Below are 115,665 nucleotides of genomic sequence, written 5' to 3'. Positions count from 1 at the left end.
AACAGGAAATGCAATAGAAGTAACAAAATATCGAAATTTAGAAACATGGGGAGCAATAAAAACAATATTAGAGGGGGCATTCGAACAAAAAGTATCGGAGAGGGCCCTATCAATAGCTTTAAACACGGCACGTATGGCCGAGGGAGAAAGTGTGGCAAAATTCGCTAGTAGAATCGAAGAATTATATTATAAACTCTGCGCGGCAAGTACAATAGGTCTAGCTCAGGCCGAGGCAGATATAGTGAAAAAACAAACAAAGAAACAGGCAATGATCATATTTATGACAGGGTTACCTCATCACCTATATACAGTACTGAAAAGTCGAAATCCCAGTACATTGGAACAATGTTTCAAAACGGCGATCGATGAGATGCTCGAATATGAGTCAAAAGTAGAAATGGACAAATTGCAGAGACAAATTGGTAATGGAAAACAGGCAGACGTCAATAACGAGGAAAAACGACAAAATGGTGGTAATACAAATAACGCAGTTAATCGCGGAGGAAACAGTAATTCAAATCAAAGCAATAGAAATAATAATTTCAACGGGTATAACAACAGATATGTTAACCACAACAACCGCAATAATTATGGGAATAACAGTCAGAGCGGATATGGCTCACACATGGTTAATCGCGGCAGTTATCGAGGCGGAAACGGCTATGGACGGTATTTCAATGGCAATAATGTACAACAAAATAATATTAACCGAGGCACCGGATGCTACACTTGTGGTAGATCTAATCACATAGCACGAGATTGCTGGAGCAATCGACCTAATGCGCAACAAAATACGTATAACAATAATCGTGTAAACGGCACGCGCCATGCGAACAACAACAATAATGTTCGTAGGGACAATAACAATACTCAGGGCGTACTTTGCAGTTACTGCAATAAGATAGGTCATGAAATTTCAAACTGTTATACAAAACAGAAAAACGAATGAAGTACGTCGGGAAACGCCAACGGACCATCACCAGTGGGAGTTAGATTGGTCCAAGAAATATTTCAAGACACACACACAGGATTTTCCACATCACAGCAAAATTAATAGACATCCCCATTACTTTAAAATCGCCCAGTTTTAATAAGAATCAAATTAAATTATTAATCGATACTGGGGTGGATCTAAATATTATTAAAATTAATGCATTAAAAGGAAACACTGAAATTAACGAAAACGAAAAAATTTATTTGAAAGGCATCAATGAAAAAATAGTTTCTACAATAGGAAAAACAAAAATAGAATTAATAATTAATAATGAAGCATTCGAAACATAATTTTATGTTGTAAACAATATTTTTCCGATTCTGGCAGACGGAATTATTGGTAATAAATTTCTAATAGATAATCATGCAGTAATAGACGTCGCTAATAACACGCTAACAATAAATAATAATAAAACCGGAAGCGATAGTGATATCTGTTTTACATTAAAACCGCGCTCAGAAACAATAGTACAAATCGATATACCCGATAAAGAAATGAATAAATAAAAGTATTTTAATTAATAAACAAGAATTAATACCGGGCGTATATTGCGCGAATATTTACAATACAGTCAAAAACAACAAAATTACTATAAGCATATTAAATATATCTGAAATGACGCAGGAAATAAATGTAGGTCAAGCGCGTAATATTTCATACGACACGGATGTTTTGACAGATAGCGTACGGTGTATAAACACAATTGATACTGAACGCTCGCGTCGGGTCAGGGGGCCAATTCTTGAAATCGTGACAAACTTTGTCGCATGCGATAAAATTTTTCTCGCATGAAAATAAATATTTGGTATTCTTGAAAAGATATATGACTTTAGTCGAACGAAAAACATTCGACTGTTTGTCTACTGGGTATAAGTCAGTGACAAACTTTAGTCGCATGATAATGTATGAAATGTGATAACAATTTTCACATTATTGATTATACAACTATTTCAACAGAAATATTATAACCGATTCTCATCGATCATCAATTTGTGTTTTGTAAATTACTTTGTATTAATCCGTAATTAATTTCCTTTCTTCTATTATAATGGCAAATTTTGATGAAATGGCAATGTTATTTGCAATTGATAATATTGAAGAGCATGAACGCGCAATGAATGTACGACAAACACGGAAAAATGAAATAATTTCGGATCCATTTGATACATCAGATAGACTGTTCATAAAAAATTTTAGACTTACTAAAGACCTTGTAAAGTATTTAATTGAACTTTTACGGCCATATATTGTTTCAAAAAGCCGCCTGTCTGCTATTGATTTAAATACAAAAGTTAGTGAATAAATTATACTCTATTTGATGTTTCTTTCAGTGATCGTCCGGGGGCCCTTATGTATTTTTATTTATTGGGGCCTTAATTAAATGGGAAAGAAATAAAAAAAAAAATGTTATTTTACTTGCGATTCTTCCTCATTTTTTAAGTCAGCCTACTTTGTTAATAAGTATTTTTGATGCTATTGTGATTAAAGTAATTTATTTTACTATTAGACATTAGTAAAACAGTAAGTTAAATTAATTTTTTCCAAAAAAAATTACTTTTGAAATAATTAATAATCAATTTTTTGTAAAGGGGCCCATTCATTAGCCAGACCGACACTAGTTATTTTTCATAGTTTTCGCATTATATTATTGTGTAAATATATTAGATTCTAGTAACGTTGAACTTTTTGGCTACTGGATCATACCAGTCTCCAACTGGTAATAGTAAGTTTATAGTCTTATCACAACCGTCTGTATCTCGGTGTATAAGTGAAGTTGTAGAGGCACTAAACCGGCCAGAAATATTTGACAAATGGGTTAAGTTTCCTAGTAACCTGAATGAGCTGACTGAAATCCGTAATGGGTAACTTTTAAATTTTCTTTCGAATATTTCTAAAAAATGTTTAATAAGATGTCCAATATTATTACAGTTTTTATAGAGAAACTGGATTTCCTGGAGTAATAGGATGTATTGATTGTACTCACGTAGCGATTGTACCTCCTTCAAATAATTTAAATTTGAATGAAAATGAAAATCCCGAATACATTTATGTGAACCGTAAGGGATATCATTCCATAAATGTCCTATTGGTAAGTAATCTTTTAAACCTTATTTTTTTTAGTATGTATTAAATATTTTAAGGTTACACTGTAAGTGTATGCATATTGTATAATTAAATAAATAAATATTTAAACTCAACTTTAGATTTGTGATTCAAAATTAAGAGTTTTAAATGTGAACGCACTATTTCCTGGCAGTACCCACGACACCCATATATGGAACAATAGTTCTGTTTTACCAGTAATGCAGGAATTACACAGACGCAATCATCATAACTTTTATTTATTAGGTAAAATACACTCTTAACATTGTATTTGAAATATAAATGATAAATTGTTTCTAGTTAATAATATATTTATTTAAAAATATTATTAGGTGATTCCGGATATCCCTTACGTCAATGGCTATTGACACCAATTACAAATCCTACAACAAACCCTGAAAAATATTACAACCAAAAACAAATGTCAACCAGAAGTCTAATTGAACGTTGCAACGGGGTGTTGAAAATGCGATTTAGGTACCTAAATCTGTTTCTAATGTCTAGATTATATATAATTTTAACACCAAATATATTTATTTTTTTTATAGATGCCTATTAAAAGATAGAACTTTACATTATAAACCAGAAAAAACATCATCAATAATAAATGCATGTATAGTTCTACATAATATGTGTATTACTAATAATATTCCTTTGGATGAACATGACATTCCAGAGTATGATAATTTGGGTATGATGGAAGACCGAGAGATATTAGCGGACAATAATCGTAATTTAGACTTGGCTCTTGGTAGACAACATAGGGAAAAAATTGTAACATACTTATTTCAAAGACATGTATAAATTTTATTAATAACATATATTATACTTCTTATTCAAAATAACTGTGTGATACTTGTTTATTATCTGCTGACTAGTTAAATTCAGTTTTTAACATTTAGTAAATTAATACATTATAAATAATAATAACAAATAAAATAAAATAAAATAATAATCTTTGGTAGATGAATACTTAAATATTAATAACAAATAAAATTAAAACCCTATTTTACCTAATCCTTTGTGGTAATTTCAAATGATTTTCAGTCTTCACTTTCTTAATATTATGGTTTTGATAATTGCTCAGTCAATGTAGTAAGTACATTTGTTAGGTTCTTAAATATCACATTTTTATCTTCCATCAGTTTTATTTTTTTTGCATAATATGCTGCTTTCAAATCATATTTTTTCTCCGAAATACTGTATAGGTTATTTGCAGCTCTATTACTTGCAGTTAACCTAGCTGCAGTAGACATTTTCCCTTTTATATCTAAAATATAATAAGTATTATATTACTTTACACTATTGTTATGACTATGAGTATGATAGGAATGATAACAATTTAAATATTACCTGATTTAGGTGAAAATGGTGCAATGATTGGCTGTTTATCATTGGCCGCTATTGGTTTAGGGGCAGCGATTGAGTAATCTTTGTTTTCATTGTCAGCTAATTATAAAGCATGTTAAAGAATAAAGCAAGTTAGTATTTTATAATATTAGTATTTATTTTAAATGAATAAAATATTAAATTATCTGTGTATATTATGTATACACATAATGTAATATGTTACAAACATTTTTTTTTTATACGTACATTCAATATCAGCTACTTCTTCGATGATATAATCATTAGTATCTAAAATCAGACCAAAAATATATTTATTTCTTAATAGTTATTTAATTTATGAAGTCGATTCAATTATATTGATTTGTTATAAACTTACCAAGCGTCACATCATTTTCGGTAATTTCATAAATAAATTCCACATTTGATTCCTTGGACTTAGAATGACCACTTACTGATGCCGGACTCATTAAAAGTAATGCATCTTGTTGAATATCGTTCAGCTGAATGGCACAAGTAGGTCCACCGCCAGTACCTCCGATATGTCGCTTGATAGCTGCAGCTTTGGTTTTTGTAGCGGATCTTGTATCTTGCCATGTCTATAATATAACAAAGAGTAAATTTAATATTTTAATGTGGTTACAACTCAAATTTATAATCTACCATTTCATAGCTAACACAAGACAATTTAATAGAAGGTTCCCAAATAATTTTTCTACCTCTATCAAAAAAAAAAAAGATTAATGTAAAGTTATGTTATTTAAACCTATTAGATATTTTCGATTTTCATTATTTTTTCTTTTAACTATTAAAGTTGATAATGTATAGGTACAAGTATGGTAGGATGACACAACGTCTCCGAATCATTTTTTCAAATGCAATTATTTATCATTGAATACGAGACATAACACATCCATTACAATAACATGCTCGAAAACTACTGTACAGCAGAGCGGTATCCACTTGTCCATCTTTTTTATTTTTATGAAATAGCTTCAATTTTAAACTATTGCAGCTCAACAGTTCAGATTGACTATGCCTAATTACTAAGTTAAAAATTAGCAATTTACTACATCATATTATAGCTGTTGCCTGTTAGGCATTATACAAACCGAGAGAGAGAAAAACAATTTATAATAATAGTAACACAACACCTATAATATTCAGTTAATTATGTTCGTAATTCATCAACAGCCAATAACATTTATATTTGTTTTAATGTAGGTAATGTCAAACTTAAATTAAATTCATTCCTTGTGCCCATATTACGAATTTACTATCTAAAATATTCTAAATAAAGTGAAAATCAACGTTTTCAACGATGTAGGTACATGTAACTGACTTTTTTCCATTTGTCCCAGCTTTTTTCAGCTCCCGGTAACGCGTTAAGTTGTTCTGCGATAACTTCCCATTTTTGTTTACCAGATTTTTGTGTGAAGGTTTGGGTAAATTTACCGGCACACAATAAAGGATCTTTGGTCATAAGTTCGACCAAAGATTTCATCTGCGATTGGGTGGGCCTTGAATGCTGCTTAGACATTATAATAAATTTTAACAATAATTTACTAATATAATAAATACAAGGAACTCAATATACACTTGGTAGTATAGACACTATTGACTATAGGTATAAATACGATATTAGAATTTTATAAAAAATTACTGTAATAACGTAAAATTAGATAAAATACAAATACAAATATAAATAAATATAAATACGACTCCTGTCGATAGTTATATTTAAATAGTAAAAGTTAGAATTGTAAAATCACGCTATTACCTTCCTCCAGGTGTTCGGAGGGCTCTCGAGATCGTGTATTCGAGAATTATATCAAATACACCGTACAATATAATTTTATGGAAGAAAGCACATAGAATTGACTGCAATTAACATGAAATATTATATCATATGCCTTACCTGATTCGCAGTTGTTCGTAGACAATATTGTAAGAGTTTTAGGTTTTAGATAAAATAAAGTACTACTTCAAATACACAAATTGAATTAACGAACGCACTGATTATCGCTTACATAAGAAGTCCAGTTGTCGCTCGTTGAAATCGGTTTCTTTGGTACTTGAGAGGTTGTTACTTGGTGGCTGGTGCTCATGCACTGGTTTAAGGGACGAACGCAAGGATGCTGACCAGAGAGTGGAGGGTGGCTTTGTCACTAACTTATTGTGGGCCTGGGAACTAGATTATTCTTTGGCGTCAGCATAAAATAAGGTCACACACATCCTACGTAATATTGTTATGAGTGCGTGTCGAATTATCAGTTGTCGTTGTCAATGGTTTTATTTGATGCGACCGATTTCTACAAGCGACAGTCTGGCCGTTGTTTATTATTCTGTAAAATTTTAGTTTATTATAAGGGTGTGTGAGCATATCATTACATTACTAAAAGTAAATTTTTAATTTAGTATCTTAGTGTTTTATGAACTCGACATCATTAAAATCAGTGATAAAAGATAAAACTTATTCTTTGCAAATTTTATAATTTATTTGAGGTTAAAATCTAGATTTTGTGTTGTTACCACAGCGGTTCATTCGATTACTTTGTCGCATTCGACAAGTGATAAAATCTTATCGATTTCAGTTCAAGAATACCTATTATATGTCGCATGCGAGAAAATGTATGACTCATGTCGCATGCGAGAATTAGTCGTATGATTTCAAGAATTGGGCCCCTGGGCGTTGATACGTACTGATCATCTTCAAGTTCACGAATATAATTCGATAGTAAAAATATGTGAACATTACGCGGACATTTTCTATTTAGAAGGGGATAATCTTACGTGTACTACGGCAGCAGAACACGTAATAAAAGTTCCTAAGGATTTGAAACCGATTTATAAAAAACCATACCGTTTACCGTTTTCACAACAACCGGAGATAAAAAAACAAATAGGTCAAATGATGAAAGATGAAATCATAGAAAGATCAATGAGTCCGTTTAACGCACCATTAATATTAGTCAAAAAGAAGGAGGACGCCTCGGGGAAACAAAAATTCAGAATAGTTATCGATTTTAGGGTACTTAATGAAGTAACTTTAAATGAATTTCACCCATTACCAAATATAACGGAAATATTAGATCAATTAGGACAATGTCAACTGTTCAGTTTGATAGATTTGAAATCAGGATATTTTCAGGTATCTTTGGCTAAAGAATCAAAAGAACTTACGGCATTTTCAACGGGACAAGGGCATTATCAATTTAAACGATTAGTTATGGGTCTAAGTTCAGCTCCGGCGAAATTTAAAAAAATGATGACAAACGTGTTATCAGGGTTAATAGGAATGAAGTGTTTAGTATACCTGGATGACATAATAGTGTATGCTAAAAATTTACAAGACCACAATGAAAAATTAATAGACGTATTCGAGAGATTACGTATACACAATCTAAAAATAGAACCAGACAAATGTAGTTTTTTACAACGGGAATGTTTATTTTTAGGTCATGTAATTAGTGACGAAGGAATCAAACCAGACCAAGCGAAAGTTAAATCTGTAAAAGATTTTCCGGTTCCTAAAAATGTTAAACAAATAAAAAGTTTTTTAGGACTTAGTGGGTATTATAGGAAATTCATAGAAAACTATAGTGCTATTGCTAATCCAATAGTGAAATTATTAAGAAAAGACGTAAAGTTTAATTGGGACGAAGACTGTCAAAAAGCTTTCGATAAATTAAAAGAAATATTGTGTTCAGAACCAATTCTACAATATCCGGATTTTACAAAACAATTTATACTAACGACAGACGCTAGCGGTAGGGCGCTAGGTGCAATATTATCTCAAGGTAAAATAGGATCGGATTTACCAATAGCTTACAGGTTCTAGAACTTTAAATAGGGCGGAATGTAATTATTCGGCAACGGAACTGGAATGTTTGGCGATTATATTCGGCGTAAAAACATTTCGACCGTATTTATATGGTAGGAAATTTACAATTCTTACGGACCATAGGCCTTTGTCATGGCTATTTAATTTAAAAGACCCATTATCCCGATTGGCAAGGTGAAGACTACAATTGGAGGAATACGAATATGAGATAGTATACAAAATGGGCAAGTTAAACACCAATGTCGACGCGTTATCGCGTATGTATAATATTACTGAAATTAAGGACGAAAGTTATGATTATTTTATGCAAAAATTCGAAACAACAGTAATATCTAATAAAGACGTTAAGGAAGTACACGGCGAATTATAAATAGTCCGTCAGAGTACCACATAGTATCTGAAATCGAAAAATATTATAATTTTCGATCAGGTATTAATTACGAATTAAAAATGAGATTTGGTAGAGACAAACAATTAAAATCTCATAAAGATTTAGGCGACGTCGTAAAATTCAAAAGTGGAGATAGGTACATAATATTTTTAATAACAAAAACGAAAAAGAAACAATTAGCCACGTACCAAAATTTACACGTTGCTTTACTAAATCTTAAGTATTTTTGCGAAAAACATAAATTAACCAAATTAGCAATGAACCAATTAGGACGACAAGACGGACTAGATTGGGCAAAAGTTAGATCAATGATAAGATTTTCGTAATACAAACATAGAGATAATAATTTGTACCAAATTAGAATTTAGTGGGGAAGAAAAATTAGTAATTTTCAAACAATTACATAATTCCGTATTGGGTGGACACCTAGGAATCAACAAAACCGTAAAGAAAATAAAGAAACAATTTAACTGGCCGAATTTGAAACAGGACGTAAAAGAATATATAAAGAATTGTACAGCATGTCAGATGAATAAAAATACTAACAAACATATTCAATATCCAATGGTAATTACTACCACTAGTACGAAATCATTTGAAAAAATATTTTTGGATATTGTGGGGCCTTTAATTACAACCAGGTTAGGTAACAATTATATACTCACGATGCAATGCGACTTAACAAAGTTCAGCCTAGGGGTAGCAATACCTTGTCACACCGCTAACGTGGTGGCGAAAGCGTTCGTAATAAGTTTTGTCTGTATACATGGGATACCGGATAAAATTTTAAGCGATCAGGGCACCGAATTTATGTCAAATTGTTTCAAAGACGTATGTAGATTGTTAAAAATAAATAAGATTAAGACTTCTGGTTACCACCAGGCGTTCAATGGCGCATTAGAACGTTCTCATAAGACGTTGGCAGAGTATTTAAGACACTATGTAATAAAAGTTTAGACAATTGGGATGAGCTTTTACCTTACGCAATGTTTGTATACAATTCTACGGAACATACGTCCACGAGGTACCAACCATACGCGTTATTATATGGCAAGAATATTAATATACCAGTTAAACTGAAAGCAAACCCGGAACCTAGGTACAATTACGATGATTACGTATACGATCAATGATATGATTTTACTTAAAGATCATACTCAAAAAAATAAATTAAGTCCACTTTGGAAGGGACCATATGAAGTACTGGACGTATTAGATTCAGAAAATGTAGTTATATCACGAAATCGCAAGAAAGTGACAGTACACAAAAACGATGTGAAACTATATTACGAAGACAATAATGTGGATAACGGAGAAGTCGAATAAACACATAACGAAATTTTAATTATAAATAATTAAGTAAAAATAGGATAGGATAAAATGTAGTTATAAAGCATAGTAGAATATATACATATATATAGTATAGATATAGTATAGGATACGAAATACTTATAGTACACAAATTAGGTACACATTAAACGATAAGTCGGCGTGGGATGTGCTCGCGATAGCATTTTAATATGAAGAATAAAATATATGGATATTATAGGTGGATTTCATTAATAACGATAGCAATTGGAACAGTAAAAAGCCAGAAAAATACAAATTCCGGCAAGGGGTCAGAAATCAAGATCTATTATAAAAACGAAGATAATTATAGAAGAAATCTGGACTACTATCAATCTGACACAATTATCATGCCACAATTTCAGTACAATGAATGTAATATGGAATCGTTACAAATTATATGTAGCACACCATATCAAGGAAGTGTGCCTCAACCATATCCTCTTGAAAATGAGTACCTCATGGAAAATTCATGTGTAATACAGTTAAAAAATAAAAATGGAACATATTATGAACAATTCAAAATGTAATCAGACTATTTTGTAAATTTTATTAGGATAAGAGATATGGAAAAGGTAGACAAAAACAGTGTAATGCAAATAAACATAACAGCAACGACAACTGAGTCAATCGAGTTCAACGTCATAGAAGTAAACAATGATTATAAAAACATAACTAGCACAGTAGGTCACACTACACAGGCAGCAGGAACCGGACGTACAATATCAAATGACGAATTAAATAATATTACGGACGAAACATCAATGCAACACTGGAGGACCACAGAAAGTGAAAATATAAATTACGAAACAACCAAAGGCAGTTATTATATGGATAATAATGAGAAAGCAGTTGTGTGCATTCCAGAGGAACGTGTAATTAATTACCTATATATAGTATGCGGAATACTAGGAATAATAGTAATAATAATGCTGTTGATAATGACAATTATAGTGAGGCACTATAGATTAGTCAGGAAGGAGAGATATCGATACCTAGTACGAACGTTAGAATTTACGGAAATGGATACAATACGAGCCCGCGACGATATAGTAAATTCGCAACTTTAAAAAGAAAATATAATATATAATATAGAAATTAAATTAAATTAAAATTAATCAAAATCAAACAAAGTTAGGTAGTATATAATTAACTAATAGAAAATCTAATTATAGGGAAACATACAAATCATTCTGTACCAAACTGGAACTCGCCATTGTGAACGGGGAACATGACAAAAGTACGATAGGTGACGGAAGTAATATGCCACCATGTTTTACGAAACATATACAGATAGCAAACAGCCAATTGGCTAAACTTTTCTCAGAGGACAAAATAAGAAGAATGGAACAAAGCATCGCAACATATCTTTACGACATGTCAAGAAGCAGAATCAGGAATAGATATTGTCAGGAATTAATCGAACATCTGGAGTATATACCGGAACCAGAATTATTATTGGAACATATATAATTAATGTATGAAAAGTAGTAACAGAATGCCGATCCTGCCCCCCCCCCCCCCCACCTACAGAAAAAGTTAAAAGATTTTTACATGATATTTACAAAGTATTTACAGATATAAAGTATTTTTCAGGTTATTTACAGGTTTAGTTATATAATAATTTAATAAACATACATACAAAAATCATAACTAAAAGATAAAAAACAATAAAATACATAAATATAATATTTACAGAAAATACTACATGATATTTACAAAGTATTTACGGATATAATGTATTTTTCAGGTTATTTACAGGTTTAGTTATATAATAATTTAATAAACATACAGACAAAAATAGTAACTAAAACATAATATTTACAGAAAATGACAAATGATATTTACAAAGCATTTACAGATATTAAGTATTAATGTTACATGATATTTACAAAGTATTTACAGATATAAAGTATTTTTCAGGTTATTCATAGGTTATTTAGTTATATAATAATTTAATAAACATGCAGACAAAAATAATAACTAAAATATAAAAACCAATAATATACATAAACATAATATTTACAGAAAAATGATACATGATTTTTAAATGATATTTTCAGATTTTAAAATTAAATATAATGTATACATGTTACTTATAATATAATCAACTATCTTCATAAAACTTAATATCCTATTCCCTCCATCATTGCAACCATCTCTGCTTCCACCCTCTCAAGTTCCCTATAAAATTCAAAAATTATATAAGTAAAATAAAATATATCTTTAATGTTTTTATCTTACTCTATACGATAATGACCATGAGCTAAGGTATGAATTTGGTCGTCAAGCACATGTCTCTTATCGTCCGATCGGTTTAACGCTAATTTAACTGTTGAAATTGTTTTCATCTGATGATTGTACGATCTAAATGAATTGTTTACTCTAAACGGTGTATACTCATTCGTTGATGATGTATGCCCAATAGATTTAAACAACTCAGATTGAATGATTGCCATAGATCGTGCACTTTTGTCATCGATCATTGCACCTTTCCAAAACAAACATTTCTTGTGATCTGAAATACTTAAATGGTTTTTAACAACATGCCCACGTATTCCTTTTGCCTTGATTTTTTCAACACCAGCTATATTAAATGCATAAGATTTAGCTCGTATGGCAATAAATTGTCTTATTGCTATCCCATTACATTCATCAGTGAAAGTTCCTGGTAACTTTTTTCTGTCGATGCAATAGCATGGATGATCAATTGAGAAATTTGAAGTATCCATGCGATGTAAAAGTTCAGGGTTGTTCATCAAATCATTGTAATAGTCAACCGTCATTATATTGTAAATCAATGAATCTGGAAAAAAAAAATATATTTTAGTTAAGTCATTACATATTACATATAACTATATATACCTGTGTCCGTGTACATCAGTTGAATATTGTCGCCATAAGTTTTTACCATTGATCCGTAGTGGAAATCATAAATTAAAGTTTTTGATATGTCTAAAATAGAAAATCCTACGTATATTGGCTTATCAAATTTTAATATATCAACGTTCAAATGTATTGCGACCAGGTTTTCGTTATATATTGTAATGTCCTTGAACGTATTTAGGTTAATTAACTTTAAACACTTTTTTTCGTCACACACCAGCATCATTCTTAATCGGTTCCTTACATTTTCCAAAGTTTTTCCTGAAAATAAGGTTAGTTTTAATCAAGTTTAAGCTTATATAGTTATTGTAATTAAATAATTTTACCAAAGACTGCATTATTCATCAGTTTGAAGAACTCTCTTTCAAAATCGTTCATTGCATTTTTCCGCATATTTGTGTTTAATCGTATATACTTTTCAAGCCATGGAGATTGATCAAATTTTAAAACTCTATGTACCTTAAAAAAAAAATTATTATTATAATATACTACAAGTAATAATAATTATGTGCAATTTTATTACTTTTTCCAATACCAATCCTGCTTTTAAAGCTTGTTTTAAAGCCATATAATGTATAACATATTTTTTTTTAGTTTGTAAATTGGCAATAAGTTTTTTTATTTTTGAACCAGAGGGGGCTATCTTCTCTGGAAGATATGGTAAATCATTGTGTAGGTTATGTAATGAAACTGGGTAAGAAATATCTACTTCCAACGCATAGCCTATCTCTGATTCATCGTTAGTGTTTTCCAATAATTCTAATATAGTCTCATTGTTTAAATTTTCATTATACCATTGAAATCCACCCTTAGGCATGTTTTTTGACATTGCCCAACCATAGCTGAAAAATGAAATAGAATTAATAATCAATTATTTTTATGTGAAAGGTAGAATACATACAGATTTGTTGCGTCCAAGTACACAATTCATGAATCAGATTTTGACGGGTCATATTCAGGAACATCTTTATTATTAGCACACGCATATCGCATACTTGCTTGGGTAAGTCCACCTCGAATTCCATCCTCAACCATCAAAATTTGGTCGTAATCACTCAAAAGTTCAAGTTCGACTTCAGTAATCTTCAAACAGCAGTCAAACGACATCCCGGGTGCAGTATAGTAAAAACTAGGGTCTAATCCGTACGTTTCTAAACATAAATCTCTAAAATTTTCAAAAACGTCACAGAGAAGCATGACATCAACTTTTATATACCAATCGCTGTATTCGCCAAGAGTTTTAAAATTAAAATAATTCCATACTCGAAGTGCGTGTTGGTAATCAGCTTCGTCTATATTAGATTCGGTTAATGAACTGTAAAATTCGCTTTTGGGAGGTAGACATTTATCTTGCAGCTTATCCCAACTATCAGTATATTCGTACGGATAAATTCCTTTCCGTGTTACCAGATCAATATCGACGTTATTAAATATTTTTTTTATTTCTCTAAACTTATCCGTATCACATTGAGTTAAATTACCAACCAGTTTTTCTAAACTAGAAGCCATAAATCTACAAGTATCGACGAATCGAATTTGAAATCTATTTGTTATATATTTTGTAAATGAAATACATTTTTCTTCTGAGTTTGGTATTACGGTAATCGATTGGCTGTCAAAACCTAACTGTGTAACTAAAAATGTGAATGATAACCCGAGAGGTCATGAAAAAAACATGGTACAAAATTAGGTTTTACCATTAATAAATTACATTTACTGCATGTAGTTCCTCTATATTTTCCAGTTAAATGGTTGTGGTCTCTTACAGGTAAATTGTTGCTGTTAAATTTAGCTTTACACAGTGGACACGTCCCACGATCAGCGATATCGCGGTGTAATCTATTTTCATTTTCGTTCATTATAAGTTCTAGGTTTGTGTTTAACAGCTTTTCTATTTTTAAACCTAGCTGTACAATTTCTTGCAAAAACTTTTTTGCAACCTCACCTCTGAACACAACGGGAGTCGTCACAATTTCATATTTTTCTAACAATTCTTTTGCTATATCATCACTCGGTTTATCATAATAGCAATAACTCATGACATCATGGTGGTGAATAATACGAGTGTTTGATTCATTATCGCTATCATTTTCTTTTTGCAATAATGATTCAAAATCTGCATAAATTGCAAAGGGATGTTTTTGTGTTCGGTTCCAATTTGTAAATTTCATATGTGTATTCGGTTTTGGTAATGACGGATTCATTAATTTATTTTTGTTACAATTTAATTTATGGTCTTTTAGTTTTTGGTGTGCATCAGCGCCAGAATATGTTTTAAAACATCTTTTACACATTATCATAGCATGACCGTTAAAAGATAACTGCGAGCCGATTAATTTTGGTAAATTAGTGATTCTACAATAATGGTGATTACCATTTCCAAACAACAAAAGATCGTGGTGGTCGTCTAATTCTTCGTCACAAACTTTTGAAGGGTAAACAATGTATGTAGGATTTAAATTTGAATTATTAAGATTTTTTTTTGGTATTTTTTTCACATTATTTTTATATTCATATTCTCCACGTTTAAGACCATAAACATTAACTGAAACTCCCTGGTTTAGTTTTTCAAAATTCTCTACATCTTTCAATGAAACAGGGAAAGACAAATTTGAAAAATCATAGCTACCCTCTACTTCACTATAATTTGAACCTAATCTTTCTGCATGATTCGGGTTGACTAGCTTAGCTAAGATGCTATACATGAAACATTTTTCATCATAATTTTTTACGTTGACAGTTGCTTTTTTTGATTGTATACTAGCTGGCAGTGGTATGTATGACGAACCCCCCAAAGGTTTATAAACATTAACGTTTATTATTATGCCGTCTATACTATATAATGAATAACCGCTACCCTTCAGAACCATTTCTTCTTTTTCTTGTAGTATCTTAACAAAATCTACTTCTATTAGTTGGTTTATATCGTCTGATCCAAATACGAACCTTGATTGCGTTAAAAGCTCTGTTTTGTTTATTATCTGTATTTGGTAAAATATATGTAGCCTCTAATTTTATATTATACTTTATTGATGACCTTTTAACTGCATCAACAATTATTTCATTTATTCCAGGCTTTGAAATTTGTAAAAACTCCCTTGTGTCTATAATATTGTCTATATTCTTCTTATAATATTCTATACATAACCCCCTAAATGCAGACTTAGTTTTTACGAATTTTGAACACGTAGTCTTAATCATTCGCATACGTTTATTGTTAAGCAATGTTTCTGAATTTTCATTATATTCTCGTTTACCTAAATAAAAAAAAAACTACCTTAAAATTGAACTGAGGATATATTGCTTTGTTTTATTATGTTATACTACCTACAACTTTTATTTATTTTGGTGTATGTCTTACGCTTTAATAAAAAAAACTATTTCACTCGTTTAATTAAAAAAATAAATCTTACCTTGATTCTCGCAAATATAGTCGTTTTCAATCATAGCAAACAAATTATCATATCCGTCATCACACCATAATTCATTTGTTGTGTTGTCTTGCACGTTTGATAGAGATTCGTTTTTGGATTGATGAGATGGTCCAGCTTCCGAGTTAGGTACGAAGATCTGTGGTCCGATCTCAATCTGATCGGTACGAACATGAGTGGCTTGATCGTTTGAAACGATGGCTGGCGGATTAATTCCGACATCAGTACCTCTACGACGTGCAGGAACATGATCAACTCCTTGTAAAATAAATTAATAATTGTTAGAAAAAAATTCTAAATGTATAATTAATATTATTCAAAACCGTGTACATACCATGAAACTTTTTACTGTGACGTAATAAATTGTCTGTCCGAACAAACGATGATTCACACATGTTGCAGATAATTTTATCTGTGCTATGAGATTTTTTATGACGTAGCAAAACATCTTTACGATTAAAAGACGCTGAACACTTATCACAATTATACGCCATATTATTGTTTATGATTAAGCTTGACAATTTATTGAAAAATATATCAAGTATATTAATATACTAATTAAATAAATTTAAAATATAATTAACACGGAGAAATACAGAGTACAACACGGAGCGATCGTAAAATGTATGTGTCAACCTGCAAAAGATTGGAACACACTGAGCGGACATCGTCACTTGTTTTGTCATGCGTCCGTTGAGCATAACCATTTGTGGTGGTGGTAACATTTTAAGCCATGTATTACCAAAATATTATTTAGACATTGGCTATGATAAATCCGCGATACAAGTAATGTACTCAATTATTTTGATCAACATTTTCTTTAGAAAAAAAAAATAGTTGTTATGTTACTAATGCTAACTACGTGTGTGGTCACCAACAATAGTGGTTTATTTTCAACCCTGCTATAACAATAGATTTTCTTCCCATTGACTCTCTAGATATTTCCTCGTCGGTTACTCGAAAAAGCCATATAAAATTAGTTGCTAACATACCAAGAAATGCGACCATCTGCTACTTTAAAAATTACTATTAACAATATTAATATAGTTTGAAAAAATAAATTATAGAATGTGTGGTTTTAAAACAAAAATATATATATTTTTAAAAAAATAATAAATAATTTAGTTATTACACCTCCCTCAAAAACCGTCATATTCATCCATGTGTCGGCTAAGCTTTTCATCATCTTCATATGCCTCCATATGACGGTTCAACTCCTCGTCATTTCCGTCATCACTCCAATCCATTTCCGGTGATTGCTCACCAGAATGTCGCGTCGTGTTCATAATTTCCCCGACAATTAACAAGTTATATTCGGGGGGTACCATGGCCCGAGGAAGTTCTAGCATGCTAGGCGAAACTGAGGACTGGGAATCTAAGTCCGGAAAAAGATCGTTTCTCACCCTCAGTACGTATGCTCTCGGTGTTGTTGGTGGGAACATATCGGGCGAAGCTTCTTCCAACAAGACAGGCTGAACCGACGACAAAGTGCGTACACGATTCTCCATCTGTGATAGTCGTGGTGGAGAGGGTGTTGCATGGGGTTGAAGAGGGGAAAATTCTCTATGCCAGTCATGATTTTCCACCTGCGTGTTCTGGTCACTCGAGTAACCACTATCTATGGTTTGAGTCTAAATAATAATAATAATAATAATAATAAATTTATTTTATTTTTAATAACAAAAAAAAAAAAAAACTTACCATCTCACCGTATATGAAAATGTCTTGCATGTCGAAGAGAACTGGAGACTGGCTAGGTATTTCGGCCAGACGTCGATTATACTCATCTCCTTCATATGTCGGAGTACTCGGTGATGAATTATTTGACATCTAAAAATCGGATTATATGTAATTCTTAAATATCTTATGAATAATATAAAACAAAATACTCACACTTTTACCAGTAATGATTATCAATAACAAAATATAAAATATAATAAATACCTACTATGGTAATTAAAAATCTCATATAAGTAGATAAATCCGTATCTGAAAATCTGTTGACAAAAACTGTAAACGCGAAATGTGTGTACACCGGACAAAAGACTGGATACACAATGTCCGATCATAGACATATGGGTAAGGTACCGACCGACCGACCGACCGACCGACTCTCCGTTGATCTCAAACATTTTATGGTGAAGGAGGGGTGAAACATTTACTTTGTTAGAATTATGGTTTTTTGAAATATTTTGAAATATTTGGAGAAACATTATGCTAGGTAAAATTAGATATTATGTGAGTAAAGATAGTGAGCATATAGTTTTTGTGAAATAATATAAACTGATGTATGGTAATAAGAAAAATATTATTTATTAGTTAATTTTTAATTTAGGTTTCTTATTCTTTGTAGAATAAAACGAGTAGCGTGAAAGTTAAAATTTAAATAATGGTCATCATTCAGAATGGTCATCACATTCATCGTCCATTGCATTTCTAATTGTTCTCTTATACGATCTGAATCAAATATCGCTATTCTTTTGAAACCGTAAACTAGCTGCATAATAATATAATACTGAGTATGTCTATGGATCGTTCTAGATGAGTGCAATAACACACGAAACGGTAATTGAATCTATAATAAATTATCTGATATTAGTATTTCTAATCATATTATCTACTATATTTGAATATTCGTATGTTTAAACTTACTATATCCTCATCTTCAGGAATCGATCGATCATAGTGACTTTCACGCATCAACATACACAAAACTCTCAATTCTACATTACACCGTAGAGAAACCGATCTCGCATGTGCTGATCATATCCTCTTCCTCTCGCCTGAATTATTTATAAGTGTATATTCTTGGTGCAACCGTTAAAACAAAACGCTCGATGAAACCTTAAAAGAAATGTCGACTTACCCAGAATTGTATGTTACATTTTTATAAAAATGTAATTATTTGGACGTCTCATTCCTGTATAAAATATACAAAGGTGGTATACATGTATATTGTTGTTGAAGAATGTTAACAATAGATAGGGTATGGCCAACACATATCTTGCCATAGAACGTTATGGCGACAGAAATTTAAGGTTAAAAATATACAAAGGGGTGAACATATATAGTGTTGTTGAAGAATGACAACAATAGTTAGGGTATGTAGGGCCACACAAGACGTTTTATTCCTATAGAATGTAATTGTACAAGTATTCTTAAATGTATTACAAATAAAATCGTGTGGCACAAGTTCTTGATACATAAATGTATCAATCGATTATTATATCGAGATGTGTTTAGTAATATGATATGCATACGATAATATAACTTGTTGCATTTCATTCGGTTATATACGTTAAGAATCATACTAAAGGTAAACCGGCTCTGTAGCTTAGTTGGTTAAAGCGCCAGAATGTAAGACGGAGATCGAGAGTTCGAATCTCTCCAGAGCCTTTTTGCAATATTTATTTATAGAAACAATAAATGCGCATTCGCGGAAAAATGGGGTGGGGGCATATGTCGCGTACGTGTGAGAGTTTGAATATATTGCGGATAAAATAATATGATAACATATCTGATAACCAGAGGACTGCTGCGCTGATATATTGATTAGTAGTGTGCACAATAATATACTGTGGTACGATAATACATATGGTAATATGGTATGCATACGATAATTTATGTTGGTCAGCAGAATATATCTTGCTGCATTTCATTCACCTATATACGTTAAGAATCAATAGAAAAGTGTATCAGGTCTGTGGCCTAGTGGGTTAAAGCGTCAATGCTATAGCTCGGGGTCGTGGGTTCGAATTCCACTAATCTTTTTTTCAGTATTTATTTAATGAAAAAAAAGTTTAAAAATATACGTCGCGTACGTGCGCGATCGGGTGGCGGAGGTGGGGATGGCGGCGGAGGTGGTGACGGCGGCGGTGGTGGGAGGTGGGAGGTGGGGCCCAGGATCGGCATTCTGTTACTACTATGAAAAAAAAATTATTGTAGGATAAGTAATAAGTATGCATGGTAAGGGACTCCTAGTAAATTAGTACATGCTGGCATAACACAAGCTTCATGTTAAGAAAAATACGTAGATAGAAATTATTTTTAATATAGGAGTAGAAATAGTAAACATAATAGTAGTTAGATTAACATTAAATAGTGAAACAAAAAAAAATAATAAAAGAAAACTTGTAGGGAAGAGGAGATAACAGCACTGGTGATCATTGATTCAGATGGGACTAAGCTACTAGTGCAACTCAGTAACAGTGCAAATGAAGAACCGGAATTCGAAATGACTTTGAGCGTTCAGGTGGGAGGTCGCCTGGTGGTAATGGTATTAAAAAGAAATGATATGTACATGGGTGAAATGGAGATATACCGATATGCAGGGGAGGAACCTATGGGACAGATTACATATAATCTTAGGACGTTAATTGACGTTTACTACGGGAATAGGAATAACATCCTTCCTGGCTAAAGAATAGTAACAATATTGAAAATAATGTTAGTAATAATAATATTAGCATTAATAGTAGTATTAGTAGGGAAATGGTTAATAATAGGACACGGGAGCCTGGAATTAGAAATATTAATATGACTGAAGCAGCTGGACTGTGGTGGTCGGATAGTGATAGTGATAATGATAGTTTAAGAAATATAACACTGAATAATACAATTAGTAATATGAACGAGTTGGACGAATTTAACGATAGCGATAGTAATATTTACAGTTACAGGAATATGCATAGTAGTGATTATGAAAACAATGTTATGGATTTACTTAATTTAAGAAGTAATGTAGCTATAGAAAGTATTTTTAATGAAGTAGAAGATAGGTACATAGTTAGGAATAATAATGATAATCAATAATAAAAAATAAAAAAAAAAAAAAAAAATAAAAATGGGATGGCACTAATTAATTTTGATAGTTGGCGGTATAGGAACGGTGGGAGTTGCCACCATATTCTGAACGAACAAGCAACCACCGGGACTCACTGACAACGGATTATAAATTAATTAGTTCAATTTCAAACGCGATAAGTACGCGTATTTTGTCCGGGCCGAGGAAATGATACGAAAATAATATATATATTAGAAATTATTTCAACAAGATAAAACAAGTTTGAAACTAATGTGTATATATATTGTTTTAGGTTATCTCTGATTACGGCAGGACATGGTCAAATTCCATATAGGGTGGAAGAATTTAGAAATCAAACATTGATGTATTATGAAAACTACGGTACGGTTCGGTTGACAGGAGCGACCTGGCAACTGATCACGTATTTACCATTAAAAAATTATGGCCTTAGGCATGACAAATTACAATTGGAAATAAGTATAATAACTAATCATTGTAAAAACAGCGCAACAACACTAGATATGTGTTCTAGGCTAGACAATATCTTTAAAGTAATGTTTCAGGAAATTTCTTTACAACGGGAAAAAATGTACGAATCGATAGGTAGGAACACCGAACAATCGGAAACAACCACATACCCAAGTAGGAAAAGACGGGGTCTAATAAATTTCGTAGGTTCGGCTATGAAAACATTATTCGGGGTATGTGATGAGGAATGTGCAAAGGAATCGGTAGAAGAAATAGGTAAAATAGAACGAACTAACGAACGCATGTTACACATACTTAAAGACCAAACTACGGTAGTTAAATCTACTGTAAAGGGGATTAGTACCACATCTGATGAAATAAATAAATTATACAATGAATTAGTAAATAAAAAAGATATAATAAACGAAGTAATTAATAAAACAAACACGTTAGAAGCATTAGTTTTATCAAATAAAATACATGGTATATTCACAGCACTATTATAGCAATATTCAATGGAAACGCAATCAATAGGTGCTATTATAACCGCGGCTAGGACAGGAGTAATACACCCAAGTTTAATGACACCGCGTGAAATGGCAGATCATTTAACGCAAATTAAGTTAACTTTACCAATTAATGTAAATTTACCTATGGGCACAAATCCGAATGAAATTTACGAATTAAGTAAAATTACAAAAATGGCAGTGTTCTATAAAGAAAGTCAGATAGTCTTCGTAATAAAGCTTCCGCTGGTTACCGAATTGGAGCTCACGTTGTTCAGAATACTTCCAATACCACAACCAGTTGAAACAATGATAAACGGAATAAAGAATAAAAATCATAGTATTGTTTTAAAACCAGAATTCCAATATGTAGCAATTACAAAAAATAGGGAACAATATACCACGTTCACAGAAACTCAGCTTTTACATTGTACGGAAACAGAAATATTCACAATATGTCCAGAATTTTCACCAGTCGTTCACTCGAACAACAAAAATCCATGTGAGATAGCTTTATTCAAAAATCCGGATGTCTTGCCAGAAACATGCGAGACGGGAGTCCTAGTATTATCGAAAGACATATTTTATAAGTTGAAACATGCAAACACTTGGATATACACAACAAAGGGTGAAACATTTACTATTGCGTGCAGGGAAAATGCGGAACCATACATTACGAAATTACGGAAGCAAGGATTAATTTGGTTAAGCTCAAAATGTAGAGCGTACAGAAACGATATTATTTTAAATCCGACACAAGAAATAAAATCAAAACACTATGTTAACTTTATACCCGAAGTAGGACAGGGAAAAATATCATTTAAAGTATCCGATAGAATAAAAAGTATGAACTTACCTAAGATAATGGTTAAACAGGATTCACATAAACTCGAAAAAATACACGAAATAGCACAATCGTTAGATAAGGTGCAACAACAAATCGATAATGAAATATTAACACAATCAGGACAGTTAGAAGCAAGCGATACGCGTAATTATTTATTTTATTTAACATTGGGCTTGATAGTATTCTCGGTCATGTTAATCATTTTTATATACATAACGTATAAATGTAGGCTTACTTCGTTGCGACGTCCACAATATGAAATGGTACGATTAGGTAGAAGTAAACTCTGTACGGATAATATCAAAGTTGAACAAAAATTTAATAAGATAGACGAACAAAGTACACTCGGAGGGGAGGATGTACCACCCCAAATAAAATAACCTATGAAATAATATTTTATTAATTAGAATATATATGTAAAAAAAAAAAAATATTTACACAAGTAGTTAGAAATAGTAATTAGAATGAAACACATTAATTATAAGTTAATAATGATATTAAATATATTATTGACTTTAAATTAGAAGGGAAGTCAAGTTCGTTGTCATGGATTTCGAATTCACCAATATGAAGAGAACAGACATTGTGCTAATATCAGGAGCAATCTCGAACAGCTTAAACAAGTGTAAAATTCGTAAGCTCGAGGGGAGACCGGTTCTCTTGCCACATCATGAACAGATAAGAGTTATGACTGTTCGTGAAATACAGTTGGCAGAGAAATCGATAAGGCGGATTTTTCACAACAAAAAGGAAGTGGAGACGACCTGCTTAGCGCAACTTAATAAAAGTCTGAATTCACAATTAAATAACTTAACACCAGAGTTCATAAAAAATTATATTTTGCGTGGAAATAAGATAAATGTAGTGGTATTGTTGGGGGATCATACGATAGGAATATCCTAAGTAGATTAGGGTTAGGACATATAGAAATATTAAATATTAGATGCTATGACTTGAATTTCGATGGGGACTTCTACATGATATTAGAAAAATTAAGGGGAAAGATAACTGAGAGAATTTTCGAATTTAACGTAGGTAGAATCCAGAAAAATGGTAGACTGTTGAATTTAACGGAAGCGCATAACGGCATATGTACACAAAAACACAAAATAACATACGCTCACGACCCAAAGACGGATGTGAGATTTACCAAATGCATATTCAACAGAATGGTTAGGAATATGGGTACCAAAATTTGGTAAAACTTATAGCAAATAACAAATAGCTTAGTTAACACACTAAAGTAAATATATAAAAAAAAAAAAAAAAGTAACGCTAGATACTAATAATTAACTAATATAACACTAAAAATAGTAATTTAAAATTAAATAATTTCAGAAGAAAAAAAAAGAAAGGGAAATAACATTAGGAATCGGGCGGTAAATAATAGGGGCATATTTTGTCTATTATTATTGGAGACTGACAAATGGTGCACTATTGTGTACCGAACGGTTTGACAACTTAAGGAAAATGTTGGAATTTGATCGTTTGGTGGTTGGTTCGAAAATCGTGTGTATAGCAGATTTTTTAGCGGGATCACCAAAAGACCAAATGGCCATAATATATCACAGTAAGAAATTACAAGGACAAAATCTTGTTAGTTTAGCCAGTGTCGCGGGATGATGCTTTGATGCTTAAATTTTCTAATTCCCTTGGCTTTGATCTTCTCCTCGCCATTCAAAATGTATGAATATGACTTTGCTCGCAGCGCGCAAAACTCAGTCATTATGAGCCCATCCGTCTCATCAGAAAACAGACCTGGGATCTTCTGTCGTTCGGCAATGTAACATGGATGGTTCTCCGGTAAGTTGGAAGTATCCATTCGTTCGAGCAAGTTGTTATTATTTTTAAAGTCTTCGTAGAAATTATCAGTGTGAATAAAATATACCAGCGAGTCTATAAATTGTGTAAATTATGTAAATAGGTATTTATAATAATAATAAATATAAATTATTTATTACCTGTGTCGGTATACATCAACTCGATTTTATCCCCATAGTGGCTTTTCATTACGTTATAATGATAATCATATATTAAACTCTTGCTTATGTCAAGAACCGCGAGACCTATGAACATTAAAAATCGCATTAATACCTTTATATATCTAAATTATTAATAGAAAAATTACCGATATAAATAGGTTTACAAAAATCAATGATTTTTTTTTCTAATGTTACTGCGTTTAAGTTTTCGGAATAGGTGGTGGAATATTTAAATGTCGATCTGTTAATTAATTTCTGCAAACGTCGGTTGCACGATACAAGCTCCATGTCCATACGTTTACGAACGTTTTTCATCGTTTTTCCTACATTAAAATCAGGTGACAAAAAAAGGATAATTAAAATAATTATTATTATTATTTATAATAACGTACCGAATACAGCATTGTTCATCAATTTCAAGAAATCCCGCTCAAATTCATTTTCCGCCTTTTTCCTCATATTAGTGTTTAATTCAATATAGGTACTGGGCAAGCCAAGGTGATTGCTTGAATTGAATAACTCTATGCACCTATAATATAAATGTTAGTAATTCTATGATAAAATATCATTATATGATATTCACCTTTTCAACTATGAGACCATTATTTAAGGCTTGCTGGAGGTTTCGATAGTGAATAATATAATTTTTCTTAGGCTCAAATGTAGCCATGAGTTTGCGTACTTTTGAACCTGGTGGTACGCTGTTTTGTGGTAGGAATGGTAAGTCGTTAATTTAACTATATAATTATTATTTATAAATAAACTTACAATCCTGATACACAAGCCATGATTTCGGATCTGCCGGGTTGTAATCTGGTGTTTTTTCATTGTTTGATTTTGCATACCGCATGCTGGCTTGTGTGAGTCCACCTCGAATACCTAGAAAAAAATGTTATTATATGCATATAGAAATAACATAATCACAATATACTAACCGTCTTCAAACATGAGAAGCATTTCATAATCCGACAGTAATTCTAGTTTTATCGCCGTGTATTTCAACATTGCGTCGAAAGAGAACCCCGGTGCTGTATAATAGTATGCCGGGTCTAAATGGTATGTATTCAAGCAAAGGTCCCGGAAATTTTCAAAAACATCCGCCAGTAGTAAAACATCGACTTTTAAATATAGATCGGAATATTCGCCCAGCGTTTGACAATTGAAGTGGTTCCAAACTTCTACCGCAAACTGATATTCCGTATCTTTAACATGTTCTTCTGTCAGAACGCTATAAAAATCTTCTATAGGCGGCAAAGAGGTTTGTTCGAGCTTAGACCAATCATCAGTGAAGTCGTAAGGATATACACCCTTACGAGTGATGAGCGGTAAATCATAGTTGGAAAAATGTTCTGCCGTTATACGGAATTTTTCCAAGTTTGGCGTTATTAGATTGTTGGCGAGAGTTGATAGGCTTGTAGCCATAAATCTAAAAGTATCCACGAATCTGATGGTAAAATCGTTACTTATATATTTTGAAAAAGTAACGAATTTCTCCCCGCTGTTCGGAATTACTTTTATTCTTTTTGAATTATAACCTAGTTCGGTTACAATGAAATGTGCATCATAGTTGGATAGATTGTGGATAAAAACTGGAACGTAGTTTGGTTGTTTAAGTCTTAGATTAAACCGACTACACAAGGTCTGTCTGAATTTCCCAGTCAAATGATCGTGATCACGGATACGGGTGTATGTATCAACACTACATTTGCATAAATTACATTTAAAACATGAATTATGTTTAGCTGTGTCTTCATCGGTCATGGTCAGAGCAATGTTTGTCTTTAATAATTTTTCTATTTTCTCGGCAACGTCAGTGATATTTTGTATAAAATGTTTTGCCACGTCTTGCCTGCTTTCACTACCTCGGGTTCTAACTGGTTTAAATTTTGTTAACAACTCTATTGGAACTTTTTCAGACGCCTTAACTAAAAATCCGTAACTCATTGGACGGTGTTTTTGTATTATTGTTGTATTACCCCCCTTTTCCTCTTCGGTCTTTACAAGCAGAGCCTTGAAATCGGCATATATAACTATGGGATGTCTCTGCGCGTTTTGCCATGCGGTGAATTGTAGCACATCTCCCTCTTTTGGCATTTTAGGTCGTATGGGTTTATGTGGCCCGCATATTAGCCTGTGATGTTCAAGCGCCACCTGCCCGCTTAACTTATACTTTAAATTCTGTCTGTCGAACGATGTAAAGCAACGTTTACAGAATATAACTTGACCTGCATGACTAGTTTTTTGCGAACGGAGTAATCTCGAAAAATTTGAGATGTAAGTATAATGTGTATTATCACCATCCGTCACTAATAATAAGTCAAAGTGATCCCGTTTTTCATCATCTACGACTTTGAGTGGGAAAATCTCATATGAAGGATACTTTTTCGGTGGCTGTAATCGTTTTTCAAGTCCGTAAACATTTACAGAAACGTTCTGATTATTTTTTTCAAACTTGGTAATATCTGACAGCGGTGTCGGGAATGAAATTCCGTTAAAAATATATTTGCCCTCATGCTCCGTATAATTTTCATTGACACGACATTTATTCTGTCCAGCAACGTGCTTTGCCAATACAGCCCATTTAAAGCACTGTTGGTCAATGAATGAAAAAAAAATAGAAAGTTAGGATTAATTTTTTATAAAATAATATACAAATACTTAAAGGAACATATTAGCATATATTGGCGTAATTAACATGGTGATGGAATAAGAAATATATTAATCTAACTTATTTAAAATATAATTAACATGGTAATGGGAAAATAAAATATAGTACACATCACTATTTTATCATATATATATATTGCACGAAAAAAAAAAAATATATTGTAATAGATTTTAAGAATTCATGTTATATTAAAAGATTATTACACATATTATATTAACACTAAGATAAGATTATTGATGTAAACAAAAACACAAAAAAGAATATATTGTTAATCACATAAGATACTAACCTAGATAATAAGCAAAATATATACTGTAATATTGTGGATTATAATCTGTATTTTGTCAATAATAATTAATATGGTGGAATGTATCATATAATTATAATGATGTATTTAATGTAAAACATAACATGTAAACATGTAATAATTGAATGTAATGTAATAATTGATATATGTAAAATTTGTAATCATAGGAAAGTGCTTGAACTAATGGAGGAAGTTTGAGTTAATTTTTCTCATTTTAGACGATAAAAATCAACTTTTAAAGGGGGAGATGTAGTAAGCAAGTTACTACTTAACAATAAAACAGATTCCACAGGTACATAATTATACTATACTATAATTTAGCTATACTGTAATTCGGCATAAATCGGATATTAGAAACGGAAATAGGTGTTCCTACTGTTTAATAAATAATATTACATTATTATTGTTTAATAAAATGTATATAAATCGGATATTGGAAACGGATATTAGAAACTCACTGAATAATATAATTACTCGGGAAGCCCTGTATACGACAATGTTCAAATATAAAAATATAAAATAGTAGAATGATTATTATATATTATTATTATTATTATTATTATATTTCAATTGAATCATAAAATGCGTGGGCTGGAACGATGGTCACACAAATCACATCCGTGAGCCGAGATACAGTATCTATAGGCAAGGGGTACGGGGAACTTCATATAAAAGGGAGCCCGAATCAGCCTGTTTTCAGACGTGTACTACCACCCATTAGTGCAAGCACCTTCACGCCACTGTGTACAACATTATTTTGGACTTAGAAAATTATCGAACAATATAATAAAATTCACTATAAGTAGTATGATTTGGGGAGTTCTGACCGCTGACCCTTCTGACCCTTCCGACCCGCTGACCCGCTAACCCTTCCGACCCCTCTGACCCTTCTGACCCCTCTGACCATCGCGTACGTATATTATATTTACCTTTGAAAAAAAACGACAAAAAAACATTTCGCTGGACCGGGGATCGAATCCGTGTCCTATCGCTTACCAGACGATTACATTACCATACCACCTACACTTACGATCATATTATCTTACCCCAGTTAACACAAGCATAACCTTTAACAATTATATTATATTTATTTTAAAAGCAAAATATAAAATCTATTTAAAAAAATTTGTTTTTTTGAATTCTCTAGCGCATGCGCATCATAAAATGTCTGACCATTTGAACTAGCGCATGCGTACTGTAAAATCCCCTTCTTATTAAACTTCTAGAGACACCTGACGACTCCGGCAGTCATTCAGTCCGTCTACTCCCTTAAACCGTTGTACACGTATATTTTCAATCGCTCTGAAAAATTGTTGTGAGTTTAAGTGTTAAAAATGGCTGGATAAATCAAAGTCAACGCTGAGTTATATAAAAAGAAGACGTTTACTTATGTGCCACCTACACCGCCTGCGGATCTCATCGACTGCAGTAATTTTATGCTTTACTTCACCGACCGTAAGTTTTTGAATGTAGGACTTGATCCTACGGACGAAATCAACACCGTAGGGCAAATAATCACACCATCGCGGTATATTACTATGCCAGCCGACTTTCTAAGACGTATATTTTCCCTGATGGGGAATATATTATCGTTTATTTTGGATCAACCGCAAAAATATATGCGAAATTTATTTTTGGAAACCGAAATTATTTCGCTGTCTAGTATGGTGTATCGAGGGGAAAATATGCTTGTCATTGAATCAAAAACACAAGTTGGATGTCGGGTATTGCTAAATAGGATGGATTTAATGAAATTGCAATATTTAGAATGGTGTATTATCGAAACAGTCGTTCGAAAGTCAACCATCATACGACCACTTGTCTTAAAACAGTTTGTGATTATGGGTAATTATTTGGACCAGGAATTTACCAAAGTTGATTCACCACCAAAGACACCCGAAGAAATGATCGTTTTTATCAAAAATTTAAGTGATGATAAAATTATTGGATCCACTCCTAAAGAACACATGAATTTCATCAGTCAGCTCAAAATACTTGCAACTACTCAATTAGCTGAACAATGGGCACAGCGATGGGGCGGGGAAATGTCATCCGAGGTAATTCAACCTATCATTTATATCGCTTGTAAAACAAAATATTTATTGTATTTTATTATTTTATAGTTGTTCGCTGAATCCGAGGTTAGTCTCATTTCACCCCCGAGATATTCAAGTATGGGTCCATTGCACGAAGACCTTTCAGAAGCAAGGGTAATTTATAATTTATAAATTTAAAAATGATACAATTAATAATTATAATAATTATTTAGGTAGCTGACGAGGAATGTGATATCGATAAATTTTTAACGCAAATCAACCCTACACAGGCGACATGGGCACCAGCTCGGAAAACAAAACCATCGGTAAATTTCACATTTGATTTTTATGATAAATATATATTAACAAATTATTATTTGTACAGCCTATTGATGATCCTGACAGTCCACCGACGACGAACATAGACACTCTTCCCACATCGTTTGAATCTGACGATTTGGCGCATTACGCTCCATGGTATTCAAAACCCAGATATATACCTACGTCAGCGAGCTTACCAGTTGATGAGAACGATGGTCCATCATCGTTCAACGTTTCGATTCAATCACCTACACCATCGGTATCTTTTTTTTGACAAGCCCGCGAAAAAAATAAATTATCGGATTGCAAAACGAAAACTGTTTGATTAATATTGTTTAATAATTTTGTGGAAAATAAAAAACAAGCGTGATATTTAAAATCAAGTTTTTTTATTTATTAGAAAATAAGGTAATAATTACAAGGTATATATAAAAAAAAAAAAAATTACAAGATATGAAAATAATTACAAGGTATTTACAATTTTCTAACATCGCCGCTAAACGGATTATAAGTTATAATCTGATCATGTAGTATTAAACAATAGGCTGCAGTCTTTTCTGGAATAACTGTACCCATTTCAAATTCAATTCGTAGGTCTACGGTCGATTTGACGTTGTCGTTCTGGTGTGACAAATCAACAACGATGATTGGAACATAATTTTGGAAAATATGTTTTGATAATAATGGTTCGCTGTAGTCTCTCTCATAATACGATTTTTGAAAGTCTGTATAGGCCTTATACAATATACTAGTTGTATTATTTTTAAAATCAGCGTGAAATTCATATGGGAACCCTTCAGAATTTAAGTGAACCTTAAGATTTTTTAGTTGACAGTGATCGAATCGACCAGCATCGTTTTCGATATTTTTTTTTCGATCTGTTTGTAATCCAAACAGCACAAATCTCGGCTTTTCGAGCAAGCTGCTAGACTTTACCGTCCACGAATGAGAAGTATTTCTAGGGAGCACAGGATACGCACAGAGATCCCAGGTTCTGAACGCACACGACAGTGTTCTATGTGAATCTATTACCTTTAGCAACCTTAATTTTTCTCTATCACTGACTTTGATAATAGGCATCTTCCAAGTCACTTTAGTAAGTTCAATTGTAATTTTTTTATTTTTTTCAACGGATGCTGTTGCGCCTTCGCCAACAACATGTATCGCATCAAGGTCGGTAGATGCACGATTTAAGTTACTGATTACAATTAAGTAATATTTTTTTATAGTCCTCACAAAATCCGAATAAATGTTTCAGAGGAATACACCCGGTAAATACATTGTTGGACATAAAATTTTTATTATCTTCACTATCCATGGTCGAGTCCCAAGCAGAGTTCTCTAGAGTGTTCAGGTCATTTGGAGTATACGAGCAGTATGCTTTCAAACAAGACGAAATTCCGGGTGATTTTAATTTCTGTATTTCTATTCCGTTTATTTCATATCGCATTTCAGAGAATAAAAATGCCAATCCATTATTTGAAAAACGTACATCACCAACAGCATCACTAGGTTTATTCACTTTCCCCTCGATGTAAATATAGCTCTCACACGATAAAGTGTATGAATCCATATTTAAAACACTTATTCTAATTTCATCGTTATTAGATAAAGACATGTTTGAGTACGGTTTGAATGAATGATAATTCATCTGCGTTATTTTACACTCGTCGACATAGTCGGCTGCAACGTCTAAATACGAGTCATCCATAATTATACTTGCAATGATTGGAGAAAATTTAAATTAATTTTCGTGAGCTTGGTCTTGTTTTTTTTCAGTTTAGATATAGATGTTGACTTCTTAACAGCAGGTGGTAAACTGCCAGGTTTTTTGATTGTAGCTCTTTTTATATTAATATTAAATTTGAGCGCCATATCCGCGCGTGATTTGTAAACGGACTGTTATTGGTTCACCGCGAAGATTAAGTAGACATTCGTTTTGATCTTTTAGCACGATATTTACTTTAGTTATTGAAGTCGTGTTGAGACCATAAAAAACTGAATTCCTAGGTACCTCAACAATTTTATATCCAGCAGGTACAGTAGGATACAGCTCGTGTATGATCTGACTCGGTGCTCCGTCACAGAATGAGCCGGTGATTAAGTTACACTCTACTTTTATACAGTTTATTTTCATTATGTTGACAATATTTTCAGATTCATGAGTAGCACCAGTAGTATATCGAACATTTCTAAAACCTAGCAATTTCGCTATGCTATTATCGACTCCTAAATCAACATCATGGCTGCACGATATCATACACTTTAATGTTCTGCTGTTTGCTTTTAATTCAAACATACTGACATAGTCGGGCATCATTTTTTGTATAATAGACTCTAACTGATCCAACTCATACGTCCTCGTAGGTATAATTACGTACTCATTTTCATCGACGAAATTACGGAAGGCAATAGTATTGCAACCAGGTTCTATGTTTGGTATAGAATTATTTGTCTGTAAACTCAAAAGACAAATCTGTGCAGTATTTTCTACTTCCAACGGTGGGAAGATCTCGCATGACAACTCACTAGAGTTTCCGTTTAACGTTAATGTGAACATGATAAAAACTTTAAACACAAGTGTCCACAGTTTGTGGTATTATATTTCTGTTCTCTGCTGTAATTGAAATGTATGTCACATCCGAGAAAATATTTTTGTACTTCTAATGGTGGAGGTAAATTTCCAAAACTGTCGTAATATTCGACTTTTTTTCCGATTTTTTTATACGCTACCCAATGCGTTCCTGTACCGTTTTCCGCATCCAAGTTAATAATCGCAGATTCTTGACGTTTAGGACGTGTAGATAACCTATCTCTGGTAAACACGCCGATGAAATGAGGTATTTTCATTAAACGAGCGATTTTTATAAGTTCAAAATCGTACAACGCTCTACTGGGTAACGTAGATATTAGTTTTTTTTAGCTTTGGCACCCCCTCCACTTTTAAATGGTGCGAGGTACAAACCGGAACCAATTTTGTATGAGTTGCCTTTATACGGTGTTAGATATAAACCTTTACCCAAATGGGATGGAGTGTTTCTATTAAATTCATTGGCCATTTTTACAACGTTGGCTACACCACCAGTCAGGGCTCCCAGAGCTGACAACCCGGCGAAAATCGGAATGAGTGGCAGTACTCTATACTATAACGTCTATAGGCCAGTGTGTGTATTTTGTCCTTTAACACCACCCTCTTATCATCGTAGCTGTTGTATGTTAACTTTTTTGTCGGTGGTGTGACTGTACGCATGCGCGAATATATGTGTTGTAAACGTATCGGATCGGAGGATATGGAGGATCAGAGGGGGTCATATGATGAGAAGGATCATATGATCACAATGAACAGAGTGATCAGTGTTTTCGAATCGGCTATTATATCCTCCCAGCAAAATGAATTGAATCAATATGAAAATCGTTCAGATATTTTTAACAGTGTAGCTGGTTCGTCGTATATTCAGCTTCGTACTTCTATTACAAAAATGGGGGGGGGGGGGCAACGATCAATCCGCAGTACACTGATCAACATTGTTTTAAATGAGCCATTCTGGCTAAGCACATGACAGAGCCAAATAAACATCGAGTAGGAGATAATTATTACCGACATGAGAATAAATATAATTTCACAGGCTTATCATTCCCTAACCGTAGAGCGAAGTTAAAATATTCGGAAAAAATAATCCGACAGTCTCTATAAATATTTACGGAAACAAAAAAATATCTCATCCGTCTTCAAAATATCCGAGTCATCACATTTTTCCATTAAAAGTGGTAGAAAATGAAAAAGCCGATCATTTCGATTTAATTTTATACACCGAAGGTGAAAAAAGCCACTATGTATATATATCAAATTTTTCACGATTAATTCGTTCGCAAATAACTAAACACGGGCATTCAAAATATTTTTGTAAGCGATGCTTCACGATCAAACGTTAAAATATAAACTAAGCGGGCGGCCAGCACTTGAGCAGAATAAATTAATTTGTGGAGCACATAGCCGATTCTACCCAGAATGCCTGATGTTGGCGCAACACTTGAATTTGAAAACTGGCAACATGCTCAACGACATCCGTTCACTATTTACGCCGATTTTGAAGCGCTACTAGTGAAGACTAATGAGAAAAGGGGTAAACATACGACTGTAATACATAACCAAAAACCTATGAGTTATGGGTTCTTAGTCAAGGCGTCCGAAGAGCTCATTGAGCGATAATATGTAATAATATGAATAATATGTAGGTCATACGACTGTAACACGTTATACGCTCGTGTCTTAAAATGTTTGGTTTGGGTGGTTGAGGTCATTCAGCGGTGACCTTGCAAGTTAGGGTACAGTCGGCGGCCGACAAATGTATGTGCATGTGTGTGTATGTTTTTGTTTGCGTTATATTATCATATACGTATCACATTATACACGAATATTTTTTAAGTAATTACTTTCCGACGTATTACGTACCTACACATATAAATTTAATAATTATTAATATAATATTATGATAACTGCTCACAGAAATCTGAAAACTGATAACGCGGGATAGGGTTGTGCAATGTGGAGGGTACAACAGCCGGGGTGGTGGGGTCGGTCGGCCGAAGCCGGGTAGCATGTGGTGGAGGTCTGCTGTGGTGGAGTGGTGTCGGTGATGGTCTCGCCGGGGTGGAGTGGTGTCGGTGGCGTGACTGTACGCATGCGTGAATATATGTGTTGTAAACGTATCGGATCGGAGGATGTGGAGGATCCGAGGGGATCATATGATCACAATGAACAGAGGGATCAGTGTTTTCGAATCAGCTATTATATCCTACTCCCATTGGCATCTGCCATGCCCGGGTGGGAGAAGGCGGAACTTCTCTCCGGACACCGTGATTTGCCCGAAGAAAAATTCCGCCCGCAGCCGAGGTTTAGAACCGACGCCTTATTCCGCTTGGCCACTCCGTCCCCCTATAGTTGTTATTATAAACTATTCATTGTTATTGGGAGTAGATATTTTTATTATTATCAGCTTAGTAGTGAACGGTGATATATGGTATACTAGTGTTTATCTATAAATAATTTAGATTTGACCGATTTGGGACTATGTGTGTAGTACGAAAATTTGGATATTTTAGGGACTGGGTTCAAAACAAAGAAAAAGGTATCAGATTCACAATTTCTGTATATTAAATCTTGACGACATTTATCTGCAACTATTTTATTTTTTTTATTTTTTAGGTAAAACGAGTTCTATTAGACTGGCTTACCAAACCTACAGTTGTATCGATCGATTCAAAACACCCATTGAAGTGCCCATTTACGGCATTCCAGAGACCCCGATTTATTTCAGAAACTGAAAAATTAAGGATGTACACATTTTTTCTCTGGTAATTTGAACCATATTCAAATCACAACTTATACTTTGTCACATTTTGATCATGATACACGCTTATTGCAGTTAAAAATCAACTATAGTCGGGGACACGAAAAATGATCGCTGCCCGTCACGCGCCAAGCGGCTGTTTTTCTAAAGTGGTTATCAAATTACCAAACTAAAAGCCCGCTTTTTTTTGAAATATATTCATACATTTATCAGAATTTAATAAAGATGGTCCTTCCTCAACATCCTGCTTTGTAGATTTTTTGGCTTCTACACATATACGCCTCAGCGTTATATATGAAACACCACAAGCTTCAGCAGCGACTTTTTGGCTACTTTTGAAGAAGTCTGGTGTCAAATCTTTTTTCTCCGACAGCATTTTAATAAAATTATAAACATTATAAATTATTTTTTTGCTCTGGCTATGAGTGTCACGATCTTTAAACGACATTTTATATATAAAAAAACGGTTTATCAAATAAAAATATTCACAATTTATAAAAACGTGGTACGCACAAAATATATGTTTACTACAGCACAGTGTACAAATGACAGAACAGACAAGACATTGTACGACTGTACAACTGTGCCTGCAGTTCCCCTCCAATATTTAATGTCTATTTTTTTTATAAGGGATATAAGGAATACAAAAGAATTGAAAGAACTACTGCTGGCCTACCCTAAAAAACCGGTTACCGCTCATTATTCATGCCCGTGAATATACGGCAACGTGACGGTACAAAGTTGAGAACCAATGGCCACATGAGTAAGTACGAACAACGGGTCGCGGGTGCCAACGCTCATTTTTCGTGTCCCCGACTATAGTACCGTGGATAATTAAGACACAAACACATTAGGACTAGAGATGGCTCAGAGACGTATGTATATTTCAGCAGCGACTGGCAGTTGAAAAACTCTCTCCTACGTTCTTCCTATAATGCAGGTTGGGCGTGCTCATCAAAACCAAAACTAATTCAGAATGGTCAAAGATTTATGTTTTTATATTATTTTAATTTTATTGTTATTATGGACATGCTCTAGACATAAACTCTGCGCTCTCATTGTATTGCCAACCAAAGACTTGGATGTACAAGTATTCAAAGTGTTTTCATATTATATTAAAAACGCGTTTAATTTGAAAATGCTTCTTTTGGAATCTAAAAACACGACTCTAGAAAAAGAAAAAGAAAGGATCTTAAAATATAGTACCTACCTATAAACATTTTAAGTAACAGAAAATTTACAAAATCATAAATTTAAATATTAACATACCAATTTAATAATTATAGATAGCAGCCTTGCATCTAACCTTGTAGATATCATAGTGACCACTTCAGGTTGGTAAGTTGATCTTTTATATTACACTGAAGGATTTTCTCTGATAACCCTTAGATGTCTTGTCTTGGATGAAGCTGACAGTTTTACCAATATCTTGCAAAATTAATGGCTAGGTACATAAAGTTAATGATAGCTTAGGTAATTTTCATAAATAAAGTTTAATTACCATAATAAATTACATTTAGAAAGTACAAACAGACTATAACATTATTTTGGTTTAGGATATAATGGACCTACAACATGTACTTTAAATACATTGAACAAGTCGCCACAAAGAACACAGAGATTATGATTTTCAGCAATCCTGAAAAATAAAATTTTTGGAAACTCTTTGAACCTAAATTATTTATATCAATTATAAAATTCAGCTTATGAAAAAAAATTGTATTGTTTATCTAAATGTTTGAAATTGGTTACATATTAGTGATGTTACATTAATATTAGAATATTAGAAGAAATATGGCATATACATTTTGTACAAATATTGTTGCCGCCGCAACATAACAACAATATTATTTTTATAGTTTAATTATCACTGGTCATTGAAGACAGCTGGTCTCACACACACATACCACCTTATTTGTATTGTTTTATTTTCGTATTGAATGTGTCTTGTGAGTTATATAATATGTAGATTAAACGTTATCGCACGCCGCCGCGCCGTCTATGCGAATATTATTTAGCACGGCCGCCGTGAATCTGTCCTGTTTTGTACGTCTTACCGAGAACACCGACGTGTGTCAACTATTTTTTATTGTATACTACTCTAAAGGTAAAGGGTCAATATTATAATTTTTAACGTGACAGTGACCAGGCTCGGCCTATATACGTATTAATTCATAATTGTATTATTTTATTATTTTTCTTTATCATTGTGAGCCAAAGGGCAATACTCATTTATTATTTTTTACTGAGTGTGCGTTAATCGTCGAGTATATGTCGCCGTATCGGCACAACCGCATCCTTTATTATTGTGAGCCATAAAGGCATTATTATTATATTTGTCCAGATTTTACGTGTGTGAATCGTCACCTTTTATCATTATATTATTGTTAATTTATTGTAGCATTGCCTTGTATTATTTTATATCATCTTTCAGCACAGGACCAGCTAGCTAGACTGCGCTCCACAAACTGTGAGTTTTTATTATTATATTATTATTTATCTATACATGATACATCTATACTTCTATACTAATATTATAAAGAGGTAAGATTTGATTGTTTGTTGGGGATAAACTCCGAAACTACTGAACCGATTTTGAAAATTCTTTCACCAATACAAAGCCACATTCTTTGTGAGTATCATAGGCTTATTTAAAAAGGGAAGTGATCACTCCCGGTAGGTGCTCAAACAGGAATTTTAAGATTTACGATAGACATTTTTGTTTTTTAATGGTTGCTATGGGTTATATAATATATAGATAAAAATAATTGTATATACGTTGTTGTTGTTTTTGGCCATGTCACCAGGTGTGCACTTAAGAGGCCATAACTCCGGAACCACTTATCCCACAGCGTACAAACTTCACAGAAACCATATACATATTAATCTTAATATGCACTGAAATTTTTATCAAAATCGGTTTGGTGCATCTTGAGTTATAAAATTTATTTAGAATGTACACTTTTTTTATATTTATAGATTATAATATCAATAGTATTATACTATTATTTAGTATAATTATTACTATTAATTAATAAATAAATATATTCAATGATAATCTATTTATACAAAAATGGAGCGTGAAAAATGTACGTTACCTCATCAATCGAGAACGGCTGGTCCGATTTGGCTCAAAATTTTTTTTAAATTATTCTTCTATAAACCAATAGCGACCTTTATATAAACACTTCCACCGTAAATCTCAAAATTCCTGTTTGAGCACTTCCCCAGGCTTTTATAAATTTGTAGTAGCGTGGTGTTATGATATAGCCTATAGCCTTCCTCGATGAATGGACAACAAGAAAATAATTTTTCATTTCAAACCAGTAGTTCCTGAGATTAGCACGTTCAAATAAACAAACTATACAGCTTTATATATTAAAGTATAGATATATAGATTAATGTTTTTGTGTAGATTAGACCTCTGGGAAGAAGACAGGCTAATTTAAAAATGGTTAAATTTGGTTTTCTTTTATTCATCTGATATTAGTACGGTTAGGTTAGGTTAGGATTTTGTATTAATTGATTATATTAATCCACCATAGGTGGAATTCGACAAACTTGGTATAACTTTGATACTTTAGAGTTGAATCATACACTTACGTACAAACAGCAAGGGGTCCACGATCTACCGCAGATAGATTGCCTACCTGATAATATACTGCTGCGAATCAGAATTTTTATTCCGGGTAACGGAGAAGTTAAGATAAATTTTGAACACCATACACCGAATATTAAATAACGAATTGAACAAATTTTGAGTCATATAGAGCTGGTACATTTAACGGGCAACGAAGTGCACGGGATCAGCTAGTTTATAATATATTGAATCTGTTGAACCATAAGGGCCGCAGATATCTTCTAATTATTATAGTATCGTGTGCCAGAAGTGCCACGTGTTCTTTTTATATTTCATACTTACCTCTACACGAGCTAACAGCTTAAATAGATGGTCAATTTATACATATTTTGTTAGGCCATAAGGGTCGTGCATTATTATTTTGTTAATTATTATATTATTTATGCTGCTAGCTATAAGAGCCGTGCGCTAATTATTATATTATTTATGCTGCTGGCTATAAGAGCCGTGCACTAATTATTTATTACTATCATATTTTTATACAATTGTGTTGCTGTGATTTTATTATATATCTGTGTCATTATTATTATTATTATTGTGAATTATACAACAACAGCAACTTATTACCAGAAACCGTGTTACCATTTTATTATTATTTGTTTTATAGTACACACACCCACATACATACACATATTAATACACGAATACACATAATCCACAACAAGCACTACTACATAGCCGACAGTATTTGCTAGGCGATCCCGACCACTACTGTTCTAGCTATTACAACACTACACACCAGCTAGTCCTCCATTTTATATTTTTTAGACCTAGGTGTTAGTGGCGTAAAAAAAAAGGAGTTTGGTGTCCGGACTCGTATATTATTATTATATACTCCGGCCCGTACAAATATACTTATAGAAAAATACAAATCTTTGGCCTGGGCGAGACTGCTAGTATATATTATATATATTATTTTTTATTTTTATTACCATCAATTATTGTTTTGGTATATTTGTTTTTTGTACAGATTAATTTGCACAGATGATTCATTAGCTCGAGCTATAGACAGTCTTGTAAAGTATTCGAATACAATTATTTTAATACTTTTTGAAGTATTTATATGGTATTCTAAATACAATTGGGTTTTGAGTTTTTAATTTTTTAAGGGTTTTTAAGGGTGTTACAGGTTCTGATTAATGCAGGTGCAAGGCCCTGGTTTAAAGTAATTCCCACTTTAGTAGTATACCTCGATTTTTCAATGTTGAAGTTTCTTCTTTTAATGATTAGCTTGATTGTCGACATAATTTAGGTACCTACAATGTAGGTTATGTTACAACTGATCACTATTTGAATTTCAATAATTTATATTTTAAATATATTATATAAATGCATAATATTGGCCTGTGCAGCTGTACTGTATTTTTAATTACAATTGTTATGCTTATGACTCATGAATGTCGCCAACAGTTATACAGTTTAGCAACTGCAATATAAAACTTTATTACCTAATCATTAATCAAGTAAAATGTAGAGCACTGAACGAGTTGGTTATAATAGTTGTAAACATGAATTTTTATACGTAGTTTATTAATGTATAAACTATAATGTTCTATGAGTTCAAAAGTAGTAAAATGTTAGTATTATAATATTATAATGATTTGTAGAGTTAAAAACTAGTTATAAATTATAATTATTTTCCTGAATGAGCTTTACCATATTTGACTCATATCTTTATTCCATTATTCGATATTTTTATTCCATTCTTAATTCTTTTTATGAATCTACAGATATTAACATATGTCATGATACACTCAATTTACATGTATCGCGTGATATCTATGAGGTTCTTAATTGTATTGTTTCCTAATTATGAGGTAGTTTAACTACTGACTAGTCTAAACTACACTCACCAACTGGTATATAATACAAATGACTAATGACATTTAGCCATTGAATAAGGTTCCTAAAAAAAATTACACAAATAGAATATTCTTAAATTTTAATTATTTACTTATTCAGACAGAAATTTTGTTAGATATTCAACATTATACAATTTAATGAAATAAACTAATATTTTTAGATAAAATGTCCAAAAAAATGTATCGATAACGACGATAACAAGTTTTAATACAAGCCATTTAGCTACAACAAAATGAATGCAAAGTTAGTTTTATATCTAATTTCATAACAAATTGAATATAATATAATAATAATAATAATAATAATTGGCACACAGATTTTGAGTTGATTTTAATAAAAATGTTTAAAGTGCCTTTATAATATAATATATATTATATAATATTATTATTCTACAAAGTTTATGCAAGAAACGCGTGACCCTGTCAGAAGGTGCACCTAAATTAGGTTGAGACCAAATAAATTAGTAAAAATGTTTTTATCATTTTTAAATAATTAATTTATGTTCAGTCTTAATTCTATTATCACAAAAGACAAATAATGTTTTATATATAATGTACTAAACGAAGTTAATAACAAGTTTCGTATAAAATTTAACAATTTACAACACGTTCAATAATGACATAATGTAATGTAATGTTTTGTATTGTGCAAGTGTAAAGCCTACATATACAATATACTAGGTACATAATATTATTATGATTATTATATTATTATTACTAAATTATTTAGGTATTTGACTATTAACACCGTCGAATGAAATCTAGCTGACTATATAATAATTGTATAATATATAAGTGCTCGTTTAGGGTGGATGGGAGTCCCTCATAATTTATAATATTATATAAATAAAATATTTATGCGTACTTCTGATAATTATATCCTAATCGATAAGACATATAAATATTCAGATAGATATGCAAATTTTTTTTTATACATCACCATCCCCCTTCTAATTGTTATCTAATTCGAGCACTATTATATATATATATTATAATAGGTGCGCCGAATTAGATGCTATACAATATGACAAGAACAAAAAGAATACGATACGTATGTAATAGGTAGGTATAGGCACAATACATTTAAAAACGCCTACGAAAAAAAAACAGAAGTTTTCATATAATAATAATAGTTATGTATATTAAAATTTAAAATCATCGACGAGAGCATCGGGAATATTTCGCGTTCGTTAAAAGGACGTTACAGTGACATTTGTTGTATCCGTCTTATAAGTGCGTAACATAGCAAATTTTACGCTCAGAAGAACATGTTTATCTCCGTTAGTTTAAAAATAAGAGTGAATTGACCTCTTATAAAATTTAAAGGTAAGGTTATAATCTAGATAATGACATAGGCTTTTTTATTATATTTTAATTTTAAAGCGAGTTATGAGTATTTTAAGATGTACAAACAGTTTACAATTTTAAAATACACAGAACTTGCTTTGAAATTAAAATACAATAAAAAGCTTAAATCATTGTATAGGTAATAGTCTTATCTTTACATTTTATAAGAGCTCAATTCACTCTAATTTTTAATATAATGGAGATAAATGTGTTCTGCTGAGCGTAAAAGTTGATATGTTACGCACTTGTAAGACAGATACAACAAATGTCACTGTAAAGTCCCCTTAAGAGGTTCGAAAAAACCATAAAGTTACCACATATTTTCAAAATTCCTAGAAGGAAAACTACTTTTCCGTTGTTTTTCTTTATCAACTTAATTTATTTGACGTTTGTGGATGTACGCGAGTGTAACAGAAACAACTGACAATTAATGTCATTAACACTAACTTTATATCAAAATGTTTGTCTTTCGATAATCATTTTTTTACACGGCAAGTTGGGTAACTACCTAGTTTAAATGTATCAGTTCTTTCTGTTACACATATAAGTAAGGATATGCGACGTATGTACATGTATAATAGGGGTAAATGTAAATTACAAAAAATCAAAATAAACCTGTCACGAGCGTGGGGTCGTTTTCCAGGCAGGTATCTACCCAATAAATTATAATAATATATTGAAAATATTTCGGTGAACTCCGTGTTCACTGCTACGTTTACATAATAAAATACATGGGATTATGGTTGTGTACTTGTGTATATCTATATTTACAGAACGTGACAGGAAGAAACGCGCAGGTCGAAACACGATGCAGCTCAGTGCCCCCCCCCCCCCCCCCCATTCATCCCCAGCATCATTAAAGCAATGCAGAAAGCCTTAACTGCTGGTAACGGTGTTCAAATGTCTAGTGCGAATCATACCACTATACCAGCCTGCTGATCCGGATTGAAATAAATACAGTACACAGTTCAATCCGGATTATACGCCGACCAGCCTGAATTGTCCGAAAAATCTGTTTCGAGATTTAAACGACCGACCAGCCATTTTTTGGACTTAGCTTATTATGCAGTGTGAACATAACTCATAATATCATTATAGGATATACGATATGCACATGTGTCTGTAGCAGTTGTCATACTATATTTGTCTTTTGACAGTCCATTTTGGCGATCTCGTCCCGAGAAAAATGTCAAAAGTCAGGGTACGTGTTCGAATATAATATATAGATCGAATCCGAAACCCGGATTATTATAATAATAATATATTAATATCATTTAATTATCTCTTGCACCAAACTTTAATACTGTGATGTTATTATTATTATTTACTACCTTCGTTTAAAATCCGTGGGTATACACGCATTGCATTTTATATTTTTATCGTTGTTGAGGGATTGTGAGAGGGTGTAGATAGGTAGAGCGGTACAATGACGTGAGTACAATATGTATCTACCTATTATATATTATACCATGTGATCCGTTTAACGTAAGACACTCATTATTTCTAAAACTATTAATGCTTTTGAAAATATTATTTTCAATATATACCTATTATAAAAATGGAATTTTAAACATGAAGATTATGAGGTAAGTATTTCAAGTTTATTTGAGCAGAGTAAGTTGGTACCTACTCCTGGTAGTCGGCAAAATGTTAGTCCACTACTCTGCTCATCCATACTTTAAAGTTTAAGTACTTATAATACCTACTTATAAATGAATTGTCCAAAACTCTATTCTTATAAATCGAAATACTCCAAATAATATTCTGTTTCGAAATATGAAATTTAAAATGTATGTTGATATTCAAGAGTAAAATCATAATTTTTCCAGAAATGTTGTTTTGTAACGATTAATAAATTATAATTTTGTAAATGTTAGTGTTACCTGAAATAATGAAAAGTGTCCAACGCTAAATGGATCTCCCCGCGTATACAAACAGTGCGGTGGTGTCGCTTACAATTTATTAGTTATAACTTATAATACTAAGGTAGGTGAGGTACTCAAAACGTCCTATCCTCCACGGAAGGCTACGACTGTAGGGTGAGCGTGACGGACGCGACCGCTTCGTTGAGCAAAGCGACCACCTGATCGTGTTCCATGCCGTCCACCGGCACGCCACCGACAGCCAAAATCCTGTCGCCGCGGCACAGCCCGCTCGAGTCGGCCGCGCTGTCAGGGAACACCGTCTTGACGTAAATCGGCAGATGGTCGTGACCGCCGACGATGCTGAACCCGAACCCGTCCATCCTACGAACCATCGTCACGGTGCGCGTTTCTGCCATTGACGCCGCCGAGTCGCTGTTTGATCATAATAACGAAAAAAAATACAAAAACACTACATTAATTATAGTCGATATATGTAATAATATTATTGCGTCGTCAAATACCAATTACCATGATATTAGTATATGGTACCTAATCGATAGGTAAATAATGTTATATTATATTTTAAAAGGTAAGTCGATCGACATATTATGTTGAGTACACCTATGTGCTTATAACTGCAGGTTTTTAAACCCAAGTAAGGGGGACCGCATACGGCTACTCGGTGGTCCACGGAGTAGGCTCTCATTTTATTCCTCCCAATAACTCATGAATAATTGTTTAAAAATAATTTAAAATACTCGATGACTTATGCAATCGCTGTTTAAAGTTGAAATTATTGTAGATATTTAAAATTAAAATTCAATTTTTTAATGCATTTATGAGTAATAATGAAAATTGTTTTAATTTGAATTCTACATTTATCATAGGTATTAATATGAAACGCGGAAACACCCAAATTATTTTTTTGTGGACGTCAACATTATAGTTATTGATGATTAAAAAACTCGTTAAAGATAGGTAATATAATTGATTTATGATCAAAAGAAATGACACCCGGTTTTCATTCAAGTAAATTAATCGAACTTTGATGTACCTATATTATATTTAATTATTGACATCCACGTGCAGAGCAATAACATTTTTGATTCCATTGCCACTAAATATTTCTGAGAGTCTGGATTATTATAATTAGTTCACGATAACAACTAAATCCCATTAAAATTTTAAATAATAAAATCAAAACAAAATTTTAAAAATTGGTTGGAAAGGGGTAAGAGTCTATGGCTATACTTGTTATCTTAAAGAGGTTTAAAAATGGTTTAGAACTGACATATCATATTGTGAATTCTGATATATATTAATATGTATTTGTCCATATTTCATTGGAACCAGCTGCAGGGAAATGATAATAATCATGCCCCGCTCTCCTGTAATTTATGAATAGTAATTGTAATTTATCACTTCATATTATTGTGCCGGAAGTTAGATTTTTTTGTGCGGGAGGTGGGGAGCTTCGGAGGTGTTCTATGTGTCATCGTTGTCTGATGATAATCGCTTGTGCTTGTCTTGATCATATTATCGTTGTTCTGAATTTCTAATGTTATATCATATACCTACTCTATCCTTGAAGCCCATATTGTAAGGGAGTTATTGAAAACGTACAAATTGTAAATACCTATATAGTGATGTAAAAATATAATATATATGGCAAATTATAAACGTAAACTAAAGATGTGTTTAGAACTATTGAAACTATTATAGATATAAAGGTACAATTCAGTAAAATAAATGTTATTTTCTAAAATAAACAAGTAATAAAATATCATAATATAAACCTGAATGGGTGTAATATAGGTAGTCAATATTAAAAACAAAAAAAAAGTCGAAGGAAAGAATATAGTAGTATTGTAGGGTGTGAAAATAAGATTATATTTGACATTTGATACATAAGCACGACCATCTTTCTCCGCCTCCAACAATTTGCCATTTGCGTATTAAGCATACATTCTTAATTAATAAAACCAGTTGACGAGACACGACTTTGCAGTTTTATGCAAAGTGCTGAAGTGTTTATATTGAAATAAATCTATATCATGGGCTGCAACGGAGCGTTTTACACGACTTTGTAGATGCTATAGGTATTAGGTATGCGCATTGCAAAATCGATGAGATTTCACAATAATAATAATTTTTTGATATATTATAGGTGTACCTTTATCTCTATATATACCTTTATCTATATCGACAACTGCAACAGCAGTATTATTCGCATATCTTAATAGGCACGCCTAGTACTGTACGTACCTACCTACCCAGGGGCACTCTCAAGTCAATTCCATGGAGAGGGGGGGGGGGGGGGGGTAAAAAAGTTTTGACTACCGCTTTTAACAATTAACAACATTTATAAAATTTCTAATAGATAAATAATCTATTAGGAAAAACAGAACATCTCACAACTTACGGAGGGGACGCGCCTGTACCTACCTAACTAATACTGTATGTAGTAATAATGGTTCCATAATAATATAAGAACACCGCCGCCCCTAGTCGATTACAATATGATGATGATGATATATTATTATAAAGGTATACAAACGGATAGTTAGGTATTGTCTGATATACACACACAAGGCCGATCGGCAAATTTGTGATCAGCAGCAACACATTGGCATATTATAATAGATCTATCCTACCGTCTCATTAAGCAACTACGACTCGCATGGTTATTAATTTATTATAATATGCTACGTGGCCCCGAAACACAACTGGCAATTAACCGAACTGTGCGCGTTAACGCGTTTAGCCACACCAATGCGATAAAAATATATAGTAAGTAATAAAATATTAATATATATTATATACAATAATAATAATAACAAACACAGAACAAAAAAAAAAAGTTTGTAAAAACTCACAACGACCATAATTCATGCAGTATAAACAAATAAAAAATCATCTCAGACGACAACAATACGAATGCACGCAAATAATACCTATTACATAATAGTAACGAGTTGATAAGTGGCTCGTAATTATTATACGTAACTCGTTACTAATTTACTATACACGTATATAATATCATCGGAATATAAGTTCTACTATAACAATATACACATATTATACACACGACTATATAGTAATTATTTCTACTGTGAACATTCCACAAAGGCATTTTACTTACAGAATATGAAAATCATTTTCTACACGTATTTCCGGAGGTTAGCATGAAAAAACAATGTTATATTGAGATTCTCGACCAGTATAGGTATCACATTATTATATATTATATTATTAATGTGACATAATTCCGACGGATTTGGTTCTTCGTTTTTAAGTTCTTTTGACTGCTCAACGCTTGTCATTGTTCGCGATATGCATTCATATCTCATATACATATATATTATAATTTATAATAATAAACACTAGGTAGTAGGTGTGTATATGTATTGCATGTATATCAGTGGCATAACTATGGCTATATAGGGAGTAAGGACCGCCGATATTTTCCTACTGTGGCGACTGGACCCAAACGTTAACCAGTCACTGATTCAAATCCTATTATATATTTTGTATAAAATAGAGTTTATTTTTTTTATAGAAGCATTATGTTTTTATGGCATAACCCACCACTTTCACAAAATGTCAAACTTCAAATTGTCCAAATAATGTATAATTGTTTAAAATGAAAAAGAGATCGGTATAGGTACTCGTAATGTACAATATTTTACTATCTATACCTATTTGAGCTGGATACATGAAAATATATGATTTTTTTCCCCCGATAAAGCCAAAAAAAAATTTGATCGTCGGGCGGATAAGTAACGCCTTTTTCCTTTTACTGTAATAACTAATTACATATTATATAGCATAGTTCTTAAAAACGAATTATTCATTTCCCATACCTTTCGGGCCTATACCCGTCCAGCGCTTACACGCGGTGGGGAAGGGAAAGAGGGAACTGAAAAATGTCACTACCTGTAGGTCAAGAAACCTGCAAAGTTACGCCACTGATATAGATAATAATATACAATATTTAATATCGACGCTTACTTGTCCGAACTAGACGTGGACGAGCGAGCTTTGAGACGACCCATTTTCAAAGTGACTCGGCCCGACGCCGTCTTCAGCACGGCAGCGGCTTCTTCTTGAGATGCGTTCCGCAAGTCTTGGCCGTTGACCGCCAAGATCTGATCGCCTTTCATCAGACGGCCGTCAACGCCGGCCGCACCACCGACCACCTGTAAAAATACGTAAGTACTATATATATAGATAACCATGCACTATGCTGGTATTACTGTACTAGGTAACCGGTTGGTATATAATAGGTGTGGTAAATGGAAATCCGAAATTCTCCCGCATTTTATTATTATACCAAGACGGTCACAATTATACGTCCTTCATGGTGTATTAAACAATATTATTGAATACAGAATGAATATTTGTGAGATGCTATAGAGTATAAGACTATTGTTTTCTAATCTCGCGTGTTCCATGTACACGTGCATAAAAAAATTTATTTTTACTATTAAACCATTTATGGAAATTGTTAGTGCATTTGTACATAGCGTTTATATTATAAGCGTCGTACATTTATTTTTATTTTATTATTCTTGTTTTTTAGAACTTTTAAAATCCACGCCACTACGTTATGTTTACCACACGGGAAATATCACTTACAATGTCCGATATAAATATTCCCGAACCGGATTTCCGGCCCACTATGCTCAGTCCTAGACCTTTGCTGGGCTTTTTTGTCAATTCCACATCGAACGCGTCCGTGATATTCGTCGTGTCAGCGGAAACACGACCATTTTCGTCTGGAACGCACGACTCGTCTCTCAGCACGACCATGGTCACCTTTGGGAAATTCAATGTAAATAATATGTTATATGTAAGCAAATAGATAATGCTACATATGGCTGTGTGCAAGTATGTACAAATATGAAATATTATAATAATATACTGCCATATTAGTACCGTTTGACGTGCGTCTCGGAATAAAAGTCTTTGCATGTCATTATAATAATTCCAAGGCGATTCTCTTTTAATGCGGTTTTTTGAGGTTTCAAAAGATATCTAAATTCTTACTATATTTAGGTTTTTAATTGTAAATTCCCAAGTACCATTTATTAGAATTCGGCTGCATAAATTTAAAGTAAATTTAAATATATTATTTCATTTTTACAACTGCAGCATTTAAAGTTTAGATAAACTGCAGAGTTCAGTAATTGCGGCACCAATTGTCAGAATATCCTCTTCTACCTTTTATTAAATCTTATCTAAACCTAAAATGCTTATAAACAAAGAAAAAAATCGGAATATTGTTGGTAAAGTTATATTTTTTTCTTAGCAAAAATATTGTCGGTAAAAAAGGCGTAAAGACGATTTATCCTTCTTCTCAAAAACACAACAATTGCAACTGGGACACTGGCAAACGAGTGTTCTCCTTCGCTTCAGTTTTAAAGGAATTATTTTTCAGATATAGATAGGTATATTTTTAATAATCTTATAATCTTATAAATAATATGCATGATGCCATGAATCATGTTATAATCTGCCGTGTCGAAATGTTTCAGGGCACATCTAATATTATTATAACTAGTATACCTTTGCCGGCGTTTGCCGTAATACACCCAACGCTTTGATATGCGTTATGCTCCTAAAGTCTTCCCCGTTCACCTCCACCAACTGATCCCCGGGCCTGAGTCTGCCGTCTTTAGCTGCGGCTCCGTCTGGATATACCTCGTGAATGATGACCACGTCCTTATAACATACACATATTATAATAAATAAAACATAATATAATGTACCGCAAAACATAATACTATAGCAGATTGCAGTGACACGACAACACGCGACTCGGATATTTGTTTCACAAGCACGCAAATGGTTTTTATATATTATAGATTTATAGCCTACAGCCGCTATATGTTTATAGCCAGATAGCCTATAGGTATTTATTGTATATAATCATCATTATTATTGTTAGTTATTAGTTAATGGCTATTATTACCAGTAATGTATCAGATCCGCCTACTATGCTGAGACCCAAGCCGACTTTGTCCTTGTTGATTTCGATCGTCGATTCAAAACCTGGTTTTATTGGGGCGGTCGCAGGATCTGGTGGCGGTTCGACTGAGTGGTCCAAACAAACGGGTGATTGAGATTCTAAGATTTAAAATGGTTTTATTAATACTACTCGTATACACGCGTACAACTGTACAATTATTTTTATTAGTTTATTTTTAAAATGTTACTCACAGAAAAAAATAATTAATAACAATGATCCATGCGAACGTATATGCAAGAGCGTAGGTAATCATGCAGCAAAAATTAAATAAATTATATTATATAGCTTAATGTAACAGAAACAAGACAAAAAAAAAAAATAAAACGAAATATATTTTCGAAGATCGAATAGCCACAGACTTACTCGGTTTTTCCGGTTGTTTAGGTTTATCGGCGGTCTTCTGGTCCGCAGCCGTCACGCCCTCGTCTTTACGTGGGTTACATACCACTAGCGTTACGACACCCTCAGTCTTCTTCAGCAATGATGACGCCTGCAAAATTACGTTTATTCAATGAAAAATCGGGTTCTGAATTTTTTATGTATACATTAGATAGTACTATGCGTGTCGTTATTGTTATAACTTATTTTTATTACTCACTGCGTCGTACGTACTCCCCAGAAGTGTGTCTTTATTCACAGCCAAAATCAGATCGCCTACCGTCAAACCAGCCTGTAAAGGAAGTATAGACATGTTTGGCGTAAGAATGTTTGTAAAATAAATTGTATTATACTATTATATTATGTCGGTAGTAGATAAACCCATTTTTTTTGTGGCAAATATTTGCACAGCTGAAATGACGTGTAACTATATTATAACATTATTTTATTATTATTATTATTATTATTATTATTATTATTACTATGTATTATGTTGCAGAAAAATGCACAAAAATATAACATAGCGTTTTCCCAAAAACCATCATAATATAGTATTAACCTGTTCAGCTGGGCTTCCTTCTTGTATATCGGATATGAATATACCCGTCCCGAGTTCCGCGTGTTTCCCCTCTAAAATCATTATGCCCAGACCATGAGGACTCTGCAATAAAAATACAAAACGTTATTGCTATTATTTTAGTAAGCATTTTTTTTTTTTTTTTGAATGACATACATACTACATACGGTATTATATTATTAAGTGTGTCAAAACTCTATAATATATGTTCAAACTTAAAACACTCGCAGCAGTGGTCAGACGTCATACACATATAATATATTATATTACATTAAACGTGTTTAATAGTATAAAACGCATGCACAACGAAAATATAACGGTCAATGATTACACTTTATATATTATATTCTACTATGCATATTATATGTTTTAGCAGGAGGGCAAACGTTTTGAGTGCTGCAGTATTGCAATGATAACGAAGATCGTTGAATAACTGACACGTCCTAGAGGTAAGTACTATAACTACTAAGTACCTACACACTACATCGTATTATATTATATTCCTACTTATTTTATGCATACATAAATACATAAATATCGTTCCCGTTTCAATAAATAAGGTAATATCAGATACGTACGCAGATTCATCGGAATAGAAGTATGGTAAAATCGCGAGAATTCAATTAATTTATGTCAAAGGGGTAGTGTTCAGGGATGCTATAATCACACGCTATAGTTTAATTTCAATGCCCACAGTTGGCTAGCTCCAAAACGAAAAGGATTAAACAAAATGTCTTCAACTTTTTCTAAACAATCGATATAACATTACAATATAATTAATAATTAGGTATAATATCTTTTATAATACAATTTGTACTTCATAATCAGGAAATAATAGAATGTTAGTTTTAGCTCTATTATATTATTTAAATATTTTTAAAAAGTAAATTATTGATAAACACGCTAGTTGACAATTTTTGTTGTTTTATTCCAAAAGTGAAAAAAAAATGTTGTTTAAATTTTTAAAATTCACCGAATGAAGTAAGTACATCTTTATATTCTATTTAATATGCTTTTTAATGCTGATATTTTTAAGCCGTAGTTATAATTTGTAAAATACCAGTTGGTTCTTCAGTCTGAACCAATTTTTGTTAAGAATGTATGTATAATATGTATAAAGTTAAAACTGTATACAATTTAATAACCATTTATCAAGCACTTACAAAGGGTGATTTTTTAAACATGCTCACCTCCATTTTCCCCCTTAATATTACATTTATTCAAGTTCTGATTTTTAGAATTTTTAAAATCTTTAATCCTAAAGATTTTTTTTTTCAAATTCTTGATATTTTTTGTATTACTTGAGGAGAAATATAAGAACCTCCCCAGAAATTTTTACTGTAAATTATTTAGAGGGTAATTTTCTTGAACATTTTGATGGATCTAAATGAAAATTCTAATAAGTAGTTTCTGAGTTATTAAAATGTTTGTACTAAGGGTAATAAATCCTTAAATATGGTTTTATAAAAATATAAGCTATATATAATATTTGATGTACTATTCATTATACTTCCCTGACAGAATTTTAATAATTTAAAGAGGATGTCAGCGCACTATTTGTTTTTTCTCTCTGGCCCACGTGCAACATAGACAAAACGCATTTACGCAGAATCATTTTTTCTATGTTTTAAAGTAATTTTTGGGGCTTTGGGGCTTAGATGATTTGAAAAATTTAGTAATTACTATTGATCTATCAATATAAATAATTTGTTAAGAGGATTTCAGCGCACTATTTGTTTTCTCTCTCTGGCCCACGCGCAACATAGACAAAACGCATTAACGCAGAATCATTTTTTCTAAGTTTTTATATAATCTTAGAGTAAAATCCCCTATTACAAAAAAGATAGAGATAATATTTTTGAAGGAATGACATCGATTTGTCTAAATATTGTCTCAAATCAATTTAAATATAATTTAAATTTACAACATTTTTTGAGTACTTTGAAAGTCGAATACAAAGTCAAACAACAATAAAATATAAAACCGATAAGTCATTCCCTCATAAAATATTATTTTCCATCTTTTTTTTTAATGGGTGATTTTACTCTAAGATTATATAAAAACATAGAAAAATTGATTCTGCAAATTATTTAACAAATATAACAAATTTAACAAATTATTTATATCGATAGATCAATAGTAATTACTAAATTTTTCAAATCATCTAAGCCCTAAAGCCCAAAATCTACTTAACCCATTGCCATAGACATATTACCCTTAATACACAAAGTTGTATAACTTAAAAACTATTCGTTCAAAGTTTGTTTTAAATACATTAAAATTCTCAAAAAAAATATCAGCTGAATAATTAAAAGTGAAAAAGTGGGCTCCTATTTGAAAAACAGAAGTTTGTATTAACAGAGGATCATCCTTAAGTGGTACAAAAAATCGCAAGTATTCGAAAATATGGTCTCCATTTGTATCTAAAAAATTTTAAATCAGAATTTGAATATACGTATAATAATAATTTAAGTACAAAAATATGGCGAGGATGCTTAAAACATGACTCTGTATATTTCAAATATATTATTACTACAATAATTTGAATACATTTTAATTTATATTATTTTTAAATGCAATCATAATATTTTGTAAGTAATTGATATAAATGTATTGGGATAGACATATTTAAATTTTAAACTCTATACCAGGCAATATCTAGTGATAGAAAAGATGTCGATAATCGACCGTCGATTCGTAATAAAATTACGGTGGTAGCACGCCCCGATTTAATCTGTGAAAGTTGCAGAAAAACATGCTGAAAACACACATATAATTACAAATACATTCATCGCTCAGCTCAGAATCTAGAATACAAAATTAGCGAAATCCGAATAAATGAATACCTACGTAAAATAAACATGGCTAACTATTGAAAAATAAATACTTTTGTAATTAAATATATAAACGCTATAACTATTATTTTTAACTACTTATTAGCAAATGTATATAGGTACCAACAAATTAGAATTTTCTTGAATGATAAAATTAAAAATACGAAACATTATTTTTGGAAGGTATAGGTAATAGGTAGGTAATAATATACCCCTTATTTTAGTGTTAAGAAAATGTTAAACAATTATTAAAAATAAAATCAATACGTAGACTTCAAAAAACGGCGTACTTCAAATGTTTAAAAGGTATCTAATAATTTCACTATTTCTCTCCCCCCCTCCCCACCTAAATATCATCACTATAGTTGCGTCAATCAATTCCAATAACACATCGAGGGGTTACTATTTTACTAAATTAAGAAATTGCATTCTGAAATAATTAGAAATAATTATATAAATATCACATTCTATCCTTATTTTCAATTTTTTTTCGGAACGATTTGCCCTCCTACTTTCGATATGGGTTACATTTTTTTTTTAACGCAACGTTTATTATATGATATAATAATATGTATAAACAAAATAATAATAAACAAAACAAATTATACACAGAAATAAAAACCATCATTCAACGATCCAGTGTACTGTGTTCTTTTACCTGTTGTGTGGGTGAATTTGTGATTTGGCCTTCGTATGTAAAACTGATACAGGGCTATAGGAAACATATCAAATCAACTGTACTACACAACATTATATATAAGTGATTAACCCTGTGATCATTTTTTGAGCGTGTTTATTATATACGAATACATAATTTAGGTGTATATATATATATATATATGTATTTAATATATATATATCTAATGTTTTGGGTATGGGACAAATTAAATGCTGTGTTGGTGTGAACAAAACTCGGAGGTTTTTTTTATCAATTTCACAAATTGTATAATATATTTAAATGATGTAGGTCTAAGATATACAGGAATAAGAGCCAAGTGCCCATAATTATTTTATGCAGGAGTGTTATTTTATATTTTACATGGTTATAGTGTTTATATAGATTATAGGTAGGTATATAATTATAATTTATGTTTATAGGAAACATCTAAAAAGAAATATTTACCTTCTTCATAGTAACGATCCGTAGGCCTTTGTAGTTGGCATACTTCTCCTCTGGTGTCTGCCAAAAAATCCATTATTTTAATTGTTATTGAATACAAGAGATGAAAATACTATAAAACTAGTTTAGTTACTAACCTCGTCATCTAGTGTTATAGGAAACTGAGTGATCGGTCGCACCGCTAATTCGTCCAGGGCCGTAGGTTTCCTGCAAAACAAATTTAGTAATTAGGTTAAAATATTGGGTACACGAAAATGTCTGACTTAAATCATTAAGTGGTCTAGACGTAAGTGGACGGTGTTGAAAAATGTAATCCATTAAAAAACGTTCTATATAAATGAACACTACAATAAATAATATAAAAACCAGAGTTTACCTTAGCACAATTATTTTGTATATTGGTCCCGGTATACCTTTGATTATGGCTGAGGCGTTTAGGTGACATCTTCCGTGTAAAACTACTCCATTAACCTAAAAAAAATGATTTTCAACGTTTAAAAGTTTTTAATCCATTAGGTAAATTAGAACATTTTGATAGATTCGTTACTTAGAAACGTAAATAAATTATGTATAGCGGTGAACTACATATTATATTTATTTTTTGCGTGTAATATGGTCAGAGGGGACGCCAATCACAAGTCGAATAACATTAATACAATCCACAAATATTTTTGTCATCGTATTATGTAAAAAGTAAAATATACTATAAATATCGTGTAGTTATAAATTAATTGTAAAAAATGCATTTTCATAATATTTTTGCTATTTTATAAATAATATTACATGTTCTATTACGAAATTAAAACACTTTTCACCCACCTGGTAATTTAATGTTCATATAATCATATTTTAATACCCATAATAGAAGCAGGGCAATTGATCCGCCACTCACCAGGATAAATAGTTATTAATTTAGATAAATTGGTAAGTATTACTTTGCGTGTTGTGAGTGACTGCGCAATATATAAAATGAACCTTAAAATAGAAGAATTTATAGTTTTATAAATAATTCTAAAACTTATTGTGCCAATTATATTTATGCTTAAAAAAACACGGAACTTACGTCGGACATTCGTTGAACAGAAAAATGAATGAGGCAAAGGCTGCAGTACCTACCGGTTTCATTACAGATCGCAAATGAATTTTAGAATATAGTAATACGCGTTTAAAAATATTCATATAATACCGACAGTTGTCAAGCACAAATTGAGCGTGCTTTGTGCCTTATGAAAGACAATATTACAAATAATTTCAAAGTATCTTAAAAAGTTATTTGTTTTTTACACATAATTTTTGGTGTCGAATGTCCATTGTACAGATGTCAATTGTTCTGCTAAATGTATGGCCAATTGTCGAGTGTCAAATGTCCGTTTCCCATGTATTATACTACCTATTTATACTATTTATACTATATTATAACACTACAGTACTATGTAACTATTATTATAACATAGGTAATGATCATTAATTATTGATTCATGTATGCGTGCATACCAAAAATTATCTTTAAAAACTTAACACTTTTTGAATCTTTTATGGATAGGTAATAATTAATTAGGTACCTACATATATCATCATGTATATTATTTACCTACACGTAAAATAATAATGTAGTACAGAATCTCCGAATAACGTAAGAAATTTTAAATAAACGACAAGTTCAATAACTACATGGTTATAGAAACAGATATTATATAATCTAAAAAAATTAAAGATATTTTGTATTTTGTATTGAAAATATTATTTAAAAAAAAATAATATCGTTTATGGTGCTTTTAAATTTGTGGTGAACCACGATTCTACTTTTGCTTTTATCTGGGAATAGTAATAAAGTTTTTTGAAAAATTTTGATTTTTTACAAAATGGATCAATTAATAAGACAATAATCAATGTTTCCGCTATCAAAAATCAACTTAAAACATTAAAAAAAATATAACAGTTATAGTGATTCTAAAATAATGACACTTGCATATGCAAGAAATAGTCTCTCTATATTTGTATATATAATTAAAAATATAAAAAAGATTCATATTAATTGATAGTTCAATGGTTGATATAGAATTGTATTGTAATTAATACAATTTTAAACGTGGAAATAAAATATAAATGTAGTAACTACTTATTATTTTTAATATTATTTAATGTTATTTTATTTATATTTCTAATACATTATAGCACGAAGATTGCAGAATTAATCTCATAATATAATTCATAGATTATTACTAATATTTATTGTGTAAATTAAGTAATTATTAAAATTTAAACAATATTATGTAGAACGCATACATTTTATGAATATTATAATATAATTTATTATAAGTGTTATCACGATTATCAACGATTATCTGGGTCTAAATAGATAAATGGCACATGAAGTGATGACATAATTTGTTAAAATTAGGAAATATGTACAATTAATTTTAAAAATCCGGGCAGTAATACAGGATATAATATTGAACAATATTGGCATGGCTAGGTCAGATTGACGAAGATAATGCACCGGGACTTATATGATATGACGTTCAAGGTCAAATTGTATAGATGATTAATTTTATGTTTATATATCTTATAAAATATATTTAATAGATATATTATGTACAAACACAAAAAAAATCTTTATAATAAATATTATAACTCACTTCTAAAGTGTTTTTGAGTGGTAGTATAATATGTAATACACTAATACGTATAGTAAAGTCTAAATAGTTTTATTAACAACTCGAATTTAAAAAGTAAAAAGAGCAATATTATTCTTATATTGTTCGTATTTTACGTACAAATGAAAAATAATGAACGGACAATTTATGCATAAATCATTTGATTTGTACAAAATAATTAAAAGATATTATAGATAACAAGAGACTTTGTACTAAATAATACAAAATAACTAATACAGTAGTCTCGTAAATCGTAATCAACGAATCGTATACGTAATATGTCAAAGAGGTTTCCTGAATTTGAAATATAACATATATTATACAATTCACCAATATATTTTAAGACGTAACTAATTTTGAATATGATAAAACATAAGCTTTTACATTATTTAACTTTGAATTTTTTATATTTTTACAGTTTGCAGATAATATAATATAGGTTTATTAACAATGCTAATTAATCCTATACAGCTATAAGTAATTATTTATTAAGTAAGTACCAGTAGTAGGTGCATATTTTCAATATTGGCTAGTGAATTGTTATCTAAATTGACCGTTTTCTTTTAAATATGAATTATGTTTATAATTATTTTAATAATGTGATTGGAAACTGAAATAGTTAAAATGAATTTATTGTAATAATCTAAGCAATAGTTTGATATAATAAGTAGTAATTATAATACAGTAGATATAACATAAATTATATAAATTATCTGTTTAAAATGTTTATAATTTATATTTATTTATATGCTTAATATGTACATATACAGAGCGCACGGAACACTCATTACTTCGGTCTGTTATTGATATTAAAATTTTTTATTAATTTTAAGTACTTTTACAGTATTTATAAACTATAATATACCTACTATATATATTTTAAAAAAACGAATCTTTTATTGTTTGAAATCATGATGATTTTATACACTATTTTTTTAAATGCAAACCACCCATATTTTTAATTGTATATTATGAAATATAATATTTCCTTACAATGTCAATAATTAAATTGAATATTTATACATAAACCATTTGTTAATAATCGTTTTTTTTTTTTTTTTTTAAAACATTTAAAGTATGATATGAGGTGTAAAGAGGGAAGGAATACTCTGTGAAATTGTGTAACACTACTCCGAAATAGATTTAATACACTATAAAAAACTGTGTTATAATAGATCTTCAAAGCGAATTCTTTTTTTTCAAAACCCACCAATTGTCTAAATTAAATTGTTTTGTTTTTTTGTGTTTAGAGTATTATCTTGTATATTTGTAATTTAATAATAAAAGTGAATAAACGTAGCTAGACGTTAAAAATGTTTGAAATTACCAACGTTCCTAGTTTCAAACTAAAATTTAATAAGTACCTATATTCAAATTTGTATTTATTTTGGAAATTATATTTCTTCTTAAATCACTACTGAAGTTTGTGCCAATGCATACATTTACCAAAAAAAAATAATGTTCTCTTATTATTTATACTTTAAAGGTACCAATAATATTATACAATGTTATACTGCCATTAACTTTTGGTATATATTATACTAGAAAGTGGTAGTGTACCTATACAATAAAATTGTAAAAATATGCGTGGTTTTAGAAGACGCAATTAAAAAGTTACCAAAGTATGTAAAATTAAAAATCTTCCCATGTATGTTATTTCCTCATATAATATATATTATATATACACGTCAATTTAATATAAATAATCCAACCGACAAAGAAATAATTTTATTACGTGATATTTAAATAATAATATAATGCGATGAATATAAGACATCCTAAAAAAAAATATTTAATCTTTTTTAAAAATGCATAATATGTAGAATACATAGGTATCTACCTACAATATCAAATATTATACATAGGTAATTAATTCTGTTATGTTTAAATGCGTTTTTATAAAAGAAACATGATTTATAGCCTATAGGTACAATAGTGAAAAATCATATTATATACCTTTGACCTTTTGGCCTACGGGAAAACCAAATATAGGTCAACCGTTTCTGTCCGAACTCTGAATCCACTCCCACTTCCATTTGTAGGTATACATACCATAACTTGCAAAATCGCTCCCTACACGTCACGGCTGCGTATGTCAGCTTTTTTCCGGACCCTTTTTTTATGACAAAAAAAGCCATTTTCATCAACAAATGTTCATATATTATGTATTTCAGTATCACTGCAGTGAACAAACTTTAGCAGACGACTCTTCTCCTATTATTATATTTATATTTTACGAGCGCAGTAAAAATATATATTATTAAAATGTAGGGTATAATACTATATTATATATATAGGTATATACAGCCATTAAAATATATTATATACATCACTCATACAGTCGTATCCAAGATCCGTTTAAAACAAATGACATAAGAGACTATAAACATATAAAATTGGTTTCGCTGTTTAAACAAATAAAAATCCACCCCTCCCTCTATCCGACGATTCCGAGTCACGGAAGGTTCTGAGCCAATATAACGTGATGCATTTTAAATTAAACCCATTTCCCATTTATATACTCTGTCCTGCCTGCACCTGTATCCCTCGTCACCGGATGAATATCAAAGCCTTGGGGGAGTTGTGTGTCCATGAATAAGTTATGAGCGTGCTAAAGGGTAGCTATATGGTGAACGTGGCTATATTAATACACACGTACGATAGAACTTTTTCGTGCATACAAACACACGATGTAAACGTAGGTATGCATATATTTATATTGGTACTGCATATAGCCTATAGCAACACAGCTACGTGTTGTTATTGTTCAATAAATTTATTGTAGTTTCGATTTTGGTTGGAAAAAGCAATACCTATATATAATATAATAATATGTGTGGTGCAGATAATGGTTTCTGTCAGCGATTTGTATTTTACTCATTGTGCACATCGACGTATATATAATAAATATAATATAAAACTATATACCTAACTATTATTTTTCGTTACCAAACACACGTAGAGGAATCGAAGATAAAAAAGTAATTTTGTGTTCGAAATAAAAACAAGGCGTGTTCTTTTAATATATAAGTTTAAAACCTGGCACTCTCGCGGCAGGATAGTTTGAATTTCAACACGCCAAATGAAAGTCTGCCTAAACCCATAATCCCACAGAATTGCATAACCTTTACCCAAAGTTAAATACGATACGTATTGCAATGCAGCAAAAGAGAACGATGAAATCGCATAGTTTGCATTTTTTAATTAACTAATTACGTACTTCGTTTAATATAATATTCAACTATATAAATAATATTATATAGGTACAATCTACATTAAACAATCCAGTTCTAGTATGATAATTGATATTTATGATATATTTAAATCAATAGTTTTTAAATTGTATTTTGTCGTCAGATTATGCAAACACAGCTAAAGTGATATTTTTTATAAAAAAAATTATTTGCCAACATAAAATGTATAAATATTATACTAAATACCAACTTAAATGAACTAATACACTTATACATAAGACTTATAAAATAAAAAGTCGATGATTGGTTTATCGACAGAAATAAGGATTTTTATCCCAGGTAGTATAAAAATGTTAGAAATATATATATATCTTACATTTTCCGATACGAAAATGTCTAAATAAGTAAAAAAAAGTGAACGAAATAATGAGTTAAAAGGACCAAGGGCGTATTATATTATAGATATGTATATTAACAGCTAGAGTCATGCGAATAACAACTCTGTAGGCACAAATTATATGGCGTTCTAACAACTGAATAGATTTTTATTTTTAACAATTAAAATTCTAATGGTCAAATAAATATTATGTGAATTACGGGAGAATAGGATCGGAGTATCGGACACACGCCCGTATATATTATACACGTATAACACATATAGGTCATAAAGGTAGTTTGTAAACTGGAGAAATACGTATAAATGTATAATAAACTGTATGTGGACGTAGGTGTTGTATATAATATGGGTGTCCTGTATAGAGTCTGTTGGGCGCCTGGGTCCCGGTCAAACAGCAGTAAAAGTCTCGATGGTATAAAACAACCACGGGCGCATTTTTAAGACGATTTCGGTTTCTACTTTCGACACGCTTTTTTGTTATTGGGTAATGCAGGTATCACGGAGATTGGTCCACGGAGTATATGGGTAATATACAGAACAAACAACGACCGCCGTTGCGGTATAAGTTTACTTAAATGTATATATACATCCCGGTTGTGTGCGCACATACAATTCTATACAAACGTAACCACCCGTTGAGTTATAGGTATAACGACTATAACGGGCATGATTTATGCTTGCGGGTATATCACGACGACAGAGTTGTAGGTATACGCGAGGTGTGGAGGCGACAAAGGTCCAATCGCTGTACGCGTATTATTATTATATTTTATATCGACGACGCGGAGACGAGACTTTATCATATCATAACAGACCGTATCAGATTTCAATTTGGCCTTAGGATTTTCGAGTTACCCTGCACATAATATAATATTGTGTATTTATATATATACAGACTGCACGTACATGCATCATAATCTATAAATATATATATATAATGTATATGATAAACGATGGGAGGACGATATACTTATATAATATTATGCGTATATACGCATGCACAGGATATCCTATATTATATACATATACAAAAAAATATACGTTACGACGCGGCTACGGCGTTACGGCGCTATTGTTATTAAAAAAGCCATTCATAAATGTATTTTTTGTATACATATAATATATGTATTATATATATAATATATATATATATATTATCTATATTTATCATGGATTTATTTATTACATTGTATAAATACACGGTCATGGAGAATGAGGCACTTTTTTTCTGCTGCAACAGTAAGATACATTGTTACCAATAAAAATATTTTAAACTAAGAAGGTTATAAAGATCGAGTACCCAAATCAATATGAAGTGATTAATGTATATTTTTTTTATTTTATTTTTCATCCGTTATTGATGTATATTATATTGTACTGTTTAAAACTACCTAGTATATTATAATATTATATAAGTAATATAATATGAAGGACGTCAGACTAAAATCATACAGTTTTTCAATATTGTGAATATAAATAAATATAGGTAACACGTATGCAATATATTTAAATCTATACCTACTAGAACAAACTTTAAGAATATTATTTAATTATGTTTTTATGTTAATATAAATGTACTTAAACTCTTTTATTGAGCGATACTATATAAATAACATATTTAAAATATATATAATTATATATAGATAATTTTCATAGATGAGCTTTACATAAATTGATTTTATAACGACTATAGATATTCGCAAGCTTTTGTTACGAAACCTATGTGCCTTGGGGAAAAATTGTTTGACCATCTAGTGCTTTTTATATTCTTCCAGTCCTAAATTTATACCAATTATAAAGACATTATTTTAAAACCATAATGAGCTCAGGAATGCCGTTTCCTTATACTCCCTTGTGACAACCTGTCGTGCGTGTTATCGATATTTAACCTTACATAATTACTATATTATTTAGGTATAGCTATTCAGTCATTATGTTGCCTAACTTATGCAAAATAATAGTTTACCAAAAAGTTTAATTAGATAATACATTTTCACATTTATAAAATAAGTAAAACTATTATAATATTTTCTTTATATTCCATATTTCTATATTTTATAACCGAGCAAATTATGTAATTCTGTTGTAGTCCTTATCAATATTATACATTTTTATTATTAAATAAATATGTATATGAAAGTTATAGTGGCAACAGGCTTTGGTATTAATTTAATATTACTATCGCTAAGACCCGCCAATTACAATATTAAATATATAGAACAGTTATTAGTTAATTTGTATTATATATCTAGGTACTATAACGATGTATGTATCAAGACACTACGCAAATTAAGTTCATTATGTTTGAATCTTAGCATTCTAATCGATTTTAAAAAAAGAAACTTTTAAAAATGTAAGTTGTATATGATATCCATATCCGAATGTGTGGCGTGTTTGGGTTATATGATCGATGTTATAAGTATTAAGTTTAAGACGTTAAAAAATTTACGTTAAATTTCCCGAGGGACGTCCTTTAAATAGTAGGTAGCACATTTATACAGCGATTCCATTAATCTTTTATTACGATGTAGAATACGTACCTCTAAAATTTCGTCGCCGACCCGTAAACATCCGGACTTTGCGGCCGGACCGTTGGGATTCAATCCGCAAACCATGACCGCCATTTTTGTTCGGTCTTTATGACCGGACAAACTAAGACCTAGACCGGAACCAGGAGATCTCTCCAACATTACTACCAACACTTCGCTGATCGAACCACCGTCTCTGCCATCGCAAAGATTTCCATACTTTTTCTTCGCTTTATCTAAAAATGTATAAAATTGGAATTAATGATAATAATATAGTTATTAAATGTGTTATATGTACATTGTACATATACAGTTAATAATATTTCATTATAAAAAAATGATAATATCCTTATAATAAATATCCAACGCAGCGTACGAATAACTTATTATTTTGTTGATATTAACAATTATTGTTAATATTAGTTTACTCATTATAATTTATAACTTAAATGACAAAATAATTTCATTAGAACTTCAATATAAACAGGTAAGTATAGAATATACTGAACCAATAGTTAATTATTTATAAGCGAATAAAGTATGAAGTACCTATAGATGAACCACGTGTGAAATATTATAGTACACCACAATTTTGCGTGGTATTCATCATTACCACTCTACTTATTTATTCGGATGGGAAATAAACATTAAATGAACATCAGAACATTATATACTATATAATATTAAATTGACGTAAACAATCATAAGCATAACAATAATAGATGATGCATTTTAAAACCATTAACACAGAAACTAAACATAGGTTATAAGATATAAATTATAGATTAATACATTTCAATATTTCCTAGCCATTCTCGGTTGCTTTAAAAGTCAAATTTTGGATCTGTTCAAGTGTTCCTAATACACTTACTTTTAGATCAGTTTTATAAAATGTGTGCTAAGCTCTGAATAAGGCGATCTCAGTCACAGGACGGATTAGGAACAATATCCAATTAAACGAGATTTCCATATTTCCTATAAACCCATGCAAATCCACTGTTTTAAGTTGACCATTCTTTTCAGAGAGATTTTATCCTGAATTTATAGATACTCCTATACTCACAGGGTTCTTAAAGGGAGTATATAAAGTCCCTAGCGTGAAGGTTCCAATTTTTTTCCAGTTACCAGCACATTGTATAGCTATCGTTGTTAAACGAAACAAGGGTTTCCAGTGGGGGGCGGCGAGATTTAAGTAAATTACAACCTAACCCAACGACTATATTTGGAGTAATCATAGATCGTTAAACTGAATTAATTGTTGCATTTAGTCTATTATTTGAGCAACGCCTTTTTGTGCTGAAGCTGCGGAGGGGTTATGTTGGAGCCACGATTTAAAAATAGTATGGTTGCCCAACGAACTATGATAAGACGGCATTGATTAATTTATAATACAATACGATCATTATACATATTTTTATACTAGGTATATACTATATAGGTATAACATAACAATTTTTTTAGTTTTCATTTTAACCGAAACGAGCGCTATATGCGAAAACAGTCGCAAATCACGTGACTTTTGGATTTAAATCGTATGCCGTGTGATAACATTTTTCTAATGGGTCGTTGAGCAACCATATACTATCTTAAATCGTGGTTAGAGCCACGATTTAAGATATACAGGTTGCGTATCGAACTCCCATAATTTGACCGGTGAACTAACTAGGTATCTGAAACAGCAGTTCCCAGTACTACTAGCGCACCCTGCGGATAAATTTAAAGATTCAATAATACTATTTACTATAGGTATTATTGGTATGATCGTCGTTATGATATTATATATATATTCAACATATTTAAACCACAACGAGCGCTAGTGACTCTGGGCCCTCAGCTGTTTCAGATAGTTGGTTCACCAGTCATCGTAAATCACTAATCGTTATAGGCCGATGTTTAACCTGTATATCTAAAATCGTGGTTAGAGCTGAGGACGGATAATAATTTGATAAGGGTAGATTTAATTGTTTCTGTAACGATGCGCATGCTTTGATTGAGACCATATAGCGTATCTTTCTCTTTTTTTGACGTCAGCAAATTATTTAATCAAACATAATCACAATATTCGGCGACCAAATTCACTAGAGTGATAACAGAAGTTGTAAGTGTTGAGAAGTTGCACTGCAATCTGCGTCGCTATATATGTTTTTGAACATTATTGTTGCGGGAGTCGATAATATTGCCGTAACATTAGTTAAATAGTTTTTAAACGAGAGCGTAACACTTAAGGCAGTACTTGGGCAAAGTCCATCATGCTTTATGCTGTGTTCAGGGACTATTATTTCTAAGCTGAAATTTTACATCTTGTTATTTAGTTGAAATACTAGCTGTAGTTTCAGTTTTGCTGGAATTTGATGTAAGTCTCCATTGTTTGAAGTATTTATCTATAAAGTTTAGAAATTGGAGTGAAACACATTTTAAGACATCACAAATATTTTCCTAGTATATGCGTTCGGATATCGTCCGGGTTTACGAATATTTAAGTAACATTACTGAGTATATCGATAGAGAAGAGTGATTAGACAATATAACGGGGCAAAAACGAGGAATGCAATTTGGACCATATTATGTTCCTCTTATTACTTTTTTTTTATCGTTGTTGAGGTGGACGCCATGGTACAAGTGGTTACTATGTATGTTTTTCAGAAGAATTTCATGGAATTATCCAAAAAGCTATTTTCCATACTGTATCATAGGCAGCTGTTAGGTTGATAACCTCTATGGAAATTTTTAAGCGGATTTTTAAGATATATTTAAACGGATAAATGTCAACGGTCAATACCACAACACCTTCTGTTACTGATGAAGCTGACTGGTTGCTGCAGCATCATAAGCACTGATACAGGATGTACTTAAGATACCATCGTATATTTGACAGCACTGTTGCATATCAACTGAATTGAACTGCGTGCAAAATGTAATTCATTGATATATGTGCGGGACAATATATTAATTAATTACAGTGCCGTAGCTACCCTTTATCATTGCGCGTCTGGCAAAAAACAAAATTTTGCACACTCTGTGTTACCTGTGTTAGTCAATGCGTTTTATGTAGTCTAGGCGGTCTGCCTCTCCAACAAAATAATTCATAGGTACGTCGTACGTGCTTACTTTTAATTGTTTCATAAAGTACCACTTTCACTGGCTATAAAATGCAGTTTAATGGCCCAACTACACTCTTGCGGTTTTCATATTTTTAAAACAAATAATTTGTATGCCTTAAATGATGGTATAAAAATAGTTTTTTTGGAAGACTATTATAGAAGTTTTAGCCGTTTCAAATTTACGGCTGAACCTATATGTTAATTAAAAAGTACGTATTGCGCGTGGAGCGCTCAACGCATAACACATATAGGGAGCGACTACTTGCTATACTTTAACTTCCCCCTATAATAGGTTAAGTCATAAAGTCGAAATTTCGAACATCCATCACTTATACAGATCACACCAGTGTTATGCGTATAATATTATTATTATGTATATAATATTGAACTCTTTATGACAGTATATCTATGTACAATCTGCTGTTAAACGCATTTACGCTTCTAAAAAGAAATGTTTTACTTGCAATTTTTTTTTAAATAAATTATAAATATCGTGGGTGGGCTTTGTGTTCTAATAATTTCTGCGCCTTTGGCGATCGCCCATATCGCCTACCTCTATAGCTAAACACAGCACTGATTAATTACACCGAGTTATCGAAAAACAATGAGCGTCGTGAAAACGCCCATTGTTGCTTATCGATGCGAATAATATGGCATCCGGCCGAATCTGCAGTGCCGGGACACTGTGATGTTTACTGTGCATGTATAGAGAACCCAGAAAATACTAACTACTAAGGCTCCCAATAAACATAAATATATAATATGCACTTTGAAAACAACAGCGTTAGAACTTTAATTTCAATCTTACACGAGTAAAGTTTATACATTTATGGGTATAATATTATGCTCTGTTACAGATGAAATACTACAAATACGCATAATTACACATCTTTACAATAGTACCACTACCTATACCCAATGTACAATATTTAATCTATATACCTACTTACTTTAAAATACAATAGTCATGGATACGGGTCCAGTTCTTATTTTGTTTTAATTTATTGATTTACATGTAATTAATAAATTCAGTTTATTAGTATCTACCCTTAAGAGTTAAGAACATAATGTAATAATCTTGTAAAGAGCTATAACACATGTTATTTGTTAACGTTATGTAGTTTATATTGATGAACAGTTGAAGGGTAGGTAAATAGAGCAAAGCCCTTCACTTCTAATTTTAAAGCAATAAATCCTATAGAAACGTCGTATTGGTAGTATTTCAGTTGTGTATTATTTAATGAATGATATTATATAATATTATTTCTTAAAATTCAGTACTATTGTCTATCATTGTTGGCTATTGATTGGTTTAATTATATTTGAATGTATAAAACACAATTACACAAATCAAAAAAGTAATAACTATAAACGTTTTATTTAATATCAATGGCCATGTCATAAAAATGTACACAATTTAATTTAACTGCAGTAACTTGTACTTCTACTAACACGCAACTTTTCATATTATTATATAGTTAGTTATTAATTGTTTTGTTATCAAGGTGAAGTAAATAATAAATTGGATAAAAGTTTCATTTCAGTAACCATTTATGGAAGTTTATTTTTGTACTGGTCTAACCACTTTATATTACGGATCAGCTTAGCATAGGTTATTCATTTTTAAAATTTAATGTTCTAAAATGTGTTTTATACACAAAATAAATAAGTAAATAAAGTTAAAAATTAATTCATAAAATACGATAGCTATTTTCATTACCTATATTAATAACTAATAATTAGCATGACTACATTTCATATTCTATGAGGATAAATCAGAAATTAATTAATGTTATGAATATTATAATCGAAATTTGAATACATCGACATAAACAAGTGTACATTTTAGTCTTCACTACACAAAAAAATAAAATACCTTATAGTACTTATATATACTATTTAGGTAGTCGTCTTAATATATTTATTTATATTTATTATTCCACACATGTTTAATAAGTATATTATGAGCTTAAGTTTAAAACCACAGCTTTAATAATTAATAATTATATAATAATATAATATAAACGATAATATGTACCTACCACGTATTTACGCTTTAAACATTAATAAACCATATATAAACCTAATAAAATTATTGTAATTGAAAATAGAACATCGCAAAAAGTCACCCAGTTAATTAAAAAAGTTCAAAACATTATGTTATAAACACGGCAGTATGGGTATTATACAAAGATGGGCTGTTACAGATTTCTATCATGGTGTGCTAGCGGTGGGGTGTTTACTATTTACTATAGGTACCTAGGTATTATTTATAGTATGACAATAAAACGCAAAAATTGTTAATGAAAATTCTTCCACAACTATGGAAAAATAAAGTTTAATTAACAAATCATCTTAGATATAATTTATTAAAAGCTGCGAATCTGCAGCGATCATATAATATACTTCTTTCATTCGGATTTTACACATAACAATGTGCTCGTTGCTCATACCTACCTATATAAACAAAGGTAGTAAAAAGTGTTCTTATAATTTATATAGCATCGTATTTTCTTTATAATAAATTATTTGGTTTATTTTCGAATGAATTGTCTGTTTATAATTATAATTTATTGAAGACAAAAGAAAATATTATCTATACGAATACTACCACACTTACTCCTAGTTAAGTTTAAACATAATTTATGCATCAAACGTATAATTTGACAATATCATATTTCCTGTTAATTTAAATAGTTATGCATAATAGTATATTATTATTGCGTTTTAACACGACATTCTAACGTTTAAACGGGAGTGTAGAATTCGATATGAATGTAATCAATTTCCGTATCGATAACATAATAATTATAATATTATAACATTATAACATATCAATTTAATTAATTCAAGTACCTATTGGATGTTAAATAATAAACAATATTGATAAGCCATAAACAACTATAAGAATAAGACTTAAACAAAATATTATTGAAAATATTAATCATACTAAATTAATAACACAACAGAATAAAAAATAAGAATTAGCTCATTAGTTCTATACTGTACCTACGTTAGTATTTATTTTACTAACAATAAAATTATAATATTATAATATACCTTATTATAGTTATTACCCATACGATTTTGTTGTCAAAAATTAGTTCAACTTACCATATTACTAATATAAATAAACATTGTAATATATCATTAGAAAACGAAGCGTTTTTCGGATGCAATGATCAGCTATTAATAAATTTAAATTGAACACATCCATTACAGTGACCTACTCAATGAAGTGGTACCTACCCAAAACCTTTTATACGGCAGAGCGACTTTCGCGGATTTTTCTCAAACAAATTGTATATTTAGTATTTACACCTTTTATTTAATTATTTTAAAGATACCATGCACTATAATACAATACGTACTTTATACTAGTACTAAATTCATAGCATTATGTTATTACTTATTTGTTAGTGAAGTATACTTGAATGCCATCTTGAACCATTTAAAAGCCCTATATTTTAAAAATAACAACATGGCGATATTACTATATAATATTATATATACCTACCACACTCCTGCGATAAACGATAAATTAAAAAAATATATATCTTTATTTATCGATTAGATAAAACATTTTCAAGTAGGTACCTACCTATACAATATTTCGCTGTGGTATATTGTTTTACATTTTGCAAGGTTAGTACTAAATACACAAACATAGAATATAATATAACCCGACGCCATGTGCCTCCGCGTTTCATACATTAAGTACCTATACGATGAATCGATTTTTAGTTTTCGCTGCAATCCTCAATGAAAATCGATTTGTTTGTAAATCGAAATGTATGAACCCTTGTACTAAACTTGGTAAAACGCAGTCATAAGAAACTACAGTAAGAAGAGAGTTTAAATCGATAGTTTTTCAACAGCGTTAAAAAAACTAAATAAAAGGCCAATGCTCGAACATATATATATTTACTGGGGAGAGTTATATTTTAATAAATCCTATTTAAAACGTACGGAAATCAAACATTATTTAGTCTACCAAAGATACTTTTTTAACAAAAAAACATTGTCATATTCTCAATTAATTATTAATAAGGAACGGATTTGAATGCAAATTGCATTTTTTTCTGAATGTCCGAAAATATTGCTTTCCAAGCAAAGTTAATTTCTAAATCAAGGGATTAAAAAATGTAACTTTTATTTTGCATTTTTTGACATTTTTAGTGCATTTTTATGTTTTTAAGACATTTTTATATAAGAATGGATAAAATTCGTTAAAATTTAGTTAACATTCGTTCTAAAAGAATAATATGAAAGACTATTATGAAACACAACGTATAAGTATAACGAATGTACCTATCTAAATTATGTATATTCATTTTTTTGGAAATAATTTTCAAGGTAAAAAGAAATTAACGAATAATTAATAACTAAAAATAAGAAGTTCTATAAATATAATTAAACAATTTTTTTTAATATTAAAAATAATTTTAATATAAATTTTTTAGAAAAATTCTGTTGAATGCGTAAAATCGTATTTTAGATTCTGAGCGAAGCGATGAATGTATTGATTTTACAATGATGTGTGTGTTTTTTTTTTATTTATTTTTAATTTTTTTATTTTTTTATTTTTGTGTCTGTCATCACCTTTTAGGACAGTAAAAGTGCTTGGATTTTCTTCAACAGTAACTTTTTTGATAGGAAAGTGATCTAGTTGGTACTTTGGGGGGTCAAAAGTAAAAATTTCCCAGTAGTTTTCAAAAGCGACGTGAAAAACAAAAGAAAAATTAAGGAAAAACGGGAATTTTTACGCAAAATCTGTTTTCGAGAAAATCGATTTTGGTTTTTGGTGTAACTCTAAAACAAATAACCGTAGGGACATGAAATTTTGACTGAATGTTTATATTAGCATTTTCTATACACCATAACATTTTGAAAATAATTTGACTTTTTTGAGCTGTTTACGGGCATCGTCGGTTTTCAATTTTTTTAGTTTTTTTTTCTATAAATATCAATAAAAATTTTTTTGTTTGGTAAAAAAGCGTGAAAATGTAATGCAAGGCTCCTGATATATTGTTACAATAGCAGTTAAAAAATATTAACAATACATAGGCACAATTTATTTTTTATAAGCATTTAAAGTTAAAATGTTGACAACATTTATCAAATTTATAATTTATTTATTATTTTGTAGTTAAAGATGTATAAAATGTTTAACTTTTATGGCTAAGGATTGAAAATTTAAAACAAGGCTCCACTTTATTCACAATAATATCATCAAATATACTTGGTAATATCATAGGCTAACTGACCGTTTTCGCTCAGAATCGTTTTTCTTATACAATGATATTATATATCATTGAATTCAAATTTAACACCATCCATTACTGTGACCCACTTGTAACCTACTGTACAGCAGAGCGACATCCACTTATCCACCTTTTTTTAAGGTATTTTTCTTGTTTTTTATAGCATTCAAATCCGTTCCCTAATTATTAATAGTAGTTATAGTAGTATTCTAAAACAAAAAAATTTCACAGAAAATTACGTATTTAAAATTGTATTTACAAATATAATAGACTAAAAAACTTAAAAGTTAAAAGTAAAGAAAAATTGAATTAAAACAAAATATAATGATTTTAATATATTACAAAATTCAAGATAAAATAAATCACCCTGTACCTATAGGTAAACAGGATTTTTTTAACAGTAAACATTAAATCATATCTCGAAAAGTATGAATGTTTTTAGAAATATTTTACTTGCATACTTTGAAGTCATTACAAAACAACAATTTTGATAAAACGTTAAAAAAATTTACCCCGCAAAAAAAGTTGCATCAAGCTCAAAAACATAATATCTATGTTTAAAAAGTTCAAAGTTATAAATTGTTTTAAGTACATTATATTCGTAAAATGTATTATGTATTACAATTCTTTAAATGTTGAACAAACTTTAACAATTATTTATATATAGCAAATTGCTTTTATAAATACTTAATAATAGGTACACTAATATACCTAAATAGTTAAGCTTAATTTTTTTTCTTAGAATTAAGGCCTATTTTATCATCGGATATGAACACAACACCCTGTATAAAGTAAATATTAAAATATTTTACAATATACATATTATATATTATGTATATATAATACGTACTTGCACATATATACGTCCACGCGTGTGTATATTATATAACGGTGGCGGGTCAGAAGATGCGACGACGCATGAATGACCCGCATCCCGAACGTATCGATTATACAAAATACCGCGCGCTACTGTACGTACACCTACCGAACACTTCCTCATCATCCACTTTTATCGCTATCAAGCAGCAACCCTCCCCCGGGCTCACTATCCCTTTACCGATCGTCATTAAGTAACAATTCCTGACTGCCCTTGGGTATTATAGGAAAATTGTGAAGCAAGCTTCGATCGGAGTATAGGTATTATCGTATCTAACCCATATCCTGCATGTAGGTGGTATACACGTCATATTTATGTAGGTTATTATTACTACTTATATAATTTTCGCTATTGCGTCCTTAATCTTCTACGGTTAGGCGTTTTGCAAACATATAAAATAGTACAACCATTAACAGGTTATTACAAACTGTATATGATACACTTATATATTATAGCGAGGCCTCTACCGGTAGTAGGCAACACATAGCCACTTATATAGGTACAGCGTAGAATAAACGGTTATTATTATATATTCAGGCTAATAAATATATTATAAGATATAATTTCCTATGCATTACATTTTGATTATAAATTTTTTATGCCATAAACACAAATCCTGCAAAAAGATTCATAAGTATTTAAAATTATGAATTAAGAAGTTAAATCACATTTATTTCCTAGGCAATTATGACTGCAAAGTTACTCGGACAAATTTTTTTCATAAATTAGTTGCCTTTTTTGTCAAAATGTTAAGCAAAATATAAAGCTAAAATAATAGTTGTATTTTTTATTGGCTAATTATGTTCTGCAGAACAATTTGTTTACATGATATCATATGTGAACAAGTCGAACACTACAGTATAATTATAATAATAATAATATAAATTAAAAACGGCAATAAAAAGTATTTCATAACTTAATAAAAAATAATGAATAGTGATTAACACTCAATTTAATAATATTAGTAAATATTATTGAGTGGGCGTGTGTACACAATAAATTAAAACTAATATATTGGGAGTGTTATAATTTTTTACTATCACGTAAAACTAAAATAGCATGTAACTTAGTTTTGATTCACGATTTTGTGTGTACCTATATTATAATATAACCGTAAAACGAAAATTACACTTGAAATTAAAAACGGCATTTTCTATTCAGAAAATACCTTCTATAGTCACAATAACATCATATATAATAGATGACTTATGTAGATAACACATTGGGTATATGGTACATCGGAAGAAATATTTTATGGTAATATCATATTTTATTTCTGCCGTTTTTATTCCAAGTAATTTAATCAATGATAAATATTTTCCTTTGAATTAAATTTGATGTATTAGACGGAAGCTTACATAACTCACTAATGAAAATTGGAATGTCAACGAGTTTTCGTTATGCGAAGGTTGAGTAATTTTAGCAAGAACTTAACATGTCGGATAATTGATGACGTACCTATATCATAATTTGTGTTTGCAATACACACAGCAACGAAAACTACTGAAAATGTTATAAAAAGCGGAAAATAAAACAAAAACATATAGGTAGGTCTACATATTTTTTAACGCTATGCCCGGTGACCTCGCGGTCACACCTGAGAAAACAAAATCTTTCGTATATATATTATAGAGATCTCAATCTCAAAGATTATTTAGAGATTTGGTTAGAGGTTATAAATTATGTATATACAGTATTACACTATATACGTATATATCCATAAACGGGTTTACAATTGTATGTACTATTATAACATAATTATTGTTATTACTTTTCAGGAGGATTCATAACATAACATATCTACAACACACAATATAATAGTATTAACACACTGCACGTGTGTGTCGAATTGTTTTAATAAGGCACAGACAGCAATGCACTGCAGCAGTAGCAGCGAGCAGCAGTATATAGTATACATAATAATATAATACAAATATCGTGACGAAAGGTGTTTTGGCGTCCGTATAGGTATCGAAATTGTTATTGCGCAAAACCGATAAATAACAGGATAGACAGAAATTTAGTCAAAAACACACATAATATACACGTGTATATTATAGATAAATAATATAGGTAGGTATATATGCCATACAAGTAGGTTAGGTTATGTTAAGGTACCTAAATAGACGACAAATAGGTAAGTATACTGCTGCTATGTTGCTCGGGCGTTCACGCTATTTGTCATTAAAAACTATAAGTCCTATACGCAGCTGCTAATAATCATCGTATCTCTAAACGTCACGCCCGAACAGTTATTAGCGCGCTTTCAATCATTTTCAAGTGGCCATTAATTAGAGTATATAATAACATGCATTATACATATACGCACGCAGACGTGCGTCTTTAAGGTTCCACGTGAATAAATACACGCACAACATAGTATTATACACATAACTATTAACTAAAACATTATTGAATCGTGTGCACCTGAATTTTTCGAGATGTGTACATAATAAACGCACGTGTGTCCCTATATACTGCAGCGAAGGAACATCATCAAACGATACTTTTCTACAAGTCCTACAGGGCTGTACCTAGTGTATCTATTCTGTATTTTCAAGGTATTATTTAGCCCTTTAACAAAGAAAGATAATCATCACATATGAATCAGCACAATATGAAAAATAATAGATAAAATTGATAATAATAAAAGTAAAAATAACAAGAAATACAAAGACAACATTTTAGTCTATAAAACAAAACTATAAAATAAATAATTAGGCACAATGTTTTAAAAATAACAAAGTTTTAGATTCAAAAAAGGAGGGTAAGTGAATGTCACTCTGCTGTACGGTAGGTTACAAGGGGGTCACTGTAATGGATGGTGTTAAATTTGAATCAATGATATAATATCATTGTATAAGAAAAACGATTCTGAGCAAAAACGGTCAGTCAGCCTATGATATTACCAAGTAAATTTGATAATATTATTGTGAATAAAGTAATTTATATATTCACCTATTTACGTGGAACCTTGTTTTAAATTTTAAATTCTTAGCTATAAAAGTTGAACATTTTATACATTTTTAACTACAAAATAATTATTAAACTTTAAATTTGATAAATTTTGTCAAATTTTGAACTTTAAATGCTTATAAAAAATAAATTGTGCCTATGTATTTTTAATAATTTTCAAATATCATTATAATAATATAGTAGACTTGTATTAAATTAACTTTAAATTTGATAAATTTTGTCAACATTTTAACTTTAAATGCTTATAAAAAATAAATTGTGCCTATGTATTGTTAATATTTTTTAACTGCTATTGTAACAATATATCAGGAGCCTTGCATTACATTTTCACGCTTTTTCACCCAACAAAAAAAATTGTATTGATATTTATAGAAAAAAAAAACTAAAAAAATTGAAAACCGACGATGCCCGTAAACAGCTCAAAAAAGTCAAATTATTTTCAAAATTTTATCGTGTATAGAAAATTCTAATAAAAACATTCAGTGAAATTTGCAAGTATCTACAGTCATACGTTTTTTAATTACAACAAAATAAGAAAATCGTTACGTGAGAAATCGAGTGAATAATAATAATGTTGAAAAAATATGAATTTCGAATGCTCATAAAAATTTAATTTGACTTTCTTGTAGACATTTTTTTTTTTTGATAAAGGTAGACAAACCTATGGATAATCTTGTATTACATTTTCAAATCTTAGATTTTAAAAGAAAAATTGTTATGAATTCTCAACTCAAAATAATTTGCCAATTTTCGTGATTTTTCCGTATTTTTTCAAAATTTGAACTTTAAATGCTTATAAATAAAAACTGTGGCTAAAAATTTTTAATTCCTAACCTATGACTAAAACTTTTTTAACCAACAAATAAAATTGTATTGGTATTTATAGAAAAAAAAATAGAAACTGAAAATGTTCGTAAACAGCTCAAAATAAGTAAAAATATTTGGAAAATGTTATGGTGAATAGAAAATACTAATATAATTCAATCATAATAGCACGTATCTACGGCCTTTTTGTTTAAGAGTTGCACCAAAAACCAAACTCAATTTTTTCGAAAACAGATTTCGTGTGAAAATTTCTGTTTTTCCTTAATTTTTCTTTTGTTTTTCACGACGCTTTTGAAAACTACTGGAAAAATTTAACTTTTGACCCCCCAAAGTACCAACTAGATTCACTTTCCTATCAGAAAAGATACTGTTGAAGAAAATCCAAGCCTTTTTACTGTCCTAAAAGGTGATGACAGACACAAAAAAAATAAAAGAATAAAAAAAACACACATCATTGTAAAATCAATACATTTATCGTTCCACTCAGAATCTTATACTTGACGAGACAAAACGAAATAATCTAAGAGATTCTATTGGCGTTAAAAATGGCTCTTGAAAAAAATTAATTTTTTCATCTGTTTGTATTAAAATTAGGTATATGGAACAAATCAGAATTTCATGTATACCAGGGATTCTAAATCCAATTAAATTTAAAATAACTGGGCAGTTTATATTATTATTTAAAATATCTATGATATTTAATACAAACATTATATCTATTAAATCACGCCTGATGTTAAGAGAGTCAATACCTATACAGTCTAGAACCAAAAGGAAAGAGTCTCTGGAGATAATACAATGAGTAATAAAGGCAACTCTTTTCAGAAATGTATACTGAATATTGTTAAGCTCATTTGAGTAAGTTGAATAATTATTAGATTAAATTCTAGGTTTGATATAACTAAAGAAGTATACAAATTATTTAAACATATAGGATTTCTAAAGTCCTTAGTAATAATTAACGTAAATTAATCATTATGATGGCGAAGCGATTGAAAATAAAAAAAAAATTTGGCCTCTATAGCACAGGCAGTATATTTGTACTGTGCCTATGTATAACAATATTAACTACACAAAAACTTTACTCATTTTGTGTGTGCAATTTTATAATTATGCGTACCAACCTATATTTTAATAATATTATTATTAATCGGAGATCGAGCTATTGAAGACCGGTTTCAAATACGTTAAGATAATTCAGTACTCATATTACTCAACAGATAAAGTTTTATTTAGGATATTTAATTGATGGGCACAAATTAAAACGATTTTATTGCGAATAGTTAGTTACAAAATAAATCAAGCAATAAAATTGAGACATAACATGAAGTCAGAGCTTAACCTTTGGGGAAGGGTTGGGATTAAGGGTTCAAACCTCACACGCCAAAATTATATTTACCATTTACGTAACCTAACGAAAATTGTAACCCCCCCCCCCCCCCCCCCCGAAATTTGTTCTAAGTACGGCCTTGAAGATAATAATTATTATAAGCTCAACTGATCATCTTATAATTGCAATCAATAAATTATCGACTATATACAGTTTTGATTGGACATTATGTCAGCAGTATAACAAATCTATTAGCAATATTATAACTAATTGATCTATGTATAATAATGGTAAGACATCGAATATAATTTTATGCAAATATAATTTTATGCAAATATTATTAGTGATATTATAATTTATAGGTACATAATATTATATTTAATATTAATATAATAATATACATCTTTAAGGGGATTCGATACCGTGATTTTCTGTTTTCCCGCATTTTTGATATTATCCCCCCAAATTCCAGAAAACGTCATATTAAAAAAGAGTATTTAAACATTTTTGTATTTGCCATTTTTGGAGAATCTAAAATCAAAAAATCAAAATTGTGGGAAAGTCGATTTAAAGAAGACTTGAAGACGAATTCAAATCTGTTTTCAGAATTCTCATCACTTCATTAGATCAATTGATATGTTTAGCAAAGAATCCGTCAAAAATCCTATGTCGCGCGTGTGTCAAAAACAGAAAATCACGGTATGGAATCCCCTTAAGTATTGAATATACCAAAATATACATTATGTGAAATCTGGTTTACATTTTTTTTGAAACCAATGTTAAGGGGGGTATTCGATACCGTGATTTTATGTTTTTGTCTAACACACATGGTACATATGATTTTAGATGTGTTTTTTGCCAAACATACCAATTGATCTAATGAAGCGATAAGAATTCTAAAAACAGATTTGAATTTGTCGTCAAGTCTACTTGAAATCGATTTTCCCACATTTTTGATTTTTTAATATTAACTTCTCCAAAAGTTAAAATACGAACATTTTTAAATACTTTTTTTTAATATGACATTTTTAAGAATTTTGAGGATGATATCAAATATGTGGGAAAGTCAATTTCAAGTAGACATGACGACAAATTCTAATCTTCTTTCAGAATTCTTATCGCTTCAATAGATCAATTGGAATTTTTGGCAAAAAACACGTCTAAAATACTATGTCGCGCGTATGTTAGACAAAAACAGAAAATCACGGTACCGAATCCCCTAAATAAAAAGTATCTAATCAAATTGAACGAAAGAAATACATTTTATTCACGTTCACCAATATTTATTTTTAATTGATAATTACATTTTTGGAACTAAATAATAATATATATTAATAAACACTATAAGGTTTAAATAAAATATTTATCTTTCTTGCCATATGATATCTACCACAAATATAAGTTTCATTATTTTAATAACTCTATAAGTTATACCATATTTAAACATACATTTTACTATACATTTTCAAAGTCATTAAATAACAAATGTTCATTGTTTCTATTCTTCGTTTTATAAAGGTCGGAAAACATTAACAGAGAATGGTGGTTATCACACTAATGATCGATATTGATGTTGTACATGTTTTGTACTATATACTGTACCTATAAGATAATTAACAACTTACCAATTAGAATGGAATTATCTAATCGGCCTGTGATAAAATGCATGTTATTATAATATAAAACTATATGAAAACAAATCGAAATTTCCAATGTGAATAATTTGATATTTTGATCAGTTCGTCGATTATTTTCAAAAAAATACCCCCTCCCCTATACGTTCAACATAATATATTACAATTATTTCATAGACAAGAATCAACAGTAATTGACAATGAATGACTTTCACGTTTTTATGAGCTACAAAGTCATCGAAAATCAGGGGGAAAAGATGATGTTGACTATGTGTTTATAACATCCAGTTGTCCTCCAAATACAAATCCATATAAAGCAATTATTTTTTTCACGCATGGTTATTTTATTTTCATCGATAACGAATTTTAATGTTCAATCATTTATAAGCATATTGTTAGTTTAAACAGTTTAATTAAATTAAAGATATATAATAAATTAAATTCTTTTTTATTGAATATAATATTATGATACTCTATACTCACCAGTGTCGTATTTAATAGATCCTAACCTAACCTTATAATATAAGGATTGATATATATAATATATAATGTATACAATTTACATGGTACCTACCTATACAATGAACATTATAACATTTTAATAACAAACATTCCATTATCCTCTTTAAAAAATCCTAATTACGAGTAACTAGTGCTGATATAAAAACTATAAAATACTAAATAGTATCCAACAGGCTGCAGTAGTAAATACTAAATACATATTTTTAGTAAAATATAACTTTTATAAAATGACATTATTTAAGTTATTTAGTACGAATTCATAGAATCTACCTTGCTTTTTGTTCAGGAGAATAAATTATATATTCTTCGTAAAAAAAATGAGGTCGTTTAAAAATATAAAGTTATACAATTTATTCATCTGATTCTTTTAGAAAATGTATATTATATAACAGAACACTAATCAAAACATGTACCTCCTATTGATATAGATTTATTGAAGTTATTGGTACAATAGTATAGAGTATAGAGTATAGACTATAGATTAAAGAATGTTTACATTATGTAGTGTACACATCAATACCACAGCAAATAGCAATACCTACTCAATCATTTTCAAACCAATCAAAATAGTATGTACACATCAAAATCCAATTAACATAATATTATACATTTGGGTACTTATGTGTAATGTACATTTACTATATATTTATAATTTATAACTATTTTGACATCTCCCTTGGTTAACCACAACAATTATTTTGTGGCGATATTGTTGGTCGTTTTTCAACAGGTAAAGTCTTAACTTCTTAAGGATAGACCTTTACCCCGCTTACAATAGTTTATATTGTAAGCATAAAACACATTATTTGAGTGATCTTAATATTAAATTAAGAGGTAAAGTCAATACAAATAAAACCATATATTCCAATTAAAATTTAAGTGTAACTATGCATACTGTTATGTTAACTATTTTAAAAAGAAATTTACGTAGAAGAATAATATTAATGATGACCATAATATGGTAGGTACATTTTTTATAAACTTTTAATATTTATTCCTATAGTACTCTTTTTGAAACCATTTTTTTCTAATTTTAATTTTAAATATTATCAAATATCAATCAATTAGACTACCAATTTATTATTTAATAAACAAGTTTTGAACAGCAACGTCCGTCAGCTAGTCCAAATTTACATTTTGGTATAGCCCAAATCTAGGTTTTACCCAAACTCAAAAAAATGGGATTTGGTTTTTACCTATAAAAATATAATATAAATTAAACGATAAAAATAATTTGTTTACCGCTAACCCAGGACTTTTTTACTGGACATGTTATTAAAATAAATAAATAAATTGATCCCTTCAAAAAAAAACTAATAAAATTCAGTAAGTATGTAAAATATATAAATGCCTTATCATCAATTGAATGCACTAAAAAATAATAATTACAGCAAAAACAGTAACCTTAAAAATGTAGCATACATTATACATAGAAATATATTATATGAATTGTTTACTATATGATAATTTAGTGATATATTAATTTGATAAATTGGGTTTCATTCAGTGATCACAAAAGTATAAGGTACTCAGATAGGCATGTTAGGTTATGTTAGGTTTATATTGCCCAGCATGGATTTCAAAAGTGGTTTGGAATTTCAAATGCAAAAATTAGATAAATTTTAATTGTTTGCATTGATAGTAGAAACTAATATGTATGTAGGTAGAATACCGTTAGAATATTAACATTTGAGTTTACGTATAAAACGTACAAAAAAATTAAATGAAAATAAGTTAATCAATGCAATACAAAAAACGGAAAAGTCACTCTGCTGTATAGTAGGTTTCGAGTGTACCTCGGTATTTAATTTAATATATTTATGTAGTGGATGTGTTAAATTTAAATTTAATAATAAATCTTTGCGTAGGTATGTAATATACAAAAAAACGATTGTGAGTAGATGGATTTTTTAAAATGTATTTACCTATATTACTATTTATTTTTCTACTTTAGTAATTAACAATTAGTAATATGATGGGTAAAACTTATTTTTGTCAAAAAAATTGTATATATTATAAACAATTATTATTATATCATAATGTTGTAAGGTAAATCAATTGTAAGTAGGTAGATACCGACGTACAGTACAAGAGTGTAAATAGGTTCGTAGTATAAATAGCTTAAAATTTGCCTAAATAGTGCTATAAAATATCAATATACTTAACGGTGAAAAGTTTGATATCTTTTTGAATTACAAAAAAATAATTAAAATTCTTAAATGATAAATAGTTATTACCTATTGTTATTATTATTCGTTCAAATATCAACATTTTCAAAATTTTAACTTAAATCGACTGTAAAAAAAAATTGCTCAATATATTTTGGATATTTTTTAATTGTTATAAGAAAAACGCTTATGAGAGACCTGCAGCTATTTCGTTAATAATTTTCAAGCCGTATAGCTATATCCTCTTATGCATAAGAGTTTTTAAAATATAATACATTTTTAACTACTGTGTTTCAACAAGAATAACTTATGAAGAAACCTTGTATTTGGTAGGTAGGTACACTTTAAAATTGTATAAAATAAAAAAAAAATTTCATATAAAAAAACTATAACAATATTACCAATGCTATAAATAGCTTGAAATTAGTATGAATATTTCATAGTATATAGAAAATTATAATTTAAATGAACATGGAAAGTTTCGACAATTGTTATTTTTCGAATTTTAAATTTGAATAAGATATTATCACTTATTAGTTATTAGAATCAGGATAAGTTTCCAATATCGTTGTTTCACATGACGCGCCTATCTACGTGTGTACAGCCAGTAGAAACTAAAATGTCTTTATTGTTTATATTTCATAATGAATAATATTTCTATGAGTGAAAACCAAATCCTCTTTTATTGAGTTAGAAATAAAAACTGAGTGAAAATCAAAAAGTTATAGTTTCATTCAAAAACAGTGTTACAACGTAAATAATAAATACTAAAAGTATAAATCTTAATAGTAGGTAGGTACCTACATATAATCAGAAAATGTTGGCATCCAATACTTAGGAAAATTAAAATTAATTTATAAAGTAATTTACAATTTATTATGATTTATAAAAATCTTCAAATTTCAACGTATAAACTTACACATTATAGGTACACTTTCCATACTGTTCTATACATCCAAATCATAAATTACATATTTCAAATTATACAATAATTTTTAAATACAGATGATATTGATGGAAAAACGTATTTTCGAGTAAAATATATTATCATTATTATATTTTAGTTTCAGTATAATATGCACGATCGTATCAATTATTCATTATAATATTCCTATACATACTCATAAGTTATAATGGTTAATATTATACTTGAGCCTTTGAATATTGGAATTAAGGGTAGAACCCGAATGCGTATGATTTAGTCTTTTGGAACACGATTGCGTATATTTGTTGAATACCTATAACAAAGGAATCCCTTAAATACGATACGGTTTCGTACTAAATAGGCTTCAACGTTGTCAAATTTATCATTATATAATTTTCAAAATAACATCGAATTAAATTTTTTTCACTGCTTCAAATAAAACATTATAGGTATTATTAAATAATTTTATACTTATTATATATTTTAATTGAAATATGAATAAGTTTTAAATCAGATACACATTGCCATTGTTTCAACCTACAAGCATGTTGGTGAATGAACACTATGCAATTGGGTATTGTATACGTTCTGTGGACGGTTACTGGACAGTTCGTTGATTTATAGATTTATTTTATTTTATTAGTTGTATACGATCGTAAAATTTGTATAATTTAGCAACATCGTACAAAAACGAAATTAATTTAATGTACGAAATCACGTGTTATTGAAAAGGTACGGACGATAAGCCCTGTATTCTATCCAACTGGAGTCTCTTCAATAAGTAAACAAAAATGTATTCATTAGCTCTCCAATTGCGTCAAATATATAGATAAAAAAAATATTTCAAAGCATTTAGCATTGTTTGTTTTTATTTTCACCTACAACCATTTAACAAGGCACAGCTTAAAGTTTCATCCAGTCTTTTTATTCTCTCGCAAACATTCTACGAGTCGGACGCTTGGACCTATCTTAATTTTATTTAAATATTAAAAATAACATCATTTGTTGCCAGAAGCTAACACGCGTTATTAAAATTATAATGTAAATCAATTTTTTTTATTTAGAAAAAATCTGGCTGAAAATCAGCGAGTTACCGAGCTCAAAGTCGCCGTCTACGGTCTTGTACAAGGCGGCGGCGGCAGTCATGTCCTGCATCATCATGATATTGTCGAAGCGTCGCAGTGCGGGGATTGCCATCGCGATGATCGTGATCTGAGGCGCCACCACTAATCACTGACATTATGGTGCCGACGGCGGCGGTCGCAGAACGCGTACTGCGGCGGCAGCTGATGCCCGCCGGTCGGTGGCTGACGGTGCATTCTTGTCGTCGCGATATCGCGGCGGCGGTGGGCGGGCGGCACCGTCAGACGATTGCAACGGCGGTTATGGTGGTGGACGACGATGACGACGTACGTCGCTTCGCAGCAGCCGCGGTCGGACTAGACGCGAAGACGACGACAGTGGCGTTTTAGTGCACACCCGCTTATTATAGTATTGTAGTCATCGTTATGCCGCGTGCCGATACACCGCTTCTCGAGGGTTTGGCGACGTTTCGGCCGTTTTGCACTTCATTATGATATAATATTTTGATGTATCGAAAATGCCCTCGCACCGGTGTTTGCAGGAGGAGAAGAATTTTCGTTGTCTCAGGAAAACGGCTTTTCCTTTCGTCCCGGAAGAGGATCAGTCGTTTTCTCGTCCGACGATCAATTGATGCGCGCGACCATGCACGTTTGAAACAAACGGACGAGAGCAGCGGCGGCGGCAACGACGACAACGATGCGGACAACCCGAGCGCGGCCCATTCACTGATTGGAGAAAAGATCTGCCGACGCCGCCACCGCCGCCGCGCGGTCACCCAGTTTTATTGAAGTCGTCGTCGGCGGCAGCGGCGGCGGCGGCGCGGCGGCATGCATCCGGCAGCCCCTACTATATAGTGTAACGTTCCCGCCGCCCCTACCCGCGGTGCAAACCTTTTCTGTTCATTAAAAAAAAAAACCCGACCGACCGACGCAAACCCGCTCTGCTTCATTCCATTCAGTACAAATAATGCGATCGCGTAATAATACTAACGCGTAAATTATAATAATATGCGTAAATACTACACAAACGATAATAACTATATTATAATAATACTACGGTATAATATATTATTATTAGTTATTATTTTAGACGTCAATAATATTATAGTATTGTCGGTAGGCATTGTCTGATATTATATACGTAAACAGATACAGAAACGGTGATACGCGTTACTATTTACACAACTGAAGAGCGTTTCTTCTATTTCTCCTTACGATTTCTTATGCAGTTATTGGGCCGGATTAATATACGTTAATAATTATACAATATTAAAGGCTGTTCTAGAGCCTGTTATTAGGGCTAGATTTTTATTTAGGTCCCCGGGAGTGCAAATAAACAAGAAAAACATTTTTTTAATTATTATTATAACATTTTAACGTAATATTATTACCAAACTTAATTTGTTTTATGCGTGTATACCTATTATACTTATTTATTATTTGTGTTTAATGTTTTTAAAAAGAATTTATTTTTAATTGAATGACAATAATATAATATATTTGTATTTATAAAATGTAACAAGAGATAATAATTACGAGAGACCAGATAATAATTTATGTCATAAGTCATTCATTTAATTCGCGTGACCACAAAAATTATAATTTATAATACTTCAAACCATCAGTGGATAACATCTTATTTGTTGAGCATGCACAATATTTTTAAAATCTATAAGTAATTATAGAGATTACGAGTTTTGATCCCGGTCCAAATTCATATTTTGTAATTAGTTTATATATATATGAACTAATAACTAAGTATGCATAATGTATATAAATATAATACATTAATTGAGGTTATCAATATTCAGTACTCAGTAGGTATAAAATGTACTTATACAGTTATACAGAAATATAAGGTTTAATGAAACAAATATTATTTTATTAATTAATGGTAAATCTATTCGAGACAGTACGTAGTAGGGATGTTATATCCGGGCACGCGTGCATGTAATGTGAGTATAAGACGGACATATTATATTTGCCAATATTTTCCAAATCTACCCAATAATGAAACATTAAAACAATAAATTAATGTAACGGACATATAGGCGTTTGGAAACTGCTTATTCCTACAAGGAACATATGATTATATGAATAATATGTGATTTAGTGTATATTTCTTGACAAACCAGTAAGCCACCCGGCGCGTAATCCTAGGAAAAAAGCACCGCACGAAGTTTGTCAGCCGGAGGTGATCAAGATTCGTTTTGCCACTAAACTACATTATACAAACACGTGGACGCAAAAACAATAAAACGTGATTACGTGTAGAAAGAAGTGAAATAAAAGTAATTTTAAGTGGTAATTATAATTTTGATTTGCAAATTCTAAAAACCAATTTGAAATTATTTACAATTGATTTCCAAATTATTGACCTTGGTTTGGATCGGATCGGACAAAGTGTGGGGAGGGGGGCTGCATGAAGTTAGCCCCACCAAATCTTTTTTTTAATTCACCAACGCATTTTCAAGCAAACCTTTTTGAAGACAGTCCTAAGTTCGTATCCAGTGGGAAGGAATTTGTTTTGTAAAAATCCGGAGCCGGTTAGGGAAAACAAGAGCCGAATGGGCTACGCCAAATTATGTTTCACTTTAATACAAATGTTTTATGACCACGAATTCCATAAAGAAGTTTTATAAACCTGTAAAGCGTATACCAGTAACCCAGGGGCGGTTCCAGAGACTTGGTTGGGGGGGGGCTAATAGTTATAATTTTCACAAAACTTATAATAACTAATACAAAACAACAATTTTTACAACACAAATTCAAGTTTTTTTACTTAATTAGTATTCTCGTAGTCCATACAGATAACAGATACATGCTACAAGTCATACACCGACGTACCTCCAATAATTACCTACTTTTACGTGTCTATAATCGTCGATACTATATAATGTGTTTTTTTGTTTGTAATTTTTTGTTAGCAATATAATTTTTTTTAGAAATACGGGTTTTGGTCCTGGGGGAGGGCGGTCCCTAGGGCCCCCCTTGGACCACCCCTGCAGTAACCACATTTCATATAATTGTGTAGGGTAAACTTGCGGGGAAACGAATAATCGACATCAGACTTACGTCAAGGCCATCACCATAATTCTCCGGGTCCTATTCACGACGATTTTCAATCGAACCATTTCGCATCACCATCTGTCAGTACGTATAAATAAATACTATATAGGTACTATAATATATATAGTGGGTCCAGTGTGACTAAATTTTTTACGAAACGAATCTTAAACACAGAATGTGCCTTCATAATATGACGCGATGCCTGTTTCCCGAAGATAATGCGCCAGGTGGATCGTAAAGGTAGACTGCACAGTGCACATACTCACCTTATATTATTTATAGGTTCCTTATAAGAATAGCAGCAATTTCATATCTATAAATAATATTATATATTTTACATTGATGTAAAAAAGTGCGTTTTATAGTATTATAATATATGATCATCCTAACTATTAATTATTTTTAATTATTTAATTCCAGAAATAGGGGAGCGGATATCAAAATACAAATATATTTGTAATACGTATAAAATAATATTATTTGTTGAAAAATAAAACTATAGAAGAATACATCAAACAAATTCAATATTTAATATAATGTTTTACAACGGTCATAGTTCACTAGGTTTATAAGTAGGTACCAGTAGATCCTGTTTTAAATATATCGTTATAAAAGGTATTCTGATTTATAAAATGTCAACGAGAATTAATGTTTTTCAACGCTTTGCCAAAAACATTTAATTGCTTAAAAAATAATAGGGTTTCTAACCAATTTCAAGTTCTTGTTTGATTATATCTTATAATTTCAATACATTATCTACAACCATCGTGATTTTCGTCTAAACCTTTTTGTGGGGTTCTGCTTTAAATTTCAGTAATTTAAGTAATAATTTAATATACATATATATGTTATGCACAGAAATTATTTTTGAAAATATTATACAATTATTTGTCCTTAAAAATGATAATACTTCATAAGTATATCATAAAAACAAAGACCTAATTATATATTAAATTGTAATAAACTGTTTAAAACAAGTTTTATTTTATATATACATATAAATGTTTCCTAATCAATGTAAAAATACTGTACATATTTTACATATTTTGTATTTTAAACATTGCACATGATTCAAGACAATGTGCATTATATATATAACATATTTCATTCTATTTACGTTATTTTTTCTTCCTACCCTCTTCTTAACAACTAATAAGTTATTAGTAATAACCTTTCAATTAAATAACAACCTCTCACAAACAATAAATAAAATAAGCCCGCATAATAATAAATTGAAGCACTAATGGATAAATTCTTCATAATAAAAATTATACTCACTTGGAGTATAACCATATTCATCCTCCGGTTCTGGATCAGCATCAATTTCTACTTTTGATCTTTTAACATTACCAGCACTAGACCGCATTATCTAAATATAAACGTAAATTTTATACTGTGTTAGTATATAAGTACCTATGATTATATCGAATTTCGAATGATTTTTTTTTTTTTAGTAGTTGATTTACTATTTTAGTAAATACATATATCATAAAAGTAATATACGTAAAAGTTTTAGTCTGTGTGGTAGTTAAAAAATAATTTTCATTACAAAAAAATTGATGACCATTGCAATTGAAAAATGATTTTGAGCCATTTTCACGCAAAAATTGTCAACATTTAAAATTACACAACTTTATTATTTGTATTACATATTATAGTAAATAATACTGAAAATATTTGGGTACAAAAATAAACGATACCTAGTTAAATAGGCAAATATTATTTTAACAAAATTTAAATAATGTACCTAATACCTATACCAAATTAATAAATTTAGTCATCGCCTTACTTCTTGTCCTGAATGAATTCTAATTCGTCCTTCGTTATCCCTATTATCACCGTCGTCTTCACTATCATCTTCACTTTTATTAGATTTGATAGATTTTTTACGGTCAAATGAACTCATAGCTTTGATTAAAGCTAACGAATTCTTACGAATCGGAATATTATCTTCATTAGCATTGTCTTCACTTTTCTGTTGCCATGTTGAAATCCTCTAAAACGTAACGATTATAAAGAATTTATGTCTTAAAATAATATTTTTTTTCTCTTTACATGTTTTACACTATTGCCAGGTTTCATGGGCTCTTGTGAGACTTTAAACGAATCTTCAATAACAGCCGATGACTTTGACTGTTCATATTGATCTTCGGACTAAAATAAATGTAAATAAATTGCTCAACCTAAAAATATATGTTGAGAACTTTCAACTTACCCAACATACAAGCGATTGTACAAGGAAAATGACTGGGTTATCAGCTGAACGAATTACTGCAACAGCTTGTTCATGATTAGCGTGTCGAACATCAATCCCATTAACTTCTAATATTCTATCACCGGTCTGTTAATGTTACAAGTATAAATATCAACTTAACCACTAAAATACACTAAAATGTATACACAGAATATTTACTTTTAATTGACCATCTTGACCAGCAGGGCTTTGAGGAAGTACATGTTTTACGAATATACCTGATATAGCTGCGCTATTATTTGTATTAGTGCTGTTGAAAAAATCAACCTAAAAAAATCAACCATCATTAAAAACGTTTTTTAATGTTTGAAGTATATTTCTAACCTTTCCTCCAACAATACTGATTCCTAAACTCTTGTTTGGATCCCTACGAACTTTTACTTCACGTTGGGGACCCCAATGCTTAGCCAATAAGGAAGCAGCTGATTGTTGTCCAGATATTGTCATGGTGAATACACTTCCTTCACTTCTATCTAAGCCAATCCCAGTACTTGGAAACCGATAAATACGAGTTGGAGGACCATCAAAAGATCCAAATTCAGCACTTCCCAAACGTAATACATTTTTGTCTAAAGATATATAAGCATCCTCTTCAGTGAGTCTTTCTAACTCTTCAGTTTTAACTTTTAATTGATGCTCGATTTCGTCTTCATTTAAATTTGATGTTATAGATATACTTTGAGTAAACTCTGACAATCTATCAGTTTCTTCACGTAATTTCTCATCCAATTTCTTAATAAATTGATCGCTAGTAAACTTTGCGCATACGTATTTGTCGCTAGTTTTGAATACCTTGTAATAATTGATAACGTTTTCAAAACTCACATCATTTATTGGTTCAGTTTCATTCCAGCTCTTTGTTCGTTGAACTGAATGACATTTTGTGCATAAAACGCATTCGGATTTAGATTTTGTTGATATGGCCAATTGCAAACAAGGGTCGTTAGACTTGGATCTAGAAACTTTATAGTGAGATTTCTTATTAATTAAACGATCTTCAGTTTCACGTAGCTCAACAAAAGGCGATCTATTAAAAAACATTTAATATAATATATCAATTACATGAATATTATATAAAATAAAAATGTATATTTATAATGATAAATCAATATTTAATAGCGCTATATATGATAATTGGTTAACACACGAATATAATATTACCTACGGTTTGTAAAATACCAAAACCACAAAAAAATAATTAAACTTGCAATTTTTTAAACAGACATTTTACAGTAAAAACAAAATAGGGAAGTGACTATAAAATTATTTATACTTAATCAAAAGTATGGATATGGTTCAATAAGTACATATACAGAAAAAAAGTAAGCTTGTGAAATATGTTTATGTTTATAGTAACATTTAAATAATTGAAATATTATGTAATTTTAGATTCTGAGCGGAGCGATATGTATTGATTTTACAATGATGTGTGTTGTTTATTGTTTGTCAGCAAAATTTTGGATAATAAAAAAATAATTGGATAATAAAGAAACTTTTTTATAGAAAAGTGAATTTAGTTGTTACTTTTGAGAGATCAAAATTGAAAATTTTTGAAAAAATTGATTTTATTTTTTTGGTGTAACTCAAAAATTATTAATTGTTGACCCTTTAAATTTTCATCAAATATTTATTTTAGCATCTCCCATAAATGGTAATATTTTTTAAATATTTTGACTTTTTTTGAGTTACCTATAGTTATAATCTTGAGAAATTTTAATAAATTTGTACATTTTTTTAAAATTACTCTCGATAAAAACTTTTTCCCATTGTAAAACTTGAACATTTAATACAATGTTAATTATAATTTTTACTAATGTAAGTTCAAAAATATTAAAGATACATAGACACGATTAATTTTTATATGCATTTAAAGTTCAAATTTTGACCAAATTCATCAAAGTTTCGAAAATGTTTAAACTAATTTTCAGTTAGAAATGCATAAGTTTATTCCTTCATAGATAACATTAAACATTTTGATAGAACAACCCCACAAATGTTCCTACCATAAACAAAAAAAAAAGTTTACCGGAAAGTAACATTAATTTTGTATGAGCGTTTGAATTTAAAAGTTTTACAATATTGGATTTTTGTCGATAAATTAACGAATTTTCATCTATCCATTTTTTATATTATGTGGTAATTCAAAAACAAATAATCCTAGATACTTCAAATTTTCACCTAATGTTAAAATTACCATTTTCCATATATTGTAATATTTTCAAACAATTTTGACTCTTTTTGAGGTATTTATAGCCATAAGAAATTTTTAAATTTTGTAAATTATTTTTCAGTTAGAAATTCAGTGTTAATTTACATAACTAAAATTAAAAATTTTAATAGATGATTTCACACAAGTTTTTCTACCTATAACAAAAAAAAAGTGTACTTAAACAGAACATTAATTTTTTATGGGCCTTATTATTTGAACTTATAATTTTTTTCATAATTTGATATTCAGCGGTAATTATTGAATGTAAATGTTCAAACTATTTTGACTATTTTTGAACTATTTATATCCATGATAATTTTTTCAAATTATGTAAATTATTTTTCAATTAGAAATTCATAAAAGCTTTTCTTTTCATAGCTTACATAAAAAATTTTAATAGAAGGTTCCCAACAAGTTTTTCTACATCTATCAAAAAGAGAAAGTTTAGTGGAAAGTCACGCTATTTATAACGATGAGATATTTTAGATTTTTATAATTTTTTTTTCTGAACTATCAAATTTGATTATTTAGTCAAGTATGACACAACGTCTCCGCTCAGAATCGTTTTACGTATATATACAATGATTCATCATTGAATTCAAATTTAACACATCCATTTCAACGAAACGCTCGACAATTAGGTACTGAACAACAGAGCGGTACCCACTTATCCACCTTTTTCAATTATAATTCCATTACAAAGGAAATAATCAGTGAATTAAGTACATACATAATGTTATTACTTCCCGACCAAAACTAATTTAAATAAGCAACGAGTGTATTATAATAATTGTCACTATTAATGGGCCATCGCTGTCGTGCCGGTGCGATTGTGTTGTCACCATCTTACTAATGCATATCAAATTTTACGTTCAAAATAATCTGTTTTACCCTGATATTTTAAATCCTGAGCGAAGCGATTAATTTATTAATTATAGAAAGATCTATGTTTTTTTTTGTCTGCATACACTTATATAGTAGAAAAAAAGTCTTGGATTTTATTCAGCATATTAGCTTATTAATTAGCATATTAGTTTCAGCATATTATTTGGTAGGAAAGTGAATCTAGTTAGTACGTGGGGGGGAGTGTGTCAAAAGAATAACTTTTCGAACAGATTTCAAAAGCATAAAGAGACTAAAATAGGAAAAACAGAAAAACAGAAATACGGGAATTTGTACGCAAAACTAGTTTTTGACAAAATGGATTTTGTTTTTTGGCATAACTCAAAAAACATAACCGTAGATACTTGTAATTTTAAACGAATGTTAATATTAGTATTTTCTAAACAAGAGTAAATTTTCAAAATATTATTTTCTCTTTTTGAACTATTATATAAACATGAGAATTTTGGATTTTTATATATTTTTTTTTCAACTATTATCAATAAATAATTTTTCACTCAGTCGAAAATTTCGAAAATTTAATATAAGGTTGTTATTAGTGTAGGTAGTTAAAATATGTTGCTCAGGCAGCGACGAACCAACTCGATCTCATCGCGATGATCGAGTCAATCATGTCGACAAAGGATACTGACGAGCGAGAAGAACAGGCGAACGGCTAACCAGCCACCCGGACTCCCGGAACGGACGATGAAGAACGTGACGGCCTCACTCTCAATTCGATTTCGCGAAATGCGAAACGTCGGAGGTGTCACCGACCACGTTCTTCGTCCCCCCACCCGTGACACCAAGGGAGGGACGGCGATCACGGCATCGCAGGACTTCAAGGAGGAAAGAACGCGATCACCAGGGCGGCGGACTTCGGTCGGCTCGCTAAAAGGACGGGCAGGAACGAGACTGACAGGGTGACGGACTCCGGTCGGCCATAGAAGGCGTCAGGAAGTCAAAAATATAATGTATTAAAGTAAATGTCATGTACAAACCAGGGGCTTAGCCGGGGTATTATCCCGTCAAGCCCCATTTATGTATATAATTTGTCTATGTCAATAAATGATGGCGGCGTCGCGGAAGTAATACGAAAGTAATTCCCGCGGCGCCGTCGGTTGAAACCGAAAAAAAAAGTTAAAATATGTTATCAAGTGTAAATCATTTGAAAAATTGTATACAAACGAATGATAATTTTGAAATAAAACCCCTCTTTGCAGAAGTACCGTAATTTCTAATAATTTACAACTTACAAGGCTTCATTGATTTAATAATCATACTAAGGCAATTTTACATATTACTATTTGCTCATGCCTCAAGGTAACAAACAATTTTGTATTTTATTAATACAACTTAAACTTTATGCATACATTTGATATATAAAATATGATTAATCTTCTATTATATATGAAATACATGAACCATGAGCGTGTCTAAAAATAAATCAATGTTTATTTAAGTTTTAAATATTATTATTTATTTGATTTTATACACAGCAAAAATGTTATTTTTTTTCAATCGTTTACGGTTTACTTATATTGACATAAATAGTAGCCTTGAAAATCGATTCTAGTTCATATTTTCTGTAGATATCATTTTTTTTAATGCGTTCATTACTTTTTCTATACGTTAGAAAAACTACCAAAATATGTCGAAAATGTTTTTTGACATTACCTGTTAATTCTAAAATTGTAAACTAATCATATTATTTTAGTTATTATTTTACTCTGAGCCAAGCGATGAATATATTGATTTTTTAATTATATGTAATTTTTATATCTGTATACCACGATATATAGTAGGAAAATGCTTCAACATTCAACAAATCAACTTTGAAGGTGGTTTCTAATAAAAATGAACCTAGTTGATACTTTTGAGGGGTCAAAAATTGAAAATTCTCATTATTTTTCTAAATAATTGGGAAAAATAACAGATAAGGGAATTTTGTTTTTTTATGTTGGTACAAATCAAAAACAAACAACCATAATATAGATACTAGACATTTTCACAAAATGTTTTTATTAGCAATTTATGTACAAGGTATGGTTCTCAAAATATGTTGACTCTTTTTTAACTATTATTGCCTTTTTTGTTGTTTTTTTAAATTTTTTTTTTGAAATATCAAAAATAAAAATAATTTGCTGGGTTGAAAACTTTGAAAATTTAATACCAGGTTCTTCAAAAGCTTTTACTATTAATTTATTTGCAGGATTTTTTTTTTATAAATATTTGAAGATACAAATGTTGAAAAATAAGTCAAAATCACGAAAATTTGAAAACTGTTATGTTAATAAGAATGTATAGACGTACTATAGTGTTCAATTTGTATAAATAAGGCTTGACAATTTATTAACATTAAAAGTCTCTTCATAATAGTTCATATTGGAACCAATAAATCTATTATATTATAAACTTGATTTTATTATTTTCTATTTTTTATTTTTTATTTTTTCCTTTTTTTTATTTTCGAAGTTTAAATTAGGACGGAATTTTATATTTAAACAAAAAATAACAATTTTAGTTATTTTATTGCAATTCAAAATATTTTATGTGGGGATTTGAAACTTTTACGTATATTATTATATTTTAAATATAATATATTTTCAAACATTTTTGAAAAACTTTAGACTGATCAAAATCGTTTGTTTGTATTCAATGTTTTGTTATTGAATTCAGATTTAAGTATTTACACATAAATTACAGTGACCTACTCAATAAAGATGTACACTCAACAATTCTTACAGTACATCAGTGCGATTACCTACTTTCCTCCTTTTTACTCTTATGTTTGTTGGTGAGCCCACTATCAACTTTTGATATTTATAAATGGCAATCTAACTTTCATAATCTGAAACAGAATACTATTCTAAAAATGTTGATGTATATATAATAAATATCAATTAATACTAAACGAAAAGTATTTCATTAATTTGTATTCGCTTAAAGTTTAGATGAGTGGCATGGTAAATCCAAAAATGTGTAATCCACTATTCAAATTATATAACTGCTAACGCTTATAAAAATAAAATAAAATAAAATCTATTAATTACTAAAATACAATTTGTTTAATATACTTTAATCTTTATTTATTCATAAATATTTAAAAAATAGTATTCTACTTCAGGGAAACAAACCAAGTTCAAAAAAAAAAAAAAAAGTTATAATTTAATAATAAAAAATGTATAGTAAACTCACCAAAAAAAATAATAAAATTGAAAAAAACAAGAGCAATAGAGGTAAAATGATTGTGTAACACCAACATGCATCTTACATTTACCAAAAAGTAAAATAAAGTGTTTAATGTTTAAAAATATACTCTATATAGGCTGAGTAATGAGTATAATATATCCGAATAAGTCTATAAATAATCTTTAATTTTGGTTACAGTTTAATTTGACTTTATTATAATACACCAAAATATGCTTTACTATATTGTGTCATTATTATACGGTTGTACCTAAAATATAAAAGAATATACAAAGTACCTACTGAACTAACTAGGTACTAGATAACTAATAGGTAATGATTATAAAAATAGCTTTTTTTCTATGAATAATATAGACTAAACAAATAAAACTCTTTTACTAAAATGATTAAAAAATTGAATTACGATTTATATACGATTTATATTAATATAATACTTTGTACCCACAAAATATACAAAAATTAATTGGAAAATATAACTTAAAATTTTGCGAAATAGGTCATTCTCACTTGTAATAGACAGGTAATATCCTTCATTAAATGCAAAAATATAATAATAAAGGAAGTCAATAAGCATTAAACAGAAAACGTTATTAAATCATAAACAAAGCATGGACAAATAAAATCAGCCACATTTAGTTCAACATTTAAAAACAATTTAAATGTGTAGTTTTTATTATGGTAAATAACAAAAATTAAGAGTTATTTGGTACCAAGGTGAATACCAGAATATTATTATGAGTTTATGATATTAAAATGAGAATTTTTTTTTATTTGCTGGCTATAAGTGTTAGAAAAATAATTATAATATTTACCCCAGTGATCCTTGGCATGAATATGCTTCGATTATATAAATTTTTAAATTTTTTAAAATGGTAATCCAGTCAAATACTAGAAAATTAGATTCATGATATATTTATTTTAATATTCACCAAAGTTGATATAACAATATAACATTTATTGTTATTTACCATAACATATTTAAAAAAATTCCAAACATTTACCTTGGAGTACGTAGAGTAATATTAGGTACAGTTTTACTTCGGATTACACAGGTATTCTTAACCGCCTCTGCACGTACAAAACGTACACTGAAATAGCATAAATACAAATAAAAAAGGTTATATTGATTTTCATTAGTAACTAATCTTATTAAACCATTAACCAGATTATATAAACTATTTGTTTTTTTATTTGTATTTATATGGCTTCACTTACGGTATATGGCCTGTTAGTAGATTAGCTCTAGATAAAATCGACTTCACTTGGGCTGGTGACACATACTTCAATGATTCATTATTAACAGAAATTACTACATCGCCAATTTTTAGCCTGCGATCTTGTTCAGCAGCACCAAATAAGTTTTCAATTTCCAAACCCATATGATTGCTAAATGAACGTCTACGCAGATATATGCCCAATGGTGATGAGCCTTTAGTAAGTGTGATCTCTTGCACATCTTGTACATTATCTGTCTCATCCATTGAACATATTTGTTTAAAAGTCTCATCGGTTTTCTATTTATAATAACAAGTTTATGAGATTGGATTCAATTTATAATTTTTATACATTTGTAAAAAAAATCAATGTTTGCCTAATGTATCACATAAAATGATAAGTAGTTTTTATTGATATTTCTTTTAAAGTACTCTTGAGTCTTGGTACAAAATAAACTTAATGAGCTAGACAAATTTAGAACTTGCCTTTACATCATCAAAAATGATAGGTGATTCAGGGCAACTGTACATTGAATAGCACTCTTCATCATCATCTTCATCATTGATGCTCAATTTTTTTTCTTCTGAGCTATCATCCTAGAAAAATATAGAACTCAAGTATGGGCCTCTTCAATCACCAACATTTTATAAGGCCAATCTTATTTCATCTGATCTACATCCACAGAGTAGATACTAAAATTGTACTTCGATTTAGATATATACCATTATTTCATTGAATTACATTAACTGAAGAATTCAATTTCGCAATTTATAATGTCCAAATATAAACAACTTCAAAGTTCAAGACATATAAAACATATATCATAATGAAATAATGATATATCATTATGAGTAGAAGGAGAAAGAATTGTTAGGAAGGAGCAACAAAAACACAAATGCGCCATCCATGAGCCACATTGCCTCTTGGGTAAGTTTAGTCTAACATTCGCACAATTTTTGAAAACCTATGGCAATGTAACCACGGTTTTAGAGTATTTGTGTTTTTATCGACTTGTGCAAATAACAAAAACGCAGTTTTGTTTTAATTTTCTTCCAAAAGTTGCATTTAATAAAAATAAAAAAACAATATAACAAAAGAAAGAAATCTTTATCTAAATAATTATACTAAACTTAAAAAACTTAAAGAGAAATAAAAATGTACTAAAAGTGTATACGAGCGGCGACATGGACTGGCAGTTGTGTTTTTCGCTTCAACTACATTTAACTTACTATGTAAAATTATAAGTATACATATATATTATAATGTTCCTAAAAAGTTTGAAAACCCTCAATTTGCAGTGAAAATTACAGATGATGTTTAACAATTAAATGTTTAAATTAATTTAGACAGAAAAGTGACTTCTATTATTATCAACGCAATGAGCTTATGTGATCAAATCACAAAGGGCTTATGAACTTTCTAGATACTCAGTATACACATGTGTGATACATATCAATACATAATGCAATCATATTTATAGAAATAACCAAACACCCAAAATTATAACTTAATATTAATATTGCATTAATGTTTTAAAGAATACTTTGTTTGTAATAGTTTTTATCAATTAATAAGGCACATAAAATTATTTTATCAAAATAAATAAAATAAAATTGTTCAAGTGATATTAATAGTTTTTATCGGCGAAGAAGATTGAAGAAGTGCATGAGTGCTCATAGAACAATATAGGACATCTAATAAATTAGTACTTAATAAAATACGCTTCAATAATATTTATAAATCCTATCTCCTTTCAAAGTAAGCTCTATGAGTAATCTCGTTACATTTCTTCATTTTGATCCGTATTTTATTAAATCATAAACAACTTGTAGCTACCATTATTTTCTAACTACAACTAATTAGTGGTTATTTAAATTATTAAATAAAATAAAATGGACGGTTAAATTGTGACGATATCAGGACAAAGAATTTTTTTAGAAATAATAAGTTGGTTCTTCTTATAATTCATAAGAAATGTTTAAGGATAAAGAGTGAAATATGTTAATGTTTTAAAGAAATTATATATCGCCACAATCATTAAGGAATAATATAATTGAGTCAGAAGCTCTCCGACTTGAGCAGATTAGACGCCAACTGTTGAACAGATGACTCCTGGTCGACATCATTGTAGAATTCGCCGCGACGTTGCGTGAAAGATTCATCTGCGCGTGCCTGTTCCGAAGGTGAACTCACCTGACTGCTACTATCTGGTATGGGCAGTGGCTTGGCAACAGCAATATGGACTACTCCTTTGGGAGCACCCTTCAAAGCTTGCACAGCTTGATCTAATGACGCATTCTCCAAACAAATATCATTTACTCGAAGTAAACGATCTCCGGGTATCAAGCGACCATCATTTTGAGCTACTCCACCAGGTACTAATGAACGAATCACAATCACTGTTTCACTTGGGTTCATGGGATCCTATAAAAGTTAAAAATTATAAATTACAAAGAATTATTCAACTAGATAAAAGAATACATACTTGATAATCTAAAATTGAAAATCCAAGGCCACGTTCTCCTTTCATAAGCTCGATAAGTTGGGGCTGTGAAGACCACATAGCTAATCCAGTAAGAGGTTCAAGAGATCGAGAACGTAATCTACTAGATTCTGAACACCCTGCTGTTCCAGTACTAGCCAATGATCCATCTGATTTTGCTTTCACCAAACGATCAGTAGCAGGCATTAAATTTTGAAGACTACCGCCTAATGCATTCTATAAATAAACATAGGTAAATAATTAATTTAAGATACATACAGAAAGGCTAATCTGTATTTTTTACTGTATTCTTACTTTAGCAGCAAAAGCAGCTCGATCTTCTGTAATGTCGGTAAGGTAATGGTGTGGCAATTGTTGTTCATCGGTGCGTCTAGCACAAATCATTCTGACATTAATAGGTAACTCTTTCAATATTGCTACCACTTCCATATGGTTTCTACCCAATAATCGGTGTCCATTTACTTCAAGCAACTCATCACCAGATTGAAGACTTGCATTTTTTCCCACTGGTCCTTCAGGTAAAACTGATCGTATGTAGTGATGTGGCCTCACTTCCATGCCATTTTCTACATCTACAGTACCTTCCAAACTTATACCTAGACCACCACCTTCACTAAATTTTTTCAACTGACCTACCTATTATAAATAAATACATACAACATAATTAACAAAAACATTTTGAAGCTATTTGACTATAAAACTTAATTTAATTGTATTTTCTTAATTTAACTTACAACAATTTCTACATCATTTCCAACAACATCGATCCATTTGTTTCTGATCTTTTTCAATGTTTCTGGTTTAAGCTCTCCATCAAGTGAAGAATTTCCCACAGAATCAGTTTCTTCAACCATTTCATCTTCTACTTCACCAAGCATATCAGCCTCTACTGTTGCTCCTGATTCACCTTCTACTTCAATTTCTGCAGTACTTTCTCCATCCTTCAATTATAAAATAGATTTTAAAGATTAGTACAATAATAGTTAGTTTTATTTACAACTAAAACTTACAGTTATTGGAAATCTAGGCAAAGACATTATAGATGGTGACGCAGTTGCACTATTTGTGTTTGGCTTCATTTCTGAAGCTGCTATGGCTACTTGTAGCTGTTCAAATTTAGGCCCCCGTAGGTAACGTTCTAAACGCAATGTTACCATTTGACCCGTAGATCTCAAAACTTCAACTGCCTCATGATTGGTAAATCCTTGCAATGAAGTTCCATCAACTTCAACGATACGGTCATTCACCTGAATTTTTTTGCATAGGTCAGCTGCACTACCTTCACTGATGCTTTTCACAAATATACCAGATAATTCTTCTACATTAAAAAAAAAAAATGTTAAAAAGAACAATTAGGTAACATACTAAAAAGTTAAAATTATTAAAAAAACAAACCAATACATACCTTTTTCACAAACATATCCTGCTATAGTTATTCCTAAACCATGAGTATCTTTTTTTAATTGCACACTAAATGAATCAGTTTCTGGGAGAGTTGTAATACTATCAGGTGGCACCATATCCATTGTAAGAACAGGCAATGAGGCAGGTATAATATTTTCACTGATTATCAAATTGTTTTCCTAAAACAAAATTAATTAATAATGATAACACTAAATAAGATAAAATTGTTTTTAAACATTTACATTTGTAATATTTTGGAAAAAATAATCAGGAGTATATGTTGCAACTTCTGGATACCCATGCTGAACTAAATGACGATCAAGCTCATCTGCATCTCCTAACATCTTTGTTGGTACAATTGGAGCTCTACAACTTAAATTCTATAAAAATATAAAAATATAATGTTATTAATTATTATATATTATTATTCAATAAATAAACCATAAAATTTAGGTAATTGGCATTATTATTATTTATTGCTATGACAGAATAGTATATATAATTTGTCAGCATCATTACCTAAAATGTTTAAGTAAAAGCAATTTTGTTGTTGTTATTGTAAATGTTATCCAAATTTATTCTTTAGTTATAAGAAAAAAGTATTTTAGTCACAATTTAAGAAATTATTAAATAAATGCTGAGCCTTTCAGGACTTACTAATTATTTTAATTACAAAACTAATAAGATGCACACTTTTTATATGCATTGCATGAACATAATATGAAATAACTACCTATAGAGAACAGTAAGTTTGTTAATGAAAAGTTCAAACTAATTTGATATTTTAATATATCAACTATATAATAATGTTGGAATATAATATGTTCTCTACACAAATTTCCAACTGACAAAAATTAAATGATTATTTATTTTAAAATTAAACTATTCAAAATACTTTACTTGAATTATATCAATTGCGCTAGATTCTATTGGACGAGCTACAACCAATCTAACTTGACTCCCAGATTGTCGAAGCACAGCTGCAACCTGTTCACTTCCCATTCCTCTTAAATTTACTTCGCCTATTTGTAGTATATGATCACCACTTTGTAATCGCCCATCCTAAGAATAATATTAGTTATAATATTTTAATTCAATTGAAAATTATAATTATTTTTATACTCTATCAGCCACTCCTCCTGGAAGTATTGTCTTAACAACAACACCGGTGCTACGACCACCTATAATACCAAATCCCAATCCAGATCCATCATTGAGCAGCTCAATTACTTCAACTTGAGCCCATTCTGTGTTCAACTGTAATGATAATATTATTTAATATTCAGTCAACTGATTTCTATACAGACTATAAACTATGAAACAATCATTTATTTTTACCATGTTACTAGAAGGTTGTGATGTTGGTAAAGGAGGTGGTGTAAGAGGGCGCGCTACGACCAACTGAACAAGCCCACGAGCCTGTTGCAGTATTCCAATAGCTTGCTGGTGAGACACATTTGTGTCCAATGGTTGCCCATCAATAGCAATAATCTGGTCACCTTCATGAAGCCCTCCTTCTCTACATTTTTAAAAAAATACAATTCAAATAGTTTAATAAAAATAACTAGGTTAAATGCATGTTATTTGAGAATATTTTAAATAGATGCTCAAATTAAAACTTTTATTTATCATAAAAATATAGTGTGATAAAAAAATAATTGTTTCTTAGTACCTATCACATTTGTATCATATATTGATTGGCAATTATTACCTATACTTAAAATAAATAATAATAATATTTAAATTATAAAAATTATACATTCTTTGGATAGTAAATTAATCACCTTATGGGTGGGTTAGATGTCCCCAGCAGAGGTGAAATGCATGAGCTTTAAAAGATAAATGTGATTAGTTCAACATATAGAAAAAATAAGACAAATATAATTTAATTAATTCTTAATTCTTGAAACCACTTGCAAGTATAAAGTATATTTATCATATAAATGCGAGTATAAATATTACCATTTTTTTTTTAAGAGCCTCTAATAGAAAAATTGTTATGCGCTTAAATAAAAATGCTCATTTTAACTATGTACTATATACAATTAAGTACAAAAAAATAGGGTTTTTTTTTTTAAATTTTGACCAAGTCTCATATTTTTTACATAATAAATAATATCTACTACTACTATAATTAAAATATTTACATTTTTGAACTGTAGGCAAATTATTTGAATGTAAATTAAATATTAATTAATGATATTAAATACATTATTTTAAATAATTAAAAAAACATTAAAATAATTAACAATTGACAAGTTATTTACAAACACCAACCATTGAGATTTTAGGGTAAATACGAGATTAAAATAAATATAATATAAATAACAAGTTTACGTGATATTTGCACAGGCAGGCACAGCGAAATAATATATACCTATTTTTTAATGATTTTTTTGATTTTTCAATCATTTCACTAAAACGTAATTGAATTAGTTGATTCAAAACGATTATAATAATAACTGTTGATTTTATTAAAGCACACAGCACTATTGATAATGATAAATGCGCGTTCGGGGGCAAGGTAGGTAACAGTAAACCTGTCTTATTATAATAATTGTTGCATATTGGCTATTCGTATAATATTATAACATTTGATTTTGCGGGCGGCTTGTAAGCTTGTTTGCCGAGACCTACCGCCTGCCGATGCGTCGAGAAGAGTCCGTCAACTGTGCACCATTTTTGTTTGGCGACGGCGGTAAACGTCGGACACGTAGTCGTCATTTTTCGAGCGATTTATGTCGAGTTGTAGGCGACGGGCGGGCGCGACCGCGAATTCCTAACGAGTAACCGCGTAGACACGGCGACAGTGTGTGCTCGGTTTGAACGCGGTATACATCCCGTGGTGTCGTACAACTGTTGTTTTCTGGTAGAAAATGACGTAAAGTTCGTCGGATTGGAGAGAAATTCGACAAGCGCGACGAGCGTATCGAACCCGAACGCGAAAGCGTAATGACTGGCAGCAGTTACCTCGACTTACCGCGCGGCCAATCCCTGCCCCGTCTGTCCACCCTCTAGGGACCGCGCGCAACCGACTACCGTGGGCCTGCGTCATGCGTGTGAAGTGTTTTTATGTATTGCAAGTACCGCGGCGGGTCGGGAGATCTATAAATACGCAGACGACGGCGGCGGCGCCCGGTGGTTCCTTTTCCGTGCGCTACTACACCAACGACCAACCCCGACCCCCGTGCATAATATATACATAAAAATTGAATAAATATATGCGATTATATAATAAATATGTATAACCTATGTAAGTACGCAAATTACAATAATTACGACTGTAATTTTTTTTCTATATTGTCAACCGAAGCTTATTTTATTCCACGGGTTCCGGGTTCAAATACCCATTACGTAGCGCCGGACGGAACCCGAATATTTTACGCAGTATTATAATATACAGTTAATATTTTACAATTTTAAACTGGTAAATAATATTTATTAATTTAATTAATTACTAACAATTATTGATTAAATATTAATTGTTATATTGTACAATATTATTATATTATCCGTCCACCTACCTATGCATTGTTTTTTTTTTTTATTATTTAAACGTCTTTTAAAAACGGAAAAAAATATTATTATTATATGAAATCAAAAACAAATAGGTTATAATATATTTGATCATAAATAAGACAATACGCGAAACTATGCAGATTGTCGAATGTTGAGTAAATTATAATATTTTAATCTTGGCTTATATGTCATATAACTCATAAACATACATTTGGCATTTTTCCTAAGCAATAATAACAAGAAAAACAAGCTATAATCTTATAACCAATGTCACCTTAGATATTTTTATTTATTTGTATTTAGAATGCAGAATAAATAGTATTCTATAAATTACTTCTAACTACTATTACTAGGTATATGTTCTAAATAGTAAATAATGCAATACAATATTAATAACTAGTATTATAGTATAAATAGTTATTAAAATAAACTCGTATGAAGTATATCTCAAATGAAATATTGCATAATAATGCAACATAACTATATTTTTTTAAACTATTATTTGAAAAAAAATTCTCAAGTCTTCATCATTTCTATGAACTGTTTACTTTTTACTTTTACCAAGCTTATTTTTTGATATAATCAAGTACTAGTATTAACTAGTATTACGTATTTATAAAATATAAAATATTTAGGGTTGACATGGATGCCAAAACTATTGTTAATGTAGCTATATATAGCAAGTTGATTTTGAAGAGATTTTATATCCATTATATTATTTTTCTAATAATTCCTCATTTCCCATGGGTCCTGGTTACCTGAATGTCAATCCCATTTTTATATTTTCTTATGTTTCCCAAGGGAATTTAAAATTCCTAATAATATGTATCAAATATTATTTTAATTAAATTAAATTTATTTTACTATTTTATAATTTTTTTTTAATGTATTCAAGTAAAATTTAAGATGACATTCCAGTATAAATATTACTGACTACTGGTGACTTACCAAGAAATATTTAATACACATTTTTAAAATCAAATCCTTAAAGTCTAGCATAAATGTAAATAAGAAAACTATAAGAAAAATAGAATACAGTCTGTTAAGTGCAAATTAAAATTCAACTTAATCCGTTACTTCTCCTATATATTATTTTTTTTTCATTTATACAGTTCAGTGTTCACTAGTTTTTTAGTTTTTTTTATTATTTAGTAGGACAATTTTTCTAAGTTATTTTGACTAATTAATGAGGACTAAAAAAATGTACTTATATTTAAATTTTAAATAGGTCTTCAGTTAATTTTGAGTTAAGAGTCATTAGTAGATTAGTATAAATTATTATTTAAAAATAGATATACCCAAATATGATACAATAATAGGTATTGTTTAGAAAATACAAGTTGTACTGTGCAAATTCATACAAGGAAAGTTAACAATATTAAATGTTCTTATAAATGTGTATATTTAATGTTTATTCTAGCTTATCAAAAAAGTCCCAACTCCAATTTCATGAAATGTCTAAGCATTTTTTTTAATAAGACAAATTAGGTTATGAGTTTATGACAATACTACTGTTTTGTAAAAATACTTGCAAAATTACGCATTTATACATTTTTTTTTAACTATAAACATAGAATGATAAAATGTGAAGAACACATTTCATATTATTTCTAAATAATAATTCATAATAATTATTACTGAATAACAGTCATTGTTGAATCATTTAGTAACCAGTCAATAACTCAAAAGTACATTTACATTCTCCTAAAAAAAAACTTTATCTTTAAGTAAAATATATTTTGAATATTTATATAAGTTCAGGTTTCAATCAGTATCTATATATATTCTCTACAGCCTATAGTTGTAAATAACATAGGTGTAACACAAATGTTGTTATTTGCTTATTATAAATACTATTTAATTAATAATAATATATAATTTACCGTGCAGCAATTCCATTTTGTTGAATTTCTTGGACAAATATTCCGAGTTCTCCCTTTTCTTCACTTCTTAAGCCAACTACACTAAAACCCAAACTGCAACCTTCTGGCTTGAAGAGCTAAAATAATATCCATTACTATAAATTATAATGTTTAAAAGTATAAATAATAATTAAACATTAGATATTCTAACAAATAGAAACAATTAAAAAGTGCTTAGCATAAAGAAGAATTTTTTTTTTTTTATAAGTATTGCTATATGATTAATTAAAATTATAAGAAGGGCTATTTATTTTCAATACATTTTCAATTTCGTAATAATTTTCAACACATACCTAATATTAATATCAAATAATGAATCATATTCAACTGTCTTCTAAGAAATGAAATACCAACAATTTTAATTATGAAATTAAAGTTGCAACTAAACTATTTATAAAAATTAAAATTTCCAAATGAAATATTTTAATTAAAAAAAAAAAAAAAAACAAGTTTTTAAAATATACTCAGTTAAATTAACTAACATTTAAAATATAAATACTTCATTGATTAGTGATTACAAATATAACAGTATGTACAATATTATTATTTAAGCTGATCACTCTCATGGGAGGCTGAAATTTAGCCAAAGTATTGTAATAAAATAGAAATTTACTGTCCTCCACTAACCTACCAAAACAAATTCAATTTGTAGATCTTAGGGGATGATCAATTTAACATACAACACTTATTACAAAAACTATTAACATTTTTACAAAAATTGTTTTTACATATTTAATGTCATTAATAAACAGTATTGAAAAATTGAATTTTAAAAAAGTAGTTCATTAGTTACACGTATTTAAAGTTTAGATGAGAGGAGTGGAGTGACAGAGGATTTTAGTCCATTACTCAATTCATCCATACTTTAAATACATGTGACTAATCAACTACTTATTAAAGTTGTATATATTTAAAACCTCCAGAAAATATTCAGTTTCTGAATATGAAATCATAAATGTAAGTGAAAAAATTTGAAAAAATAATAATAATAAAAATAGTAGATATATTTTTTTTTTAAATCCTAAATTACGTAACAAAAATTATTTTTTCAAAATTTTAAATAGTTAAACAAATAATGAGTATCTTACAATAAACTGATTACCTTATATTATATGAATTGATATATTAAATTATATGACTTTAAATATTTAAATATTTAAAATTAAAAAAGATCATGAACTATTTTCCACGCAAAAAAAAATATACAGGCTATTTAAATATTCTGTAACAGACTTTGGGAGGACATGTTTTATTAAATTTGGTAAAATCTTCATTATTTTTTATTATTGTACCAGAAATGTAAAATAATTAAATTGTGTTTATTAAAATACTGAATAGGAAAATCAAATAATGTATGAATTTAACTCAAAAGATGGATTTCTCACTTGACCTGTAACATATTATGTACTTACACACAATTATGTTTAAATTATAATTAAAGAGGACGCCTCACCCGCATATGTTGTCTCCGTCTAACAAGTGCGTAACATAGCAAATTGTACGCTCAGCAGAACACGTGTAGCTCTGTTAGTTTAAAAAATTAGAGTGTATTGACCTCTTATAACATTTAAAGGTAAAATTCTTATCTAGGCAACCTCAAGGGCTTTTTATTATATTTTATTATTAAGCGAGTTATGAGTATTTTAAAATTGTAATTTGTTTGTACATCTTAAAATACTCATAACTCGCTATAAAATTAAAATATAATAAAAAGCCCATGAGATTGCCTAGATAAGAATTTTACCTTTAAATGTTATAAGAGGTCAATTCACTCAAATTTTTAAACTAACGAAGCTACAAGTGTTCTGCTGAGCGTATAATTTGGTATGTTACGCACTTGTAAGACGGAGACAACATATGCGGGTGAGGCGTCCTCTAAGTGAACATTTGTTAATATTAAACATACTTGAACGTTATGTATTTTACGTCCTCTAGATGCTTCTTCTACTGCTTTTTGAAATTCAACTGCATAAGATGGTGTTGTTATTGGTGGTAAAGTAGTTGATATATCTTTTATTAAGGATTTACTTTCCTAAAACATAAAATGAAAACTATTAATACATTTTTAAGATAATATGAAAATACTTATTATATATATATATATATATATATATAAAAATGTATTTATTATTCTAAACCAAACAATATAATACTTATAAAAACAATTGTATACTCTATAGCTGCAGTTCTTAGTCTTTTTATATCCGAGTACCACCTACATAGTTTGAACATTTTCATGTGGGTACCACTTGATTAAATAACGTTTTTTTTTTGCTTATCAAAAATGTATAGGTACGTTATTTCACATGTATAGAATTTTAAATAATGATAATACAAGAATTGAATGCATAAAAAGAAAATGAAATATGTACAATTGTTATTTATACTATTATTATTAATATTAAACTAACCAAATAATATTTAATATGAATAATGATCAATTACCAGCTATGAGCCTTCCGTACACCATATGTTAAGAAACGCTGCTTTATAGAACAAGATGTATACTTTAAGGAACATACTGAATGGACACTGTTCTACCAAATATATGATGTAAAGTCAGAGAGCGCCGAGTCTGATTTTTAACTCAAATAGAGTAAGTTTATAGTTTTGTAAACATATCTATTCCCATTGTTTTTACTTACATTTTTTTCATGCAATGTCGACGGATTGTATTTCTACTGTATCATCATATCAAACCATTATTTAATCCAAGGTTTGATTTTAAAAATATTTCATCCTCATCCAGACTTATATATTACACAACTTAATTCATAGTAATTATTAAAAAAAATTGATTATTAGTAATCTTTTACAATTGTCTATTAGTTTATGAGCAAAACAAATATTGAATATACTTGTCTAATTTTATGAATATTATACCGGTAAATTCAAAATCTCTAACTATTACCAACAATTCTTTATAACCATCAATGGTGCAAAGAGCTTCCATAGGACATTCAAGTATAACATTATAATGGTCAGATTTATAAGCTGCTTACTTCAACACATAAAATTATTTTGGTTTTAAAAGAAACTCAAGCCCGAACTCTAACTCAAATGAATTCTATCAATACTAATTTAGTAACATCACTTAAAAAATATTCATTATCATTTTTTGGCTAAAAAACTCAACTTCTTTCTCTGCCAACAATTGTTTGACATTGTATTATAAAGAAGGTAAAACGTTCAAAATCGATTTTCATCATAACATTAAGATTGTTATATATAAATTAAAATAAATGTGTACTTATGAAATTATAAGTTAATTAAAATAATCAAAATTAACAAATTAATAAAAAAAAAAGGACACCTTTGATGAAGGAGAAGAACTTTCTGTAGATGAACTATTTGAAAGTTTAGGAACTCTTTGATCCAAATCTTCTGGTACACTATTATAAAGAGTAGACTCAGATGGCAAACTCAATACTAATTGACCAGTAACAGGTGATATATCAAAATCAACTGGTAATAATGACGGATGTTCTTGAAGTTGACAACTCAATTCAGATACAGAATCCTAAAATAATAAATTATAATGATAAATTAATTAATCAGACATAGAGATTAATATTTTACCTGAACAGATGCAATAGTTTTTATAATTGGGTTTTGAAAAACTGAGATCAGGAGTTGAAGATCATTATTGGTATTTGCTTTTAATTTATCATCACCTGATTCATTGACCAGAGATTTTATTTCAGTCAAAATAGATAATGCTGCAGACATATCTGTAATATTAAAAAGTAATATTCATTATTATACATTATAGAGATGTGTTGCTGAAAATATTTTAAAAAGGATTATATTATTTATTATTTAATATACATATTTTGTTTAATATTTCATAAATTACAATTTACAATCTATACTTGATTGCAAAATAGAAAATTATCTTAAACTGCATATGTATTACCTGTATAAAGAGACATTTTAATAAAATGATGAGGTTTTTTCTTGATAATATATGTAATTTAAGTGATGCAATCCTGTAAAACAAAATGTAATTTATTATTTTTGCCAAAATGAATAAATAACTAAAAAAAAATAATATCAAACATTCAATTTCAAATATTATATTATTTATAATAATGTGGCATGTATGGATTAAAAATGTAGACTAACATAAATATTTTTAAAACATTATCTAGAAGTTATCAGAAGTAGAAGTATAATTTTGTATAAAATATCTATGTGACTACCTGTTAACTATTAATACAACTATTATTATCACCTGCATGTATTGTCTGTCTTACGAATTTACAACATAACAAATTTGTGTTTAACACAAACAATGTTAATATATACCTAAGTGAATTGACATATCATTACACTTAAAAGTAAGAACATTATCTGTATTTATAGATTGGTTTATTACAGTATTTTAATTATGCATACTTATTTCATTCAGAAATTGAAATATCGTAAAGAAAAGCATCATACAAACACAGGTAGTTTTCTTAAAATTGGATAATAAGTATCTAAATATTAAGGCTAACAAGTAACAACACAGTTTTTAAATTTTAACTTCTCCATAAATTGAAATATGACAATTGTTTAATTACTCTTTTTAAATATAACGTTTTTATGAATTTGGGGGATAATATCAAATATATGGGAAAGTTGATCTCAAGTAGTCGTGACGACAAATTCAAATCTGTTTTTAGAAATTTTATTGCTTCATTAAATCAATCGGTACATTTGCAAAGAACAAGTTTAAAATCGTAAGTCACGCGTGTGTTAGACAAAGACAGAAAATCACTGTATCGAATCCCCTTAATAGATATAAATGTCAATAAGTATTGTTATACATTACACACTATAGTCTATATTGAAGGATATATTTCATACAGTTTGCTTGTCTATAGTTTTGGTATTTAACTGAATATTTTATAAAATGAATATACACAATTTTTTACTTACCTACTAGTTTATTGATTGCTTATTTAGTAACAGCAGATTTAAAATGTGCATAAGAACACTTGTTTTTGATTGATTTGAATTAACCAAATGTGTTATTAGATGCAAACCAATCAAATCAAAAACCAGTTATATTAACTTATAATCACATAGAATTCAATGAATTGTATTACAATCTCAAACAGAGCACACGTTTAATTTACTTAACGATGATACAATAGCAGAGGAAATTGGAAATTGGAATCAACAAAAGAATTCAAATGACGTGAGTGTCGTGATTAGTAAATAAATAGTAATAGTTAAAAAGGTAATTAAAAATTAATAAATATTATTGTTGTAGGACGCACTTGAGCACTTAAGCACGTCGACTTGTATAATGGTTGTGTGTGATACTATCACTATGTCACTATGATAATCTGCTTGAGGGTTTTGTTATGATAAAACGAAGATGCACCACCGACCGAGCGCAGTAGAATTTTCATAAATCTACAGTAGTACAGTGTGGCCAAATTATGTTATAAGTTTTTCGAACGATTTTAATCATTCAATGGTTTTTTGTCACAGTTTCTATACTATTTGTTTGATAGAGGTGTTTTTTGTACGAGATATTTTAAACACTTAGAAATTCGATAGGTGCACACCCACACGTCTTAACTTAGAACAATAGTCTTACTGTTTTAGGGCTTAACCCATAGGTATTAATACTATATTATATACAACTATACAAGACAGATAAACTCATGCCTTATGGTTTAAAATATGTGTGTGTACAGCACGAATTAAGATATACTGAAGTACAATGCCGTATCTGAGGGGGGTCCAGAGGACTGGACCCCCCCCCCCCGAAAAAAATTTCTGGATACGGCCTTGCTATTAAGTTTATCTTAATTCGTATTTCGTGGTGTACAGTACTATATAGTGTACCACGTCGTGGTCGTGTTTGCAAGAAAAATATAACAGGTGCTCACTTAAAAAGAATTAGTACCCCCATAGAACTCTTTTTAATAAATACGATCTTATACAACCTTAATATAATTAACAAACGATATTTGTTACTTATAAGTTATAACTCAGTGGCGTAGACAAGGTGTGGGGGACGTGAGGGTCAGATCCCCCATTGGCTCTTTATTACCTTAGTAAAAAGTTTTGAGAGGATGGGGGATTTTCCAATTTTCCCCTCCTATGTCGTTTTTTTTTATCCCCCCCTTTTCAGAAATCATGTCTACGCCACTGTTATATCTTATAATTAATTAGTTGTAATCTTATAAGCTGGAGATCAAAAATATTTTTTCATTGCTTATAGATTTCAAACAAATTTTTTTATTTTACATTTTATTGTAATATTGCATGTATTTACTATTTACAGTTTTATGTATTTCTTGTCATTATTATGCATACAAATATTGAAATATATATATTATATTAACTAATCGTAAGTTGTCGACGGACTCATGTTTGAATATATCAAACATAATATAATAGTACCTACCTAATTCTAATTGCGAAATGTTATATTATTCATCTAGGTACAAGGTACCTATAACGTTTAGTGTTCACAGCTAAGAAAAAAAACAATTTTTTCTTTTAAATATTTTTGTATTTATAATATATAGTTTTAAATTTAATTTTAGCTTTTATAAATATAGGTGTATTACTTTAATATAAATATATAATAGGTACCTACCTAATAATTTTATCTATTATAAAAACAATCAAATCACTTACGGTGATCTATAAATCCATCATAAATCTATCGTATCTAGATTCTAGAACGCCACTCATTATATTTTATTTTAGATTCAAACGCATAATATTATACACAGCCACACAGGTACGTTAATTTGCATAATACAGAAATATTAAATACCTTGTACCCAGGGCCATTAACACAGGTTGGGGGGGGGGGGGGGGGTTGAACAATGAACCCTTCTCCTCTTAAAACTACCTACATAATAATATATACCTATTAAAACTACTGTATATATAAACATATTTTAAAGTATTTATTTTGTTCTATGATGAATATTAATATATTATACATTTTTAATAGATATGTATAAATTAAAATCAAATACATTTTTCTGAAACTATATATCTTTAAATAATTACAAAACGGTGAGATCCCAAATTTGTTCTTGAATCTCATGTAATAGAATACTGTATATAACTACATGCGAGCATTGAGCACCACATATTCCTATGTATCGGTGTTCTGCCGTTCTGGAGTTTCGTCACTCTCCCCCTAACCTTGTGAGTTGTATAATTATTTCTTAAACATTTAAATCCATTTACAAAATGAGAAAATTAATTTGTTTTGTTGATTGAAAGAATTTAGATAAAAAAAAATATCGGTTGTTTTGTAAATGAATATTTTTATTAAATGTATAAAATAAATATATATATTATTTACCTATTATTAACCTATATGAGTATTGAGTATATAATGACTAAATTATTATATTATTTTATATCTACATATATACAAATCCTGAACCTATAGTCGCAAAGTCTGTTTCCGTCCGAGTTTTTATATTTTTTTTAATAATTGGGTTGATATCCAATATTTTTGATTTTCCACTTTCCTCCAATATTATTGAGAACAAAACAGTACAATTTCTTATTAAAAAAAAAATACATCACTAAATATTACTCATAAACTAATCATTGATATAACTAAATTCATCTTAATGTATATATTGTATATTATTAATTATTATTTATTATATATAAAATATAAATACAAAAAACCAGTTTACAGATTTTCATTATACAATATTAGATAATATAATTTTAGGTACCTAATTGAACATAACATAAGATTGCATAATTTGTATACCTACTTTTAAACAAATTGAAAAATAATTTAAAAAAATATTACGATACGTATTGAATTAGATAGTATTTAGACTTAGATAAATTATAATCTATATAAAGGTATACCTTATACATATATTATAGGTACAAAATATGCTTCTATCTTCTATGGTATTATAGAACTAATATATAAAAAATATATGTAAATTTCATTATACCAACTATCCAACTCACTACATACTACAAATTATGTAATATTTCTAGTTATAAATATAAAATTTGTTTAATAAAATATGTATCCTAGGTGTAAACCATTTTGATGTAAAATGTCACGGGTAGAAGTGGCCCGATGATTCAGAGCTGTTATGTATACTAAGTTTGCATTGTACTGCAATTCTATATACAGCTTTGCCTCATCTTGCCTCTCCCGACCCGCGAAAATTGTCTTTTAAACACTTTTTCCGGTACCTCTGCAAAAGGTTAGTTTTTACTTTTTTTAATATTATGAAAATGAACATTAATAATTAATAAAAACATTACAAAACTGAATATAGGTATATCGTATATATTATAATGTTTACTGCGAACACAATAATTTGTTAACACCACATACACACACCATTCACCAAACACAACTGAACGCTGTCACAGAAATCTAAACATTAGTATAGCCAGTATAGGTAATTTTATACACTGTTGTAGAGGAGCGTTTATATAAAGCGTTAATTTTAAAATTCAACTCTGTCGCCCAACATTCTATAATGGCACCCGTTTCCGTTACCAATCGTTTCGTATGCGTACTGTGTCGTTTATGGTCTTAAAAAAACATTTTCTTTCTTCGTCGACCAACCATCGTAATATTTTAGGTTTTATTTTATTATTATTATGACTATAACTATAGAATATTTATCATACAACTATAAAATAAAATATTTAGTATTAATATTGTGTATATTTTTTTAAAATTATTTTATTAA

At 30.0% G+C, this 115,665-nt stretch overlaps 9 protein-coding genes and 1 pseudogene across 17 annotated transcripts; 3 read left to right on the top strand and 7 right to left on the bottom strand.

The window, feature by feature from the left end:
• The first annotated feature begins 2,037 nt into the window (after positions 1-2,037).
• Positions 2,038-4,094, top strand: LOC132943479 (putative nuclease HARBI1). Its single transcript, XM_061012493.1, has 6 exons — positions 2,038-2,285; positions 2,660-2,856; positions 2,924-3,083; positions 3,199-3,343; positions 3,430-3,574; positions 3,646-4,094. The coding sequence occupies exons 1-6, from the start codon at positions 2,043-2,045 to the stop codon at positions 3,899-3,901; spliced, it is 1,146 nt and encodes a 381-aa protein (XP_060868476.1). The 5' UTR covers positions 2,038-2,042; the 3' UTR covers positions 3,902-4,094.
• Positions 4,095-4,161: 67 nt separating this feature from the next.
• LOC132943566 (uncharacterized) lies at positions 4,162-5,984 on the bottom strand. Its single transcript, XM_061012601.1, has 5 exons — positions 5,787-5,984; positions 4,824-5,043; positions 4,694-4,735; positions 4,451-4,546; positions 4,162-4,367 (listed from the first exon to the last, which is right to left on the bottom strand). Exons 1-5 carry the CDS (start codon positions 5,982-5,984, stop codon positions 4,162-4,164), a joined length of 762 nt encoding a protein of 253 aa, XP_060868584.1.
• A 6,022-nt stretch (positions 5,985-12,006) lies between these two features.
• Positions 12,007-12,904, bottom strand: LOC132942311 (uncharacterized). The gene is made up of 3 exons (XM_061010610.1): positions 12,892-12,904; positions 12,271-12,832; positions 12,007-12,210 (listed from the first exon to the last, which is right to left on the bottom strand). Exons 2-3 carry the CDS (start codon positions 12,810-12,812, stop codon positions 12,153-12,155), a joined length of 600 nt encoding a protein of 199 aa, XP_060866593.1. The 5' UTR covers positions 12,813-12,832; positions 12,892-12,904; the 3' UTR covers positions 12,007-12,152.
• A 2,485-nt stretch (positions 12,905-15,389) lies between these two features.
• On the bottom strand, positions 15,390-16,784 carry LOC132943327 (uncharacterized; annotated as a pseudogene).
• A 142-nt stretch (positions 16,785-16,926) lies between these two features.
• On the bottom strand, positions 16,927-23,645 carry LOC132943329 (uncharacterized). Its single transcript, XM_061012282.1, has 2 exons — positions 18,045-23,645; positions 16,927-17,974 (listed from the first exon to the last, which is right to left on the bottom strand). The coding sequence occupies exons 1-2, from the start codon at positions 18,171-18,173 to the stop codon at positions 17,483-17,485; spliced, it is 621 nt and encodes a 206-aa protein (XP_060868265.1). The 5' UTR covers positions 18,174-23,645; the 3' UTR covers positions 16,927-17,482.
• LOC132943565 (uncharacterized) lies at positions 20,880-23,750 on the top strand. The gene is made up of 3 exons (XM_061012600.1): positions 20,880-21,096; positions 22,150-23,112; positions 23,677-23,750. Exons 1-3 carry the CDS (start codon positions 20,880-20,882, stop codon positions 23,748-23,750), a joined length of 1,254 nt encoding a protein of 417 aa, XP_060868583.1.
• A 1,768-nt stretch (positions 23,751-25,518) lies between these two features.
• On the bottom strand, positions 25,519-28,989 carry LOC132943563 (uncharacterized). The gene is made up of 4 exons (XM_061012599.1): positions 28,972-28,989; positions 25,886-27,539; positions 25,719-25,829; positions 25,519-25,640 (listed from the first exon to the last, which is right to left on the bottom strand). Exons 1-4 carry the CDS (start codon positions 28,987-28,989, stop codon positions 25,519-25,521), a joined length of 1,905 nt encoding a protein of 634 aa, XP_060868582.1.
• Positions 26,693-31,092, top strand: LOC132943328 (uncharacterized). Its single transcript, XM_061012280.1, has 4 exons — positions 26,693-29,982; positions 30,049-30,135; positions 30,195-30,287; positions 30,347-31,092. Exons 1-4 carry the CDS (start codon positions 29,362-29,364, stop codon positions 30,554-30,556), a joined length of 1,011 nt encoding a protein of 336 aa, XP_060868263.1. The 5' UTR covers positions 26,693-29,361; the 3' UTR covers positions 30,557-31,092.
• A 385-nt stretch (positions 31,093-31,477) lies between these two features.
• On the bottom strand, positions 31,478-31,993 carry LOC132943562 (uncharacterized). Its single transcript, XM_061012598.1, has one exon. It carries the CDS (start codon positions 31,991-31,993, stop codon positions 31,478-31,480), a length of 516 nt encoding a protein of 171 aa, XP_060868581.1.
• A 9,204-nt stretch (positions 31,994-41,197) lies between these two features.
• On the bottom strand, positions 41,198-112,273 carry LOC132943966 (multiple PDZ domain protein-like). 9 transcript variants are annotated; one of them, XM_061013151.1, is made up of 41 exons: positions 111,878-112,273; positions 110,871-110,943; positions 110,534-110,685; positions 110,268-110,474; positions 108,861-108,986; positions 106,916-107,031; positions 103,298-103,342; positions 102,852-103,032; positions 102,636-102,770; positions 102,414-102,575; positions 101,756-101,893; positions 101,515-101,692; positions 101,120-101,427; positions 100,844-101,050; positions 100,404-100,745; positions 100,092-100,325; positions 99,800-100,030; positions 98,092-98,202; positions 97,607-97,905; positions 97,393-97,479; positions 96,899-96,919; positions 90,415-91,117; positions 90,250-90,357; positions 90,052-90,177; positions 89,892-89,990; positions 89,626-89,832; positions 89,115-89,205; positions 64,076-64,299; positions 55,664-55,758; positions 55,425-55,494; positions 55,291-55,347; positions 54,826-54,879; positions 51,316-51,417; positions 50,977-51,048; positions 50,742-50,868; positions 50,322-50,476; positions 49,916-50,071; positions 48,986-49,165; positions 48,359-48,546; positions 47,490-47,508; positions 44,639-44,779 (listed from the first exon to the last, which is right to left on the bottom strand). In XM_061013151.1, exons 2-40 carry the CDS (start codon positions 110,884-110,886, stop codon positions 47,502-47,504), a joined length of 6,117 nt encoding a protein of 2,038 aa, XP_060869134.1. In that variant the 5' UTR covers positions 110,887-110,943; positions 111,878-112,273; the 3' UTR covers positions 44,639-44,779; positions 47,490-47,501. The 9 variants fall into 9 exon arrangements, with proteins under 9 accessions (XP_060869128.1, XP_060869130.1, XP_060869132.1 ...); XM_061013145.1 differs by lacking the exon at positions 47,490-47,508 and having other exon boundaries at positions 41,198-44,779; XM_061013147.1 differs by lacking the exon at positions 47,490-47,508 and having other exon boundaries at positions 41,198-44,779; positions 50,322-50,443.
• Positions 112,274-115,665: the final 3,392 nt, after the last annotated feature.

This window comes from Metopolophium dirhodum, chromosome 4 (assembly GCF_019925205.1).
Source record: "Metopolophium dirhodum isolate CAU chromosome 4, ASM1992520v1, whole genome shotgun sequence".
NCBI lineage: Eukaryota > Metazoa > Arthropoda > Insecta > Hemiptera > Aphididae > Metopolophium > Metopolophium dirhodum.
The sequence above is the reverse complement of the archived record's forward strand: the minus strand, read 5'-3'. Positions and strand labels throughout refer to the sequence as shown.

Coding starts and splice junctions, on each gene's coding strand:
- LOC132943565 (XM_061012600.1), top strand. CDS start 20,880: ATGACTGAAGCAGCTGGACTGTGGTGGTCGGATAGTGATAGTGATAAT. Junction 21,097..22,149: donor AAGTAATGTAGCTATAGAAA/GTATTTTTAATG, acceptor CGCAATCAATAG/GTGCTATTATAACCGCGGCT. Junction 23,113..23,676: donor GTTAGAAGCAAGCGATACGC/GTAATTATTTAT, acceptor CGTGAAATACAG/TTGGCAGAGAAATCGATAAG.
- LOC132943562 (XM_061012598.1), bottom strand. CDS start 31,993: ATGGATGACTCGTATTTAGACGTTGCAGCCGACTATGTCGACGAGTGT.
- LOC132943479 (XM_061012493.1), top strand. CDS start 2,043: ATGGCAAATTTTGATGAAATGGCAATGTTATTTGCAATTGATAATATT. Junction 2,857..2,923: donor CTGACTGAAATCCGTAATGG/GTAACTTTTAAA, acceptor ATATTATTACAG/TTTTTATAGAGAAACTGGAT. Junction 3,344..3,429: donor TCATAACTTTTATTTATTAG/GTAAAATACACT, acceptor AAATATTATTAG/GTGATTCCGGATATCCCTTA.
- LOC132943566 (XM_061012601.1), bottom strand. CDS start 5,984: ATGTCTAAGCAGCATTCAAGGCCCACCCAATCGCAGATGAAATCTTTG. Junction 4,547..4,693: donor AGAAGTAGCTGATATTGAAT/GTACGTATAAAA, acceptor CTTTATAATTAG/CTGACAATGAAAACAAAGAT. Junction 4,368..4,450: donor ACCATTTTCACCTAAATCAG/GTAATATTTAAA, acceptor ATTATATTTTAG/ATATAAAAGGGAAAATGTCT.
- LOC132943329 (XM_061012282.1), bottom strand. CDS start 18,173: ATGTCAAATAATTCATCACCGAGTACTCCGACATATGAAGGAGATGAG. Junction 17,975..18,044: donor TTTTCATATACGGTGAGATG/GTAAGTTTTTTT, acceptor ATTATTATTTAG/ACTCAAACCATAGATAGTGG.
- LOC132943966 (XM_061013145.1), bottom strand. Junction 91,118..96,898: donor ATATTACCTGTCTATTACAA/GTGAGAATGACC, acceptor GTTTTTTAATAG/ATCGCCTTTTGTTGAGCTAC. Junction 55,348..55,424: donor CTATAACACTAGATGACGAG/GTTAGTAACTAA, acceptor ATTTTTTGGCAG/ACACCAGAGGAGAAGTATGC.
- LOC132943563 (XM_061012599.1), bottom strand. Junction 25,830..25,885: donor GCTTCTCATGTTTGAAGACG/GTTAGTATATTG, acceptor ATTTTTTTCTAG/GTATTCGAGGTGGACTCACA. Junction 25,641..25,718: donor ATGGCTTGTGTATCAGGATT/GTAAGTTTATTT, acceptor GCGTACCACCAG/GTTCAAAAGTACGCAAACTC.
- LOC132943328 (XM_061012280.1), top strand. CDS start 29,362: ATGCTTTACTTCACCGACCGTAAGTTTTTGAATGTAGGACTTGATCCT. Junction 29,983..30,048: donor GCGGGGAAATGTCATCCGAG/GTAATTCAACCT, acceptor ATTATTTTATAG/TTGTTCGCTGAATCCGAGGT. Junction 30,136..30,194: donor AAGACCTTTCAGAAGCAAGG/GTAATTTATAAT, acceptor ATAATTATTTAG/GTAGCTGACGAGGAATGTGA.
- LOC132942311 (XM_061010610.1), bottom strand. CDS start 12,812: ATGACGGTTGACTATTACAATGATTTGATGAACAACCCTGAACTTTTA. Junction 12,211..12,270: donor CATGGTCATTATCGTATAGA/GTAAGATAAAAA, acceptor TGAATTTTATAG/GGAACTTGAGAGGGTGGAAG.